The following is a 144,179-nucleotide window of genomic DNA, read 5'->3' as shown; positions in this document are numbered from 1 at the left end:
ATCGCATCTAGTCACGAAGCTGGTTATAGGTGGAGTAAGTGAATTAAGGCGAAGTACAGTGAATGAGTGCGAATTAAAGTGAATTAAGTTTTGTACAAGTTAGAACAACGTGGATTAAGGTAGAGTTGTGGACACGTGATAACGTATGACGTCACGCATCATGGACTTAACCAATTAATTAGAGGAGTCATCATGCTTTCGCATTCAGATCACGTAATGATACTTAAGTGATTGTCAATTTCGAAATTGAAATTATGGGGTTTTACGTGCCAAAACCACTTTCTGATTATGAGGCACGCCGTAGTGGAGGACTCCGGAAATTTCGACCACCTGGGGTTCTTTAACGTGCCCCTAAATCTAAGTACATGGTTGTTTTCGCATTTCGCCCCCATCGAAATGCGGCCGCCGTGGCCGGGATTCGATCCCACGACCTCGTGCTCAGCAGCCCAACACCATAGCCACTGAGCAACCACGGCGGGTAAGTCAATTTTCTTATTTTACGGATTAGCGGGTTACCGAAGCCGTGGAAGGCAGTATAAGCGCTGGATCATGTGACACGTTGTCCACCGTAGCACAGAGCGTAACAGGTGCAGCCGACGTCATACTTAGCCCGAACCATGTCTTAAGCACCGTGTTTATTTTACTGTGGGGAGTGGCAGTGACTTCTGGATAGGCTACCTTGAATATCCTAGCTCAATGCGTATTCTTTCCAAAACACTTAATATTTGCTTATTACGAACAGTGTTTGTCCAAATTATACCGCTATAGATGTGCCTTGTATGTTCCCGTTAGATCTGACGGCGGCTGTAAATTCTAGAGCCGCATCATACATCACAACGAATAGATCACAAGCATACGGTACGGGAATGTAAATGTAGCACAAGGATTCTGAAAAAAAAAAATTCTGCTCCACTAAAATAATTTATGAATCGAATCACTTACCGGAAAGAGTTGTTAGTGAACAAAATGACTGTCCTTTGTCGCGTCTCTTCAGCTGTGTGCTTGGCTGCTCTTCATTTTCGTATGTCTGTGTTTGATGTGTTATTCACCTCATGTAGACTGACGCCTTTTTTTTTTTGTCGTCCATTGTGATAGCTCAGTGCATCGATAATTCATATGTTCTCATTATGTATACTGTTCTTTCTCTTTGATGTGCACGGTAACCACTGTATCAGCTGTATTTCTGTGGTGATGGTTTTCTTTTCTTCTTTTTTTATGTAATGCCCACGAGGCGCTGCGGGTAAAAGTGTAAATAAAGCTACGATGTGTTGGAAACGTATTCGCGTTGCGTGAGTGTTCTAGTCGAAAAATAATCGCAAGACGACTGCACGCTGGCGATTATATTGCTACCCACGCGTTACACCAGCAATTAAGTAGAATATGGTTGTTCACTGCAGTATTAGCTTTGCGTGCTTTCTCATTAAAGTATGAGCCACACAATGCTGCTACCAGCTTCGTTGCTGCCATCCCCTTAACGGTGACGCGATATTACTCGATTAAACGCTTAACCTCTCTACTGGTTAGCGCTGCGAGAACCTGCTTTCTGACGTCTAATTTTTGTCGATTCCGTATACGTAGTCCTGCTTACGGCCTTCCTGAAGGCTGGCAGGACTTTTAAAAGCATGACGCATAAAAGAGGACATCACAGGTGCCAGATTCAACCCGATCAAGTTCGCGTTTACAATGCGGCTTCATGACCACTGACTCTAGTGCTACTCGCGTCTCCATGACTACAGGATACGTAGAGAGAGAGAGAGTTCGGTAACTATAAGACTCCTGTCTCACGCAGTGCCCAAGCCCTTCTGCGTAATTCAGGAAGCAGCAGTAGTTCTATATAGCAGAAAACGTTAATTAATCATGACTTGGTTCGCACCTGAGGGTAGACCCCCAAGCACTCCGGTTGACCTGGTCGATTTCTTTTCACTGGTCATCTAGTAGTGTGCTGGAAACAGCGGCTTCCCACAAAGAGGGGCAGGGGCTGGCTACGGCAGGTTTGGTGTAATGGTAGAGGTTGGGGTGCCTTTCGAAAAAGGAGCATCGCTGTGGTACCTGGTAGGATAGAAGGTCAACCGGAGCCCAAGGCTCATCTGGGCATTGGAGCTGGTGCTGGTTTCTGCAAGGGTTATCTTCGCGAATGAAATGCTCGAGCAGCACCTTTTTTTTCCTTTCTTTTGTGATGAGGCACTCTCGGCTTTTTTATATACCTCGGCTCGTAGGCTTGCCGGTGGCTGGATCTACCAGGAACGGTCCAGAGGACAGGAGAAGATAGTACTTTTCTTTGGCGATGTCGAAGGTCTTCCCTTGGGCGATGGTGAGGTTTTTGCGGTTCCATGCACATCGAAGTGCGCCGTTCACCACTCCGTGGGCGCCGAACGTTATGCCCGGTGACGTCTGCAGCCAGTAATTACGAAAGAAAGAAACTTTAAGGAGAGTGAAACTAATGAACGGGCAAACAAACAAACCGCGGTCTCCTTGCCCCCGCCTGGCATGGACAGCGCTTTCGAGAGAAAACAAATTTAAAGGCCAACTACAAGAAAATTTTGCAGCGCACAAAATACAGTGCAGCCTCAGCGTGAAATATTACGTTTCCAATACGGCTGCTTGCATCCCAGAAAGCTCGCAAAAATAGCGTTCTGCCACCGAAATTTATAAAAAAGAATAACAACACCGCCATTATCACTGGCCGGAAGTCACACATGATCCGGAACGTTGAGAACCAGCGCGGTTCCTCGGCATGACCTCCGAGATCTCGCCGTGGATGCCTGTGGCGCGTTCATAGATCTCAGACGCATCGCGCTAGGATGCCTCCGGAGGCATCGGAGGCATCGCTAGCATCTCGGAGGCATCGTGCACCAGTCGCTTAACGGCTGGTGCATGCCCTCCGCGTGGCGCAGAGGAGTTACTGAACTAATTAAATTTCTCACAGTAAAATGCGCCAGAAGATTCGCAAAGTACGACTTGCACACAACCGACAGACGTGATGGCGTCGAACTGTAACTTGAATATACGAGAAAACATAATTCTCTTACGCGGAAACTCAAACACAAACCCCTAACCCGCTGCCGTTTGAGGTCTCTCCTTGTAGGAGCGGCGCGGCCCGCTCGTTTCCTAGGAACATCATCAAAAAAGAACCAGAAGGCTCGCCTTCTTGCATGTGCTCGTCGCCAGCGTTTCCGGGAAAATATGTAAGCTGCAGTTGGGGCCGGGAAGCGTGAGAAGCAGTCAGGGATAGCTTAAGCGTCCTGCCAAACTTTTGCCAAGGTTGCTTCCTTATTATATACTAATAATCTATAACGAATATGCCCGAGTGAAACTTCGTTGTAGTTGGCATTTATACACGGCAGTTGTACCTTTGTTATTAGAAATCAGAAACTAAGCGAAGTATAGGTTTACTTACATTTTCACGTGCATGCATCTTCCTCATGTACAACGTCCACAAATCTAAAGAAAAAAGTAGGGGTGTGCGAATGCTAGCAGTTTAGAATAGGAATTGAATATTCTCTGCTACTTGATTCTTCTTCCATTCGAAAATTCGCCATTTGAAAGTATCGGATATTCGTTTCATTCGGACATTGGAGCCTCGATGGAGAGAGCACGATGGAAGTGAGGACCGTTCCAAATGATCCCGTTGTATACAAAACAAGGTGTCGCGTTTTACTAGATAGCGCTATACAAGCTGTTCCTTTTTTTAAGCTGTACAGATTTTTTTTATAAAAAGATAATGAGCGCACTTGTTGCAGACGAGCTCCTCTATTCGAGGTGGACATACTTTTCCTCTAATAACGTGAGCTTCACAAGACTTTCATTTTAAAATTTATTAACTTTTTCTTCGTGCCTCGGGGGCAGCGACTAAATGGCACAATTGGAGGCCGTGGCATTTTCATGCGCACCCTTCTCGACCAAGCAAACGCCCGCACATGCGCGCCTGGCAAAGTGTGCTGCATCGGTAGCTGCTGCTACTGGCTGGGACGTTAGGCATCAAACTTCCTCGCGCTTGTCGTCACGCGGGGCGTTTAGGTAAATGCCGCGAGGCCGCATTTTCGTCGCCCCCGCAGCGCTCGTGGTTTCGGTATTGCCTGGGGGACGCAGTATAACGTAAAACTATTCCAATCTGTTTTTATTCTAATCTCCTGACGTCAAATTTAAGCAACCATCGACGCAGGCATCAGGCGGTAACCCGCAGCGTTGTTTGAAAAGCCTAATCAAAGGCGTTCCTAGTTTGTAGGAGGCCACTGTTTTATGCGAAGCATATTACTAGAGCTCAACCCAGCTCCTCAGGCGCGGCGGTGTCGCCTTCAATACCACGTGACACCGTGACGTCGCGACAGAGGAGAAACGGGGCTCCAACTCGCGCCGTCGCTCGCGGCGTCGCGGCGGTATATAAGCAGCTGCGCTTGTTCTAGGTGGCTTTGGCTCAACTCTTGCAAGATGGGCTGGGTGGGAATCGAACCAGGGTCTCCGGAGTGTGAGACGGAGACGCTGCCACTGAGCCACGAGTACGATGCTTCAAAGCGGTACAAAAGCGCCTCTAGTGAATGCGGTGTTGCCTTAGAAACGAGCTGTTTCTAAGGCTCAGGCGTGCGTCGCTTGCTCAGGCGCACATTTCGTTGCCGCGCCGAACGCTGCGTGCTCGACGCTCACCGCGTCCAATGCGGGGCGCGTAGTCGCTGCGCCGTAGCCCATTGTCTTACACCCCTTGGCGGATCGACGGGAACGCTGTCGCGTTCCACTCTTGAAGGCGAAGCAGAGTAACGCATGAGTTGTTTCTTCTACTAGCCGAACCAAATATAGCCAAGCAACAGCAGTTCACCAGGCTAAACAGTGGTTCAACAACTAAAATAAAGGCTAGTATGCTTCGCATCCTGGGCTTAACCTTAGCTAAGCCACAACCATTTCTTTTCTTTTTGCTTTCAAACCGAATGGAGTTGCCTACATTGAGCAGATTTGCTTATCTAATTGGCTGCCAAGAGATCAGGAGCGCACTCAAGTGGAGAAGGTATCGATGGGGCAGAGCCGGCACAGTGAAAGTATAGATAACCGGCTGAAGAGGGTGGTGCCGACGTCTGCGATTGATCCGCTTCCCTTTACTTAGCTTGCGGTGGATGGTCGAAAATCGCGGCGGCATGCATGGGAACAATAAAGATGCCGCCAGAACTGATACTCGGCGGAGAATAGTTGGCAAAGTGATGTCGCATACGTGCCGAAAGGGCTCGATAGCGTTATACTGGCACGGAGAAATGTTTATTATACGCAAATAAATTGATGCTACGCGACCACTCCAAATAGCTAGTGCCAGAGCAATCGATGGGCAGTCATCATCTATTCCTTTCGGAACGGGGCAGCCTCCGGCTATTCAGAAAAGAAATCCAGTTTTGTCCGGCATATTAACGCATCTTTAACGGGCGCAAGTCACTTTCACGCTATGAGTTTTGGCGGTTTTGTGAGGTTGCGTGAAAGACTGGCGAAGTGGGCGCAGTCTGCAAACGTTTTATCGACGGCAGAGTATTACGGCGAAAGAGGCATCGAACGAAAAAATACATTTTTCTTTCGTTCAGTCTAATCATCAGTGTGGACGCGTCATATTAGATGGGGCGTTTTCTCCGTTTTCGTGACGTCGCGTGAGAGACAGGCGAAGTGGAGGGGGCCCGAAAATTTTTTGGCCAATCATGGAGGACTGACTGGAGAACTGGAATAGAAAAGTCTGGAATAACTTTATATCGCCCTATATTTACCGTCGAATATCGGCGATAAATATCTCGAATTAGGTGCAATTTTCAAGATTACAAAAAAAAAATGAGGGTGCATTAAAATTTGACTAATTTAAAACTCGCCATATAAACAACTGGGGCACCAATAAAAAAGTTAATCAATAATTTTTTGTTACTTAGTCATGAAATTCACGTTATTACCGGCACAGTATGTCTGCCTCGCCTAGGAACTCGTCTGCAAAAAACAGCACGTTCTCTACGTTTATAGCATTTTTATTTTAAAAATCTGTATAGTCTAAAGAAATACCCGCTTGTAACAATAATCCACTTCCATCTAGCATGCTCATGGTACCACGCCGCAGTAGGGGACAAACATCAGGCGGTAACTGCAATTTATTCACGTGTCGCAATGTATAGGGCGATAAGTCTTGTTCATTTTCATGGTGCAAATGTTTAAAATGCTTTGCGACTCAAACTAAAAACAGCCTGAAACTTCAAAATATAATCTAAATTTTTTGTCTAAATCATCAGAATATTCTAAAGTGACCTGCCCTAGGAGCTTACACATGTTTTTTTTTTCGTCACTTCAATGCTCATGATGAATTGCAATTGCTTAATGAATGATTCGTTCTCTACACCCCACGTTTCTCTTCTTTTTCGCCATTTTGTTACTTTAATCCTTGTTACCTACGTGCAGACACAGTATGCTTCTGACCGGTAACTGCTGCTGGACTTTGGCTATCAGTTCAATTATTATGCACACGCTTTTTATGTTAAACTAATAAAACCGATTGATTGATTGATTGATTGTATATCTGTGTTTGCTACGCTGAGATACGACCTTCCTGATCGAACACATGGCGCAGATAACTTCAGATGTATAATTCCCAATTATTCATTAATAATGCCTCGCTTTTAGGCATCCTATACAAAAAAATTGTTGCTTCAATGTATTATTTCCTCAGCTTCAGCATGTTTGTTACTTGTTCTAAATTAGCTACTGGGATCCACGGTACTCAAGTTTTCCCCTTTGGCGCGGTTGTTAGAGCTAAAATGTGCTGGAGCTGGGCTTTCCATATGACGTCGCATCTCTTTGAAGCAATGTACGGTGTTCTAGTGCTTCTCACTTTCAACGAACGCAACACTGTAACTGCATCTTCGATCACTTCACTACTGTCATTGTTGTGGTTCCCCAGGTAAATGAAACCCGTTATCACTTATTTACAAGCTTCTAAGTTGTGCAGCCGTCCACCTCAGAACAATATTACACAAGTACACCCGGCCACAAAAGTTTACGGACCACAAGATGTCCGAAAACGTTCCATTCCCGAGCAGCTGGTAGGAGTAGCCAGTAAAACGGTATGCGAAAGTGTTGTTAGCACATTCTAGTCGAGGCCCGAAATACCAATACCAGAATGCGTTGTGAGGTTGCGGAGGTGTCCTGCTTCCTCTCAGATTTCATGGTCCGTAATATTTTGTGGCCGGGTGTACATGCGTCATATAATGTACGTGCATAAACATTTCATAACGAAACGGGCTATGCACAAACTTCATATTTCGCTCTCTTTTAGAAAAGACAAAGCTATTCGATATTCTACTCGATATTTTTGGAGGTAGTATTTCTGGAATATTTGTACTTGATTTGATAGGATTTGAAGATTTCACTGTTCCAACACCCCTAGACAAAAAAAAAAAAAAGAAAGGTGTAGGTGTAACAACGTTACACCGAAGGAAACGAAGGACACCCGCATCAACGCGTGTGCTCCATCAGTAGAGTTCACCACGTGATACATATTAGCATCCACCAAAAATCTCAGCGTCAATATACCGCGGCCACGAACCGAACTGACGGCTTCATCCTCAACAGCACAACGTCATAGTCGGGTAATTGGTAGAACAATCAGATGCAAAAAAAGAAAAGAAAAAGCATTTGGATAGTTTATTGTTAACGCATTGACTGAAAGACTGATTGTGGAAAAGCATGGAGGAAAATTCCTCCCCCTCTTTTTTTGTTGTTGTTGCTATTCTTCTTGAAAGGCAGGAAGTACTCCAGTATCGTGATGCTTTATGCAGGGTGTCCTAGCTAACTTTAGCCTGAGTTAAAAAATATGCGCGTGCCACATAGGTGGACACAACCAAGGTAATGTTGTTTGCCGTCGCATGGAGATACTCAGATTACTTTTTTCATTCTACCTAGTGACATAATTAGTACCAATTAATTAATCAATCAACTTATCAAATACTATAATACGTTTAAAGGTATCAATGAGAAAATTGCAGGGAAACATGGGAAACTGTCTATACCTCTTTCAGTTGCTCAATACGTGCTACATAAAAGTGTTTTCCGAGCGTGAAACAAGCCCCCAAATGCACGCAACATTGCCGCCCGACTGGCCGCTCGAGGCAGTTTAGTCATGTCCCAAGTATCCTTTGCGTCTACGTCCGAGTTTCGCGCTTAAATTTCATCAAACAGGCTTTATCAAGTTGCTCAGTTTAGCCTTCCGAGCATGCGCGTAACTTTGTCGGTGACGCCGGTGCCTATCCCGCTGTGCACCAGCCTTGCCTCACGCGCGCACACACACGCAAAAAAAAAGTTCAGCCCTACGGAAAGGGACCACGTGTGGATGATGAAACGTTTCTATTTTTAGCCGGAATTAGTGCCTGCAGCATATAGAGCAGAATTCGTAGCGCTTGCAGGTGGCAACCACATCCTTTTTTAACCGAATGCTGGCGGGAAGAACAACCGCAATAGCGCTCAGCCTGTTCCTCTCGCGCGCTCGCCGCCACTACGTGTTCGTTCGCCAAAGCTGTTGCCGTCAGCTGCCCAGTCGTCGAAACCCGCAGCCCTGCAGCGCGGGCAGCACCGACACGTGGCGACGGGGGGCGGCGATTAAATGCACGCTTCGCCTAAAAGCGCGTGCGAGAGGAAAAAACAAAAAACAAATTGTCGACATGTGCTATACTCGCTGAATGAAACGGGTCAATTTAGGACAACTAATGCGCATACTTTTTGTTGCCGTTGTCGTCACTTCGTGTGATGTCGGCGTAGTTTTGGCTCGTGTACGCTTAGACCCGAGTCCGCATCGCATGGCAGGGCAATCTCGCATAAATGCCTTTGTAGTGTGCCCAGGCAAAACATCGGGAAGGGGGGAGATGGAAATTCAAGACGATGAGCAAAACGAGAACAAGGGGAAAGCGGGAGCCAATGTTTCGACAAGTGGCCTTGTCTTTTTCAAACCGCCCTGAAAAAAAAAAAAAAAAAACCGAACTCCACTTGTGGGAACGTTGGCTGCAGCTTTCACCTTGTTCTCGTTTTGCTCATCGTTTTGTAGTGTGCCGCGTTTCATTCCGTGAGCACATGCAGCATCCGCCAGATGCGTCCTTCGGATATTAGGGCACTCTTAACTAGGCGGCATCTTTGGGAATCACCGGTGTCTGGACGATGTTCTGCTTGGCGTCCGTGTTCCACGACTCCTGCATGCCCGGCTGGCCGTCGTAGAGGAAGCAGTCGACGACGCTCGCCATGCCCTGGACGACAAAGAGCGGCCATCGCGGTCATACGCACGCTGCCCGTTGTTTGTCGCCTCTAGTAACTTTAGAGGTGTCGGAACAAAACAGCAGTTTTGTTAGTCACGCAGAATTTCACGAGAAAAGAAAACTGAGAAACGTCATCCTGAAAGCCGAAGACAGGCCCGGCACATAATCGCTTTTCAAGTCCGTTCTTATTGCCGAGTGGTACGTTACGAACATTCCTTTAGAACGCGCTCAATAGCGTTATATGACCACGTTACGTTGTTTCCCAGTCTGTAGAGAGAATTCTACGTCACACCAAGCTTATGTATACCTTCTGGGAATGGTGGGAGCATCTTATATGTAATGTATTAATAAATGTATGATTACGTGTAATCCTACACATCTTGTGCGTAACGTCATAATAAATTGATTGACTGTTTCCTGGCTCAAACAGGACCGTCGCAAATAATTACTGAACATGCGTCTTTTTCCCATGTTCATGCGTTTTACGAAGTTCGTAGCATGTTTTCCCGTTGTCCTTAGTGAACTAAACGATGCGTCTTGTTTATATTTAGAGGAGTAAGTGGTACGTTGAGGGTGATATGTAAGCAAAGTTCTAATTTTCTTGCACTGATTCTGGCGTTTGCAATAAATTACATACGCGAGCAGTCCGGAGCGTTATAACTGTGTTTCACGAGCGGTGCAGAAGGCGCTCGGTCATCCTGGAATTCTCTAAGGACGCCCCTTTACCAAATCGAGTGTCGCTTGGATTCTGCAGTTATCCCGTGACGGAATACATGGGGTCTGATACTCAATGTTTCAGATGTCAAAGACATGGACATATAACGAAATATTGTAAAGGCCCCATCCACTGCAAGATATGCGCTGGTCCACATACGCATAAAGAGTGTACGTCACGTTCCCAGCCTCGGTGTGCAAACTGTGGAGCTGAGCATGCTTCGTCACACGGAGGGTGTGCTAAAAAGAAATCAGCCACTCTTGCACGGACGATGGAGCAAATCCAAAGAAAAGTGCGGAAACGACAAGAACCACCACCGAATCCGGATGTGATGTATACATCTACAAACCAAAAGCAACACGACACAGTGCTGCGCCGCGACAGTGCTTTGAAAAAGTCACCCGCCGTGGTTGCTCAGTGGCTATGGTGTTAGGCTGCTGAGCACGAGGTCGCGGGATCGAATCCCGGCCACGGCGGCCGCATTTCGATGGGGGCGAAATGCGAAAACACCCGTGTACTTAGATTTAGGTGCACGTTAAAGAACCCCAGGTGGTCAAAATTTCCGGAGTCCCCCACTACGGCGTGCCTCATAATCAGAAAGTGGTTTTGGCACGTAAAACCCCATATATTATTATTATTGAAAAAGTCCTACGCCTCAGTCGTGAAAGAAAACCAGCAAAGGCCTTCAACTGCAGAGAGTCCATCAAAGCCCTCAAGTGATGTAACCTCAAGCCCACGACAGCAACAAGTGTCCTCAAGGTCGCAGCAGAAGAACAGGAAGAACCAAGAAAAGTTGTCAGATGGTAGCACTGCAAATGAGTTATCAAGTATGCTGATTCCCACGATGTTCGCCGCAATCAAGGCTATTCTCCGTGCCAGCCCATCGTTTAAGAGCATCCCTGAAGTAGAGGCCGTCCTGGATTTGGAACCGCTGGTGTCGTCTTCTTTCACGGCGCAAAGCCGTGATTCTTCGCAGTAGCAACGATGGCTTCGCCAACAATCGTCTCACAAGCGGTGTCCACCAACAAACACTTCCGCACATGTACTATATTCCAGTGGAACGCTCGCGGCTTGCGCTCGAAGTTAGCAGACTTTAAGCATCTTGCGTGAGTGTACCGATTCCCTTTTATGGTCATTTCCGAGTCTCGCATCGACGAGCAGTTTAGGATAAAGGGTTATTATTTTCATCATTCAAGGCGACAAAATGGAAGTAGCCGACTGCTCGTTCGATTTCGCAACGACATACCTGCCTCTGCGATTGACGTAGCACCACATGACAAGAACGAATATATTTGCGCAACCACAGTGATTGCATCCAAAGTGTTTACCCAGATCGGCGTCTACTTGGAACCAGGATCACCTTTCGACGTGACAAGATTGGAAAACATGTTGACAAACACTCAGTCTCCACATATTATTTGTGGTGATTTCAACGCACATAACGAGATCTGGGGCAGTTCACATACATGTGCTCGGGGTGCCAAGCTGGCGAAGCTTCTTGCAAAATACAATATAGAGCCCTTGAACGATGGCAGCATAACATACCTGAAAAATCCGAAGACGGTTAGCTGGATTGACGGCACATTCGTATCAAGTCAAGTGGCCCCTATGTTCGGATGGTGTACAGATTTCGAGACTCGAGGTAGTGATCACTTTCCGATCCTAATCTCTGCCCTTCATTTTCGGCGTCGCCCAGAAAAGTGAAACTGTCGGTAGACTGGGAAGCTTACACAGCAGCCGTAGACAAAGGAATCACAGCCTCGACTACGAATGCAGAAATAATACCGACAATAGCTCATTGCCTCAAACAAAGTTCCCGCTCTGCCACTAAGCATTGTAATATACCAACTAACGACGAGGAAATTGAAAGGTTATGTGCCATTCGAAGGCGTGCCGAAAGGAAGGCTCTACGTACTAAGAATAACGAAGACCTCAGAACTTTTCGACGGGCACAAAGACATATACGACGTTACCTCACCAAACTGGACCGAAAAAGGTGGAGGGACTTTTGTGGGACAGTGGACATACGACAACCGCTGAGCAAAATCTGGCGAGTCGTCAGAGGCATTCGCAAAGAGCCGCAACAGCTTTATCCTTTTATCGCCCTCTCATTACATGAGCGCGCATCCCTGAAAGAGGTGGCAGATCAGTACTGTAGGCTCCTTTCCAGCGGGGCACAACCTTCTCGGCAAATTGCAAGTCATCAGCCTAGTCCACCTCGAGCTACCCTTCCTGACTTGGAATTACCATTCACCATCGAAGAATTCACGGCAGCAATCGGCGACGTAAACAAGCGATCATCACCTGGCCATGACGGCGTGAGTTATGAAGCGCTCGCAAATCTATGCCACACATCTCGCCTACGCCTTCTGGAGTACTACAACGCCTCATGGATAACTGGGGAGGTTCCTACAGAATGGAAGCTTGCGAAAGTCATTCCTATATTGAAGCCAGCGAAGCAGCCAACAAATTAGCCTCCTTCAGACCCATATCTCTGCTTAGCTGCTTAGGGCAGCTATTCGAAAGAATGATCTACAAACGACTAAATTGGTTCCTGGAAACTGCAAAAGTTTACCCGGAGGAAATGAATGGCTTCCGGCAAAATAGGTCCGCAATTGATAATGTCATTGCCTTGGTCTCGTCAATTGAAGAGGAATTGGTCTCTGGAAACATACCTACTGCATTATTTTTAGACATCAAGGCAGCATATGGTTCGGTCTATCGTAAAGCAATACTTGACGCTTTGGAAACCCTTGGTCTTGGAGGACGGCTTTACGCATGGATTGAAGACTATCTTCAAGGACTTTTCATGTGTACCCCGGATGGCCTTACGGCGCTTCATGCCGTCGAGAAGGGAGTACCACAAGGAGCTGTGCTAAGCCCGGTATTATTTAATTTAGTCCTGAGCCGATGGATGGATGGATGTTATGAGCGTCCCCTTTGGAACGGCGCGGTGGGTTGCGCCACCAAGCTCTTGCTACTATGCTGCCTAATATCCATCTGAGAAGAAACCTGCCCCCTGGCGTCAAAATCACACTGTATGCGGACGACATCTGTATTTGGAGTGTGGCGCGTTCCCGCAGTACCACCCAACAACGTCTCCAGAGAGCGCTAGCAAATATATCGGCCTACCTAAATCCAAGGGGTCTGAATTGTCCCCCGACAAAAGCGTTGCCATGGCTTTCACGCGGAGGTGTATGGAAAAATACCCACTAGTGTTGGGTGGTTGTGCCCTTGCATACGTCAAGAGGCAAAGGTTTCTTGGAGTGACGATCGATAGGAACCTCACATGGTCGCTCCAAGTGAAAAAACTGAGTGAGAAGATTTCCTCGGCGTCGCACGTATTCCGATTTTTAGCCGGATCACAGTGGGGCAGCAACTGTCAATCAATGGTGCTCCTCCATAAGGCCTACGTCGACGGAACACTACGATATTACCTCCCGATCCTGCAAAAGATGTCTCCCACAAGCAAGAGAAAACTCGAGGCAGCACGAAACAACTGCCTTCGCGTATGTCTTGGCCTTCCGAAGGGGTCGTCCCGCTCAGGAACTGTAACAGAAGCTGGATGCCTGCCTCTGGAAGTGCTATCTTCGCAGGAGACACTTCGGATACACCTCCGCCTCGTCATTCACACGAAGACTCACTTTTTAAAGGATATTTCCAGAACCCGTGCTACATCTAGCTTTGGGCAGGCCGTCGGAAGCATATCTATTTCGATTCCTGCTCAGGCGTCACACATTATGCCTCGAAAATTTTCACCATGGACACTGTCCCCACTGGAAATCGTGCCATATATACCTGGAATCAATGCGAAAAAGAAAATGCCTCCAGCAGCGACTTATCAGATAGCTTTGGAATATATGCACAAAGAATACGCAGCCGCAACGCACATTTTCACAGATGGCTCTACAACTCCACATCGTTCATCATGCGGACTTTTTGTTCCCTCTACAGGGCAACGATTCTTGTTTCGTCTTGAGCGAGCGACATCATCTACTTCAGCGGAGCTATATGGCATTAAGGAGGCCCTTGTGTATGTACTTCGAAAGCAGCCGCCAAAGACATGGGTGATTTTCACAGATTCAAAAGCAGCCCTACAAAGTATGTGGAACAGGCACAAGCGTTGCAATAATCAACGAGCAGCATTTGACATTCCTTATCTTCACCACAGGGCTAAGATTGCTGGGCATTGTATAAAGTTCCAGTGGATACCTGGCCATGCCGGCATTTCGGGAAATGAAAGAGCGGACGAAGCTGCCAGAAATGGACTCCAATACCGCAAATTCAAAAGAACATTTCTTACAAAAGCCGCCGCTTCAAACATGACAAAAAAATATGCCTATCAAGAAAAAGACCGCATCTTCAATCTGCCGCTTCACCAAGATCACTTCCTGCGTTACGTTGACCCAGAAATGAGACCGAAAATTTCATGACCCCTTCCTCAACACTTGGAGACATTGTACCATTGTCTTCGACTGAACGTGGCATACACGAACAATTATCTGTACCGCATAGGACTTCCCACTAACCCATACTGTGATAACTGTCGCAACTTAGAGACAGTGGAGCACATATTACTAGAATGCCCCGCGTACCGCGACGAGAGACAATTTTTTGAGCACCAAATGGACATGATTTGCCACGAACCGTTAACGTTACCGAGCATCTTAGGTCCAATGCCCGGCCCTTCAAAACAGCGACGGGTTCTGGATTTATTGTTCAAATACCTGACAGATATTGGACTAATAGGAAAGCTTTAAAAATTGCACACTTCCTATAAAAAAGCCTAAATTTACCCGCCATGTCACCTGTAAATATTAGTATCAGGTCCACTCGGACATTTCATATTTATTTTTATCCTCTTTTTCTCCCACTCTCTTCTGGAATCATTTAATCCCATTCCCCATCCCTATACAGCGTAGCATGCCAGCGGTTATATATGCGCCGGCAAAATTCTCTGTTTTTCTAATAAAGAGCCCTCTCTCTCTCTCTCTCTCTTCTCTGGTGTTCTTAGAGTCGATTGCGTAGTTGCCAATTGATTGCTGCCCAGCCTGCTTTCTCCCCCACTTTTGAATTGAAGTCGCCCATGACTACAATTCAACATCTTCATAAAACTGTTATATTTCTTCATAATCATGACTGGGGGTTGGAGCATAGGCTTTTACTATCTTTACTCTCGCCAACTACCTCTATCATCGCCAACCATATCACCAAAATTTTAGAAAGAAATTCTATATTAACAGATTACCAGCATGGGTTTAGAGAAGGCTATTCATCTACCACACAACTGGTAACTTATGATACGACTGTTAACTGTAATTCATACATTCGCAAAAACCTTAGATAGTAACGATCAAATGAACGCTCTTTTCTTAGATTTTATTAAGGCATTTGACAGAGTAGTTCATTATAAACTGATTCAAAAACTTAGAGATCACAATCTTCCTAATATTATAGTTTCTTGGATAGCAGTTTATATTTCGGATCGCGTGCGCGTGCAGTTTGTCTCAATAGAAGGTAGCAACTCCAGCTGTCTTGCCGTAACATCCGGTGTACCCCAGGGAAGCGTCCTGGGGCCGCTGCTGTTTCTACTCTACATAAATGGCATTGTCACCGTTGTTGCACCAGGTACATAAATTAGATCGTTTGCGGATGACCACGTCTTATTTCGGGAAATATCTTCAGTACATGACCAGACCAAACTTGATCTAAGCTTACACAAAATCAATATTATCTGATAGATCGAGCATGGTCTTGAACAAAGACAAAACTGTCTGCATTCGTTTTACTCGCAAGAAAGGCTCATTAAAATATGAATACACATTGGCCGCTTCATCGTTAAAAAAAAGTTGCAAATTATAAATAACTAGGCGTAGCATTTCCTAATAACCTTTCCTGGAACTTACATATTAGTAATATTTGTTGCTGTGCATTCCGTAAACTTTGCTTCTTAAAACACAAACTGAGAAATTCCCTTGCCAGCAATAAATTATTTGACTTTCGTCAGACCTAAACTAGGGTGCGCTTACATTACACGGGATAGATACACTACACATAACACTAACATCATGGAGAGAATTCAGAGAAAGGCTGTTCGTTTAATTTATTCCAAGCTTAAGCGTACCAATTCCTCCACACAGCTAATTGTGGCAAATGACATTCCCCTCTTCGAGACACGGAGGCAGGTGCTTCGCCTGAATTTCCTACGGCAACTAATTAATCGCGAATTATCCTTATAACTCTCGGTTTGCGTGACCCATTTGTCCACAAGGCGTGCACATCATCATCACACATATGCATTAACCCCTCATTTCGCCATGACAAATACACACAAATTTTCTTTCTTCCCCATAGCAGTGTCTGAGTGGAAATCCGGACCAGCGATGTATTGAAACCTTCCTAGTTAAGTGCGTTACCTATATGTTCTCTGTTATGCATATTTATTCGTATTTATTGTATAGTATTTATATTTCTATATTTGCGGTTTTTTCGCATGCTTTGTTTCTTATTTGCCTTGTATGCTTGAGCACCCTTCCTGCAAGGACCGACGTGTGGTCTGCAGTATGTTATAAATAAATAAAAAAATCTATATGTCCTATTTAGCTTTATTACAGTGACTTCTACCCTCTCATAAATGTTGTAGAAATAATGAATTGTTATCCACGGTGTATAACTCAGGCAATTGACAAATCTGCGGAGTACAGTCAACATATTTATATGACTTTCACAAATTAAGAAAATGCATTTGATTCAGTAGAGATACCAGCTGTTATAGAGGCATAATCAAGGAGTACATAAGGCTTACGTGAATGTCGTGGGAAACATCTACAAAGATTCGACAGCTACCTTGCTTCTCCACATAAAAGTTGAAAACTTACCTGTCAGGAGAGGGATCAGGCAAGGAGATAATCTCTAAACTGCTATTCACTGCGTGCTTAGATGAAGTATTCAAGCTACTAAACTGGGAAGACTTCGGAGTGAGGATCAACAGCGAATACCTCAACAACCTTCGGTTTGCAGATGACATTTTCCTATTCAGCAACATTGGTGATGAATTTGCAACAAATTATTGAGGTCTTTAATCGAGAAAATGTAAGGGTATGGTCGAAGATTAATATTCAGACGACAAAGGTAATGTTCAATAGCCTGGCAAGAGAACAAGAATTCATGATCACCAGTCAGCCTCCAGAGTCTGTACAGGAGTATGTTTACCTAGGTCGATTACTCACAGGGGACACTGATCATTAAAAAAAAAAAAAAGAAATTTACAGGAGAATAAAAATGGATGAGTGTGCATACGGCAGGCATTACTAAACACTGACTCGAAGCTTACCACTGTCACTGAGAAGAAATGGTTACAGTCATTGCATTCCACCGGTGCTAACACATGGGGGAAGAAACTAGGAGGTTAACAAGAAAGTTCGAGAACAAGTTAAAAACCGCGCAGAGAGCGATGGAACGAAAAATGTTAGGCCTGACGTTAAGAGACAGGAAGAGAGCGGTGTGGATCAGAGACCAAACGGGGATAGCCGATATTCTAGTTGACATTAAGAGAAAAAAATGAAGCTGGGCATGCCATGTAATGCGTAGTGCAGATAACCGGTGGATCATTAGTTACGGAATGAGTGCCCAAGGGAAGAGTAGCGCAGTCGAGGACGGCAGACAATTAGGTGAGTTTATGAAATCAGGAAAAAATTAATTTGCAGGCGCAAGTTGGAATTAGCAAGCGCAAAACAGGGGTAGTTGGAGATCGCTGGGAGAGTCTTTCGTCCTGTAGTGGACATAAAAATAGGCTGCTGCTGCCGCTGATGATGATTCGATCTAGGTTATACAGCAATACGTGACATTCCACTCTTATCTGGAGCACCGTAGGGTGGGTACTGTTGCCGGGGCCTCGCCGCCAAAGTTGATTCCCCTGGCTTCACCCTCTTCCTCGCCGTTGCTCAGGCTGCATGTCGGGTCGAAGTGCATACGGGTACGTGGGGCACGGTCGATGCTTATGTCTTCTTTCTTGCGCTGTTACATTTAGTAAACCACACTACCCGCGCGTTGCTAAGCGCCTAGCAGCGTATGTGCAAGATTGATTTATTAATCGTACGTTAGCGAAATTTCTTAATCGCGGACTTCCATAAGACGCTTTTAGAAATGGTTTTAGCCGCAAAAACTAGTCTTTGCAGATTTTTAGGTATGTAGATGACTTTTTGTTTGTTTTGACCAAACAACAGGACTGTACCTACACAGACTGTGTGAAGGACGTGTTAGACACCTTCAAAGTGCTTGGACAAGGGCTCACATTTACCCATGAGCTTCCTACTTTTGACAAGCTGCAATTTCTAGACCTTCATCTCACATTGCATGAAAACCATGTGTGTTGGATGTACCGCCCCCGTGCCCAGAAAAAATTCTTGCTGTTTCGTTCCGCCCATTCGAAAACAGTAAAACGAGCTATTGTCATTACTAGCTTACAGTGGGCTCTAACGTTAGGTCTTGCCCCCCCCCCGTCATTCAGCAAAGCGTTAATTTGTAGGCGTCAAGGCTTGGCTCGGCGGGCTTGCCGCCTCCTTTGTTAGTTTCGATGAGCGAAGCTTTGTTGAAGAAATTTCGGAGTGAGCGCAACAATGCTTCGGAAGAATGCGAAAAGAAACGGAAAACGTGTCCTGTTGTCATTCCGTACGCACAAAGAGTTGCTCATTCGTTAAAGAATGTTGCTTAGGTACGATGTACCGGTAGTGTTTTCGGCTCCTCGGAAACTTCATCGCATTTGAGCGCGCCTAGCTGTCTTCCGTAAATAGGGCCGAGTGTGTAAAGAACCACGTAAAGTGTTTTTTGAAAAAGTGTTCCGCTGGCGTCGTGTACAAGATTACTTTAGAGTGCGGTAAAGTATTCATTGGCTAAACTGGGCGTTGTATAAATGATCGCTTTCGAGAGCATGCTCCATCAATCAAGAATACGACAGGCTCGCATTTACCGTATCACTGCAAAGTGCACACGTGTGAACCTTCGCTGCAAACACGTGCATACTACGGAAAAGTAAGGATACGGTGGCACGGGAACTAGCAGAGGCGATGTATATCAGAAAGTTTGCTGACCAGTGTATCAGCATTCCGTAGTTGTCTATTCACGAGGATGAGCTTATTTTGCTGGCTGATAGGATATGATTAGGTGTGGTTTCTATATCATGTGAATGCGCCCGCGTATGTTCCTGTTGGCATGACTGAGGGTATATCAGCGAAGCATCGGGAAAAATAAGAATCAATTGCCAGTGTGCGCCTGTCCGTGTATTTTGTTCTGTCGTCCGTGTCTTAGTTTTTGCGCCGAGAACCATTTCTAAAAGCCTTGTGCCAACAAGTCCGACAGCAGACGTTACTGTTCTATAAGACGATCCCATCCCTTAATTAATGGATGGTTGGTCGGCCTCTAACCGGGAACGCTAGTGACGGTAGAATAGCAGCTTGGGCTTGTTGGTTTTCCATCCTGCTAGTAACAGCGCACAATGTAGACAAGAGACGAGACACGAAGACACCACAAGCGCTGACTTTCAACAACGTTGTTGAAAGTCAGCGCTTGTGGTGTCTTCGTGTCTCGTCTCTTGTCTACATTTTGCGCTGTTACTAGCAGGCTAGTGACGGGATGTGGCCCACATCTGACGAATCGACTTACACCACCTTCTGCACGACCTCTATTACTGTACCGGTGACGCGCTCTTCTGTCTGCGGAATTTCGCAGGAATTTCGCAGAGAAGTATAGTACCTAAATAACCGTACTACAACAAATATACACTTTCAAGCGCAAAACTGCTTTATTAAAACGAGGCGCTTTTGGCCTTCGACCCTGCCTGCAGGATTTGGCGCTTCGGTTTGCTTGGTTTCGCACAGAGCAAGGGGGGCCGATGCCGGAGGCAGTGTAATATCAAACTGGGCCGACACAAAGCTAGTGTAATACAACATGGGCCCCGATTACAGACCCAGTGTACGCCGCGGTTGCGTCGGCCACGTGGTGGAATCGCGTGGTGGCGTCGGTCGGCCCAATAAGTGGATACTCACTCATAACCATGTGTACTCACACACGTCGGCACTCGCTCACGCTCCTATTGTTAAGAAATTTCCAGAGCGTAGAAGAAAAAAAAGAGAAGGCGAAAAATGGCAAAGCATTTGGCATTAGGAAACGCAGCATTTCTTCTAACCTGCTGCTTTCTATAATTTTTGATTATTTTCTCTTGTCCGCTAAGCGGTAAAAATTTCTCAATACCGTAACGGTTCCAATTATATAGGCCAACACTTTTGCATGAATTAACGCTCCCACCTCGCGCCTACACACACTCGCCAGCGCTCACTCGCGTTCGTACTCAGTTCTTTTTCTCACTCACCGGCACCTACTAATGCTCACACTCGCGTCCGCTCACACTTATCGTAACTCACTCACGTAACTATACGTCCGCTCACACTCGCCGACAGTCACTCACGTTCACGCTCACGTACGTACACTCAAGCTCACCTGCACTCACTCCCGTTCGCACCCGAGTCCGCTCACACATCTTGTCACTCACTGACACTCTATTCAAAGTATGTGAAGTCAGTGTGTGTATGAGGCTTGTGAGTAAGTGGGCCGACCCGTCACGCCTCTATCTTTCCGCATGTGTCACCCGCTTGCTCTTGCTTCTTCTTTTAGGCGGTTCCAAGGAGGCTATAATGAGGTGGTTCACACAAAATGCCGTGTTCAACAAAATTCCAGAGGACTTAAAATGCTAATGCTGTCTGAAAATAATTACTACTTATTGCTGCCGTGCGTACATACATGTTTCTTTCTATACGTGGCGTGTCCTTAAAATGCATGACGCAAGTGGAGCTAAATTTAGCCTCTCACTCGCCGTTCAGCTTGGCTTTACATATGTCGATCCAAGCGGGAGTGGTCACGTTTGAGAGAGAGAGAGCTCATCCATAGCGGGCATGATTAATCAAACTGAAGCCTGTGCTCATCGGAGTTAATATCGTGCCTGTGCAAATTGTTGCCCAAAATGTGGCGACTTTCTTCCGCTATGGCGCCCCCCGCGTTCCACACGCTGGGCCCAGAAATGGCGTGAATAGGATCCGGCAGAAAAACGGGGGGGGAGGGGGGGACCGCCAATTGGCGCCCACCACCTTCGACTACGGCGTATCATCTATACGAATAGGGAGCGATCAATATTAAACCGTAGGACCCGCACTATATATCTGCATCGTATGTTAAGAATATAAGCTTTGCAATGCGTGAATCGTGTTTGGCGAAGCCATTTTTTTGCCCTAGTGCACATCCATCCTCTGCAGCACGCACAAGGCGTTTCAAGTATTCCGCTGCGGCTGCATCACTGGTAAAGCCTACGCAAATTTTCGACTGATCGAGAAACTACCGAGAGAGATAGTGCCGGCCTTTCATCTTGGACTCTGTGGCTCGAAGTTACGAATGAAAAACATAAAATAAAGACAGAAACAAAGTAAAGCGAGTGTCAACATCAGCGGTTTGTGCGCATACCATGTTGGGTGTATCCGTGAGTCCAGCGGCGATCCACATGTTGTTCGTGACAGCAACGCCCCCTGTCATCTCAAAGTCGAAGCCATCACCCTGCGCCGCCAGCGAGAAGGACAGTAGCACAGTACAGTCCCGGGTTTTGATGCACGGGTCCCTCCCGAGGCCGAAGCAGCCCTTGGTGACGCCGCAGTCCTCGTAGGGGTCGCTGCCCGAGCTCTTTCCCAGGAGAATAGCAAAAAAAAAAAAAAGGCCGGTGTCAGAATGCATGTATTTCTGGATAAGAGTCTCGTCTCCAGTTAGACAGTTCATAACTGGCCTGCAGTACGGAAATGCGGCAATCAGCTGTAGAAATATTCAGACATTTTTAAAGTTGTACAGATTCAGTTGCACTGGAAGAAAGAGGCAACCCAAATATAATGCGCAGCAGCGAAAAGGCACCATAGGTTACAAATGTAGAAAACTTGTTCGAGAGTGAGGTGCTTAGAGCCCTCATCGTACACCCTGGTCCCTCACAAACATACAGTTTCGGTAGACAGCTCTGGTTTTCTGTAGATTTACTCTCTTGTGAATACGGAATATAGACACTGTTCTAAATACGGAAGTCAGGGTGCCTATCCGCCGGTCAATATAAACAAAAGTCGTTAACGTGTCTTACCCAGTCTATTACGCGTCTGCACGCAGTTCATTAAAAACCACGGATGTATCATATCATATCATATAATAACTCTATAAATTAAGGTTATAAAGGCTATAAAGGGGATTAATAATGGGAATCAGGACCTTTAGAACATTGCCACCAACTGCTGCAGCGCTCACCTGTCTTTCAGGTGCATGTGCGAGGTAGTCGGCCACAAGGTTGACCACTGCGGCGTCCGCACGGCGAGGCTGTTCTGCTGGCACCGTAACGGGCGTCAGCGTAAGCGATCTGTTCGGTTGCCCGCTATGCGAGAGCTGCGACACCCTCGAAAACACGAAGGGAACGTCGTTACCTTGTGTTTTTGCCGAGGGTTAAATGTAATCCTGTCAAACGCGAAGACGCAAACGTGACCTATACGAGATCGCTATACGATAACTTCCAAGTGTCTGTCTACCACAATCACGAGAGCCATAGTCCACGTCTCGTGCCTTCAAGCGTAATGCGATCGACTCGAGCCTTTATTGCACCGGGACGGTGCTTTTGTCACCGTCGGTTGATGTCCCGGGCGGTTGTGATTCCCGGCACGCTGACCATGCAGCGGTCAGTGCATGGACGACGACGGTGAAAGTGTGGTTATCTCTGGGGAGCACGCGCTAGCCCTACCAATGCTGCAGCGTTGTGCAAGTTCCCTTGTACATGTATCCCCTGTATATAGGGTGTACGAAACGGGCGTTAGCCAAACTGGCGAACGAAAAAAAAAAAAATTCACGCAGAAACTACTCTGGGAGTTGTCTACATATGCGTAAGCATTGGGCCACATCTCCACGCAGCCCGCTGTCATTATCAATGTTATGAAACTTCATTCTACCAATACAAACGACAGCGCTGTGGTTATACGAACTGCTACGGACGGCCGCGCCAGGTGCGCTGATGACGTTCCGATCATTATAAGCCGTTATCGATCTTAAGCGCCTGCTCAATTGGCGTCGAACCATTATCAACAGTGATCACCCATATTGCGGCGGCGGCTGCGTATGGCGTCGCCGCGCAGACCATTATCTTGAAAGCTATCTGCAATGGGGGCAGTATGTGCCGAACGCTGATAGCTTCGTATGCGCTCTATTCTCGTCCCTTAGTTCGCGTTGAAACGAGATGCGGGGCCCCTATCTTGAAAGCGATTTGCGATGGGGACAGAGTGCGCCGAATACTGATAGCTTCGTGTGCGCTGTGTTCTCGCCTCTGAGTTCGCGTTGAAGCGAGGTGCAGCACGAAGGTGGATTCGGTCGCTGCTGCGGGCCCTGTCTTGAAAGCGATCGTCTTACGTGACGGACGGATGGGCTTCCTCGTTGAGTAGGCATAGACATGCTTGCACATTTAAAAGGATGAGAAAAACACGGTGCAAGATACGATTTTAAGACCTGCCGTGTCCGGTCGTCAGATCTCTGAAGAGGGATACATATTTTTACATATTACATTTTTTTTTTTCCTTCACCAGCTTGGCAAACGTTAGCTGGGACACACGGCATATGTACGTAGTTTCTCCCGGTAAGAATACGTGGCGCTCAAGTACGCTTCACAAATATGCAGGTATAATAGAAAAAATAATAAAAAAAACTAGCCTTGATGGTAAATGTAAGAACGTGAAACACACAGACGACCGAGCTGAGCACCACAGTTTTGTGCTTGCATTTCACGCTCCTACATTTATCCAGTGCAATACCAACACCGGAACAAACCACTACCCCAGCCTTTCTTTAATATGAAGAGGCAATATCCAAACAAATCGAGAGACACGACAGTACCCGAAGGAATCATGTCGTTCCGTTTTTCCCATTAACGAAGGTGAACACAAAACTGCACACAACATAAAATGCCTCGTTCAGAGCGCCACTTTTTATAACAGCGTGCATTTTACGAGGACCAGTTACAAGGAGTCAAGCGTTCTTAGGCACAATCAAACGCTCTCAAATAATTTTGTCAAAAGGTATACAAGAGTGTTGGAACGCATCGACCGACGGGGTGTACAGCCCGAAGGCAACGCAGAGGTTACGAAAGATGCCACAAGCTCAACGAGAGACCCCCGATGTGTCGAGATCGAACAGTGTTTCCGAAACACACGAAAGGAATCAAAGGTCACGCCCGATCGACGTTCTACCAGCGCCATCCGTTCAGTCCTGCTCATAACCTCGGTGCACAGTGTATAGCCGAAAGAGGCTTGTTTATATGAGCCTACTACTTCCACAGCTAATGTAACCCCCTCAAGGCGGAGGTTTCCTGCCAAACCTGCCCGGACCTTGCTGACCGTGGCGACCGGGTGCAGCTGTCTTGCCGATTAGCACTTACATATTACAGAAAATAGGAAAGAAAAAAAAAAGAGAATTGGGTGTCGGATAGTGATATCTAACCTACAGCGGTTTCCCTGCACAGCAGCTCGATGCTCTAACCATTAGGCTACGCATGCTTCTCTTGAGGCAACGGCAAGTAGCTCTTCGACGCGATTGGCCCGTGCGTCACGTCACGTGGTACTTGTGCGCGAAAGTACGTGCGCGCAAGGGAACCACTTCACAAAAGTTTCGCTTCACATAGAATCCAACATGTGCCGTTGGACTTGCATAATTTTTCTGGAACCAGGCTCAAATAAATCTCGACCAGGCGAGGAATGAAACCATGGTATACCGCGTGCTAGTGTAAAGATAGTCGCGCTGTCTGCAAGTCGTCGCGCAAATTGGTATAATTAGTTGCGGCATCACCGGAACAATCTCCAAAACGAAAGTGTTGGAGTCCTATGCTGATGTACCTGTATGCGCGAGGTGCACCGAACTTGTTGGATGTCAGAGCTATGACCATACGCGTCGGACGATCAGACTTGAAGATGGCTCTTAAAACTTGCGCCATCGACATTGAGCGAAAGCATAGCGAAAAAGATATACATGCGGGAATGCAAACTATTCCATTCTCTAATCGCCTGCGGAAAGAACGAGCATTTTAAATAGTAAGCCTTGAAACGTCATTGCTGTAGAGTATGAGCGTTTGTGTCGTGATTGCCTTGTGCGAGTTGACACAAACACGCACTCGCACGCACTCACGCACGGACGCGCATTAAGGCTAACAGAGAGAAGAGACGCTCGTTCAAACTTCTCTACTTTTGCGCCAAAAGCACACGTTTATTCACCGCGCTTCTCAATAACTTCTCGCGTGGACCACGGAATAAGTAGAGGTAGACATCTATTATAATTAGGCGAGCACAGTTAAAACAGGCTGAGTGCCAGAGCCGAAGACTGTGGAAGAAGTTAACGTCTTACCTTCGACAAAGGCGAAGTCGGTGCACGAGGTGTTTCGTCAAACTTCAACGCCCGAGAGATCACCGCCTTCTTATAGTCGCCGGTGTCTGCTGCGAGTGCTGCTGAAGTCGAGAAGGAGGAGGAGGAGGACGTAGGACGTAGCGCGTGCCGAACGACCGGAATTGTCTCGTCTGCGTTGCGTATTGCTACGTGGTCGGAAAGCAGGTACTCGGCGTACTCGTCGTACTTTTTTACCACGGTTGCTCTGAGAAAGGGAAACAGAAGGCGATGCAGCTACGTGAAGAATGGAGGTCTCGCTTTAGCAATCGGCAAGTTGAAGTTGAACGATTTCCTGCTGCCAGCTTTGTTGTGGGAGAAACCGAGCCCCTAACGGGTCCAAAAATTCTTATATAAGTGTACACCATTCTGCGGGCAACACAAAGGTGCTGTGTCATCGACTTCGGCGTCGTCCTGCTACCTGCGCCGTCTGCAGATACGTCGACATGAAACCGAGTAGCCCAATAACGTGCTGCGCTGGTGATGGAGGCCATTTTAGTATTGGTCCATATACGTGCTGCCAAATTCGCCTGTATCGGTGTACAAATGCTTCCACGGGATGGTGTGTACAGTTGACGTGCCCGTGAACCGCCCAGTGTACATGGATTGTCATGTCGTTGCGCAGAACTCACACGTAGTACCGTGATTACAGTTTGCGAACGTGTGTGTTAAGAGCACGCAATAGCCTACTAAAATCATATACGCTTCTTCGAAATCGTCCGCACAGAAAAAAAGACATCTTGAAGAGACGCAGACGCTTCAAGCGGAAGCTATTGGTTCGGCTCCCCCCCGGGCAACGTTGTCTTTCGTCGTTCAGCGTTGCATAAATACCTCTGTAGGAAACCGCGTCCCCTTTGACCGCAGTGCCCCTTCGGCGATTTAGAGAGAGCAAACATGATCCACTCGTCCGTGTGTACTGTGGGAACTAGACATATATATATATATATATATATATATATATATATATATATATATATATATATATATATATATATATATATATATATACAGAGTCGAAAATATCTTGTCAGTACTCCATTAAAGAAACAGTTAAGCACACTTTTGATGCGAAGAGGTCACGATAAAGTAGCGAAACCTGGCAATCCTGCGAAAGATGCCGTATAGCAATGATAATTGGGGAATAATTTTCACCGCGTGGGTGCTTAAAAAAAAATTCGACGTAGAGGCGCTTGGTTTATGCTTGCGGAAAGGGGAAAACGGCGTTGGAGAAAAACAGATGGCGTCGTTTATAAATTTCTTTTAAACTCCATTCGCGTTTTTATTTGTTGCGTTGTTCTTGTTCTCCTCCCATTTCTGCTGCTGGCGTTCTTTAGCGAGCACATAATCTGGGAGCTGAAGCGTATATTTTCATTTCATTTTCTTTTGCATTCTCCCGTCATCGCAACAGAAACCGCACCTGACTCGGATGTTTCGCAGAAAAGTGTCATATCCACTGCGCCACATCTATTGCTCCACCGCGACGGCACACACAATAGAAGCTCGCGAACAAGTGTTTCCCAAGCATTAATTGATTTATTTCATTACGCCCATCAAGAGCTTAAAGCTCTTCGTAGTGGTCCCCACCGTTAGGTTAGGAAGGAAAAATAGCTGAGCTTGCTCGTTCCGAGGCGTAAACACCGCCGCACGCCGGCGCGTTGTGAACATGCTGGTGCCATCAATCTCGGCTTACAAAAGCCTATGTGACATTCATTCTAGCGTGATTTTACTTTTATGAAAGCGGGCCGCCTAGCTATCGAGAAAGTCTGTTGCAGAAAATAAAAGAGAAACAGAGCCATTCGTCTGTTGCACGAATGCGAACGCGATTTATGCAGACTGCACGCGTAAAGCATCGCGATCGACAAAGCACCGGATATAGCGGAGACGGTGCAAACGCCTCATTCATCAATTCACTTTTCCGCAAGTTGCGAAAAAAAAAATGCGTGCACAGTGCGTTATTTCATTGCGCAGAGCTGCTTACTTGAAAACCACGCTGCCTTCCCAGCCGAGCGGCGCGGCCCACCTTGCTGTCACATTCGTCTTTTCCATGTTGTCAACGTGCGTGATGGCGGTCTGCGAGATGGCAGTGAAATGCTCTTAAATTATCGCGTCCCCGGCGGCGTGACGCTAGGGTCACAATTTTCGTACTATGCGCTTCGATTTATTGTGGTTCAGAAACGTGTGCTGTTCTCGCTGAATTAACGCGGTGTTCAAACGTGTGCGAGAGTCGTTATAGAACCTACATGTAATGACGCGTCTATATCTGGTAGTCATGTTGAAGCGCAGGAAAACATCAGAAGAAAAGAAAGCGACCTCTAATTATTAATGGTAAAGACATACGTTTTCGAGCCCGAACACGCAGAGGCGCCTGTTATCTTAGCCTTCGCGACCGAAATATGATAATAGTTCCGGTCACGTGCTTGCTGCAACTTCCGTTGTGGGCACGCCATCTGCCGAGGCGGCGTTGTTATCAGGCGTTGTTGTGTTACTATTAGGCTAGTTGGTATGGTAATATTCACACAGTAACACAGAAGCACATGGACGACGAAAGAAAAAGACGGGACACAACGCTATTATGTTTCCCATCCAATGTTATGTCCGCGAGCAGCGCTAGCTGACACACCCACGGCTATTCTACTACGCATGCACAGATACCTAAGAAAGTGAGCGCGAAGATGGCAGCACAGCGGCTTAAATGCTAAAGCGCCCAACGGGTAATGCGGATCCTGTGAGTTCGACTCCCGCCTCTGGCAAGTTATCTTCTCGGCCCCTCTCATTTTCCTTTACGCTATTATTTCTACATTTAGATGAAACGTAAGAAATTGTTTCTCCCGTGCTCATATTTTCGACTTCATTATCTGTTTTGTTCGTATGGCTGTAACTAACAAAAAACTCGCAGTTTCACCAGAAAGGCGAAGCATCGATTGCGATAACAAATTAGCAGACAGCCAAACGAAGTAAGGATATCATTTTTATCGGCCGCATCAACCTGTAAACATTTGCTTGCTCACTAAATTAACAAGCATGGTGCCAGCGCGCACAGAAATCGTGAGCACATCACACTGGATGACCGCCGACACTCACTGTCGAAACGCGGGCGTGAACAAGCGCGGCAGCGGCAGCGAGCGAAGTGACCTTCGTGCTGTCTATCGCTTTAATGCAAACTGAGCGCCGAGAATAATCAGAAGAATAAGAATGGGCTGGGGTGCGTTTGGCAGGCATTCTGAGATCATGAACAGCAGGTTGCCATTATCCCTCAAGAGAAAAGTTTATAACAGCTGTGTCTTACCAGTACTCACTTACGGGGCAGAAACCTGGAGGCTTACGAAAAGGGTTCTACTTAAATTGAGGACGACGCAACGAGCTATGGAAAGAAGAATGATAGGTGTAACATTAAGGGCTAAGAAAAGAGCAGATTGGCTGACGGAACAAACGCGCGTAAATGACATCTTAGTTGAAATCAAGAAAAAGAAATGGGCATGGGCAGGACATGTAATGAGGAGGGAAGATAACCGATGGTCATTAAGGGTTACGGACTGGATTTCGAGGGAAGGGAAGCGTAGCAGGGGGCGACAGAAAGTTAGGTGGGCAGATGAGATTAGGAAGTTTGAAGGGTCAACATGGCCACAATTAGTACATGACCGGGGCAGTTGGAGACGTATGGGAGAGGCCTTTGCCCTGCAGTGGGCGTAACCAGGCTGATGATGATGATGATGAGCGCCGAGAACACACAGCACGCACATATCCACGAGCCGCTGACGCACCTAGGCTCTATGCCCAACGCATATGGCTCTCAATATATGCCCGCGCGATATCGCGCAACCGCCACGTACGCCTTTGCAGCCGGAGTAAAACGCCACCCCCTTCCCTTCCCCACGTGTTTTGCAGCGTTGGGTGCCTCGCGCGCGACGGAAGACGGCGCGCCTCCTCCTACCCGCTCTCCCCTCTCTCACGCAGGCGAGACTGAGCCGCGAGGCCGCGATCATCGGCTCCCCTCGCACGCTTTCACTCGCACATACAGCGTAGGGCACGCGCGGCGACGGTGATATCGGCCTTGAACTTTATGCGGAACATCACGGCGACGCCGACGGCAAAAATGTGTCTGAAATGTCCACATAGCTGTGATCGCAACAAAAAAAATTGAGGTCCTCAGGTCCCTTTCATTGGCGAACATTGTTTAACTGCGCGAACAAACGAACCACAAAGACAGCGAGGGACAAGGACGGGCGCAGACTTGCAACTAAAGTTTATTCCACAACGTACACATATAAGTACACACCTGACATACACCACTGCGCGTGCGCGACAAAAGGCAAGGTAAAAGAAAAAGTAAAACCTTGTATTAGCGAAACGCGACCTACCTACGCTCGTCAATAAACTTAATAATAATATTTGGGGTTTTACGTGCCAAAACCACTTTCTGATTATGAGGCACGCCGTAGTGGAGGACTCCGGAAATTTTGACCACCTAGGGTTCTTTAACGTGCACCTAAATCTAAGCACACGGGTGTTTTCGCATTTCGCCCCCATCGAAATGCGGCCGCCGTGGCCGGGATTCGATCCCGCGACCTCGTGCTCGGCAGCCCAACACCATAGCCACTGAGCAACCACGGCGGGTATCAATAAACTTCATCTCACTGTTATGTAAATAAACTGAGGTGTCACTGACACATTCTAGTCCCTTCTTTTTAATATGGTACGCCTCGAGTAGCTCTCTGGCTCGGCTATCTCGGCAGCGGCACAAAATCTTTACTTGCTTCATGATCGGCTTGCACGTGCATGCCAGGCAGTGGACAGGCAGGTGCCCATTCGCTTTATTCCTAATAGACAACTCATGCTCACGCAAGCGCACATTCACACACCTTCCTGTTTGACCTATGTAAACTTTGCCGCATGATAGAGGTATCTGATATACTACTCCAACACTGCAACCCTCATTGGTCTCGCTCACTCACGTCATCTCGGTCGCCGCAGTCGAGCGTGCGTGCTCCGGCGGTTGGCGTGAACCGGCCCGGCACCAAGACGCTCGTGTCGTTCCTGCTTCGCGCTTGCACCAGGAAGCCCCGAAACGCCCCACTCAGGGTCACTGCAGTTTAGACATGTATGTATTTAGATATTAGTGCTGTTTGATTAATGGTTAAGCGTCCTAAAGCGAGACCTGCGGGGCAGATGACCAAGTGGAGGACTCCGGAATTTCACTACCTAGCCATAGGTCAGCAATATCTACCTCACTGACTTTAACGCACTCAAATTATACGTTTTGTTTAGTGCCCTGACTCGGACTCAGACTCACCGAAATTCTACTCAACCAGGCCCACTCGTACTCACTCGGTCTCACTTACCAGAATGTGGTTCAAGTCGGTCCACCTGGCGTTGCTCTCACTCGCTCGGGCTTTCTTGTGTATTGAACCCACCGAATAGCAATAATAATTAAAAAAAAAGAACATACGAGACTAACATATAGCACATGCAGGGGAATTAGATATGCGAAAACATTTATAAAAAGTACGCACAAGAGTCTTAAACGTACAAGATCCTTATTTCATGTGCAATACACAATGTCTTGTAGGAAACAAGTATGGCGCACTATATTAGTAGAGATGAAATTATTTCACTTAAGGATAAAATTTGCTGAAGGGATCTGAAGCGTACGTTTCTGGCAGCTCAGAATAGAACTCGGTCCTTCCATTCAGGCACAGTGCTGTAGGAAGACCTGTCTCGTGAATAAAAGCGCACGCTGCTAAAATTGCGCGCAAAGAACTCTTCAGTTTACACGATGCCGAATTTAACGGCGATTAAGGTTAACGGCGAATTAAGGTTAGGCTCGCATTTTTCGCGTTTTGAGTGGTCGGGGCATCATTCTATGCGCTGTGAATTTCATAAGTCCCGGCCAGTCCACACAATAAACCGTAGTTTTGCCTATGACACTAATTACCATAGGTGCAGATGCGCAGAACCAGCAGTGAGAGTGCTGACATCTGTATTTGCACTGAACGCAAGAAATAAACCCGGAGGAAGGGGAAAGACTGGGTTGAAGAGCCGTAAGGCCACCCCGAAGCCTACTGACTGACTGAATAAACTTTATTGAAACAAGCAAGAGATGGTGGCTGGGCCTAGGCCTCCCACGTGGGGACGTCGAGGTGTTGCCTCTTCGCCGCCTCGCAGGCCTGCTGGGTCGCCCAGAGTTGGTCGTCAAGGTTGGGGCTACGCAGGGCAGCGTGCCATCTCGACGAGAGGGTCGTGGGGTTAGTGTCGGGGTATTGGTGTGTACAGTCCCAAAGCATGTGTGGAGGTGTGGCTGGCTGTGTCTTGCAGATATGGCACGTGGGATTGGGGTAAATGTCTGGGTAGATCTTGTTGTAAAGTTGTAACGAGGGGTAAGTATTGGTTTGTAGCAGGCGGAAAGTTGTAGCCTGCGCTCGAGATAGTTTGTTGTGTGGGCCGGGGAAGGTTCTACGCTCTAAGTAGAAGGACTTCACAAGATCATTGTAGCGTGTCAGGCGATCCCTACCGGTGGGGGCAGCCTCCCCTTCTCCCGCGCGGTTAACTAGGCCTCGCGCTAGGGAGTGGGTAACCTCGTTGAGGTTGGGGAGGTGCGGGTGGACGGTGCCTACATGAGCCGGGAACCAGACGAGTGTAACCTGATGGTCGGTTGAGCGGGGCGCTTGTTGCAAGATGCGCCCGAAGCCTAGTCATGAAAATATAAACGAAGGACAAATGGGATATACGCTCTCACCACGTGATGCGCAAGCGGTAATTTCAAGCCGCCGAGAAGGTATAATGTGTCCGAGGTAGTTTGCTTGCAGAGACTAGCTGCCTGACGTCATGCCCCCTCATAGTTTTTTCCGTACTTCCTCCATGGCAACAAGATGTCCGCTCCAAAGGTACATCGCAGACTTTCAGCCGAAATACAATTACCGAAAGCACTTCTGACAGTCCGACTCACTTCGTCGTTCTCGAGCTGAACGCTGTGCACTTGGAAAGCCCGGTCGCTCCGCAGAACATCAGGAGTACCGCTCATGATAGAAATCGCCCCAAGCGTAGATGGGCAGCACGGCCAGCAAACGAGCAGTGCCGTGATGTCATCCGTCCGTCGCGCTGAATGCCAGCCATCAGCGCTTTTGCACAAAGGCGACAGCGCTCAGTGTAAGGAAAAATGGGAGAGGTCGAAACGAGCGCTAAGCCTGAAGGGTAACTGAACGGACCAAACCTTCCAGATTCGAGAACCTCGGCCGCTTCTCGTAGCGAGCGACGACCTCGCTCGCTTCTCGCAACGCCAAAGCCCACAGCGCTGTAGTGTCTAGCCTTGTCTGACCTCGGCCGCGAGGGATAAACGAAAGCTTACACAACATACACTAGACTCGCAGGCGCCCGGACGTTGCGCGCTTCGCGGCGAATCTTCCCCCACTTCCCTTCGAAATCTGACCCCAGTGTTCACTGGATGCACGAATAATAGGACAAGGAGGAGCAGATGAGTGGCTACAGAAGGGCTGGTCGAAGTGCGGCGCCGTCTTAGCATAGACTCAGGGTCGTCAACTTGCGCTACCGGTGCTGCGGAACGACGCGCGTGAAACTGATGCGCGCACGCTTTCAGCGGGGGGACGGGAGGGGCGGAGGTTGCTGGTGCGGCGTGGAGCCGGGTGACAATGCGAACGACGGTGGCGTATCCCCTGCTCGATCTTCTTTTTCTTTTTTTTTATGCGCTCGACCGATGTACGCCGTGGGCCACATCGCGTTGCCGCCGTCGCCGCGACATTAGCGAGGTTTGTATTTAAGTCTCCGATATAAACACAACTCACTCAGGCTCGCTCACACGGAATCGTTTTTGCTAAGGGCTCACTCAAACTCACGAAAATTCTGCTCGTCAGGCCCTCACTCGGACACAGGCTCAAAAATTTACACTCAGCCAGGCGCAATCAGACTCACATTCACGGGTCAGTCTGATTCTGAGTGAGTGTATACTGAAGAGTGAATTTGCCGACCTATGTACCAAGCAAGCTTCATCGCCGTGCATCCAAAACTCAGTTTAAACAAGTGTTCGTTGATTCCCTTTCCATCGGAATGCGGACGCCTTGAAGGGAACCGAACCCGAGACCGTGTCTTAGCACTTCCATAATGGCACTCCACACATTCATGGCACACACATGACAATAGATGTGGGGTGTGCCACACTCCACCCCACATCTAATGTCAATGTCGTTGACCACCCACCGGTCGATCCTTCATCGCTCCCAGGTGGCAGGCCGCCGTAGCTACCATTCATGACCAAAGGTTCTTTGCGGACTTCCTTGACCTAGCGGTGAAGCATGCTGCAAGCGACAATCTGGGGCGAGGGGTGCAGCGAGGGAGGGAGGGCGCTTTCCAGGGTATAAGGGAACCAAATTCTTTTTTTCTTTAAATATATTAATCGTTGTCTCTCGGGCACAGGCCTCGAGGTGCACTCAGCTTGACCACCGATGGTGCCGCTACACTGTTGTACTTCGCCGAGCTTTGAATGAACCGCACTGCGTGCCCACTTACCGATGGCACTCCGCGCGTCCGGGAGCAGCCGCACGTGAAGCGAGGCTCTGGGCCCGGACCAGCCCGACGGCGATCCGTGCAGGGGAGCCATGGTGTGGCACTGGGACAGCGGAGCGCCCCGTGGAAAGCCGCGCACAGCGGAGACCGCGACGAGCCACAGTAGGCAGCCGCGCAAGGACATCCAGAGCACGCTCGCTGCCGGGTGCGCGCGCAGAGCCGCTCTTCTGTGGGCAGCCAGCACAGGCCACGGGGCGCTTACGTTGTATCGGCACTTTTAGGTGCCCGTGACAAAGCATTTCGCACTTTTAACCCTTCCACTGCTACTTGCGAGTTAACCCGAGCACTCGCACAACCCTCAGTGCCGCCCCCGAGCATGGAGCAAGGAAGCCAACTAGGAGGGACGTCGCGCAGACAGCCTTGGCAAGCCGTGAAGCCACACCCTCCGCTTTTTCCCATGCAGTGTCGGCCCAACACCTGACCTCTGAGACTCGGTGCATTGACCGAGAACGTTTGGTTCCCGGTTGTTTTATAGCCGATGCGCGCTTGTTCGGCTGCCCTGCCGTACGTAGCTCTGCCTGCAGTGCGGGAGCACTTATTCATACCGCGCCCTCTGACGTGACGACCACGTGTTGGGCCGACTAGTTTGGCATCAATCGTGTTGCACAGTGCTCCCTCCTAGTTCTTTCCTTGTTTTGTGCCCCCGAGCTTAATCTTTGTGTGTTTTGTGCGCATTCCTTGCCTCTCCAGAAGTAACTCGTGGAAAAAAAATAACATTATGTATCTGCTTTGTCATCTATAAGCAGGTCAGATAAACAAAAATACTTGCGAAATTTCCGTCTGCAGGTGGAGCGAATGTCTGAGTGCTTTATCGCTCTGTCTCGCCACGGTCGTCATGGCAAAACGGCGTGACAGGTCCATCCGGACTACAGGAGGCGAATCAATATATGGATTGTTCACAAATACTCAAATGGGAGAAGGATATGACGAAAGACCAGTTTCTGTGCAACCATTGAATGTACACTAAGCCAACGCGCAAAAAAAAGAAGCCAAAGGTCTTTAAAGTTGAGGGTACTTTGTTTGCATCATGAGTGAGATAATCCCCAAGGTCGAATCTCTGATGAGGACAAATTAAGTTTTGCTTTCTGGCGACTTTTTGAAACAAGTAAACACGATACGTAAGCACTAGGACAGACGAAGAAGCAATTAAGCACTGCGACAGGCTACCCGTAAACTGCAAGAAATGAAGTTTAATAGTTATGGCTGTCAGACTCGCGTGTCGAGTATTTCAGGGCCAGCCAGGTGGTCGCAGTTATTAGCAAGTTTTCAACTGCGGTTTCTGTCATCACCAATGTAGTTTGAGCTCGCTGTCGAGTACAGTGAATATTGTATTACAGGATTAAGCGTATAACGGTACAAGCCACGAGATAAACCAGTATCCTTAACTGCGCAAAATTTATTTACGGTGTATTTCCACCGAACAACGTATGCAGAATACAGAAAGCTTGCCTGTTCTACCACATCGCTTCCAACGTACTGCTTCGATTGAGACAAGGCACCTATACGACGCAGAGAAAATGAGGCCCTAGCTACAGTGTACTAGAATAGGGGTAGTGGGCTGTACACTGTGCCCTAGCTGAAGGTCACCCGTTGTTCCATACTACACATAATCTGACGCTGGCATTTAATGATGGGAACTGTACCGCGTAGATTCAGACGTGTCTCGTTGCTCGTTCCTCTTCATGACGGTGAATTGTCGAAACATAGGCTGCGACGTTCAGGTCGCTCATTGAGTCTTCTTAACAGCTCAGTTCAGTTCAAGCTAATAATTTGAAAGGTAAATGAGAGCAACGCTACTTTCTAAAGAAACCAAATACTCAGCGAAGGAAGTTTTGAGAACTTTACCAGTGCAAAACCGCCCCAAGTACGATAAAATACGTTCATATTTGTGACGCCACCCTCAAGTGCCAACGTAAGTTGTGGCGCGGAGTAAAGAAAAAAGTTGGACCCTTCACCACCCACCATAATAGTCGACCTTTACCGGCCCAATATATATATATATATATATATATATATATATATATATATATATAGTTTTTGAAAAATATTTTATTAATACTGCCGCCACAAAGTGACTATTCCGTTAACGGCTCAACGGCCATTTCCCGCACGAATCACTGCGGCTGATGCCACTGCTGTTCTGAACCTCTTACATTTCGAAGTGTCTAGTTTACACCTATTACTTTAAGGGAACACGGCTTGTGTTTTCCATACGGAATTACAGTGCCGGCCCAGCTCAACTTCAGCAGCACCGTATCGAGCGGAGCACAGGGCATAATGCCGTCGAAGACGAACAGAGAAATTGATTGCCCATCTTACCAAGTTTGTGGGTGATCGAGCGACGTTCGATCGACGATACGCCCTAGGGCGGACAGACACCGTCACGTATAGAACTTCCTCTTCTTCGTAAAAAGAGGAACGTTCACGCGCCGTGGAGCACACATTAGCCACTTGCAATACGTATTAATGTACGAGTTTGAAAGAACGTCTTTAAGTATAATTATTCAGGAAAGAGCAACTGGGAAGAAAAAAAGAAAGCTATTGCAACGGCCGGCTCTGACGACGGCGGCATCACTATCCTCGAGCAGAGCCAGTTTGAGATTGGTTGTCATTGCAGTATCAGCAGTAGAAGTGGTTGTTATTAGGAGCAAGGTACGTATTTTGCCGCTTTAGCTTACTTTTTCCAAGCTCCTTCCCTCGAAATTAGTAGCGGTCACAAGCAGGCAAATCTTGAAGTATGCTGGTTATGACGACTATTATCCGCATTTATGGCACGTACCCACTGAATGAGCCTGGCGAAGCGTGGCCTGAGTAGGCTTTGGGCCGTTAAACCCAAACTACCCAACCAAGCAACCACTGAATCAGCGGCCTAGTGAAAATGGCTGCACCCTCGTTTTGTTGTTTTTCAGAGGAGTTACACTATATATGAAACGCTTACCAAATTTAACCGCTGCCTTCAGTGAGGCAAGGGTGGCAGACTATTTTACAGTTGAGCGAAGTACAGTTGATACAGTTGAGCGAAGTACTTACTTTGTTGTGTTGAAGAGAATATCAGTGCTGAAATTAAACCATAAGTACTACATTTGCAGTCGTCAGTGACGCGACGATAACACACAAGAACTTGTTGCGCTAGCCCGCGCGTGGTTTCCGATTTACAACGGAGCAATTTCCAGCGGTGCAGTGCAAGCACAAAAAATAACAATATGGACGAAATAAACATTAGGCTCTCCTCCTGTCTGTTTGATCTCTGTTATTATACTGCGCGTCTGTATCGCGGCGCCATTATTGTTCACGCAGACGAAACGCAGATACTTCCTCTTGGTCACAACCAGAGCATCAGCTACTGCCCGATTTCTCCTTAATCCGCGCTGCCTTCTTGCCTGGTAATGTCAAGCCCATTGCCTTCTATGGGTTACTACCTTTAGCGCACCGTTCATCGCAGTACAATTATAACGGTAAGCTATCGTTTGTGAGTTAAAGAAAAAAAAAAGACGCTAATAATTAAATAAATAAATAAATGAATGAATGAATGAATGAATGAATGAATGAATGAATGAATGAATGAATGAATGAACCATGAGGTGCCTCCGGAGAAGGTGCCTGGATGAGTTAGGAATGTCCAATATGTGTGCTCCAACCCCTTTTTGAAGCTTAAGTTTGCCTACCCTCCCGAGTTGGGCGTGGCTGTTGCTGCTGCGGGATTGGTCAGTATCTGGGCAGATGTACTTGTTGATAAGTATACGAAGGTTATATGTACACCGAGTGCGAATACCAACGCACGGACTTATATAAGCTCTTGCATGCCGAGTGCAAAGTAGTGCCAATAAGCGCACCTCCTGTTCTGCGTAATATAAGATAAACGCCTACATTAAACCTGAGCGTGCAATTCATCTTAAAATACGCCGAACTCTTATTACAACACTGCATTTTCTTGACTTTTATTTCTTTATTTCTTTTATTTAGTCATTCGGTATGTTCCACTGGCTGTTTGCCCATTCTGGGTGAATCGTCCAAGATCGGCACGTGCCACTGTGGCACAAGAGACATGGAATTCCTAGATGTAGCCACTCATGTGTAGTACTTCTGTATGCATATACTTGTAATCGCCATTCTCCCCTCGACAAGCATCGCACATCGTCTTCGTCCTCGTGATGACGACTGCTAACAGCTACAAGCAAAAAAAGGCTGTCTTTGCTCGTGCCGTTCGTCTGCTGCAGCCTGGCGAATTCAAACAACCTTCGCGTAATTTCGATTCTAGCATTGCGCTGAGTCCGCGTATTCTCTTTTTTTCTTCATCTTACGGCCTGTCCCTTCCTGGCCACCCAGTGCAGGTCAGCCAACCGGATTTTCCGCCCTAGCTAGCTCCAACCGTTACTCCATTCGTTCATCTGTCTGTCTCTCCCACTCTCGAGCCTTTCGTGAGAAAAGCATTGACGCCCCGAAAAGCGCAGCTGCTCGCTCCCTGCTCGTCTGCCTTTGATTATGCGCTCTTGGCCCACTTTACGACGTCACAGTTCGCAGTGCAGATACCTTGTACCATTTATTAGTCGTTTAGCGAAAGCGAGACATTCCTTAACAGCCCATGGCAAAAAGCATGGTTAAATTTTTTTGGTGCAATACGGAAACATCGCCGCTCTGTCTGATAAAGAAGGTGACGGGATATTCAGGACGAGGAGAAGCTGAAATACTCGGTGTGACGTGGCACCCCCGTGGAACGCCCATGGCATGAAGTCTCTCGAATGTAAACTGTTGGGCAAAGAAAGCTGCGTAACTTTTATCACTACTTCTTGCTGGTCCGGTTAGTTCATGCTGATTACAGAGTAATAGGACGCGAAACAATGCGAATATAGTGACAGGAAGGAGCGTCTGTGAAATAAAGCGAGGTAAAACCAGGACTGACGCTCTCTCCTGCCGTGGTCTCATGTTAATTTCTTTAGTGTCCTATTATAACTGCGTAAAAAGAAGGCTATCAACTTCTTTCCGTTGCTGCGCTTGTCCGTGTCAGTTTTCGCACTTGCTACCAGCACTGGATAGCCCCCCTCTGATCACGACACAGAACACTCCTTCCTCCGTGGTGCTATACACGTCTCTTACAAAAAGCAAGTCAACCAATCGTTGCCGACGCATGCTCATACAACACCGACTACCATCCCTGAAGGCCACTGCATGGTGTAGATGGATGCAGCTGTCATTTTACAAGGATGGATCCCCTTCGTAAGACCTACTTCTCCCGCGGTAAGTATCATCATCAGCTGCAGCCTATTTGATGTCTACTGCAGGACAAAAGCCTCTCTCTTTTGGGACAACTACCTTTGGCCGGGCCCGAAAGAGGTGTGTTAGATAGTATACGAGTACGTTATTGCGACTGGGAGACTCATGTTGGGCGCATTTTCCTCATTATTAACACGGAATGGCGTTATTTTCATAATATATCGTCTTCGTTGTAACTGGCATGACCACTATTCAAGAAACGGAAACACCATATAGTTTATATTTACTATTAATTAAATATAAATAGTACAGATCAATGAATTAAAAGGAAGCAAGAAGTTCCTATTATGTTTCTACTACCAACCATGGCCCCACTTCAGGTACGTGCCAGAATATGAAGGAAGATGGAGAAGTTCTGCAATTACCCTGTCGCCGTTCTTCTTCTTTAAGGGAAAAACATTTTAGAACCATCGTTAACCTAACTTGGTTTACATTTTTCCATTTTAAATATACTTTCTCTAGGAGCCTCCGCTCCTGGGAACTACCATAGGGATGTCTGCTCAGCCGTGTAGGAATTCATTGTTGTTTCAAGACGATTCTGTTGAGTTCTTAATTCATTATTTCAAACCATTTCCACCTAACGCTTTTGTCAGTTTTTTTAATACCAACATCTTCCTTATACCACCCAAATCCTGGCCAATTCCCTGCAGTGGGCACGCGCCATCGAAGAAGCACAGCCTATCCTAACCCCTGTCTTGCGCCAACCAATTCCAACTAACGCCCGCAAATTTCCTAATTTCGTTGGCCCATTTTTTTATAGTCTTCTGCCGCCCTCGACTGCGCTTCCTTTCTCTTGTCACCAATTCTGTAACCTTGATGGCCCACCGGTTATCTACGCATTACGTGACCTGCCCAGCTGTTCTTTTTTCTTAATGTCAATTAGAATATAGGCTACAGGCGTTTGCTCTCTGATCCACACTGCTCTCTTCCTGTATACTACCGTTACGCCTGACATTCTTCGTTTCATCGCACTTTGCAAGGTCCTTAACTTTTTTTAGAGCTTCTTTGTCAGTCTTCAACTTTCTTCCCCATATGTTAGCACCGGTAGAATGCACTGATTGCACACCTTTCTTTTCAATGATGATGGTAAGCTACAAGTCAGGATCTGACAATGTCTCCGGTCCATTTTTTTCTTCTGTAAATTTCCTTCTCATGATCACGGTCCCCTGTGGGTAATTGACCTAGGTAAATGTAGTCCTTCACAGACTCTAGAGGCTGACTGGCAATCCGGAACTCTTGTTCCCTTGTCAGGCTATAGATCATTGCCTTTGTCTTCTGCATATTGATCTTCAATCCCACTCTCACACTTTCTCTGTTAAGCTCCTCAGTCATTTGTTGTAACTCTTCCCCAGTGTTGCTGAACAGGACAATGTCACTGCAAATCGAAGGTTGCTGAGATATTCGCCGTTGATCCTCACTCTCCTCACTCCTAAGCCTTCTCAGTTTAATAGCTTGAATACTTCTTCCAAACACGCAGTGAATAGCATTGGAGAAATTGTCTCATTGTCTGACCGCTTTCTTTATAGGTAGCTTCCTACTTTTCTTGTGGAAGAATATGGTAGCTGTGGAATCTGTAGATATTTGCCAAGATATTTACATAAGCCTCCTGTGCTCCATGATTACGTAATTCCCCTATGACTACTGGTATCTCTACTGAATCAATGCCATTTCGAAATCTATGAAGGCCATATAGAGAGGCTGATTGTACTGTGCCGATTTCTCGATTACTTGATTGATGACATGGATGAGATCCATTGTAGAATATCCCTTCCTGAAGCCAGCTTGTTTCCTTGGTTGAGTGAAGTCCAGCGTTGCCCTCATTCTATTGGAAATTATGTTAGAGAATATTTTATATAATAATGGAAGTAAGCTAATGGACCTATAATTTTCAATTCTTTAACGTCTGCCTTTTTGTGGATTAGTATAATGTTCGCATTCTTCCAGTACTCTGGGACCCTTGAAGTCTAAAAACAGTCATATAAAGGGCCGCCAGTTTTTCAAGCATTATATCTCCTCTATCTTTGATTAAATCAACTCGTATAGTTAATCTTCTCCAGCCGCTTTTCCCCGTTTCATGTCTTTCAAGACCATGGAGACCATGGTAAGACCATGGAGCGTGCGGTGCTTAACAGCATGAAGCCTTACGTGGAAGAGAACGCGACATATCCTCACATCATTGGCTTTCTTCAGGGACTGGCGACACAACACGCTATGAAGCTGGTCAAAAGCCAGATACTAGACAACAAAACAAGAGGCGTCAAGGCCATCCTAGGCCTAGACCTAGAAAAGGCCTTTGATAACATACGGCACTCCTTCATTCTACAACAAATCTCAACACTTGGACTTGGTCAACGTCTCCATGACTACATCCGTGACTTCCTGAGGGGAAGGCAGGCCTCGCTACAAGTCGGGTACTTGCAGTCGGAGCCAGTAGTACTGGGCGATAGGGGTATCCCGCAGGGCTCGGTGATATCCCCTACCCTCTTCAACCTAGCCTTGATAGGACTGTCCAGGCAACTGACTCGAATCGAGATCCTCCAACATACCACCTATGCAGATGACGTGACCATGTGGGTGGCAAAGGGGAGCGAAGAACAAATCGAGCACACTTTACAGTGCCCACAAAAACAGGCTACACTTGTAGCACAACGATAGCGGCGAACACGGTCGGCGATCGTCGAAAATCTGATCAGCGGGTCAAGCGCGTCGGCTTTTATACAGCAGTCGTCGAATGTTCCAGACTAATCGTTCGGACCCGCGTGCTTTCCACAAAGTTCTACACCATTCGCGTCACGCGATGAAATCAGATAACACAAGGTTCGGCGACAACAGACAGCCGGGTAGAAGCATCGATAACTTTCCAGAAACTTGGGATACATGCAGGTGCGTCCCGCGCTGTGCGATTACATTTGTTAGGCGGCGAAACGTGGTCGCCCGATAAAGATAAGTACACGTGTCAATATGCAATCCAAACTACTGAGGAGTACCTCAAACCAACAGGCCTGCGGTGCTCGCCGAGCAAATCTGAACTGCTCCTACATAGACCCAAGAGACGAGGTCCCAAACCGAAGGGATGGGACACAGGCGCCGACCCATGCGTCCACCTTGTTTATGATTGGGGGTTCAATCCCATCGCTCTTGATCCGTTGTCAAGATTGGAGTCGGGCATGAATTAGAAGGTAGCTGGCCCATGCCGTCGTCCAACTTATCCACGCTGAGGACGTTGATGAAGGGAAGGACTGCTTCTCATCGAGAACGAGGAGTATGGGTTTATGTACAGTATTTATATCAGTCTAACACGACTGTTTGAGAATGTACATCAGTCTAACATGACTGCTTGAGAGAGAGTGTCCGATACCCAGTGACGGAAACGGCCGTCCAAGCACCGTAGGGGAGTTGACGAGGCACCGTAGGGGAGACGACCCGGCACCGTAGGGGCATTTATTCCCCAAACTGCAGCGCGCCTGCCGGCCGCCCATTGTCTCGCTTCTTGGTCGGCGCGTGGGAAGGGGTGTCAGTAGACGTTCCCGCGGCTCAGTAACAATAGTTGGCCAGCCGAGCCTGTTGAGTTGCAATGGCGACTTCGTCAAACTCGGCTCCAGCGACGGAGAGTCGAGGACGCACGTATTGTTGTTCACACACAGTCGACTTAGTCACACCGTGGCTAGAGGTGTGCGGCGACGCTCCCGGAATGTTGCCGCCACAGTCACAACTGGGCGGCAGAACTTGCACTGCAGCTGGCCGTTCTTAAAGTCTGTACACCGCTGAAGGCAACACGATTCCGGTGGTCGGTCACATCAAGATGTTGGGCATGACAATAGAGGCAAACGGCTCGAACACCATCGCAGTCGCTAAGCTCACCACGAAGGCGGAGAACGCCACACGCCTACTGAGACGAGTGGCCAACCGGCATCACGGGCACAAGGAGGACAACCTGCTTAGACTGGCACATGCCTTCGTAATCAGTCGCTTCGTGTACATCGCGGCCATGCACAATTGGTTCGAAGTGGAGAGAGAAGCTTGACACGCTCCTGCGTAAGGTCGCTAAGAGAGCCATGCGTCTATACCCATGCACACGAGCACGGAGGCACTGGACGCATTAGGCATGTACAACACGCTGAGCGAGATTGCGGAGGCACAATAACGGGCACAGATCACCAGGCTCAGATCACCACGCCCACCTGCGGGCACGTGGATCCTACGAGAAATCGGCATCGCGTCTCGGGAGATCGAGTGCAACAGCCCACGGGCTATAACACCCGACCAGAGGAAAAAGATCAGGGCAGCCCCTCTGCCCAGGAATATTAACCCAGAGCACAACATCGACAGAAGACTTGCTCGAGGCAAAGCACTCCTTCGACATGCAGCCGCCTACGGGAAAGCATGCTGCTTTACGGACGCAGCCAAATATCCTGGCAGACGAGCCTATGTAGCAGCGGTGGTCAACAAAGATGGCACGGGACGGCTTACTCACACACACACGCACACACACACACAGCTTCACGGTCCGAAACCGACATCACACGAATTTCGTAGAACTCGGAGCGGACCCTCGCAGCGCGCCCGGGTAGAGGCGGCGTGTTTGCAATGACTGGACGAACGTTTCCGTCCCCTTGGAATCAAGGGGAGGACCGAGTGTTTATAAACCGCTGTTGTGCGGCTGCTCAGCACACTTTCTTAAGCAGTCATGTTAGACTGAGATACTCTCTCAAGCATTCATGTTATACTGACGTACTTTCTCTCGCAGTCATGCTAGACTGATGAACTGCATGTAAATACTGTAAATAAACCCATATTCCTCGATCTCGATGAGAAGCAGTCCTTCCCTTCAGCAACGTCCTCAGCGTGGATAAGTTGGACGACGGCATGGGCCAGCTACCTTCTAATTCATGCCCGACTCCAATCTTGACAACGGGCTACGAGCGATGGGATTGAGCCCCCAATCCTGACAACTGGTGGCAGCGGTGGGATCGGTAACAATAGTTGGCCCGCCGAACGCATTCAGTTACAATGGCGATTTAGTGACGCCGTGGCTAGAGGTTTGCGGCGGGGCTCCAGGAAAAGATGACGCCCGCGGTCGCAACTGGTTGGCAAAACTTGCACTGCAGCTGGCCGTTCTTAACAAGAGAGAAAAATCTTCTATTGTCAAGGTTGATTGGAGTTTTCTTTCCCAGCGGTGTGGGTTAGCGTGGCGTCTGCTTCGGCGCGACGCTATCAGCCCGTTCCACCAACTGTATCTGGTCTTGCGGGTTGGAAGTTTTCGTCCTCATCCCCCACTCTTCGTGTGAGGAGGAGGAAAAACTTTATTTGCTCTAATTGGTTTGAAATTAGCGGTCGCAGATGTGGTCGGCCGTCTTCACTGTCTTCTTCCCCATCTGCACAGGGTCGACGCCCCTATTTCAGGGCACGACTGAGGGTGGCTACTCGGTGAGCGTGCCTTACTAGTCCATGCTGGACTTTCGGGTCGCTGCTGGAGAGCACCCTCTCCCACTGCTCCGCAATCGGGTGAAGGAGCTCGCCTGAAGAGTTCTCTCGGGGGAGGGTTCTTTTGGCATCCCCACAAGATGTGATCTTGGTCCACCAGGGGGCAGTTACAATCTTTGCAGTTTGGTGGATATGGTGGATAGCGTAGAATAAGCTGTGTTGTTTTTAAGTCGATGCATGATAGCTGGGATACCCTGTAGATTACAAGTTCGCTTCATCTGCATTTACAAAGTAAACTTGTAACTGGTGATTTGAGTCCCAGTGACACGGCCTAGATTAATGTACTCTGTAAATCGGACTGCTGGGCTAATTGCTACATGTTCATAACTAAAAGCCGAGTGCCAGCTTTCCCTCTTGTCCAATGCTTTGCTTTCTGTCTCTTGTGCATATGCAGTACAATCCTGCCAGATCACACGAAAACGTAGACGCAGGGCCTCGAAATTTAGTGGTACATACACACTCGGGATGGCTGGCCAAGAACAGAGAAGTTCAAAGCAAATTAAAGCAAATAACATAGGTAAAGTAAAACAACAGTTCAGAATACGTAGGTTAGAGGTTCTCCCACCGATAAATTCTGTCTGCTGACATTATGTCACGTGCGTTTTCAGACCACATCTCTCACTCGATAAATAAAATCCTGCCGACAGCAAAATCTGACACTTGAGATCAAAAACATCTTCTTACCTATTTTTCTGTTCAAAGGACAGGTTGCAATTGTGGACGAATGGAGACTTATTACCAGTTTCCACCCAATCCTGTAGTTGTCACGGTCCATTCGACAGCCGTTTTTAAGAGACTAAATAAATGAAATGTGTTGCTTTTTGTAAAGTTAACCAACAAAAAGATGATCTACGAGGGTCCTTCAAGTCAATCCGGGACTTTTTTGAAATACTAATAGAACAATTTTCAAAGTGTGGAAAATGGATTTATCTTTCCACATAACCTTCAGGTACAGTCATACACTTGTCCCAGCATTTAACAAACGCCTGAAATGCTTCGGAATAGACAGATTTATTATTACGATGGAACCATTGTAGGACGCCATTCTTCCCTTCATCATCAGTGTTCAAATGTTTTCCTCCAAGAAATTCCTTCAGGCGCCCAAACAGGTGGAAATCACTTGGCGCTAAGTCAGGACTATAGGGGGGTGTGCGGTAATATCTGCGAGCCAAGTTCCTGGATTGTTTGAAATAGACGTTGAGCGGTCTGCGGTCATGCATTGTCTTGCAAAAAGGACACACCCTTTGTGATCAAACCCGGACGTTTCTTCCGTAAACTCTTGTGTACATCAGGCATAACACGACAGTAATACTCACTGTTGATAGTGACACCATGTGGTGAAAAATCAACGTGAATGATTCCGTTTATCCCAGAATACGCTTCCCATCACTTTACCAGCAGATGCAGTTGTTCGAAATTTCATGGAAGGTGGTGATTCCGTATGCTTCCACTGCATCGATTCTCTTTTGGATTCTGGGGCGAAATGGTGAACCCATCTTTTTTCACATGTCACGATGCGATTCAGAAAATCCTGGCCTTCCCTTTCATAGCGTTCCTTCAGTTCTCTACAGACTTCAACTCTTCTCTGTCAAAAGCAGACCGCTGCTTTGGTACCCAGCGTGCACTCATTTTTCGGAACAACAAATGAGCATTAATTATTGTGTTCACTGTTCCTAACGACAGATTACACACCCTTGCAATTTTACGACAGGTTATGCGACGATTGTCAACGATCAGCTGCCCCACGCGCTGAATGTTCTCAGGAATGACTATTGCGGGCTGTGATCCACCACAATCGCGGTCGTCAGTAAAACAGATACAGCCATCTTTGAAACGCTTGCGCCATTCAAATGTCTTACTGCGACTGAGTCACATAACCGTACAGAGCCTGAAGTCTTCTGTAAATTTCAGCAGGTTTTACGCCCTCGTTCACTAAAAAATTCATCACAACACGCTGTTCCACGTAGACGTTCACACTGTTGTCCGCCATCTTGAATTACAGTCTATTCAGAAGCGCGGGAAATGAGCGCCGTCTACCAGTAACAGGACACAGGTGCCAGTTTCTATTGCATACAAAACCTCCAGCCTAGGCGTCCATTTAAACCGGGAAAGAAAAAAGTCCCGGATTGAGTTGAACAACCCTCGTATTTGAAAATTTTCAGCGTTTTGTCAGCATACGACTGTGCTTACGGTAGCGAATGGCACTGTTACTTGTGCGGACATTGTACACAAACCTCTGGCAGAAGGAAGCCGCATATGTGCACATGTCGTCATTATCACTGCAGGTTGGCGCGTAAAAATCAATAGGAAACGTCTACCTAACCTTCACCAAAGTCACCTGCAATTATGCAGTTATTCTGCAAAAGTTCGTTGAAGAAATGAAGTTTCAGGTAGCACTATTCTTGTTTTGTATCCGCTGCCAGCCTCCAGTTTTTCTTTTTTTGCAGCACTCTAAAAAGCAATTATACAAAAAGACTATTTGAGTGATTGTACCAGCTAATAAGCGATAACCATTGTTGTATCACAGAAAAAGAGCACGAAGCCCACAACTCAGGGATGCTTGAAAATCACTTTATTTTCCCACAAAATGGAAAAAAAAAGGTAAAGGCACACGGGCAAAGCATAATCCAAGCCACAAGACCAGATGCACACAAACAAAAGCCACAAAGCTCAACACAGCTCCACAGCACACAGTTCTGGTCAGGAGTGAATCGTTTTGCCCATGCAGCACACGCTAGCACACTTTTATGTACAGTAAAAAAAAAAAAAAAGAAGAAGAAAGCTTTAGGTCTCTGTTCCCTGTGTCATTACTTTTTGCATAAAGCCTCCATGTTACTTTCTGATATTCTGCCCATTCCTCCCCTCAAAAGAGGCCTCTTTCTACGTTTAAGTGCACATTATAAAAGTGGTCCCACAAGGCCCTTCTTCCTTCTTGACTGATGTGCTGCACAAATGTGTTTTTCATTCTTTTTTCTCGAGCCAACATTTACTGCTTGGTGAATGCTTCGGCACTTCTGTGTACAAAACGCTCTTGTGACATCCGTAGTGGCGCTGCTGTCTTTAGTGTACTGTAACAGTAGTTGCTTTAAGCAGCTCGTTTGTATACAAGGTGAAGAGATAGCTATGGCTAGAATCGTGCTGTGGGAACTGGATGGCGTCTTCTTGTTTGTGGGAGGGGAGAAAAGAAATCTGACCTGGAAATGACATGTGCAATGACAGACAGGCGGGAGCCCGCGAAACAACGGCTGGTCTTCATGCTTTCATGACGGTTGGGAGAAACAGTTCCAAACCTGAGAGGCACAGGCCGTTGAAAGCTTCCAGAGACGCACAAGGCATTGCAGTCGTTAGGCCTAACGACGCAGGTTTAAGGCCTCTAGATAGACGAGCAGTGCAACTTGCTTGCGACGCCCCCGTACGAGCGATGACAAAAGAAGAAACACGTAGCAGCCGCACATCGATCCGCCGCCACGAATGACGCCCGCCAACGCGAAGCTCGAGGCCTAAGGCTGCACGGGAACGAAATGACGATCAACGACGCCGCAGGCACGATGTCACCGACCGCACAGATAGTAATTGCTCGAACAAATGGCAAAAAAAAAAACACTACAGTCCTTTCTTGTTAAGCCTAACGGCACACACCGGTGCGACAAAGGCGCTGCGCGCACTCACTGCCGCGCGTTTCCGCACCAAGCGAAAGGCACTCGTCCACAGCTTCGCCAGTCACTGCCGCTAGGCCTAACAGTTCGTGCTCCTGCCAAATGAAAGCGCAGATGCGGACCTCCTCTAACCGGTGAGCGTGAGCGGGTCGGGCGTCATGAAGGGGTGGTGCAGCGCCGCCTCGCGCCGGCGCGGCAGGGGCGGCGAGTCGAAGAAGCACGGGAAGTGCCGCTTGCCCGAACTGTCCGCCTCCTTGTCCTCCTCGTTGTTGGCGTTGGAGTCGGTGCCGTCCCGGCGGGCCCAGCTCACCTTCGGCTCGGGATCCACGATGATGCGGCCAAACTTGCGCATGCGGTCCAGGGCGTCCTGCGGCTCGAACACCAAGTCCAGGCCGCTGCCGGCCATGCGCTCGGCGTACAGTTCGTTGAACGCTTGGGACTGCTCGGCGGTGAAGTAGTTCTTCCAGTCACCGATAATGCCTGCATTAGACGATATAATGGAAGTGTAATTCATCTGATGGATGGAGGAACGCGTCGTCAGCCTTTTCAGAATCGGATGTCCCTATGTTTATTTGCAACAAAGTTGTTGGGGGATCCAGGCTAAAAGCTGTGACAAACAGCGTGGGCGCACCTGAGCCCCGCAATGCGCGCTGACAGCTAAATTATTTGTTTTTTGAGTGATAAGCCACAGATTGTAAAAACCGCGATGCCAATGCACGGCAAGCATGGGAAATGCGCCAGTTGTTACTGACAAAACTGCGGTCTGCCGAAGCCAATGCTTAATTTTGTGCGGGATGCAGCCTCTTTAATGTTGTATAAGAACTGTAAACGTTTTAAGAGCACGGTCACACATGTTGACCCGGCCTTGAGACCTATACACTCGTCATCCCGACAGTAACGTGCTTCAGATGTGCCACTGACGAAGTCCCCGCCACCGGTGACAATGCTCGCTAAAGCGCTGCACACTCTGGTGCGCAGGTGGTGCAGCATGAAGGTTGCACGGTGCCTGCAGCATCTATCCACAAATGCTGATTGCTCAAGCGGAATGCTGCGTTTCGAAACAATACGCGTTACGTACGCAGCGAAGACAAAAGCTTCCGCGTTCAGCATTCACGTTTTAGATTTATTTTTGTCCAGTAAACTGGATGATAGGGAAATCCTGCACGAAAATAAATACCACGCACGAGCGTCAGAGTAGCGTCATTTGTATACGATAATGTTCGCACCGCTAAGCCTGATGTGTACAAAGTATGGACGCGCGAGAACGTCACCGCAGTCTCCGGTGCATTCTGTCAATGTCGGCCGCGGGCCTCAGGAGCCCAGAGTAGTTGTCATCTAATGGCGTTGAATGAGGACGACCGAATGCACACCAAAAGAGAAACCACGAGGTGTGGTTCACCGCCCATTAAAGAAAACTTGTCGGGATAAACATATTAACATAAGAGTCGCGGTAGTTTTCGTCGGCACTTATTTCTTGTCACCGATGTACAGAAACGAATGGTAGAGAAATATTCACTTTGGCGAGAGCTCACTAACACTAAAATTCCCGTAAAGAAAAAAAGCAAGAACGTGGTTGCTACTGCTAACAGGCGCGAACGACAGATGCTTGACCGGGATGTTATCTGTGCCCGTATTGAAGAAACTTCTCTCCCGTAAGCGCATGCCCTGCACTCGAACCAACGCCACCTATATATCGAAAGGCCTGTGCACTCCGCTTTACGGCGTGACGCCTTTACAGGGCCGAAATTCCTATCGCCAAGCCCGGCGTGACGAAAGCGGTGACGTCAAAATCACCGCGGCTGACTCGGCAGCGTTCACATTCACAGTCTATAGCAGTCAGTCCTATTAGTATGACATCACAAAGAAGCGCGTATAGGATTTGTGCTATCCAGGTGACTTTGCTCGAACGCGCGCAACTCGTGATAGCGATACTTGAGCGATCGCTTTCGGCGATACGGTCACCTTTCAAGATTTTGCACGGCGTCCGGTGCCAACAGCGTTCCGCTGTGCCAAGATATTCGCACAGCGCTTATGCTTCGACACGTTGCGCTCATGCAAAATCTCGCGAGAGTGATCACATCCTTGAAAAATATTTTTCCAGAATACCAGCCCCTGAGCGACAACGGGACGATGGCGCCGCGGTGACGGCCGAACGAGGATGGCACTCACGCAAAAGTGGCTTTGTGAAGAACACTGAAAGTCGGCTCGTTTCTCGTGACCGTACCTTTCCGCATGAACTTGGACTGCGTCATGTCGAAGAGGTCGGAGATGGGCAGCACCTCGCGGTTGACCATGTTGTTGTTCTTCATCTGGTCGAAGGTGCAGTGGTTGGCCACGGCGGCCAACGCGTCGGGCCCCAGGGGTCGGCCGAGGAACTGGCTGATGCGCTGCACCATGGAGCCCAGCTCGATCTTGAGCTCCTCGAACGAGACGAACATGACGCGGTCGGGATGCTCCAGGTGGAACTTCCAGTAGGGTAGCACGTGGTCGAACCACGAGCCGTACACCACTGCCGCGGGGGACGAAGCGAGGGAAAAAATGAGAAAGTGGTCAGATCCCTTACTTTTGAGAGAGACTAAAGAGAAACACCTCAGTTTAAACTGATAAGGTTGACTTTCAAAACTATAGTCTGGTTTATTTCGCGGAGAGAGGTTGACTATTACAAAAGAAAACGAGTGTCAAAAGTATCATTTTTTTTTTCGAATTTCGCTCCGAAACCCTCGCGCCAGTAAATCAGTCTGACGTCACCGAGTTGATAATATGGTTTCGTATTTGGGCCGTTCTGGCTTTCTGGTTCAGTAAAGCTTCTTGAAGTTTGCTGAAAGCTGCCTTTTTTAGAATACATTGTAGTACAACAATGTCGATAAAACATATCTGTGCTCAATTTCGCAAGTCCTACGCAGCACTACCGAAGGTACGAGAGGCGTGCACAGGTGATATCCTAGCGCAGCGGAATATAGTTCCGGGCCTAACTGTCCCATTATTGCCGGGATTAGGCTGCTTTATTTCGCCTTGAAGAAGACAAGTCCACTTGTCGAAACGTTGGCTCCTGCATTCACCTTGTTCACGTTTTGCTCATCGCCTTTATTTCTGCTTGGCACATGATACGTTACAGCGATACGTCACGTGATAGGAACTTTGCGCATGCACTTCGTACACCGGGAATTGTCTTCGCGGCTTTGTCTTCGTCCTTTCAACTGTTCGCTGCCGAGTGCTCAACTTGAGCTCCTCATTTGCACGCTACGCGTCGTCTGCAGAGTGGGGTATACCAGAAGTGCAGAGTGGGGTATACGTGGGGTATACGAGAATAGGCGCGCTTACGTTCGACAGGCACTTGGAGGTGCGGAAGAGGGCACGCTTTCGTTACGAATGAAACTCTAGGATGTCGGCGTTAGAGAGGAAGGAATGAAGAAAATAAAAAAGAGCGATGAAGACAACCAAGACAAAAGTGAAGGGGTGCATGATGCACGAAAAGCCAGGGCTCTTTCACCAGTCTCGAGACGAGTTCGTTCATTCAGAATATGGCGGATGAGACTACAGGAAAGAAGCACCGCTGAATACAAATATCGCTTGACATGATATCAGCCAGGAAGATTTCTGGTGGTCAGATACATGTAACCGACATGAATTACTTTATTTCCCATAAAAAGAATTCTATAGTGAGGTTTCGGGTAAAAAGTGGCGCAAAGGCAACTTAAGCAGCCGAAGAACCCATGGAGGAATGATTTGCCGAACTCACTAAAAAAACACTGAAAAGCAGTTTCGGTTTCCTGAGACGCAAGGTAGCATTACTAATTTCACCACGTCCATGATGGCTCCCGATGACTATTTTTTTTATATGTCCGGCGTCTTTTATGTCACCGTGGCTTAATCGTGCTCGAGAGACGCAGTCGCTCTTGTCGGGCTAAATAAATTTTTTTCCTTATCACGGGCATCAATGCAGAGCTACACAGTTTCTGACGTCTGCTATTGGCGGAAACACCGATGAAAGATATAGTTCAGGTCGATGTGTACCGCAGAAGGAAAAACGTGACGCAAAGCGAAAAGAAGTTTATTGGTGGTGGTCATCTGTGGTAACAATCTCGCTTTGGAGGGGCAATTAAGTGCTTAAGACACCTCAACCGAAAGGACATGAGGTAGCGCGTTCTCTGCACCGTATGACGTTGTGCCAAGGGTCGCTCTTCATTTTTGACCGACCGGACACACTCGCTCCTGCCCCGGCGGCGCTGGTTTTTCGCCAAGACGCACGCAGTTTCCAAGAAGAAGCGAGCAAATGATAATGCTGGTCTAGTTGGTCGGAAGTACTGCAACCAAACGAGCGCAGTTGAAATACGCCCGCGTTTCTTCTGCAGCATATTGGGTAAAAAAAGTTTATCCTATTCCCTTTTAACGCGACACCCTTACATCCAATTTCAAGCGGAATGTCTCCAACTAGACCTAAAAGCCGAACGAATGTGATAAGGGACGTGGTTGAAAAGCACACAACAGAAATCATCCGCCACGAGTGTCAACGTAAACGAGCAGCCGAACACTTGGAGAAAGCTGTGCTTCCTGAGCGCTCCACCACAGTAAATTTAAACAACTGGCGCTGAGCCGTGTTCCCTAAGGGGTTGCAGATACTATAGCACCCCTTTCGCTTCACACTCACTCCCTCTCTCTCTTTCATCGAAACCTCCAGGCGGCCCCAAGTTGTGGCGCGACAACACGTGCGTTTAAAAGAACTGCAACAGTCGGCGTTCGGCGGCGAAACTCCAAGCGCCACGAGAAACGGGCCAAAATAGCCACAGTAAGGTGTAATTAGCCCTCGGATCAATCCCGCGCACCGGGGGGAATCGACATTATGCGAATCATTTTGCTGGCAGCTGGACACCCTAAGCTCGTTTTGGCTCGCGCAGTACGTGCCTGGCGTGTCGGCACGACGTGTCCGTGTAAGGCGAGCGCAATGGCGTTCGGCACGTAAGCGCGTGCGTGCGCGTGACAACTGCGACAAGACGGCGGCACGACGACGGCACAACGGCGTGCCCTCCAAACGCGGAGCGCCGCACGCGCTTCCGTTGCGGCACACGAGGCGACTCCTGCTCGGCACAAGGAGCAGCGCCGTGGAGGTCTCACATCGCTGCCGTAACGATGAGCGCCGCCGGTGGTGTTGCAGCTACGGGCGTCGCACCTCGAACGATGCGCGAGATCAGAGCGCGTTTAATTGCCGGCGCCTGCAGTGAGCTATCCGACAGCTTGGCGCGTTAACTGCGCGCCCCGTTCCGCAGCAGTGCACACACAGCAGGTGTCCAGCAGCAACGTTAGCGTGCTTATTGAAGCGAAAAGCTTTACTACGCTAGTCAACACCGCGCTTCGCGCGAGCCAGCGTATGTCGGAATTGGCTTCGTAAGCGTGTTCCGACTTGGCGCAGGTGGCCACTGCCGCGCGCTATGCGTCATCGTTTGACGTTAGCCGCAAGCGCGTGTTTATCGCGGAGGCCGACTATATAACCGCTTGCGAGAGAATAGGCGTGCGCATTCAACATGGAAGGAGAAGAGAGTGATACTGCCGATACAGAGAGCTGTGTTTATTGGCTGTACAGAAATCGCAAGACAATGTGCCCAACAATGTTGAATAAAGAAGTTTAATAATCCTGCATAACCTATGATATATATCATTGATAAGCAATTTGCATAACTACACAAGGCACACGTATAGCATAACCATAAGCTAACCAAAAGATATCCATAAGTGAAACCGTAAGTATAACCATAGGCTAAATCATAAAGCATAACTATGAGCTAAACCATAAGCATATCTATAACTTAAACCACTATAAGCATACCCATAAGTTAAATCGTAAGCATATCCATAGTCTAAATCACAAAGCATAACCATAAGCTAAACCATAAGCATCACCGAACCTTCTCGCTTCGAGATATGCAGGCTTAACCATAGCTAAGCCCCAGCCAATTTTTTTTTTTTTTTTTTTGCTGGCCGGAACTTTGACGCCGCGTCCACGTCGCTTCGTCCTTTCTGCATCCAAACGCACTCCACGGCTCCGGAGACCCTCCAGTGCCTACGCGGGCGCGGAGCGCATGCGCCGTCTACTGATAGTTTTCACGTCCCGTCACGGACCCAGCTTCTCACTCTGCCGGTGCGCCAGCATGGCAGCTACGATGACGTCATTGCGAGCCATCTATAGGGAACACGCGACAACGCCGACGGCGCGCACGCGCCTCCAGTGTCTCAATAACTGCTATGGCAACAAAAGACGCAATCTGCACGAGACTAGACGAAAACAAACGCGTCGCTGCTGTTATTAACGTGGCTGTAGCCAGCGCTTGTGTCGCGTAATGTATCGCTTTTCTTGCTTTTGTTTTTTCAGATACGTCTCTCTCATTGCGTGTACGCTTGCCGTACCCAGAGTGCTGTACCGCAATATATGAAGGAAGCTATGACGCACAACTGCCATAAATGTTTACATCTAAGCGCCAACGCTCGTGCAGAAGCCTCTCGGCGCGGACGACAACCAAGCAAGCAGCGTCAAGGCGAAAGTTCGTCGAAACGAACTGCACCGAATTCGAAATCTCTAGACACAGAAATCGAATCCAGTGGGAACGAAGAACGAGCCGCGTGTTGCTGTATTCGCTTGCAGAGCAAACATTCGAAGCAGTTGGAGCAGGTGTATTACGGCACTATATATGCATACGTGATACGTCGCCATTAGCCCTGACATCCAACCATCATTACAATTTATTTCCATCATGGTAGCACAGCGTTTAAATATTTGCAGTCGGCAGTGCTGCTTTGTGATGCTCCAAGTCGCAAATGCTATAGTGGAAAAGACGCGCGCAGCGACAGGGGAAAAATAATAGTGCCGCCTCGGGCAGAGAGAGACAGAGAAAAAGAAAAATGAGCCGGGCCATACACACATACTTTATTCAGCTTGCTCGTTGGAACAAAGCGTCGAAGCAGTCCATCACGCGCCTACAAATGGGAGCACGTGCATCGACCTCACCCAGCTGCCACTGCGGCAAAACGCAACTCGCCGCTCGCGATGCAAAATCGCGCGCGCGCACAACCGCCGTCATTCCAATGAGAGCGGCGCGTCTGAATAACTCACGACACTGCGCGTCCGTAAACATAACCGGTAAAACAAAACAAGGCCAAGTACGGCCGCTTGCCCGATCGACTCGGGCCCGAAGAGGGCTGGCCGACGAGAAATCGGCCGGCCCAACGTCGATACCGCAGCGGACAAAAAGAGCATAATGGAAAGGCGCCGTCCGAAACAAACGTCACCGTCGTCTGTCGAGACGTGCAGGCGTTCGCCGTGGAAACGCAACCGGAAAGGCCCCTCGAGCTCACTCTGCGTGAGCGAATGCGAAAACGGACATTGGCATCGATATGCTAGCGTGCAAAATTTTCGAAAGCTGCCCCGGAACATTACGCACCCGACAAATGGAAGCGCCCACGACCGCGCGCTCGACGAAGCGAAGCAAGCATCCACGTTCGATAATCGCTTTGCGTACAGCGCGTTAGCCGTGTTCGTCTATATAGCGTGTGTCCCAGCCGACGGCAGCAAAGCTATTCAACGAAAAAAGAAAGATTAAAAGAACACGGCGTGAGATAAGCCATACGTCTTGAAATATTATCTTGCATGCTGTCCTTTGTTTATTAATTGTTTTCGCTGAACAGTTTCGCTAACGTTAAGAGGTACGCCCTATATATAGCCGTCCATACGGCCCCTACCACGGGGTACAATTGCAATGGTTCCAAGGTCGCACTGATCCAGTAGAAACAAATCTCGAGTACTTTTGATGAACGGACGTTGCAAGTGATTAAAATTGAACGGAGAAGACATTTTCAAGCCACGCTCCAATAACATGATTACCCGAATACTGAAGTCGATCCGTTTAGGCTGGTAAAATATGCTTCGTAAAATTTGTTTCAGGTTCATTCGGCGGAACCAAAAGTAAAGTTTATTTCTGGAGGAGCAAATTCAACGGCGAACTTCACTCTATAACCAAAATTTCGCCATTGAAGCTCTCAGCGCTGGCACACGGGCGTGATGTGAGCTCTTCTATTTTGGCAGTCTTGGCGCCCAAAGTGTTCTCAACCTTTCTTGCTAAGCCGAGTCTCTGGTTCTCTCACAATGCGATGTAGCCCTTCTTCGCCGATAAACAATCAATTGACCCCGCGCATGATGCGGTCGAAACGCATGACGTCACGGCAAACTGCTGCGGGAAGATGAGAGAGGCGTCGCCACCCGTCTTTACATCTTGCATCATCCGTGCTGTCTCACCCAACCTCCACCCAGAGCTTCCCTCCAGAGGCCTCATATCTACGGCCTGCATGCTCTCTTGCCGTCTGTCACGACTCGAAGCGTGCCGCGTTGACTGCAATGAGCAGCGGATTGCCCGTAAGTACAAAGTTGAGAGGCATACAACGCTTAACACTTTCTGTAAGGCGTACGGCGACACCTGCCGAGCTGCTTTTAAGACAGCGCACGAAGGCACTTTCGCTCGCTCGCTAACTAACTAACTAACTAACTAACTAACTAACTAACTAACTAACTAACTAACTAACTAACTAACTAACTAACTAACTAACTAACTAACTAACTAGCCAACCAACTAACTCACGAAAGGAGAAAGTGAGAAATGATGAGTATACGTGTGGTTAAATTGACAGGCTGCAGTGCGGCCCTCAATTTTTACACAATTCACCACACGGGGTCGCACGCGAAGTTATCACCGCGACTGCGCGCTGTACGCGAGAAGCTTCTTTCTCACCGTGTCCGGACATGTAGTGGTTGAGGAACTCATCCCAGGAACCCTTGAAGTTGCCGAGGAACGTGCTCATCTTGTGATGGTGGTAGTAGGACACCGCGTTGTCCTTTGGATTCCGGACCACGTAGATTATCTGCGCAGGGAAGGACCGGCAAAACGCAGCGTCATTCTCACGGAACGAGACGCCTCCTCGTTCAAAACGGCAAGGAAAAACGAAAATGCACGCGTCAGTGTTCGCGCTCCAACTGAAGCGTATGAATCCCGCACCAGTGGCTCCGTCGCTATATGGAGTCGCTGTGCTGAGGACGAGGTAGACGGTTCGATTCCCGGCCGGGTCGTCGCCATTTTGGTGGGGGCAAAATACAAACTACGCACGCGTACTTAGACTTAGGTGCACGTTCAGGAAACCAAGGCGGTCGAAATTAATCCGGGGTACGTCGCTACGGCATGCCTCGTAGACCTCCTTGTTGCTTTGGCCTCTCCTCGTTTCGCAATGTATGTCAGTGCCTTAAAGGAAAGCGACCAGTGCCAAGCCTGCATAGTGCGACTTAAACTACACGATTCGAATTTAAATGTAGCTGCCCCTACGGCATCGCTTCATACCTTGCCTTTATCAACGGCGGTCACTTTATCATTACACGCGAAGATACAATAACTGCAACAGGTGGCGGCTAGCACCTCCAGAGAGGCAATGAATATTTACGTTATACGTGGCAGGCGACGAGGTAGCGCTGAGAAAGATGCAGCCAGATCCCCACAAGGAAAAATATTCAGGCCATCAGAAGCAAAGCGGCGCAAAGTACGGAAGCAAAGGGAAGCAACCGACACCCCTCAGATAACGCGGGAAGACCTGCGTACTTTCTGAAGGCACGCAGGGTCACGTGCTGCGACGTAAAGCAAACGTCACCAAGAACTAGGATGTCGCACCGAAACTTTTTTCTGGTTCCGTTCGGGTTCGCACACTTCGGTTCGGTTAAGGTACAGCTATAATGGTTGAAACCGGCCCGAAGCTTTGTGAAACGATTTGTTGGGGTTCGAATAAAAAGAAGTACATTCAGGTGCCGCTGGTTTCTCGCAAGGACCGGCGGTACACTTTGAGAGACAATGGATTTCGCTTGGAATAGAACTATACTGCGAACAGTTTCCGTTTTCGTGGGCATTAGCTCAAAAAATATACCAAAAAATGATATGTCAAGCACAACTGTATATAGGCATGTCAGATTTGCAGATTCAAAGGGCTTCCTGGCGCCCTGTGAGGCTATAAGTTTTTTTCCAATGCAATTTTCATGACGTGTAAAGGAGCCCTTGCAAACAAACCTTACGCAAAGTTGCCACGCTTAATTTATTGCGAGTTTTTAACAGGTCGTATTAATAGAAGGTGTAATTAGTGATTTCTTAAGCGTTCGAGGAATTCTGGCACCCTAGTGCCGCTGCGGAGGCCGCAGCTATCCGATACAGAAAAATACGCAACACACAAAAACTTTTTAACAGTGCTTCGCTAAAGCTGCTCACGCTCGTTGTCCACATTGCATTGTAAAAAAAAAAAAAAAATAATATACCTTATCTAAAATTTAGGTGAACAATCAATGCGTGGAAATTTTGTAAAAGTAAATGAAAGCACCCAGTTATAAGAGAACGCGTAATATAATTTCCCTGAAGTGAGCAGTCATAACTAAAACAACCTTACTAATACTTTCTGAATCCATAAATTTGCAGTTAATAAACGTAGTGAAAGCGCTCGAGACACGTATAGTATTTTAAGTAAGGTGCGTAGCTACCGCGATAATGCAAGGAATATTTTGCACAAAAATAATTTAAAATTCAGGATGCCAAAAAAAAAAAAGGAAAGGAAAAAGCAAAGTTTGTCCGATTTTGCAGAACCACAGTTCAATATTCAGAGAAGCGAAAGTCTTATGCTTCGCCTACGCACATTTAACACATCAGCCATAACCGCCGTCCATTATCACCAAATATGACTTAGCTGGCTCTTGGTCTTCCAGTACCGCTGGCTAAATTCTACGGCGATTCTTAAAACGCACTTATGTCGTTCTGGAGCGCTTCCATAAGCAATTTAACACAAAGGCAGCAATGCATCCACACACTTCGAACTGTGCCTACACGTCCCCCCCCCCCCCCCCCCCCATCCATAACCTGACGGCTATTTCTACGAAATGTAAACGAAGTAACTCGTTTATTTCACCGAGAAATCTGCGGGTGCCCTATGTAACGCACCAGAATGGGAGGAGAGCGAGGGCTCAATGATTATTTGCAGTGCTCACAACTAGGCCAGAAACGTTAACCTTCCGTCCACGATAAGAATTAACATGCCCCCCCCCCCCTCTTTTTTTTTTAAACGAATGTGAGCTCAGCGTGACGAACCGTGCTCTAGGAACACTGGTAAACGTATGTACAGATGTGCAAAGTTTTGCATTACTTGCTCAATCATGTTTTTTTTTAAAGGCTGAAAATTATCCACACCTGTTTAATTACAGTTTACAAAATTACAATTACAAAATTACAAATGATTCATCTGGATCATTTACGGAAAATTCCGTAATCTATACGAAACAAGGTGGCTTGTTTGGTACACGTAGGTGGAAACCTGCTCTGAATCTTGCATCAAATTATGAAGAAAACAGCGTTCATTATTTATTGACAAAACTCATAAGCCCCGAAAGATTGAACTTTGCCCACAAGTTCCCGTTAACACGGTCTCTATGTCCACTGACTGTGAAGTCGGTGTCACGTAGAGTTCTTTCGGTCGGCTGGGAAATATAGCGATTAACATTGCCCAAGGAAGTTTGCGAAAACCGGTAGTCAACTGGCGCTCTTGAAACTTTGCCCACATATCACCCATTGGACCCTTGAAATTGTAATTTTGTGCCACGTCACTTTGTTCAGGACACTGGGCAAATTTCCTACGTGGTTCACAAAACACGCTTGTCTAAGTAATAAACTGCAAAGGCTGCAGATAACCTGCACAGTTCAAACTTCATGTCATGCATAACATGACTCCTATGCGCTCTCAATATAGAATTGCTGCAGATTTTGGTTCTCCGAAGGCAGAGGGGAATCTGTGCGAGGGTCTTGTATAATTAATACGTCTAAACAGGTAGAAAACGAGGACTTATGGATTTTCATTTAACCCCTAACGTTTCCTCTTCCCATTCCCTCTAAATTTAGGCTTGGTGAGTGATGTACTTATTGCAGGGCACCGTTAAAACATACATATAACGTTCCCAGGCGCTTGTAAAATCGCACTAACAGTATCGCTGTAAAAGTACGTAGTGCGGACAGTGAGCAGAACTTGGTAAACATTGCATGACATCTTTAGTAAAACGCACTGCTAGGCTAGTTGTGTATGCACGTTCATAGCTAAAAAACTGAGCAGGGTAACAAGATGGAATAAGAGAGACCACATCTTCTCGAGAGCTCATTTTCTACCAATCACGTTCTTTAGCGGCGCGAGTCGAGATTTCGGACATTTTTCTCGCATTCGATTACGACACGTGCGTTCCATCCGGGCTTTCTTTCGAAGTGCGCGCACGAAGTGCTTCGCAAGCTAAACTCAACGACATTTCAACGCCGTAGAGAGAGCCTGCGATGACAAAAAATTCGCGAATAATAACACGAGCGCCACGAAACGAAGTCCGCTCTCCCTCTCCATCCATTAGGTTGTCGCCGCCTGCGCTTTGCCGTGGAATAAAATTTCCGCCAAGCCACAATCGTGCTGCAGAAGTAACAGCAGTCAACGAAATTACAGTACAAAGTGCAACACGCATGTCGGACAGCCCATTCAGTTCGCCAGTGCTGCCGAACACGGTAGCTGTGCCCAGGGCACAGGCAGCATCCTCCACCACGACGCAGTGCAGCGACGGTCTCTCTAGACAGTGAGCGCAGACCCTGCGCACAGTGCACAGTTGAGCCGAACACGCGTGCAGTTCAGCGAGCCAGTGCGATCACCGTGGCGAGTCACATGACTGTTAACGCGCCGCGCATTGAGTCGAACTGACGCAAGAGTTACAGGCGTCGTCTGCAGTAGAATTTCGACGACAGCGACCCCTGGCTGGGCTTGTGGTCAAACCGGTTCGTAACGGTCACTGCGAAAAAAGCTCCGTTTCGTGTTTGGTTCCAAGATGGCAGAAAAAAAGATCGGTTCGGTACCGGTTCAGCTGAAAATAAAGGTTCTGCGCCGGTATTTTGTTGAGTTTCGGTGCTGTTCCGACACCCTGCCAACATCCATATCGATATTTAAACTAACATCCCGTTAGCTTCTGAGATCCGGGCCACACTTAGCACGATCGTCTTTTTATTACAAAGCTTGATCTGCAGTCGGCCGCCCCCGCGCACTCCCATGTGGCGTCATGCGCGTGAGAGAGCGCAGACCTCTCTCTTATATTTAGGAGCTGTTCGAAACATCAGGTCCTCGATTAACTGCGCGTTATTGTAAAGCAAACAGAAGGAGAATCACGCTTACTACATCGACAACTTGTCGCGCCTGTGTTAAGCGTTAACAGAGCCTTGTTAAAAATAAATTATGGGCTTTTACGTGCCAAAGCCACGATCAGAATATGAGACACGCCGTAGTGGGCGATTAATTTTGACCACCAGGGCTTCCTTATAGAGTGCAATTGTATCCAAATACACGAATGTCCTTGTTCTTGGGCAAGTAGACGCTTAGGTTTACTATACATGTTTTTCTAGTGACAAAGTAGAAGAGCGGGAAGCAGCGGAACAGGGAAAAGGAAAGACACAGATAATTTCCACAGATGACGCTTCTCTGCGTCCAATAGTCGCAGTGGCTTAAAGTGTTGTGGTTATAGTAGCTATAGTTAGCGTTCGGCAACGAAGGTGCCCCACAACTGGGTTGCGCTAGAGGACGCGTCCTTAGCATCGACTGCGTTTGCATCGGGGGCACGAGCACAACCACCTCCGACGACCACGAAAACGGGCGAGGCAGCCAAGGAAACCTGTTTGTCTTAAAAATAAACAGCGAACTCGTTCAAGAACTGCCCAACAGCTGACGAAAAAGTGTGAAGTGAATCATTTGCTTCCAACAGCCGAGTTCAGTAACAGCAGCCGCGGATATCACCTCAGAGAAACACTGTTGGTGCAGTGACCCTGGCTCCCTAAGGCGCCCGCCATTTTAAGAGCGCGCGGGCGCCCGATGTCGCACGCGCATTTTCACCAACCCGGTCACGTAAGGGCTGCATGCTATACGGCAAACACAATCGCGCTCGCGAAGAGGGCCCAATGAAGCTCATGCCTCGCGCGTGTGTTGTTTGCGGCGTGCATACCAAAACGCGCGCACACGCGCTGTCACGGCGGGCAAGCACTCTCATCGAATCGCCGGGGCGCCGTTTCGAAAGCCCGCAACGCGATACGCAGAAAGGCCGCAGCTGTGCGCGCTGCGCGATCAGATATGCAGCGCGGGGGCAGAGCACGCGCGCGCTTTCCTCGAAGCGCTTGGCGCTGCATGCCGCGCCTTATAAACCAACCTCCGCTGCTTCCTCATTGGTCGAAGTGGAGGGACCACGTGAGCGTGACCAGAGCTGGCCGCGGGCTTGAGACCCGGCCGACCAGCAGTGCGCGGCGAGTGAATAGAATTGCGCCCCTGGGTATAGCGTCACATCGTCTGCGTGCATTCGAGCTGGCGCCCGACCAGCGTACACGCGCGAAATACGCGGCTCCACGGTCACGCGAGACGAACGCGCTCGAGGAGGCGCCGAGTCGAGGGCTCTCTTTATTTCGAAATGCTGAGAAACACAAACGGAGAGAATCGCAGCGGCCTTAACCGACGTCAGGTCGAGTGTACACTCGCGAAGCGACAGCGTTGCTGCGCCACGGTGTACACCCTGGAGATCATCATCACGAGAGATCATCATTCCATCAACCATTGAGAGAGAGAGAGAGAGAGAGAAAGGAACACCGAGGGAGATTCAACGCCACTAACACGGCCTCAAAGGAAAACTTTAGAAGAAGGGAGGGCCCAATTCTTGAATGCAATACACACGACAGCAAATATCGGCATTTTACGCGAAGGCCGCATCACAAATCACGGATACCTCGAGACAGGGTCTCGAGGAAGACCCGCACAGACGGGCGGAAAATTTTTCCGGATACGATAATGAAGATCCGGACACTCGCGGTCGAAGATAGCGGATTAAGCCTGCAACGTTTTGTGAGTCTAGCAACAAGCGCTGTTCTTTAGCCAACAAGACAATTTGTTTTCGAGGAAACAAGATACTTCTCGTCGTTCAATTGGGACAACAGATGCAGCCATCGCGGCCAACCGTTGTTTCTTCGCAAACTTCGCAACCTGTCGGCGTACACTGTCGCAAGGAACTGGTAAAGGCTGTGCGTGTTTTGTGGTGCTCTTTGTCCATCACTACAAAACACCATATATCACCATCAAACGCTGTGGTGTCGAAGCGAAGCGGGATGGATGGGCCAACAGAAAGCTCACCTCGATCTAATGGGTTACTGGGGAAGCAATTTTATAGCGATACCTTCCGGTCGATTCTACGTGCCACTCTTATACATCACCGACCGTTCGTGGCCGGCTGATAGCTTTGATAGCGCGGGCTCCGCCCGCGTTATCAAGCGCGATAAATGTGAAAAGGGACAGCTTAAGGAAAGGCATCGCTACAACATCGCCGCTATGGTCTCAAGCACACACCCACCATTTCTATCGAGCCAGTTCCATCAGCAATACGTTTTCTTTAACACCCAGAACTGACTCAAAGTGGCGCTACCGACTATCCGGTGCACTCGGTCTCGAACAAACTTTTTTGACAGCCGTGATCAGGTCGCCGTGCTAACAAAAGCCCGGAACAAAAGCTCGGAACAATGAAAATTCCGGCTGCAGTCCCCGCCCTTACCAAGCACGATGAGCCCATTAGCGATCACCAGTGAAAGCGTAATGGACGGGAACCGACCACACTGAAACGAAGGGGGACGGCAGAGGATGACAACTAAAAGGGGGGAAAGGAGGCGTATCGAGGGAAGGAGACGACCCCACCTAGCAACGCCTACAGCTCTCTCGATCACCGGGTTACGCGGCAAAAGCAAGATCAAACATCCGCGCTGCTCTTCCGCCAATGAGGCTCGCGAAAAAGACCGCGCACCGGTTTATGGCGCTTCCAAATTTAGAGCGGCAGAGGCGCAATGCTATACCGTGTCACGGGCAGCCTTCCCGATATAGAAGGCGTGCAGTGCCGAGAATGAATTATGTATTTTTCTTTTCTTTTTATTGCGATCGCGTTCCCAGCCCTGCCTCTGTTATCGCCGCAGACACAACTGCGACGGTCTTTTGTTCGCGGTCCAGAATGCCCGCATAGCTGCTACAACCAGGGCCATTCGTTGTCGAGGCGCACTAACGGGACGACCGTGAACAGTAGAAAACAAGTGTTCTCTTCGAGCTGTACTTTTTTCTCCCTTACAGAAGCGTGCAATGGATAGGCCCGAATCGATCCTACCAAAGTGACCTATACGTAGCACTCCATTACGAATCCAAAGGCGTCTCGAGCGCGGCACTGGAATAGGGTAAAGAGCAGTCTTTGTTCAGCGAACAGCAAACAGTTGAAGGGAGCCACAGCGAAGAACAAGGGCACAAGGGCAACATAACTAAGACCGAAGAACGTGACGACGAAGATGTTAAAGATGAAAAAAAAAAAAGGAACGTTGGGCAAAGAGATTGCTAGGTGAACTGACAAAGCTATAGGGAGTATATTCATAGTTAAGCTAGGATAACGTGAAATTCTGCAATAGACAGTTTGCATAATGTCGACAACTCTCTCTGCACATTCGGTTCCCGCCCCGACCGTGAAAAATCGATGTGCGTGCGGACGCGTGGAAAGTTTGTGGGACGCGCACCTTCCGCTGTAAGTTCTAATAGATGACATGATATACGGTATTCTCGCATACACACAGGTGGCGTGTTCGCCGAATAACATGGCCTTACTACGAACGCTGCTTGGCTCCCCCGCCACGGGATCGAAGGAATGTCTTCGCGCTCCCACGGGTTCACGGCGAAGGTGCCGTTGACTGCAAAGTGATATAGGCGGCGGAAAGAAGCCTCGATTGCACGAGATACCACTTGTTTGTCGAGCCTTACCAGGTCAAAATCTACCTAAGCAATTAAACCACACGAAAAAGAGCGAAGCAAATTAGGCAGCGCGGCATACTGCGTAAGCATGACCTTGCAAACACTACAGAGTATCCACACGGTCGGGACAGCTTGTCGCTGCCACCGTTGTGCGACATCTCACATTTGGCTAAAGAAATGTGACTACTATCGCTATACGCGGCTACACAGTGTTTCCCAGCTAACGTCCCCCAGCTGTTCGAAGAAAACAAAATTGAAAGAACACCGGTGCAAGATTCAATTATAAAATCTACGGCAATCGGTCGCCGGACGTGAGACAACCGAACATTGTACGTTTGAAATCGTGTCTCACACCGTGTTCTTTTTTTTTTCTTTGAAGAGCTTGGCTAACGTTAGCTGAGACACAGTACCTGTATAGAGGGCGAGTGACGCGGCTCACAGCACTGTGCTCATGCTCGCGAAAAATGGGCAACTATCCATTGGCGCACTGTAAGCGTTCTTTCAAGTACAATGAGTGGTGAATCGAAGCAGCGCTGCACTTGATCCGAACAGTCGGAGCTACAACGAAGCAACCGAGCTCACGGGCGAAGTCGGCTTGTTAAACAGGGACTGTCCGCGTAGAAGTACTGCTCGAACGGCGGCTCGCAGCAGTAGGTTGGCACGTTCAATAGCAGAGAAAGGAACGCTGCAGAAACTGCGCGAAACACGGAGACGCGCGATAGGGCACCTGACCGGCGGCTAGAGCCGGCCGGTGTCCATCTTCCGCAATAAGCCGCCTCTGGCCACTACAGCGGCGCTGGGTTGCCGGCATTACGCGAGTCCCGTATCGCGAATATAGAACAGCTTTGACGGCGAGCGGAAGCTTGCTACGGCTGCAAGGGCGGAAAGATGAGACGTGTGGCGACGTTGCAGTGACACTACCGCACCAACTTCTAGTGACGTCAGTGATGTCGTGGAACAATATGGTAGGGTGTAGTCGACTGCAAGTAAAAAAAAAAAAAGCTGATTTCCATTTAAACATAGGTGAGCACTTAAGGTGACAATTTATGCCAACTTTGTGTGCACCGAAAACGACGCAAATGTGTTCCAACATAGTGTATTTGGTGACGTCAAGGTAATGTCATCGGCATGGCGTCTTTTTATTTATTGTTTTTTTATTTTATTTAGCGCACACTCGGAGCCTTTGTGAAGAACTTAAGCTTCAGGCACGAGATAAAAGGGTTCGGGTTTCATTTTCTCCGTAAACGAGTCGTCTTTCTTTTTCTCTCTTTCGAAGAAACGCACTCTCTGAACGTATGCGAAGAATGCAATCTCTGAACGTATAACCACCAGTCGAGACTGATTTCGTAATCCTCCATGCTTTCCGCATACCGCGTGCGGCTCGCCAACGTGAAGTGACGTAGCACGTTCTGCAGGTGTGAACCAGGTGTTTGAGCTGCAAAAGCTGCGCATATATCAACCGGAAGGTGGACTGTGACTCATCATCGCACACAGGGTGTGTGTTCCGATTCCGGCCAGCTTCGGAGACAGTCTACGTGACATAGTTGAGAAGAGAGCTTCCAGCCCAATTCATGGAACGCATCTAGAACGCGTCCCTGCAACCTGACGCAACCACGTGTCGACGAGAAATAAACTACGAAAAGCACATCGCCATTTCAGAGCACAGCTCTTAGACGCCCGTTCCTGTGGGCGTCACTTGCAGCCGGGCGAACGAGCGCAGCCAGTGATGAGAGCGAACGCGGCGCGCAGCGGGGGATGAAAAAAAAAAAATTGGCTGGGGCTTAGCTAAGGTTAAGCCTGGATATCTCGAAGCGAAAAGGTTCGGTGCTGTTTATGGTTTAGCTTATGGTTATGCTTACGGTTTAGCTTATGGTTATGCTTTATGATTTAGCCTATGGTTATGCTTACGGCTTAGCTTATGGATATACTTTGTCATTTAGCCTATGGATATGCTTACGGTTTAGCTTATAGTTATGATCTAGCCTATGGTTATGCTTACGGTTTAGCTTATGGATATGCTTTGTGATTTAGCCTATGGATATGCTTACGGTTTAGCTTATGGTTATGATTTAGCCTATGGTTATGCTTACGGTTTAGCTTATGGATATGCTTTGTGATTTAGCCTATGGATATGCTTACGGTTTAGCTTATGGTTATTGTTTATGATTTAGCCCATGGTTATGCTTACGGTTAGCTTAAGGATATGCTTTGTGATTTAGCCTATGGATATGCTAACGGTTTAGCTTATGGTTATGATTTAGCCTATGGTTATGCTTACGGTTTAGCTTATGGATATGCTTTGTGATTTAGCCTATGGATATGCTTACGGTTTAGCTTATGGTTATGCTTTATGATTTAGCCTGTGGTTATGCTTACGGTTTCACTTGTGGATATGCTTTGGTTAGCTTATGGTTATGCTATACGTGTGCCTTGTGTAGTTATGCAAATTGCTTATCAATGATATATACCATAAGTTATGCTGGGTTATTAAACTTCTTTATTCATCACTGTTCGGCACATTGTCTTGCGACTTCTGTACAGCCATCAACACAGCTCCCTGTATCGGTAGTATCACTCTCTTCTCCTTCCATGTTATTTCGCCAAATTATTTTGGCTTCAGAGTAGGATCCTCGACTGATTGTGCTATACTTTCTTTCACGGATAAAATAGAAGGCGCTATAGATGCCGGTTTCTACGCAGAATCAGTTTTTATCGACTTATCCAAAGCATTTGAATCCATAAACCACGTCATCTTACTTGCTACACTACGAGCAGTAGGCGTCAATGGCCCAGCATTAGGACTTACAAAAATTTACCTAACAGATAGACAATAAGCTGTGTATTTTAGTTCCTCACTTTCTAATTTCAGAATAGCCAATAAAGGGATCCCGCAGGGGTCTGTACTTGGCCCACTACTATTCCTGCTTTATATAAATGATTTAGCCGGTTGTTTAACAGAAACTGAGGCCTTTCTTTACGCTGACGACACTACATTACTTGCAACCGATCGTTCACTGACTTCTCTGACTACTAAGCTAAACACTGATCTGAAAAATATTTTAACGTGGTGCCAGCTTAACTCGCTAAGCATAAGTCCTACCAAAACGTCTTTTATGCTTTTTCATTCGAATCAAAGCATACCAGAATTCATTCCCACTGTCAACCTAAACTCTCCTAACATCAGTGCAGTTAATGAATGCTCATTTCCTGGAATAATTCTTGACTCAACCTTAAAATTTACCAAGCATATCGCCTATTTGAAGCGCAATATTTCTCCCGGTATTAGAATTTCACTTAAATCTAGATATTACTTTAGCGAACCAACATTGCTGACCTTGTATTATTCTTTTATTCACAGCCACCTCAATTATTGCATTACAGCATGGGGTAACACATATCCAACTCATATAGTACCACTACAGCATTTGCAGAATCAAGCCATCCGGATATTGTCAATCAGCCCATTCTACTGCAGTGCTTCTGATATGCTTCTCAGCCACAGAATACTTTCAGTAAAACATCTTGTTAAATATAAATTAGCCGTAATGTTATTTAAAGTAATACGTAATCCTCCCCCAGTAAATATATTTTTTGCGGCTACTTCGGTTAACATGAACCGCACAAGGTTTGCAGCTAACAATTTCTTATTGCCACTAATACATACTAATTATGGAAAACAATCTGGATATTTCGCAGCATTATCCACTTGGAACAGCCTCCCACTAGATGTCAAGCGCTCTTCGTCTTTAGGTTTCTTCAAGAAAACATTATTCACTTTTCTACTAGATAGCCAAAATAATCCACATATCTAAGCTATTCACTTCACTCCTGCTCATTTCCTTTCCGTTTCTACTTTTTCTTTAGTTCTGTTTCTCATTTATGGCCGTTATAAGTATTTTGGTTTGTTCTGTAGCAAATGCCTTAAACTACTGTTTTAATTCTACGACTAGCTATTGACTTTATATTACTTTACAGTTTGTACTACATTTACTTTGTATAATCTTCCTCATAGTGACTACTGTATTGCTGTTTTATGCTTTGTATTTCCTCTAATGTATATATTTTCTGACAGCAGGTCCCCGTTCAGACACATGCTCTGGGACCTCCTTCTGTATACTTGTGTAAACATGTATGTCTCCTTATTAAAGAAATAAACTAAACCGAAACCGAATGCGCACGCCTATTCTCTGGCAAGCGGTTGTGCAGTCGGCCTCCGCGACAAACACGCGCTAGCGGCGACCGTCAAACGATGACGCAATGCGCGCGACAGTGGCGACCTGCGCCGACTCCGAACACGCTTACGGAGCCAATTCCGACATACGCCGGCTCGGGCGAAGCGCGGTGTTGACTAGCGTAGTGACGCTTCAAAAGCGGCGGGAGCTATGAGGCACGAAGTGTCGCTTTTGCCCTGTCCCGATTGCAGATCTCTCCCATATCATGTGACAATGCCCCATCAAAACTCCCCCCCGCACGCTCAAATCATTAATTAGTAGCGAGGAGCTGTGGGAGACTGCCCTGCGCAGCTCCGATCCCACCCGACAGGACCGAGTCCTGAGGTGGGCTGAGGAGGTAGCGGAGGCCTACCACGACTGGTAGACGTACTTCTAGCCACATAATGTGGTGACGGACGCCTGCTGGGACTGGAGTACTTGGACCTCCCTTCTCTCCCCCCCGGCCCCTCCCCTCTCTTAAAAGGGGGAATAAAGTTCATTCATTCATTCATGAGGCACGAGCAGGAAAGCAGAGGGGAGGGTGCAGCGGAACCATGAGGCGCAAAGCGGAGGTGGGTATGGCGAAAGCGTGAGAAGAAAAAGCACAGTGCTGCGACGATGGCTACGAGATGGCGCGGGAATAGCGCGCATCGTCTGGGAGCTTCGTCGGCCCCTGCGAATCGCGCCCAAGCGTCACCCACGCGCTGGCTCTCGCGATCTCCAGTATTAGCGAGGCAGTCGCGCCACACTTGGCTCCGTTTGCAACGTGCCGCCCGAGACATATTGTCCGTGCCAGCCAATAAATCGCGAAATCAAAACGCGTATAGAGCTGCGCTCAAATTTCGGATTAGGGAGTATTGTAATCGTCGGTAAACAAAAAAAAAAAACTTTTTCTTTCATGCGTGAGCCTCCTGAGAACAAAGCGCGGCTTACGTTAAACAATCACGAAACCATGACTACGTTTTCGTGTGCGCAGACGACCTTCCCGCAAAGTTTTCCAAGCCTTCTGCTCAGCCGAACCGTTGCTCGAACCGCAAAGTAGCCTGCATTCATTTTTACTTCGATGCTGCCTTCACGAAGCTGTCTCTTTTGCCGGCTTCGTCAGAAAGGTAACGAGACTTAGGTGGCCGCTGTCCGCTTACTTCTCTATTTAGGCCACTACGGAGAGTACGGAAACACAGCCATGGCCATGTTTGGTTAGCAGTATAATTAAGTTCCGCGTTCACACGTGCTAGGCCCGGCGAAATGCGAGTTGTTGAGATGTAAAGGATAACAATATAGAACAGAGCCCGGCTAAACACATTACGGATAATAATACAATAGGTGCAACTCTTTGGAATCCATGTACGGGATATTTTACGTAACTTATAAAAAAAAAAAGTGGTCAACCGCAGCTGCGTGAAACCAACGACATTTGGAGTGTCGTCATGTCACTTCGCCAGGGTCCGCGCGCACGGTTCTTTCGCACTAAGCGCGGTTGAGAGCGCTGCAACACGATAGCGCAAGAGCGCAGTCACGTGGTTTTATTTCACATTTCGCCGGCCTTCTTTAAACGCCGAAAAAGAATCCCCATACAGCATGTATGCTGCTACAAAAAACTTGTATCGGTCGTTTCTGAACCGCCCTCTACAACGCAACGAAACGCAATCGGCACTAAGGAAAATATTAAACAATTTCCGTAATTGATCTTAGTTAAAAAAGTAATTAAGCGGAATATGAGAAAATACTCTAACTAGCGCCACATAACGGCAAATCATACGTCGTTGGTTTCATTCAGCTGCGGTTAACAATTTCTTACATGCTTGGTTCAAGTTACGTGACTCCTGTATACATTTATATCCTTGGGTTTTACGTGCCCAAATGCACACCGCTGTGGGGTTCTCCGGATTATTTTTTTGACCACCAGGGGTTCTTAAACGTGCACATAAATCTAAGTAAAAGGAGCGGTTTTGCATTTGCCGTTTCATCTTGAATTCATTCTTTTCTTGCCACTCGTCTCACCGGATAGTGGCCGAATGCCAGCTATTATGGCGCTGTCCGAGGCACTGAGATAGGGCGACAGGAGTGGGGGAATTAAATCACTCGTCACAAAGGTACACGGGCCGATGATTCTGATTTGGTCGTTCAGGTTCGCTTAGCGCAACGACAGTAGGGCCGACTACAAACAACGGCGGCGGCCGATACCTTGCACTTGGCCTGCTGCAGCTGCTTGGGAATGAGCTTGAGGGGCAGGTGGGTGGCGAGCAGGCGCGGCGAGCGGGTCTTGCGCAGGTGCCACAGGTGTCCCACGGGGGGTCCCACCTCCAGGTGCTGCACCCGGTACACGAGCAGCTTGTTCTTCACCCGGTCCGGGTCACCGCCGTTCATGATGAGGGACACGATCTCCTCCATCCACGTCGTGCCTGCAGGGAAGGAAAGCGTAGCAGAGGGCGGCAGAAAGTTAGGTGGGCGGATGAGATTAAGAAGTTTGCAGGGACAACATGGCCACAATTAGCACATGACCGGGGTAGTTGGAGAAGTATGGGAGAGGCCTTTGTCCTGCAGTGGGCATAACCAGGCTGATGATGATGATGCATTTGCGCTGACGGCGTGGCGCGCGAGCTGTTGATCGTCTGGTTTCGCGCAGCGCACATTTTTTCGCGCTGTGCACAAGGACACAGGACTTGCGGCATAGTTTCGGTACCTGCGCACGTGACCGCACGACAGTGGAACCATGGCAACAAGCAGACGAAGCGGAAGTACATCTCTCCTGCTTCGGTGCGAAGTAAAGCAAAAAACACGCAGACATTCCGTTTTTGTGTTTGATTATTTCTATAAACTGCAATTCGCCAATTTAAGCAACAGATCACAAAAATAACAGATGGTGCCTTGAATAATTCTCGAAGTCACGTGTCACCACGAGCGACGTTACACTGCGGACCCGACTATGTAGCTGCAGGGACGCGAGTACGTCACCGTCCGGTTTGGAGCGCGGTCGCCGGGAGGGAAAGGGAAAACGGCGTTCGGATTGAAATTTTAGACCTTTCCGCGGCACGTAGCGATGTAATTCTGTGCAAACACGATCGTTAGCGCGCACTGTATGATCTGCGCTTGTCAGCTCGAAATGGCCAGACCTGGTGAGGGGCCCCCACTGCGTGGTCGGGCCGGTCAAAAGTATCAGACGATGTCGTGTTCGCGCCTCAGTACGCGCGTCCTTCACATTAGTCTACGTGATAAGGGTCCGGCCTCCGTCTGCAGTCTCGCCCCCTCGCTCCACCGCAAGCCCTTCATTTCGTTGCAACGGTTTTATTTCTTTCCTTTTTGGACACCCGGTGTTATAGGGAAGAAGTAGACAAGATGAGGTCACGACAAGGCAGGCGAGAAAAGCTTGCGGAAACTTTTAAAGATCCGTGTCGCCGAAGCGAGCCGTAGGAGATAAAACGAGCACCTTCGATGCGGGCACGCCGGTTCCCCGGGGAAATATTTAGCAGTGCGCGTTTTGAAAGAAAGAGAGAGAGAGAGAGAAACCGTGTTAGAGGTGCGAGATGGACAAGAGGGTGCGGCGGCCCGAAATTGACGTGGCCTGGTGCACGGCGATAAGGGACAGCCGACAAAACACACATCTGCGCGCGAGCCTTAAACGTCGCGACGTTGGACATCACTCGCATGTAGGCGAGAGCGATGAAAAGAAAAAAAAAATTGTGCCTCCCTGCTTTCTCAAAACGATCGACGACGCTAAGTTGAAAACTGACGCTTGACTAGAGAATATAAAAAAGAAAAAGAAAAGCCAAACAAAATGACTGACTCCAAGTCAGCTGGTAGGGAAAGTTGGATGAAGCCAGGGGCCACACCCAAAAGTAGGACATTTGCCGTTTCTTGAGGAGGTTGTTCTTTTTTGTGTTCTTTACCCTTAGACGGGACCGCCTTCAATACCGCCGGAGCCTTGATTTTTTTTTTTTTTTTGCTTCAGCAGCCGGACCTGGTCCAAAATGTTCGTCTCGTGCGCACTCCGAGGCGAGCCGTTTTGCGGGTGTGTCGTTCTCGTTCTCCTCTCTTGTCTATCTCGCCCTCTCAGCTCCGTTTTCTTTACCCACAGGTCTATCAGCGTCGGTGCGACAGCGAAGTTTCTCTTCGCTGTGTAGTCTGTAGGGAGGAGTAGGAAAGTAAGCACAGATGTAACGAGAAAAGAAAAAAAAAAGTTGTAGTTTCAGTGCGAGCTTTACCTCGATGAAGCGTTTCGGTCTGAATGCGATAGTTAAAGGAAGGTAAAAAAAAACACGAAAGGGTCTTCAATCAAAACTGATTCTCTCGCTCTCATAGCCGCGTATTCTTGTTTCGAAAGTGCTCCGGTGATTTTCTTTAAGCCGGGTCGATTCCAATCTGGAAACTTCTCGTCGCCTCGAAAGCTGGACGGCAGGCAACTTGAGAAGCAGCTGAAAAGTTACGTAAGAACAAGAGAAAGCGCGAGAAGGAAAGAATGAAAGCGAGATGGAGAAGTCGGGCACCGAAAGCGAATGTTTCTTCGCGAGAGAATGTTATTGCCGCGTGAAGCGGGCTTCCAGTTCGAAGGATGCGGCAATTAGCGTCGAGTTTTCTGCAATAATTACTACAGGGAAGATTGGTGCTTGTTTTTATGCGATCTGCAAGTACACGTCGATACAGCTAGCGTGGGAATAAAGGACAGCGTACATTGATCTGCCTAAACATCGTCCGTCTGCTGTCAAACGGCGTTGCGGCTTTGCAAATTTATCTTTTCGAGCCACATATCTAGGTAGCATCCAAGCCATGACGGTCATGACGTGCTTCCAACTGTTGTAATAACGTTCTGCGCTTCCAGTACAGGAAAGCATGGCCTCCGAGACTGTTCTTTGTTACTCCAAGAGAGCCCGCGCCGTAAGCATGAATTTGGACACAACACATTGCGTTGTAAATGCAACAATTCGCAATGATTACGCATGTGTGCAGAGAATAATTGCTCTGTTGTACCGAAAGAAAAAGGAAAGCTACGATTGCAGTTCCAAATTTAGAAAGATAAAGCGTTATACGCAACGTCACAAGAACGTCAAAAGTCACCAGCTCGATTACTAGCCGGATATCCATGCAGGAACCTGTAAATCTGCACATGATTGTCCGAAAATAAACAAACTTTAAACTTCGAACCGTCATTGCCACGGTGGATTCGGGCCAACAAGGGAGAACTCCAAACGAGCATCATCGCTTGTGAAAAAATAAAAAATAAAAATAAATGTACTCAACAGGCGACAAGTCTAGGTTAGGTTAGGTCCGGTTGCTGCGAATCATACATACTTTTATGTCACGCGAAAATTTAAACCCGGAGGCCCTCTACAGCGACGCTTCTCACGGTCGATCTACGCTCGCTACTTGTGGAGACGTACATTAAACGCAGTCAATCGGGACCTCTCAGAGATATTTTATAGCGCTGCAGCGCAGTCGCCAAAGTGAAGACGGGCTATAGTTGTTCCAGTGACCGACTAGACCGTTCAACAGCGCGCGCTACTTAGATAAATGAAATGAAGAAAAAGAAAGGAAGCAGCCATTCTCCAGTCGCTACACTGCGCCGTTAAACGTTCACCACGCGCACAAGCAACGCCTAGACGTGTAAGGGACGCGAGCAACACGAAAAAAAGAAAGGAGGGGTGGGTGGGGAGATAAGACATAACGGCGCGAAATGGGTGCCGGTCGCGTTGCCCGTCATTGCGGCGGTCGCTGCGCGAGACTAGTCGCACGCAGCAATAACGGCCGCCCGTTCGCCGATGCCGCAAAAGCACGCGCAAACGAGGACGCGCGAGAACAAGCTTTGGCGATGTGGTGGGACAAGCGTTTTATTGGCTCGTACACGGACGCGTCCGTCAACGCGCGGTAATGGACGTAAACAATGCTCCGGACAGTGCAAATCACGGCGAAGTTTCCAGGCCGACCTCTCACCTCTACAACCCCCTCACCCAACCCCACTCCTTCCCTCACAAACATACACACACTCCGCGGCCGATCAATGTGAGAACGCGCACCTGGGCAGTACGACAGATCGAGGGAAAAGGGGGCGGGGGAGAGAGAGAGAGAGAACTAGAGGCTCGTTGTGAGGCTAACGATTTTCAGACGTTGACGACGAGTTGGGCCGAAACACCTGTCCCGTTCCACGGACTAGCAGGTTCGTGATGTGACACCAGACAAGGTGAATGGGGGGAGGGGGGAGAGAGAGAGAGAGAGAGAGAGAGAGAGAGAGAGAGAGAGAGAGAGAGAGAGAGAGAGAGAGAGAGAGAGAGAGAGAGAGAGAGATGAACTAGGTTGATTTGGCTACGACTTTGTGGTGCTATAGTAAAAAAAGAAAAGGAAGAAGAAACAGAGCGCGAGAAAATACCGGAGAAAACGAAGGCAACAAAAAGAATCTCCAATAAGAAGCAGTGCTCCTGCGGTTACGACATACGGTGGAGCAGTCTGCATTCGAAATCACGTTCGTGAAAGCTGATATACGGCCGAGTTCGCCCAGTATGCGTGATTCACGCTGGGACGAGAACACTCATTTTACTAGTCCGCCTTCATGGATTACGGCATGCGATGTGATACGAAGGCCCTGTTTGCCACTTTTATACATGCCCGAATGTCCGCCAATTGCGCCTCAGCTGCATATATTGCCGCTGATAAAGTTGGAAGCGTTTCATGTATCTACTGCCATTGCTTGACGCAGAAATTAATCCCCGAAGACCGTGCTACGCTCGCGGCACTAACGATTGGCCGTCAATTGCTCTTAACTGTTCTAGAGTAGAGTTAAAGTTTTTTCTTGAACAGGAGTCGGGTTGTTTTCTAGTCAACTAGTGGCAGCTAGCGATGATAATGCAGGCGTGCCGTCTTGCGAGGCGATGTCGAAGGATAAAAACAATGAAAAGTGAAAGAAAAGAAATATGTTGCATAATACGACTACCGGGTTTGGGGGGGGTGGGGGGTGGAAGGGGGTTGTATTCTGTAAGGGTCCACCTAGTGGACAACATGTCCATCTCGTGCGCTGCTGAAGTGCTGATTGGCTGGAGGCGCGTGCCTCCTGCTAACGCGTGTCCAAGCCCAGCGTGCGGCTTCAGCGTAAATTAGAACCACACAGAAAGATGGAGGCCACCGTGGCCTATAAGCGTTGACCATAACTGCCGGGCAGACGGCACGTCTGGGGAATGGACGACGTGAGGGATGTGGAGACTCAGACAAAGAAAAGCCCCTTTTACCTCCCGCGGAGAAAACAAAAGCATACAATCATCGGCGGGGAGGCGTGAGGGAGCTCCGAGACTTTTCGAATAGCTTCGTGCTGGATCTGCTGTCGGAGCTCTCTCGAGGGCAATTCGTGTTTCTCTTCATTTTTTTTTCTGTTACTGCCAAAACGTCTGTATGTCTGTAGAATGAAGCAGTTAATTTTCCGTGCTCGAGCGTCAGCCTCCCTTCAGCACGCTTCAACATGAGAGGCGGGAGGTTTCCAGACACCGACCTGGCAGAGAGAAGAGAGAGAGAGAGAGAGAGAGAGAGAGAGAGAGAGAGAGCGGGCGTCCAGGAGGAAACCTCTTCGGAGGAAATCCGATACCAGTCAGGTGAGGATCCGGGCATGCGTGCCTTGACGCGAAATCGCAACGTGTACTAATGCAAACCGCTCCCCCCCCCCCCCCCCCCCCCTTCCTCGCCAGGCTGCGTGTTACGGCGCTGCTGTTGGTACGCAAAGTGTCAGCGCTGGTTGCCCACAGAGACCTTATTAATGCGATCAGCATCCTTTACAAAATTCACGCACTTGTACGTATGCGAGTACCTAACCTCTCTCACGCCAACTTGGGCTAATAGACAGGTGCAAATGGGCATGCAATCGTACTTGGCCAGTCCTACAGAGGAAGCTTGTGCCACTCGTTGGGTTCACGGAAACGCAAGCAGAACAAGAGGGAAGAAGCGAAGAACTCGATCGGCAACGGGAAATTGAATAAGTCAGCTACAGGGAAGTGAATAAGTCGGCATAAACAACAGCTGCGCGCGAAGAAAGTGAACAGAATGGGACGCGGACGTGAATTGAGCGAGGGGCGTTGAGCGGCAGAGAAGCGAAGACGTCGGTAACAGAAAATCGAAGTCGGGGGCGGCACAGAAGCAGAGGATTCGACCAGCACGGCGTGTCGCTACATTCATTCAACGTTAACTGCTATAACGTCAACGTTCATCGCGAGATGAGTTGCGAGGTAACTTTTTGCGTACTGGGTATTTTCCAACGATTCCAGTCGCTTCGTCCGATTGTGGATAGATAACGAAGGAGGGGGACGCGTAGTGCTAGGTGCTGACGAAGGGCAAAATGAAAGTGGAAAAGAGTCGTTTACACACGCACGGTTGTTGGTTTTCTGATCCGGCACGTAAGGTCGACAGCTGATCACCGGCTGAGAACAAGCGATCTTGCGCAAGGCAGACCTGACGAGCCCGCGACTGACATGCCGAAAGACCACCACGCGTCAATTCAACGTGCCTGCCTGCGGCGTACGCGTGCGCTTCCGAGCACTTCCGGTATCGACACGCGAACTGCCCCAACTCGCACAAAGCAGCTAACCAGTGGGCTTGCGCCACTGTTACGTGGCGCCCTCTAACCACTAACTTCAGTTTGTTTTTTTATTTTTACTTTCTCTTTCGCGTCGAACTATAACGATGATCTTCAACAGAGCTTGTGCGGAAATGCTGAAACTTTTTTTTGTATGCCCGTATATATAGTAATAAATGTATACAGCACGTCAAGTGAGAAAGCCTGAGAACCGATTCTAGCGTGTAGCCATAGTGAAGCCGCCCGTTATGACTAGGCGTAGGCACTCCTTTTCTTTCGCAGCCAGATATCGCTGCACAACTGCAGATTATTTCGCTCACGTGAAGCGTTTAACGCATAACTAGATGTTTTGCACGCTGAGTAATTTCTACGTGCATAGTTTCTTTTACAGAGGTAGCTGTTATGGGCTTAGTTCCCTATAGTGGTTTTGATGTCCGCCGGTGTCTGTCGATGGAATGCCAGAATGCATTGCGAGAATCTATCAAAATTAAAATTAAATTATGGGGTTTTACGCGCCAAACCACGATATGATTACGAGACACGCCGTAGTCGGGGACTCCGGAAATTTGGACCAGCTGGGGTTCCTTAAAGTGCGCCTAAATCCAAGTACACGGGTGTCTTCCCATTTCGCCCCCATTGAAATGCGGCCGCCGTGGCCGGGATTCGATCCGGCGACGTCGTGCTTAGTAGCTCAGCACCATAGCCATTAGGCAGCCGCGGCGAGTGAGAATTTATCAAGAAGAAATTCACAGTGCTACGCGTAAATTTCTATTCCGGACCTGAAGATCGCCAGTCAGAAATTCGACTGCGCCAGCATTACATTCATCCTTCACTTTCTACATCAGCGTATAATCATCATCATTGACTGTTTATAGTCATGTACTCATTTTTAGTGTGCCATGCAACCTAATCGTGTGGCATGGTGATAATTGCATGCGCCAGATGCGCTTCTCAAGCCTGTATGTGTGCATATACGTACATGTATTATAAATGCTTATAACGTGTGCATCAGTGTATGTATATACATATATCGCTTCCATGTATTTCTCTTTTTTTTCCTTGATATTGTAAGTTTTTATGCTGCCTGTCACGCTCTGCCAGTCAAGCCCAATGTGGCTTTGGCAGGCCTGATGAATGTATTAGCTTTTATAGAAATAATAAAAGATTTTATTATTATTATTATTATTATTATTATTATTATTATTATTATTATTATTATTATTGCCTGCGGCCTCTTCCTCGCCGCGCTGCCCTAGCGAATAAAGCGTCGAGGTAACGGCCATCTAAGAGTTGGTGGAGGTGCGATCTTCTCTACGACAGCCGTTATACCTGGACGCATTATTCGTCAGGACCGTGCGCCGAAAGTGAAGACGTCGGCGATGATGACGATTATACGCTGACGAAGAACACGAAGAGTGAATATAATGCTGGCACTTAAGCCTAAGCAACCCCGGCGATGCTGCATCGAAGAGCACCACACGCACGTATACAACACTGCGCGGCCGACCTCTTGAGCGCTCGTTTCAGCGACTGGTCGACACCACGCTCTGCTGCTTATAAAAAAAAAAAGAAAAAAAAAGAGAGAAAGAAAAAGCGACGCCGAGTCGCACGAAAATAAACAGCGCCAGAGGCAAGGAGGTGAAGGCAGCATTATGGAAAAGAGGAATATCGTGTCTCTTCGCTTCTTCGCGAGCGCGGGCTGTGCCCCGTACACAAACGAACACGACGCAAACTATGAAAGCACCATCGACTCCCGCTTCACTCTACTTCTCAGAAGCAGACTGCTCACGCGCGTCTGGCGATGTTCACTGCTGCCGATACCAGACGAAACGGTGCAAGACTCACGCTGTTGCGTCACTGCCGCGCGTTTTGACGTCACTTTTTCTTATTTTAAAATTCGCCACGACATCCACCACGAAGTGGAACCAGCGACTGTTATTTAGTGTGGATGCGCGGCCGGCTGTTGGAATAGCAATGCCTTTACCTACTTACGTAGGCCGCGGCGCGCTTCGCAATTATTGCTGGATAAGAGGCGAAACAGCGCGAAGACGCGACTGGACAGGAGAGGGCGCCACCAGAAAGCACGCTTATTCAGTGAAGACAGGTCCACGGTTTAGGTCAACAAAACACAAAGACCCTTCCGCAAGAGAGAAATTAGAACTCGTTCACCTCCGTGGCCATCTTTATATCTGGAACTGGTACCAAAACAATTAAGTAATTTAGGTACAATGACTTGTACAAATAACTATTTGTTTTATTAGGAATTGTTTTTCTTAATTATTCACAACTGAAACTTCAATTTTTCATACATCGCTTTTGGTTAATTACTGAGGCTAGTAAAGACTATATAAAGATGACAGAGGCCAAAACACTGCAATAAGCAATTCGGGGTATACAACAGTGAGCGTTATTATGGGCTGAACTAAAACCACTAGCTCGATCAGTTTGCCTCGTTCCGCGGCGGCGATGAAAAAAAAGAAGAAAAAAGAAAGGTAAACTAGAAAGGCTGCAGAAATCCGAAGAATTCTCAAACTCAAAAACTGGTGAAGGCCACTTCTGTCGGTTTTCTCTTGAAGGCGTACTAATTACTGGCCGTTAATTAGGTTTGTTAATAAAGGCAGCTGTAGGTAAGCAGCTGCACAGGCTGTTCTTCCCAAATCGACCTCGACGCAGTCGTCAACGATGAAGTATATGGCCCAGATATACGCATTAACAATAGTAAAAACGAGACACAAAAGCAAAAAAAAAAAAAAAGAATACACCTCGCCACGGTGGGATCTAAACGACGCGAAGCTTGTTCGAAGTTGCCAGATAGCAACAGTCGCGGATGACACGAGCACAGCTTCGTCGCACGCAGCTGTTAGCTTTCCTGCGTCACGAGGAGGAAGGTCACGTGCTACGGCGCTTGCCGAGGGAACAACGTTCGTGAGAGGCGCATTGAAAGAGAAGCGCGAGAGAGAAGTGAACACATTTCGACCTCCACACAGCCCCTGTGTCGCGGCGGCATTCATTCATTCTGGGGGACTGGCCAGGAATACGGACAAACGCACAGCCAGTGGCGCCCCATGTGACGACACTCGTCGGGACGGCAGTCAGCGCACCCCCGATTTGTCGATCTACTATACATCCGAATATATATCCGGCGAGCAAACGACGAGGAACGCCAGATGCGCGTTCCTTCTTTCTTGCTAACACATCTTCTCGCGTGCACTTCAATGGCGACAGACCGCTGCCCCGTCGGTCAAAGGGGTCAAGGAGCCCACACGCTGGTCATTCATGAGGGGAAGTACCTTCGAGCGCCTGTAGGTGCCGCTGGTGTCTAATTAGACCAGCGCGTTTGCTCATTAGCGCCCCAAGAGTGAGGCCTCTCCTACGTAGCGTGATCACGAAAGAGCGGCACGGGATGGTCAAGTAGAGCGGCCACGTCTCGATCAATCCGTCCACGTGGCGGCCCTATATATATGGCTTTCTCCGCCCACTGAGAAGGCAATCATTGAGGTGGGCGCGCTCGTGTCGTGACCCGGGTCCCTAACCGCGGTTGCCGACTGTCCGGGCCAAGGCTGCGCAATAATACTAGCGCTGCTGTTTAAAATTTACATAAGGGTGAGGAAGTAATGCCAAATGTCCCGGATCTGTCACTCGACTATCTCGAGTGTTCTAGAAAAAAAAAAAAAAAAACGGCTATATAGACTACCTCGCTTAGAGCCATTGCACAGTATATTTCTTGCCTTAAAAATTTGTTGTGATGGGACCTGGTTTCAAAGTTTGCTCTGGAACGTGAAACATGGTTCTGCGAAGCAATTGTATGGAAGGTATTTTTGTGCATAAAACTGCACAACTCTGCCGGCTAAAGCTACGAAGACATGTCTTCAATATGTAGTGGCGTTCATTGACGATTTCGCCTACATGATGTTCTTTCACAGCCCAAATTATGGACGAAGATTTGCCAAATTGACCATTACATACTCTATAAAATTACTGACCATTTGTCAATTGCAATCAGTTGACTTGAATGTTACAGAACTAGTAACAATTCTCTTTCACCAACACACTGAACGTATTTCCTGACATACACACAAAATTCAGTGGCCTTCCACTCTCGGAAGAAGGATGACCAGCGACGCTGCGAATAAATTGAACAAGACCCACCCACCCACCCACAAACCCGCGCGCGCACGCACGCACGCACGCACACACACACACACACACACACACACACACACACACACACACACACACACACACACACACACACACACACACACACACACACACACACGCACACACGCACGCACGCACGCACGCACGCACGCACGCACGCACGCACACACACACACACACACACACACACACACACACACACACACACACACACACACACACACACACACAGCATGGCAATAACATACCAAATGTCGGCTTTGGTCCATTTTGAGCCGAGAATTTCGCACCGAGGTGGTAAAACAAGGACACGCAGTGATTAGATCTGCCTCAGTTGGCCTTCCATTTCCGTCCTTATATGTCACCTTCACTTCCGTCTTAAGCGAGACACGATTTTTCTTTTTTCAAATTAGCACATAAGCCACGCCAGACAATTCCGTACCGCCACTTCACCGCACAGCGAAACGACCGTCGCGCTTCAGGCAGTCGGCGCGCGCAGCGCGTGACCGTTAACGCTCAGGACTCGAGCGCGCTTGTCCAGTCGAGCCCCTGCTGGACTGTGATGTGGGGCCGCCCTCTGACGCGTCCTGGGCGCGTCCTCTCACGCAGCCCAGTTGTGAGACGCGTTCGGCGTACGAGCAACGCCAGCTATTCTTCGAGATGTGCCTCCTGCCGCGAGACAGATTCGCCCGGCGTCTCATGTTGAATTCCAATGGCAGATCCAGATCAAGTTTTTCTGCTCTGTATCGAGCAATCCTATTCCAATGGCAGAGTGGGAGCGTGAGCTGTGTGTTCCAATGGCAGATTGGGACCAGCCGCTGATCCCGGATTGCTCCGTGGAGCAAAAATATTTGCTCCGCCGAAATCGGCAGATTTGACCGGAAGTCCTCGTGACGTATTTCCTTCACCCGCCTCTGCTTCCTGTCACGGTCACCTGTTTCCGGTCGCGGGCAGCTATGGACGACATGGGAAACGTGGACGCCGCTTCGCACCGTGCGATTTTGTTCGCGCTCCTAGACAGCTCCGCTCAGACAGTACAATTTCCAAGTCGAGTGATGATTCTCCTGACACGGACAGTGAAATGGGGTGGTGGGCTGCGCTTCCAAGCGCTTGTTCCTCTCTCTATCCTAGCGCCCTCTCACTTGATTTTCGTGTACTAAGTGCCCCCGCGGGAGCGCACGCATTCCCTTCGCAGATATGGTGTGCGCACATGAGTGCGATCTCAGTCGGAGCGACGCGCTCCGTTCGTGATCCGGCCGAGCGCTCGCGATCTACCATTGGAATTCAACATCAGTGTTTAGATCGCTGTGGTGGAGCGCTCGCGATGGATAGCCCTCCCACCTCTCTGGAGGAAGGGCTGGCGGTTCATGGGCCAGTATCACTAGGTGGGCGCCGTAGTGGAGGACTTTGGAACGATCTCGACCACCTGGGGTCCTTCAGCGTGCACGCGATTGATGCACGGTACACGCACGTTCCCTTGCGTTTAGCCCCCGTCAAAATGCGGCCGGATCCCGCGAGCTCTTGCTTGGCAGCGCAAAGCCACCAAGCAACCACGCGGGCTGCTCTTTTAAAGTACAACTGCTAGGTATATATCGTGTGCCGAGGAAAAGATGTCACCTTGAAAAAAAAAAAAAAAGAAGACAAGTCCATTTGTCTAAACGTCTCCCACTTATCTCCACTTCTACTGCAAGGTGAAGCCATTCGCAATAGCACGTCAGAACGCTGGCGCCAAGTAAATATAGACGGCGCCATTATTCTGCGCCCGACACTTCGGCGCACTTCCCCGGGCCTCGTTCGCGATCTCGAGCCGTCACCTTCTGCTCGCGAAATTCTCGCATGCGTCAAATGGCTTCCACGAAGCTGGCCGTTATCGCGTCAGCTACGACTGTGATTGTGAAAGCGTGATCCAATGCACTGCCGTGTCTGCCCGGGTATTTCGTGAGTGCGCTATCGCTCGTGAGGAATGCTAGCGCCGTCTTATCCAGGCGCGTCCTTATACGAAGGCACTGCACACGTGACCCCCAAGTTGCTCGGGAGTAGAAACGAAATAGAAAGTAGAGATAGAAATGCTTCGGGAGAAAATAGCGCAAGACACAAACGTATCAATGTTAGCCAAGAGCGGAAATGCACTATTGGTGATGATGTGGTACGCTTTGTGGCGCGATGACCAGATATGTAAGTGGCCGAAGAGCGTCGTGCAAATGGTGATGAGTTATCAATGTACAATAATTTACGTTGAGTGGATGTAACATGGAAGTAAAGAGACCTCACACCAGTTGCTGTATAAACGCGCAAAATATACAGGGTGATCATTTTTAAATTTTATGTAATTTTTAAAAATTGCCTGGCGCAGATAACAGAATTCTGGTTCTTCAGCTAGATTATTCAGAGAGTTGCCCATTATTTGCAATTCGAATTCACACACATTGTCATCCAATTAACAAAAACATCTAATTAGCTTCTCAATTACGTTATGGCACATATTGCAATTCGCGAATTGTAGCCGATAAGGGGTATTGACTTGGAACGAATTTCCAGAACTGCACCACTTTGGAGACATTCGCCATTAAACTCGCCGCAAAAATTCACTGTTGTTGCACTCCTTTAACAATATGTTCCTTTATGGGCTGAAGCACAAAAGTAACTGGAACGCGCATCACATGTGCGTTCCAGCGCGTATTGATACATGGCATTATACTTATCAACGGCGACATACATTCAATATATGGCATTATTTCGTCCCGTACTTTGGGAAGATATATCTTGAAACTGGTTTCCCGGAAGTTCCTTTCGAGTGGATACGTCTTCCAAACTCGCGGCCTACAATTGGTAAATTGCAATATGTGCCCCAAAGTAATGATCTAAGTTATTTAGTGAATTTTCGTTAATTAGCTCGATATATGTTTTAATTCCTCGTGGAGTAATGTACACCTCTTCGCATAGTATAGCTTAAGGGCAAGAATTATGCCATCTGCCATCGGCGATATCTAAAAAAAAAAATCGCTAAACTTCAATACTCTCACACCAAAGATCTACTAAAAATATGACAATGACTGTAGTGAGGTGTGATATGAGCACAAAAGGTATATTAAGGAAGTTATTGGCTGCTTACAATGTAGCAGCGGTACTAGTTAAGTTACGTGTAGCACTACTGCCTCATCAAGGCACCTGAACGCAAGTGCCTCCAGACACGTACAATACCAAGTGAAACTGTCACGGCTGCAGCCTCTCATGAGAGGTTGGGCTACGAATCTGTTGGACTGATAGCTTGCGGTGTGCGAATGTCATTAAAAAAAGGAAATAAAAAGTCAAAGCTGCTTTGGTGTCGAATAACGGTTCTGTGCCAAGAAGCAATGCCGGGTTTACTGGAAGACGTTGTACTTAAAGAAAATAAAGAATTATGGGGTTTTACGCGCCAAAACCACGATCTGATTAGGAGGCACGCCGTAGTGGAGGACTCCGGGAAATCGGACCGCCTGGGCTTCCTTAACATGCACCTGAATATAAGCACACAGGCGTTTTCGCATATCGCCCTCATAGAAATGCGGCCGCCGTGGCCCTGGAAGACGTATGTTAAAGGGAAAGGAATATCTTTAATTGGGAGCCTCTACTTCAAGGCATTCCAGCAAGACACGGAGAACGGTCAGCGACTCGCCATATTCGCTACATTTATCACGCAACGTCTGACAACTGATCATCCCGTCACGGCAAGGCTAGAAACGTTGCTTTCGGGATCCATCCGCATCAATGGTCACATACAAGCCGCTAGCGGGTTTCCCGAAATTCTTTTTTTCCCAGACCCCCCCCCCCCCCCCTTCCTTCATTCCCGCTGCAGAATTTCGCCGCTATGTCACGTCTTTTTCAAACAGGAACGGATTACAAAAATAGGAACGGATAGAGTTTAGCAGATCTCGTTGCTGGGCGACTCGGTACATCTTAATGCGAGCCCCGAAGGGCGCACGCACACGAAATATATTTTCTTCCCTATACTTTGCAGGCGCAGGCGTTTGTGCTTTTCAGGCTGGCATTGCATTTGTCCTTGAGCTGATTAAGGCTCGCGCGGCGTTGTATTTGCACGTAGTTGCGGAAAAGTTAATCAGTTCCGAGAACACACGGCGACCGCGCTTCGATCGCGGCAAGTGCGCTCGATTCCATCGCTTGCCGACGCTGTTTTTTTTTTTTTAGAAAGTTTCGTGAGCTTTTAAACCAGTTAGGTGGCCACGCACTCCCATTGGCTGTCGTCAGCGGATACATTACACACGCTTCGTGATTATCGGGTCGCGCAATGGGTACGAGCATAGCAGACCACCTAGAGGGTCGGAGCGAATGCTCAACACGCCGTGGCAAGGTCCCGTGGTCGCGATGCCTTGCTCCACGTGCCCGCCTTGTGCGTCACGACACATACACCTCCCGAGAAACGAAAGAAGACCAATAATACTGTTACAGTACATTATTTAGGGCGTCGCGCAGTACAATCTTTTTTCATCCATAAATTTGGAACCTACGCTAAACGAATTAATGAGAGTCCGGGCGGCTGACGTGCCTCCGGGACATGCAGTGAGAGTGGGGAGCGCGAATACATGCTCTCTACTCGAAAACTGAGACGCTGGTCCCTGCTTGCCGTTTCCTCCGCATGCGCTTCAAGTGGGCGAGCGGAAAACTAATGAATCCAGTTTCCTCCGCCCTGCAAATCAAGTACATATATAGTCAATCTGAGTGGCTCATTGCCCCTTCTGGGAATCCGCACGAGCTGAGGTGGTGTCAGCTGTCCGCTAAACGTTCGAAAACTGCACCACGCGGAGGCTCTAACTCGGCTCCGAAAAACTGAGTCCAAGGACGTACTCGCTTTGCGAACCCCGCGTATATGTTCTTTTCGGAATTTTCTCCCGCATTGCTGGGCCACAAGGTTGCCGGAACGAGCCATGCTTTGTATATGTGTACTGTGACACTGTGTTACTTCCCCCAAGTTGCCGCTCTTCCGTCTCCCTTCCGGGCCTCTTCTCTATTCTGCCCCCTCGCCGGCCGATTCAACTTGCCCTCTCTCCCGCTACAACGGCGGTACGCGCACTGGTGCTGCGCAGCGACCGTTTTCTCCCTCCTTCCCTCGTGTCAACGGGAACCTAGCTGCCGCTATTCTCAGGCCCCCTTCCGTTCTCCGACTTACGTCTCCCTCCTCCCTTTCTCTTTCTTTTTTTCACTGGCCTCCTTGCCCTACATACATGGGACTCGGCCTTCCTTTTGCCCTGCATCGTGGCCAATAAGGCAGCTGTAAATCTGCCAAAGCGCGGAGAAGTCAATCACTGTCACAGCTGACCTTTTCGGTCTGATGCACCTGAGAACGACCGGGCACCCCGGTCTGCTGTCTTCACTATCAGTGCATAACTGTCATGTTCTTGTAATCCCCGATGAAGATTGCTCCACCGGTCGAAATCGTTGAAATTAAATACGAGTTCTGTTTACCTTGCAGCATCTATCAAGTTCTTTACGTTTGAAAGGTAGCCTGAAGAATATATAAGGCAATGGCCACAATAAATGCCACAAAGAATTCAATCTATTTGACTAATATTCGCGGTTGTGCCGACTACATAACACTGCGGTGACCTATTTGTGAGATCCAAAACCCAGCGGCAAGAATAGGGAACATCGGGAAGTAGAAAAAGAAAAAAAGAAAATATGTAAAGGAGAATTGAAGAAAAGAAAAGCTTAGTATAAAAGAAGACATGGCAAAAAAAAAAAAAAAGAGAGAAAAACTGGAACGCTAGTTTGCGTGATTGCGCATAGGGAAAGTGCGTTGTACGACGAACCGGTAGCGCCAACCCGCATTGCACGACAAGGATTGATTGTCTGGGTCTGACCTAAAACAGAGAGTGGTTGTTCGCGTGTCCAGCTCGACCTGCGCCATTCCAGCGTTCTTTTCTTTTTTTCTCTTATTTATATAAAGCGCGAGTTTTGACTGACGTCATGGCATCTTGTGTGTATGCGCCCATGTTTAAGGCTTCGTTGTGACGTCGCAAAATGAGCTAATGCAAGCACAACTGCTGTTCCAACAAGCTCGATAATTGAAATTCGCCAGCTTGGTCACTGTGGCAACGAGGACACGCATCGTTGTCGCTGGCACAGAGAGTACGCAGCAGGTGGCTGATTTTACGACCGCGATAAGAGGAGAAAGCGTAGCACGGTTACAAGACCGCGAACGGCGACATAATTCGCGATCATGCAACAACACCGTGACCCTTACGTGTACGTTGCATCACAGCTGCGACGCACGTTGTTCTGGCAAGTGATCTCAATATTGACGCATTCGCGCGCTCGTCTGTTCTAGCATTTGTCGCTAGCGAGATTTCGCGAAAATGCAGACCCGTTCTCGAAGCCTACCTAATGCAGGCTCGGGCCTATATAAAGCGAACGTTTGAACAAAAGAAAGAAAGGAAAAAAAAAGAATACGCAGGAATTATCTAAGACAATCCTCAAAGAAGGCGACTAGGTTTCTGAATCTGGTAATTACCGGTGAAAGTCGTTGGCGCAGAATTTCTTTCGGTTCCTCTGCGGTCATGGCGGCCTACCACCAATGCCAAATTTCGTGTCGCTTTACCAACTTCTTTTTTTTTTTTTTGCACTTCAGCCGCAGTCATCGCAGCAGCGCGCTGGATAACTGCTCCGCCGACTCGCAGAGTTTACCGACCTCTGGTGTGACGTCAGTGCCTTTCCGACCTACCAGCTAGGTTTGGACACACCGGAGGCATTCCCTCTCCCTCGATGACATATTTTTTGTCCACTGGCTCCGCCTCATGGCAGCCCTCTCCTGCCTTGTATACGGCGCTGCCCTCTTCTTATTATTGGGGTCAAGCTCCACCCCTGCAAAAGCTGGCGCCACCGTCGGCGTGACGTGGCATGAGGGATAACGTGGACACGACGGCCGCGTCGGCTGCTTCGGAAGCACCGAAGCGAGCTCAAAACAAAGTTCAAAGTCCCACCTGCGCTGCGGTTCTGATTAAGTGGCAAGGCTTTCCCGCCTTGAGTGTCTGCTTGACAACATTTGAAATCACTATAATAAGTAGTGGCTGCCTTTGGAGGCGTGCAGCATGGTAGGCTGCTGCTCTGTGCCGCAGTGCCGGACGTTCGCAATGGAGCCCGTTGTCAGCCTTATTCACACGTAGCCGCGGTACAAGAAGCTGCGTGAAGCTTGGCCCGCGACACTTAGAACTAGCCGACAGCCATCGGCTACAAATCGGGTACGCAGCAAGCAGAGACGCGAGGAAGATTTCTGCTGCGGTGCCGGATCTGCGATGTTCGGTGAATAGAAGAAAACGCGCACAGGCGCTCGCCCGTGCTCGCTGCCCGGCTAATGCCGCGACTGTTTCGTCTATGAACTTGTTGATCCTATATATATATATATACTTGCAAGTTCACTGGAATGGAAATGGAGCGGTAAGAAGCATATTAAAGAAAGGCATGGCATATGGTCATATTTGTGTTATGAATTAACGCACTGGATTACGAAAGAGAAGCAGCGGGAAATCGCCCGCTGAGAATACCAATAAACAGACAGTGCGACGCAACTTGAGAAATAATATTGAAACGTCCAAGAATTTAGAAGAAAACAAAAAGATTGAATCGTCGCGACTGCACATCACAGTCGCCGTAGGCGTCGAAGTCTCTGTAACGAAATTTAACAGCTCTGATAGTGTCCACGCAACAATGGCTGCTTGTGTACTGTCAAATGCTCATATTCTGCGACCTAAAGCTCACGGCACGGTGCGACAACGCGCTCGCAGCGACAGCGAAACATTGCGCGGACATGCATGCAGACGCGCAGTCGGTCGCCGCGAACCCGTGCGATCGCTGCATTGAGGTTTCATTCTGTTATGCGCCACTTGGTTATACAGACAGCCCACTATAAGAACATATTTCACATAGCTTGCGCTCAGCGATTGCCTACCTTTCGCGCAAGAAGCCGGTTCGGGAGACTCCATCGCGGCGACCGCGCGCAGTAGCTTTCACTGCTCGTATTCGGTAAGGAGATAGTGTCTGTAAACGATTCCGTGCTTTCAGGTTTCCCAAGATTATTATTTCGACAGTAAGAAAGTTCGCTCGTTTTGAGAGTACTTATAGAAAGATCGAGGAGGGCTGCCGCGTGGCGTTTTTATTGAGCGCCGTAAGCCAAACCTACCAGGCCCGCGGCGCGCGCGTGATCCCTCACACTACGCAAGGGAGCCGCTTCCGACAGATGGCGACTCCGTAAGTCCTCGCCCCGAATACAGCTGGAGGAAGTTTGAGCGCCTGCTATGAAACCGGTGGAACGAGAGAGAAATAAAGCAAACAGCTATAATCCTTTCCGTACGGAAGATAAGCCGAGCGCGTAAAACACGTACTTGCAGAGAATACGAGCGACGATACCAACTCGCCCAGCGCGGTTTGATTTTAAGCACGAAATGCTCTTAGCTCCCATTGTTGGCGACATTCAAGTGACCTTGAGCCAAAAGCCAGAGCCGCTAGCCGGGCACCCAAACGAGAACATCCAGGGAAGTTGCGAGAACAAAACGAGATTATCGGGGCAGCCAGTCAAAACTTAAGAAAAGTGCGGTCTCCGGCCCCCAATCCTTCGTACACGACAGGATCACAGACGCTAGTTACTGCCCAAACAAGTTACGAAAAAATATTGCTTTCGAGTTCTTCCTAACATTTGTTCACAATATCACTCAAGCTGCAACTTGTAGTACGATGAAGTCTTCTTTGTCATTTCCAGTAGCGACGTTCAAAAGGCCGATAAGGACACCATGCACTTGATTGTCATCTTTTGGCGCTGAGACAGGGTTGCCTGTTCAACGCCAGCGGTCCGCGAGTTTCCCGGCTCGGGTTCTGCGCCAGCCCCAGAGATGGCGCCACGATGCGTGTCCAAGCCGGCAGCGTCCGGCGCATCGCGGATGGCTGTTTGGCCGAGACGACACTAGCAATGAGGTTCAGTTCAAAACAGGTTCGTGTGCTGTCGCGTGGTGTGGTGGGGTGGGGTGTGCCGCTGCGAACATGCACTACACCCGTTTTAAGATTGTGGCTAGTATAATCTCCAACCAATCTGCTTCGCCGGTAGGCACTTCATGCGTACATCTACTCTCGATTACGGAAGGGCCATCATTTTTCCATGCATCTCTCAACATGATTTCCAGCTTGCCCGTTCCTCTGTACTTGCTCAAAACAACACAAGATGGCACAAGGAGCCAAAACGTGCACTGAAAGCCACCTTCGTCACAAAGGAAACTTTTGTTTTCTGCTAAACTTCACTTTAATGACACGAATTCTTGCTCTTGCTTTATATCATCAAATTATCACGCAGCAGAAAATTCTGTCTTTTTTGTAAGTTTTGTTTATTTGTACTTTCAATTCTATCGTCGTTAAAGCGCTTAAAGAAAAGCTACATACAAGCGGTACTTTCACGGTGTCTTTCTTGCACACGCTGGGTCCAAGGATAAAATGGCATGCGCGGTGGTTAAGTGAATCACCAACGAAAAGAATGGAAGGGTTCGGCTTGCGCAGGTAAAAATAAACTGCGGTGCATTTGTTTTTACCCCGCCTGTGCGGAACGGCGTGCGGGAAGACGAAGCTCTAATTCAGGGCACGAATGTTGCGTCCATCTGAAGCGCTATTTGAGGCCATGATCCAGTTTTTCACATCCGCAGGCCCCGCTTGCTAGTGGCTGAGCTTCGCTGCAGAGCACGAGGTCGCGCGTTGGGTACCCCCCGCGCAGTGGCCACCCACAGACACACAGATATGGGTGACAAGGGTGCAAATACGCTCGTGCACTGGAAAAAGAATGGATGCGCCTTAAAGAAACCTCAGGTGGTTAAACAAAAATGAACCCGCAGTGCTCCACTGTGTACGGCGTTTGTAAGAGCCCCGGTGTTGTTATTAGTTTTTTTTTTTTACGTTTAAAACTCGCCACACATCGTCGACGCTGTTAAGACAATTCCGCCCCGCCGTTTTGAGTGCGGGAAGCGTTTGTTTTGGTCGCGAATCTAAGCTCAAGAGCGGCAAGGGATATTTGTCAGCCATCGTCGTCTTCCTCGATTCATAGCGCCGACAGTCGTTGCATTTTTTATGCATACATGCAGCATTATCAAAATCTGGCATGAATGATTCTAGTGGCAGTGGTGGTGATCCCAGGCAGTGTCACATAATAACAATGGCGGACTGGCCAAACAAAAATGTAAATGCAAATCAGTTCGCGCAGGACATAGAGCCCAACCGGGCTTCCGGAACAAGCTTATCCTGCGGCAAACTCAATTTCAAGAAAAGGGAAGGTACCGTCGTGAACAACGGTGTTCCACGAGTGGCCGAGCGTTCCTAGGTCATCTCAAGGGAACATCACGTGGTGCCTAGCGACGGCACGGCGTTCATGTCGACCACGTGCTGGCTGCATTCTTAACCGATTGAAAGTTACATCGGGACAAAACTGCATGGCGTTCCAGCAAATGGATCAATTTCTGCCTCCTGAAAAACACCAGCGCACACCAAACACACACCTCAATGCCGCGTGGTCACTCCGAGACACTGAAAATGCGTAGGTATAATGTTCGTCATTTCGCTTCCCGCTGCGACACAGCCGGCTAAAGTCATCATCATCATGATATCTGATGTCCACTGCAGGACGAAGGCATCTGCCTGCCATCTCCAATTACCCCTGTCCTGCGCCAACAGATTCCAACTTACGCCTGCTAATTTCCTAATTTCATCACCCCACTTAGTTTTCTGCCGTCCTCGGCTGCGCTTCCCTACTCTTGGCACGCATTCTGTAACTCTAATGGTGCACCGGTTATTCATCCTACGCATTACATGGCATGCCCAGCTCCATTTTTTTTCTATTAATGTCAATTAGAATATCAGCTACCCCTCTTTGCTTTCTGATCCACACCGCTCTCTTCCTGTCTCAACGTAACGCCTAACATTCTTTGTTCCGTTGCTCTTTGCGCGGTCCTTAACTTGTTCTCGAGCTTCTTTGTCAATCCCCAAGTTTCTGCGTCATATGTTAGCACCGGTAGAACACAGTGATTGTACACCTTTCTTTTCAATGATTGTGGTAAATTCCCAGTCAGGATCTGGCAATGCCTGCCGTATGTACTCCAACCTATCTTTATTCTGTAAATTTCCTTCTCATGATTAGGGTCCACTGTGACTAATTAATCTAGACAAACGTACACCTGTACATACTCTAGGGGCTGAGTGGCGATTCCGAATTCTTGTTCGCTTGCTAGGCTACGGAACATTATTGGTGACTTCTGCATATTATTAAACCCCACTACTACACTTTCTCCGTTGTGGTCCTAGGTCCTATATCATTTGTAGTAATTCATCCCCAGTGTTGCTGAACAGGATAATGAGATCTGCAAACTAAATTTGCAGGGATTTTCGCTGTTGGTCCGCACACCTAAGCCTTCCCAGTTTAATAGCTTGGATACTTCTTCCAAGCATGTGGTGAACAGCATTGGAGAGGTGGTGTCTCCTTACCTTTATATCTTTCTTGATAGGCAACTTTCTACTTCTCTTTTGGAAAACTAAGGTAGCCGTGGAAGCTTTGTATATATTTTCCAAGATAGCCACGTATGCCTCCTGCACTTCTTGATTACGTAATTCCTCTGACTGTTGGTATCTACTGAATCAAATGCCTTTTCATAATCTATGAAAGCCGTATTGAGGGGTTGATTGTACTCTGAAGATTTTTCGATTACCTGATTGGTGATATGGATGTGATCCATTGTATAATATCCATTCCTGAAGTAAGCCTCTTCCCTTGGTTGATCGAAGTGTTGTCCTTATTCTATTAGAAATTACCTTGGTGAATATATTATACAAGACTCCAAAGCAAGCTAATGGGGCAAAATTTTTTTTTTCAATTCTTTAACGTCTCCCGTCTTGTGTATTAGTATAATGTTGGCATTCCTACAGTTCTCTGGCACACTTGAAGTCGTGCATGTCGCGCCTCCGCTGCAGCGTGTGCCGACATGCAGTGTCACACGGAAGCCGCTAAACAAAAAGCCCGTCGGGCGGCCTTCCTTTGTACAGTTCCTTTTTGCCCTGATTTCTTTTACGCGTGTTACTACCTCGCCACTAAGATGTAGAGTGGTGGAATAAGGGATATCTCCTGAGCCAAGGTTTCGACAAGGGGCACTTGATCATAGCTATAAGTGTTGTCGTCCATCCGCCTGTTCGTCCATCTATCTGTTCATTCATCAGACAAGTGCATTTGTGGATACCCGTCTACTGTTCCAGGTGCCGCTCCTTTTATGTCTCCAAATTTTTGTGAGCCTCCGTCTTGTTTAGCTGTCTTTTCACAACTGCTAATAGCATACTCAAGCTTACATTTCGATGCCACCCAACAATAGATCAGGCGCACGTGCGCGACAAAAACAAACTGCATTAACTATTCTTATAGCCCTGCGCAACAAAAAACAACGGGAAAGACGCCATTTAGTTAGCCTTCTTCATGGCCGCGAAGCGACGACGATGCTCGATGCGATGTTGCCACACGACTGCGGTGACACAGGCACGGACGCTGAAGCTCTCGCTGAACGGGCTGAAGAAGCGAGACAACACGCCCGCGTCAGAATCACCCGACAACAGGTGTACGATGCTCGACGTTACAGTCTACGGCAGCGATACGTCACATATCAGCCAGGCGAGAAAGTGTGGGTTTGCACTCCCATCCGTCGGCGAGGTGGTTTCGGAAAAGCTACTCGGGAGGTACTTTGGTCGGTACAAGTATTGTACGACACCTCAGCGACCTGAACTATGAGATTATCCCTGACAGTCCAGCTACCTCCAGGCCGAGGCAGCGTCCGACAGAAGTCGTGCACATTGTGCGCGTGAACCCCTATTGTTCGGAATGAAGTGCCCACACCTCGTCAGACACACGTTCCTGCCGCTAGGTGAGCATTGGGACGATGCTCTCTATGGAGGGAGGCAAATGATCCGTCCAATACGCGACACGTAGAGAAAACCGAAGATCTCGCGCATTGCAGAATGGAAGACGTAGGTCCCTGCCTAATCGTTTTTCAGTTTGCCTATAATTAGAGTGTCCTGCCCTGTTTTGCCAGTTCCTGCTGCTTGTGAATCGTGACAACATTTCCTTCCCAATTGCAATAACACCAGCACGTGAGCGCCGGCAGGCTGTCCGTGCCGACCTTCCGGAACGGTCGTGCGTGAAGGGCTGGCGTGAGCGGCCAATGCTGTCCGATGCAATACAGAGTGCAATACTGAAACATCACACGACGACGCATGACAGCGCAGCCGCGGATGGAACTCCTAGCCGAGCGCCACCTATACTGGGACACAGCGAATAAGGGGCGTGGACGGGAAAGAAATACGAGGCCGGTGGGCGAATGGAGAAGGACGTAGCGCACCATCCTTGTACGCGCCTGTCTGTTCGCGTCGCTTAACCCGAATAATGCCAAGCGTGTCACTCGCACCCCGCCGAGTTGACGCCTCAACATCCCGATTTATGGACGGGAAACTTGACGCATAGCCTATATAGCAGCGTTTTTCATACGCTGGAGCGAAGTTTCAGTTCTGCATAGCTAGCGAAAAACTAATTACTAATCAACTGACAGACTGGTTAGGTTTGTAGAGAAATAACATTTCACCGTTTTCGGTTGTGCTCGCCGGGACCAGAAATAAAGGTGAGCGATTCGTTTTAATTTTCGTTGATTTCGAACTGTGTTAGGCATTGGGGTTAAGCGCTACGGCCCCCAACGTCCGTACTCCCGAACGCAGGCGCCCGTAATGACTTTGGTGGGGCCTGTGCAGCTGTCCGCACCGGCACAGTCTTTCCACTGCGCAGCCGACGATCCCGTTCTGGAAAGAAGCCAGTGGGGGAGGCTTCCGTTCGCGTGCACTTACTGATGTCCCCCCGCCCTCTTTCTATTTCATTAATTCATGGATAGCACACACCAACGTCGACGAGTCAATAAAGACGGCACGGAGATGGTGGTTATTAGCATACGCGCGCAGAGGTTCCGTCAGAGTTAAAGTACACGATAAAGGTTTCATCAACGCTTGACGGTTCATTTAGGCCGCTTCTAGCTAGTTAATACAGACGGTACGATAGTTCTTCCGACAGCCGCGTAGAGAGCGGCGAGCAAAGAGCGCGGTACTTCCTTCTCCTTGATTTGGGCGTGTCTCCGCCGTCAGACGTTGATTTGCGACTCTCGTCTTTCGCGCCTGTGTGCGTCTGTAGAGCCACATTCACAAAAGGCCTTTTATTTCTTGTTTTTTTTTTTTGCACGGAACTGTTCGCGAGTAGATGAAAGCCAGTCATGATTACGAATATCTAGTATATGGTGCACTTTCTTAATTTATACAGGATTGTTAAAGACCACCTGCAGCAGACAGCACAATTGTACTCCTTAAAGTGAATTACTCTCGGGCCTTTACTTACAGGAGAAATCAAAATGTATAACGAATCATTACCAAAATCAATTAATTAAGGTGTTCGTTGTCTTAAGCAATATATTGAAATTTAGAAATCCTAGTCATGAGTTCGCAAGGCGCATTCACTCCGAAGGAATTCCCAGGATGACACCAGTCTCGAGGTATTAAATTCCAAAGCATGCCACCAAATACATTGGCGTCCAACTGATTTTTGTGCTTCGAACAAAAAAAAAATGGCACTTTGTTTAAAAAGAACTGATGCATTTCTATAGCAACTCTGAGAGCGCTATCTCGAATGCAGTGCCATTCTCAGAATTCATTACAAGTGCATTTGCATTTGCCTTGTAAACTCAGCGGCAACAATTTGTAAATTGCATTAAGTGCCATAAAGCATTCAGTTGAAATCTCAATTAGGAGAATTCATATAATTAGTGGATTATGCGTTTCGATAATGCCACCTATTCGGGCAATCCATTCAAGGTTCAGAACTGCATGAATTCTGGGCCACTGGCAATTTCAAAGAATTCTGTGCAGTCTAAAAAAAACGAAAAAAAAAAAACAAAAAAAAACACCCGGTATAATTAGCAGAGGCAACCTGCCATAGAAAACGGCACTTACAAACTAACAGCTTGGTGAAGTAGGCAATTGATGTTTTCCTGCTCACTCTCGTTCGCAAATGCATTCAAATTTCTCGCACTACTCCAAAGCTCACCTTGTCAGGTAAGCGTGCGTGTAATTTCATTCTGTGTATGTATCTGATAACGCTGCAGAAGGCAACACTCCGTAGCAGTCCCTATTGACCTTCTTGCTGGCCTCGGCTAGATATATAAACGTTCTGCAAGCCCGTTGTCTTTGCATCCAACTCGCGTTCTAAACATGCAAGGCTATAGTATACGTCTACATCACAAACATTAACTTTGTTTTTGCTCATTTCCCTCGGAGAAATCGTGCATCACGTGACATCCTCACGTCCTTGCACAATGCAGAAGTTCAGTGGGACGCTGTGATGCTCATCGAAGCAAATTGTTGCTGCCGTAGGATAAGGTCATCTGCCCCGTAATCTTCCACTCCCGAACCGACAAGTCAATCCTGTACGTGCGAACATTTTCCCTCATCGATAAATATAATTCACTGCCCTGCTGCGACTACGCCTCCCTTCCCTGCGTACCAAGCGCCCCTTCATTTTGCGCTAATAGAGAACGTGAGACACGTCCAGACAAGACTCCAGTTTTTCAAGCCGCCCTCCAGACAGAATATGCCGAAGTCGTGGTCGTTCGATAGTTCATGCTGCTTTCATTCCAACGGCTCACACTAGACTTACCCTTTTCCTATCCATCACTCTATCCTTTTGTCTCCTTGTAAAGGCACAGAGCCCAGCGATTCAAACTCGACAATGGGCCCGCATGGCGGCTGGCGCTTTTTGCACCACCGGCGGACGCTGGGGTCACCGAGCATTGTAGTATACGAGGAAAACGATGGCCCTTGCGAAGCACTGTGACAGCCCGTCCCCTGCCTCAGAAATCACCTAGCGGTCACCGCAGGCCTGTCCAAAAGCATACTCACAATCGGGGCACCCGCTGAAAGGGTCTTTTACTCGTTTGCAAAGATGGCAAACCACTGCGCTGGTGGCATCGCCGACTGAACTGAGTTAGCTTTGGACTAAACACTCCGCCGTCTAAACACGAAAATACAGAGGATCCAGTCGTTTCAGTGCGTAAATTGATTATGAGTAGGTGTGCGTATTACCGACGAGCTGTTATTCTGATTAGACGAAGTTGCCTGGAACAGAAACCGAGCTCGCGACATTTTACGTGGAAGTGTGCAACGTAACCCCGCAGAACATTTGAAGCTAGATGTCAGTGTGTTTCACTTTTCTTGCATGGACGTTTACTATAACGAAAAGTGCATTGAAAGCTCCACTTTACTCTGCTACTAAAATTAGGACAATGCAGGAATATATATATATATATATATATATATATATATATATATATATATATATATATATATTGTCAGCATTATATTACCCCTTCATCTACTACATCTGTATATATTCATCATCATGGCAGGCGCCATCGTCTTCAGCGCGCGACCTGCAAAATAAACCGTTGAGGCTTAACAGCTGTATATATATGAAGGTGTAGTTGGGCACTGTTTCAGTTGAGAGATTCCGTTTGCCTATTTATGCGTTCGTACACACGTCTGGAATTACACGCTGCCTCTGCGAAAACTACAACCCTCGTCTTCACGGCTACCACCCGTTACTTCTCGCCTCACGTTCAGAAAACATGGCTGAAATGGTTCATTCCGGATGCCAGTTTATTTCTGTTGTTACTCTGATCATCGCGCCCACCGGCAGGATTCATAATCCGAGCGGAGCCTCGTGCGGGGCCACTGCCCGTTCTCCGGCGCTGTGCGCGACGAGAGAATCGTCAACTAGGCGCGTCAACGTCGCTGCCGAGGTCTTTCGCTGAACGAACTGTTGTCGCTCAGAGGCACGTGTTGCGGGTGTCGCCGTAGCGATGTGTTCCGAGAGAGAGATGGAGAGAGAGAGAGAAAACAAGACGGAAAGAAGGGCGAGTGCCACAGCAACTCCCCTTTCCGCTGATGGGACCGAAAGAATAGGGCGTTGCGAGAGAAGGGAGTGAAAGAAAGCAGGAAAGAGAAACTAAAAACGACAGTACGGGAATGCAGCCGTCGTTTCCAGGAAATCTGCGAAGAGCAGAGTGTACGGGCCCACCCTGCGCACTTTGCTGCGGAAAATTCTGTGCAGTGACCCGACACTGGGTTACTGCGATACGCGAATCGCTGGACGCGCTTTTTGTACGCGCTACGCTGTCTGCGGTGGCGGCGAGATTTCTTTACGTGTCAGGCATAAAAAAGGAACGCGTGCGCACAGCAGCACACGAAGGAACTGTAAGCGCTCCGGCGACAAACGTTCAATGTATTAACAGAGCAGTGTAAGAGCGACTAGAACTAGTTTGCCTAAAGTACCACAGGAATAACAGCGGTGGGGGTCATACCGAACACTGCGCGGAAATCACCAGTCTATCACCATGCACCTCATCGCTGACTTATGCCCCCCCCCCCCCCCTCCACCCTCCAGGCGGCGAATCCCAGCTTATCCTGTAGGCGCCTATTGGTTTCGTAAAAGAAATATGAGGAATTACCTAGGCTTGGGCGAATCTTGTCTTAGATGAGCGCGGGAGCACGCCGAGAAAACAGCACCAGGCAAACTGCTAAATGATTTGAGACAGCTCCGGTAGAACTAGAACAGTCAATTCCATTCCATTCCATTGATTAAAGTTTTGAGTCGCATTTGGAATCGACAAAAGTGAAGCCGGACGGTCAGTTCACTCTACTTTTAAAGAAAACAGGCGAGTCTAAAGGACATGAGAATTTTCTCCTCTGGAAAGTGTACAATCACTCGACGTTGCAGCACATGGCTTATGGTTGGTAGCCCAGGCAGTTTTCTTAGTACTCGCGCAGTGAATTGAAAATAGCTTCAGCCTGCAGTAGCAGCTCGAATTCCACCAAACAGCTATACATTAGGGCGTTCCTTTTAGCAGCGAACGGCACGGTACGTTGCCACCCGTACGTTCCACGATATCGCACTACGCATTCGCATTTATGCAGCAGCCGACACTAATGTACAGACACATATGCCGAAGTATATGCGCCTGATCCTCATGAACAAATAAAGGAATCTCAATAAGGTGGCGAAGAGAACAGATGTTAGCCCCACAGGTTTTTGTAACTTATGTACGCCCTTCTTATTTTAACGCTAATCAGGCTCACCCTCACATTATATGCGAAAATAGCAACATAAGACATCGATGTCGCGGTGACGAAGCTGCTACGCTCAAACTACACGCGTCATCTTCGTTAAGAACGACAAAACAAAACCTACTCGGCTCTGCACGCTTTTAAGCCGACGGAAAGTGCAGACGGACAGGAAAGGGGTAACACAACGAAAGAATGGGAACGGGCGCGCCGACACAACAGGCAAAGCGGGGTGGATCGAAACACCGGGTTTCGACAGCCCAGAACACCCGCGATACCGCTCACGAAAAAAAAAGAGAACCATACAAATAAAAAAATACACATATAAACGCTACGTGATTGGCGTACTCGATCTCGTTGTCCCAGCACTGGCTGGGGGCTTCCGCACGCTTCACCTGTCTAGGCTCCGCTGCTGACCCGACGGCCTCAGTTTCACTTTTACGCACGCCCTGCCGTACACGTTTCATCGATAGAAGCACCGCGGACTGATGCCGGGGAATTTCTATTACGCTAAATCGTGGCCTCTTCCTCTAACCGACCTGGGAGTACTGACGCCTCAGAGGAAGCGACCGGGGCTGTCGTTATATTATTACATGCACGTCGCGCGAGACAACCATCAGCGCTAAAATAGAAGGAAAAATCGTTCTACCGTTCAGCGGATTACACGACATACTCGATCTGCTATCAGAGCATGTTCACGTGGAAGTAGAATCGTAAAACAAGACAGCATGTAAGCTAATGCGATTGCTCGGGAGGGCCTACGTGTTTGAAGATGACAAACAGACCCAATAAACAAAGTGAAGCTTGTATAAGGACAGTGATTCCACGTCAGTGCCCTCTTATAGAGCGGCACTCGTTTAGCTCGGTGCTCACGACTGAGGAGTCGCCTCCTTTACGTAAGAAAAGGAAAACATTACACTTGACGCAAAGCCGGCAGTCCTGCCGTTTCTATGGATTGCAGACGCTCCCTGCAATTGTACGTCGGACACCATGCAAGTAAAGAGATTCTCTCCGTACAACGAAACATGTTCTAGCAATCGCTTGCTCCCGAAGGAATGGCTAAAACCTACTCGAAAAGCAATCATGTTGCCAAATGCTGCTGAATAAACGCCACGGTAAGCGTGCTTCTCTGTGAAGCAGGCGTGCAACAGGAGAAGCCGCATGCCACCTTGTAGCGTATGCTGTCGTGGGTGTGTTTTTACTGCGATAACAATTATAAGGTACAGCTTCACTCCACCGCCGCCCAGTTGTGGGTGCGACAACGCATGCGCAGACCGCGCGCCGCGTGTTTCAAGCCACGTGATCTGTTGTAGGTGCGAGGGCGAGCCGAGAATGCTGGTGCCTTGGTGCACGCTATTTTCCCGCACGCCCAGCGTTGAAGGTCACGTGATCTACTAAGTTTTGGAGGAGCGCCACAGGAAAAAATTGCAGCTTTACCGTGTGCGGATTTCCGCTAAATGCAGGCGGACTGGTACCTTGCCGGATGGCCGGAGGCGCAAACCGTATTCCACTCGATCTGCCTGCGTTTAGCGGAACGCTAAAACTCTCTATTAAAATGAGCGGCAACATGGAACGTTCGCTTTGAGACAATCACGCGCGCTCTCCACTGCTGTCTCTGCTTATCGCGACAGCATTGCGACCACACGTGCTCGCGTTCATCGACAGAACTCCGTTAATGTGTATGTTTGGCAGCGCAACACCAGGCATACCTAATTATTAAGCGAATGTTACTGCAATTTACACTGGCAAAACGAAAAAAACTACGAGCCGTACCTCGTGCAATATTCAAATACGTTGCTATTATCGCTGACTATGCTTCGCCATTCGGTCTAAACTGCGACCTTTTCCTTGAACAACTTCTGGCGAAAGGAATTCTGATGACTACGCTTTCGATTAGAAGCGGAGCGTCCGTCCTCTCGGAAGAGTTTTGCGGCGCTTTTTCCCAGTCAGTTTTAAAGAAGATGCCTCTATTGTCTGTCCGTCCAATGCAGTCGAGGAAGGCGACGAGTACAGGCGTGACTGTGAATACGGCTTGAAATGTATCGTCAAGAAGATTCTTTAAGCTGGATTTCCTTATGAAAATTCATGTGAAATCCCTAAATGCTCAAATTGGACAACCACTGAACCGACTTGATTAAGTTTGTGAGATTTGCGAGAGAAAAAGTAAAATTCCACTTAATATAAGATGCAGTAGTTTCACATAAAGCTACAGATCTTACAAAAAAAAAATAAAACAAATGAAGCGCGAAGTTTACTAATCCAAAACTATGCTTTCTCAAGTTAGTACATAAAAAATTAAGAAACTCTACAATAACATAGATATCCAAATTAGGTAACGCATAAGCGAGCAAAAGGCGCGTGAAAGCTGAAGTGAAGTACGTTTTGCTATGGTCGTTCGGAAAAACTCCTGCTTACGAATTAATAACATACTTCGGAGCGAAATATAATAAATTAGTACGAATAGATAGATGCATGTAATGTATTGTATCTGTAACAGTGCAACGTCATAACGTCTAAGCTCCAGGGAGGTTCAGAAATAGCGGTTAGTAGCTGACTTTCCTGGTGATCTGCATGTCAACCAGGATACCGGTGCAGTGGAACCTTACTAATGGTGATATCCCATTATTATTATTATTATTATTATTATTATTATTATTATTATTATTTCGTTTGCTAGCCGAGTAGCAGATGACAAGTCCTGCGAGAGAGAATTCGACAGGTCGAATTTCCTTTTTTCTTAGTCACAGTCATACATACGAAGGAACAGCCAACACATCCACAGAAAGCACAGGCGGAGTTAACTGTTACGTTCGTTAGAAATATAGAAATAATAACGCAAAGGCAAACGAAAGCGGACGCAGAATTCGCTTGCCGCCGGTGGGACCCGAATTTACATCTACCGCATTACGTAAGCGTTGCTCTAGCAATTAACCTAAACATGGCAGTCATCGCCCGATTCCCTTTTCTGGGTATATGTGTGTGTGTACCAGATTAGTCCTGGGAGTCGGATGATCCCTTTAACCGCAGGCGTCACGTAGTACGCTAGCTTAGGAGCGGCTAACATTGTATCAGACACAACCGTAATATTAAAGTCTAGCATTACTAAACCGTGTTATTTGCTAGCTCTGTAGATTTTACCCGAGAGACGCGACCACACATTGAAAATGAGGGGAATTCGACGCCGCACATGCGTCCTTCAAGAGTCCTTCCCGCACACAATTGCGAAGTGGAACCAGCTGCCCAAGGCTGCTGGAGAGTGCGTGTCAGTGGAATCGTTCCGCTATTTTCTGCTGAACCGCTCGCAAATGTTGCTTCTTTTCAACTTTAATAGCTTCGTTTAGGAGATTAGGTCCATCTTACCCATTATTATTATTGTTGTTAGTAGTAGTCTAGCAACCATCGTCATCTTCCTCTGCCGCCTTTGATACATGGCGCGCTCCGGCACGTGTGTCTGGTGCCTCGTGCAGCGAGCGGCGAGATTAGAATAAAAAGGGAAGGAGAATAAAAACAAAAGCTCATTAGGCTCGCACCATCGGTCCGAACGGTTCCTAGGCCTTTCGCTAGCTGACTGGCACATTGTTGTAGTGGACCTAACCTCGGTTCCCATAACGTGGTAACCTGGACGTGATTGTACAGCGAGCGCGACGCCGTGGACGAGGCCACGGACGAGATACCAACGTCCAGCGCAGAGGGCCTCGCCACAGTGCAGAACTACCTGCCGTCCTTTTGGACGCAAAATCCTGCAACGTGGCCACAATATCCTGGCGTAGGCCATCTTCGACCTTCGGCGCATTAATTTGCAGCTGTCTCCTCCTCGTTTTCTCGGCACTCGCAACAGAGGCGGTCGAGGAATTCCAAGACGTTGTCGACGCACCCCACGACCCCCCCCCCCCCCCCCCCCCCACCCCCTTCATGACCGCTTCAAAACGACGCTGCTGCAATACATGTCCACGTCTGTGTGCAGGCGCCTCCAGCAGCTTCTCAACGAAGAAGAGCTCGGCGGCCGCCGAAACTTCTACGTCGTATGCGCGGCTTCTCAGTGACTGTAGGCTGGACACAAACAGTCCGCTGCTGCATGAACTGTTCCTTCAGCGCCTGCCTCAGAATCTCGTGGTCGCCTTGACTACCACACCAGAAGACATGTCCTTTGACAATCTTGCAGGGCTGGCCGACCGCTTCACTGATTATTCAGCAAGAGGTACTGTGGCAACAGCGACTGCTCCCCTATCGCACCTCGAAGATCGGCTTTCAGCAGATGATTGCCAAACTTGCTGAGATCATTAGTGCACTACGGCCATCGCCCAACCATTGTCATCGCGACTGCGATTGCCGTTCGAGATTCCCTTCTCGGTCCAGCTCCCGTTCTGGCCCTCGTCGCGTCGCATACTGCTGGTATCGCAACAAATTCGGTCCCAGCGCACGTCAGTGTCGTTCCCCTTGCAGCTGGCAGGGATACATGCCGCGGCCGGTGACTCTTGCTTACGACAAGCCGTTTGTTCTACGTCACTGACAGGATTGCCGGACAACAATTTCTCGTGGACACAGGTGTGGGTGTGAGCGTCATTCCAGCCGCGCGGCTAAACTGGCAGCACGTGAAAAAATCCGCGCCCTTTCAAGCATCTAACAGCTCTTCTATCCGCACATATGGCTAGCCCTCTCTCACCACCGACTTGGGTCTCCGACGCACCTTCCCATGGGTGTTCATTGTGACAGACGTACGCATGACAATATTGGGCGCAGATTTTCTGACCTACTTCGCCCTTGGTGTTGACCTCACCGCTCGTCGCCTCGTGGACACGACGACTAGAAACGTCTATACAAGGAATCATCGCGCCTGCAACGTCAAACACTGGAACGGTACCAAAGATACCATTATTTTTGTTCGCCTCAATTCTGTTAACTTCCCAGCCATCACAAGACCTTCCAATGCTGAGCTGCCAGTACGTCTGAACGTCACACATCATGTTGTCAGCACAGCCCCCCCCCCCCCCCCCCCCAGTGTTCTGGCGGCTCAGACTGGTGACCACGTTGCCATCGCAAGGAGAGAGTTTGACCACATGCTGCAACTGGGCACCATCCGTCCTTCGTCGAGCAGTTGGTCTTCAGCTCTCCGCGTGGTACCAAAGCGTGACCCAGGTGTTTGGCGGCCGTGCGGGGATTAGCCCGCGCTCAACGCGCGCATCGCCCCTGGTTACTGTCCACTCCCTCACATTCATGCCTTCGCAGCTTAACCTAGCTGGAACGGTTATATTCAGCAAGATACATTTAGTGAAGGCCTACCATCAAATCCCTGTCGAGCCAGAGGACATACCTTAAGATTGCAATTGTGACACCATTCGAGCTTTCTGAGTACGTCCGCACGCCCTTCGAGCTTAGAAACGCAGCGCAGACGTTCCATAATTTCATTAACGAAGACACCCGGGGACTCCCTTTCGTCTTTGCATACCTCCATGACGTCCTGGTGGCTAGTATTTCCCCTGAGCAGTATAGCAGTTATTTGCGCCTGCTATTTTCCCGGCTCCAGGAACAAAGCTTTTCATCAACTCCAAAAAGTGCGTCATTGGTGCCCACGACTCGTGTGTTCCTCGGACAACGCGTGAGTTCCGAAGGAATCAGACCGTTGGAAAAGAAAGTTCAAGCCTTGTGCGGGTTCCCTAGCCCAACGTCACTACGAAAGCTCCGTGAATTTCTTGCGTTGTTTAGAACGACAGAAAGCTGAGCTAGTTGGTAAAGATTCATTATGCAAAAAAGGTGAGGTGTGCAGACAGGACACAGCAGAAGAGAAGTGGCGTTCGTGTTGTCCACTTCTCTTGTGTCCTGTCTGCGCGCCTCGACCTTTTTTGCATAATGAATTCTTGAGTTGGTCAACTTCCACCAACGTTTTCTTCCCAACATCGAAGTGCTTTGAACGGGCTCTAAGCAGTACACGAAACGCACAAATCTCAGCCGTACCAAAAACCAACTATTCCCCTGACCCACAACTATATGTACTATACTGCTGCTTGCCCTTCTCTTCCTCTTTGACTTGCGGCGTTATTTGTTATACAGTTACATTACAAGGAAATACATGGTTTCTTGTGTTTCTGTTATCTGCGCAGCCCCCTGAAATAACGCATTCCATTAGGCACTGGAGGTAGTTTGGATAAATAAATACATTACATACTAAAAATTAAAAAAACAAAACAATCCAACGCCGCTGGGGCGCACGTCGCGGGCTCACCGGACTTCGGGTAGGTGACGATGAAGACGTCGTCGTTGCGTATCTTGAAGTCGGCCAGTCCGCGGATGACCTGCGGGTGCAGGAGGTAGCCCTGCAGGAGGACGCCCTTGTAGCTCTGCGCGCGCGGAACGGAGGCGGCGTACGACGCCCACGCCTGGTCTCCCGCCACCGCGGGGTCCCTCTCGGCCGGCAGCACCTGGTCGTCGCTCTCGGGGCACTTGCCGCTGCGTCCGGCGCCCGTCAGCAGGGCGCCCAGCGGGCTGCTGTACAGGAACTTGAGCGATATCATCGTCAGCAGCCTGCGCGAGCGAGGCAGAGAAAGAAAAGGCGGTCGGGAGGAGGGTTTTTCGAAGGAACCGAGACCCGTTCGCGTTACACACAGTTTGTAATACACTGTTCAAAGCAAATTGCTTCTTTTGCGAAGCATCCCGGACCTTCCCGGGCATGGCTGCAGGGTGCTGCTGCTGTCTCGCCCAACAGCGCGCAGTTTAAGAAGAGAACGGTCACGTGTACCGCCCAGCAGATGCATGTCCCATTCGTCCAATCATGAGGCCACCAGTGCACGAATGCTTCCGTCGCGCCAGCGCCAACCAGCTCTTTCGACACGATCGCCGCGTGGGTCACAATGCGTAAAGCAGTGGGTGCGCGTGAGCAGACGTGCGCGCGCGCCAGCTTCCTTTACGCCAGGGACGCAAGAATGAAAATGGGTAAATCTATAGCATCTTCATTATCCGCTTCACGAAAGCTTCTATTCGCACGGGCTTCAGAATGTGCGTTAGATGTGCATAATTTTTTACGCCCACTGCGGGACGAAGACCCCTCCCAAGATTTTTCATTTTTTCTTTTTACCACCTCGACTGCGCTTCCCTCCTTTTGGCACCCATTTTGTAAATATAAGAGACCACCGGTTGTCCACCCGTCTCATTACGTGGCCTTCCCAACTCTCTTTCTTCGTCTCAATGCCAACTAGAATATCACGTACACCCGTTTCATCTCTAAACCCCGGCGCTATCTTCTCGCGTCTTAGCTCGAAGTTTTTCGTTCTGTCGTTCCCTTTGCGCGATGCTTACGTTTCTCAAGTTACTTTAACTTTGAGAAGAAACTCAAATTACATGACTCGTCAATCTGGTGCCGCGGACAGACGCGGTTCTGCCCGATCTTCCGCAAATGTACGTGGACCGCATGAAGCTGCAGTAAGGCATCCATGCGTTAACTTTACAGCATGCTGCCTATAAACCACATGCTTTGCCTCACGTGAAACAAAAATTATCCTCAAATATTTCGTGGCACGCCTTTATGACAATGAAATAACAAGTTCCAAAAGCCGCACTCTGCGTCCAATGTATGGATTTTTTTTCCGCAAGTAAGGAGAAAGGCGTTTGGTATGCCGCAATATAAAGTGCACTGAAGATGTTTTCTTTATTTTCGGGCGTATTTCGGAATTCAGATGAACGAAACATGCGGAAATGCATAAGTTCAGTAGTTTGACTTCGTTTTGGATGCCACGTCGCTAGTATAGTGCTCGCAAGAACCTCGCAGTTTAGTGTGCAAGATAAGGTATAGAAAGGCCGAACTACTGCGAAAATATAAACAACTGGTGACTCACCAATACTTCCGCTATGCAGACGGACATATCGATAATATTTGCCCCAATACCAACAGGACTTTGACAAGCACCAGTTCTTGACATGAGGCGTGCTTTCTGCGCTTGATGAAGACAATTGTCTCATGATCGACTCATGATAACGCACCTGATTTACAATGCCACAACAAGGTGGTAGAGACATGCAACCGAAAGTTTCGTGCAGACGCAGACGTAGGTAACGAAAATAAGCCGGCATTAACTAGATACGAAATGAGGCAAGCATATCCATAGGCTTTATATTGATTTGAATAGAAAATAATTCCACAACGGCCAAGTATTTTCTATTCAAATCAATATAATACCTCGAAATGAACAAAAAGAAAGATTTGACAGAATACTTTATTAGTGTCTAAACTTATTCAGCGTTTATCTCTGAGGCCCCTTTCAACTTTCGCCAAAACCTCGTTACGTGAGCGGTTTTGCATTCTACCTACATCGCGATTCGGCCCCCGAGGCTGCGAATGGAACCCACGACCTTGCAAACATCAAGAGAACGCACCACACAGTTACTGGAGCGAACAGCATATATGTGGGCATGCAAGGTGCAAACGACCCAGACCCGCCATCACAAGAAGCTCTTAACGCTATAGAACTGTTCGTAACACCAAATCTCAGGCAATGCTGAAGCTAGACATGTAAGCGAGGGCGGCAAGGCAATGAGGAGGAGGACTTACGAGAAGCTTTGTGAAGCTTATTATGCGCGACGTAATAATGATGAAACGTTTTATTGAAGGATCGCTCGAATGCCTACTAAGACGTGCAAGTACACCGACACAGCCACGCTCATGGCACCGGTGTGTGCGCTTAAGCCTTGCGCGCTTTCCGACTACGCATGATTACGAAGCAAACTGGAGTGAAGTGGTCAAGGGAAGCCGCACTGGCGGTTTTGACAAAGAATAATTTCCACGTGCATCGGTACTCCGGTAGACACGCTGCCGACCGCTGGGAACGGTTGCGTCCTTTTGAATGCGACAGCAATTACACGGATGCTCGAGGCGCCTTCGCGTCACCGTTGGCATTGTCGTGCTGTCAAGAGCATCGACGCGCATGCACGGCCGGCGCGCGCAGCGTTACGTCTCCAGAGAAGTGCAGTGCATTGGGCTGCATATAAACGACGCAGTGCTCAATCGGCTTTGTCGGAGCAAGGCCAGGCTTCCTTCCGTTGCTGGCATACCAGTTGTCCATTACCGTTTCTGCTGAGCAGGTGCGTGCAAACAATGTGCACCGTGGTGCATACTGAACGTACATTAAAGTTCAAGGTGAATATATCGAACGCTCCCTATGGGCGCTGTCGAACGCCGATGGTTTTATTTCGTCAATCTCACCTCGCGCACCATCGAGAGATGCGACGCCTGCAGCACCGTTAGCGGTGCTCTTCGACGCGCGAGCGTTCAGAGGCGCTCCTCAGCGAAACGCTGAGCGTCGCTCCCGCTTTTAGTCCATCGCCTTCGCGCGAAACTACAAGTTTTAGCGCGAAAGCTTTACTAACCGCGTCGAGGCGAGTTTCGCCGTCGCCAGCAATTTGACTTTCATTTGACCGCATCTGCGCCGTAGCCTTGGCAACGCATCACGTGACTCGCCGCGCCGAGCTCTGCCGCCGCCGCCGGCTTGGTGCATGCGCTCACCACCGCTGGGTTGCCGCCTGACCACGTGACTCGCCGCGCGCCTGGCTAAGAGGAACGCCGCGCTCGCCTATAGTCGGATACAACTTTAGAAAAAAGGGGAGGCCCCGCCCAGATCACCCAAGCGCGAAGCCGATTGCCTCCGCGACTAAAATAGTCCCGCTCGAAAAATCGTGCTCCTGAAACGCGTAATTCTCGTTATAAATAAAGACTTTTGTATTTTGATGACTGGTTTAGTAGAGCTCTCATGTGCTACAGCACATGCCGGATCGCGAGATAAGAATAACCCCGTGCCTTCTACAACGCTGCCCGTCGTCTGCTCTTTAGCTTCATTGCAAGTGACAAAAGTAGAAAGAGCAGCTCTGCAAGGCTTTTGCGCTTGTTCACGTGTACACGGCGTATCTACTACTCGTTTTCCAAGCTTAAAATGAATCAGTTGCTATTGAAGAAGTACTTATATAAAACAATTTATGCATTTATCGCAACCATTACAAACCTGGGGCGAGAATACAGTCGAGGCAGGAAGGTACAAGAATGTCTCATTCATTATTTTACGTAAATACTCTTGGTTTTAAATCGCATAAAATTTTTATATTTTGGTTTCGTGTTTTCACAATTTCACAGCACGCATTCAACAGCTTGCGCGTGCAGTGAGAACTGGTGGACAGCAATCAATCGGCGGTGCTACACAACGCTCCAACACCGTCGCTAGACACTCGGCAATCTCACTGCTGGCAATGATCGTTCACGCTAGGTTGACGGTGACAAATCTTTGCGTTGAAGGCTTCTTCTGCAAATATTTTCTGTTGAGACACTCGTAGGTTTGTTTCATGCGGGCACACTTTTCTGATTTCTCCTGAGAATGGTTTTGCTCCATCGCTTCACCCCGTCCGACGAAAAACGCAGCGACACAGTGCACGAACCCACCCGCCGCTAACAGTAGGCGCCAATCCTTGGAAAACTTTTCTCGTCGTAACTTCACTCGGGAGCGAAATAAAACAACATGGAACAAACACGCAGGATGTGTCTTCGTAGTGGTCGCCGCGGGATACTGTTTTTTCAAGCAAAGCGTAGCGCAGCGCCAGCGATGCTCGCTGCAATGTTCCTTCGCCAGATCACGGCTCACAATAAACGCACGCGGCACAAATGCCGCATCGTAGGCCCGCAGTAATACTTCCGGCATGATAGACCATCGCAAACAGTTCTGGAATTCACTCTGACGAGCACACAGCTGACGCGGCCTCGCCCAGTTCGAAGCGCGGGCGGCCATCTTCTCCGTCGGCGGAGTCACCGGCAGTCCGGCTGATGACGTTAGTCCAGAGTGCGCGCCCATTGGTGGATGCTGATGTGCCTCCGCCTTGGAGGAGTAAACGCCCCCTTTTTTTTCTAAAGTGGTATCCGACAGTGCGAGCTTTGTCATGGATGAGAGCGAGGCCGGGCCGTCTTCTCTGAGCGTTGCGCGGGAGCGGGTGGCTTTGAGCCGTAGTCGCCAAGCGGCGTCTGGCCACTCCGCGGATATCGCCCGGCGAGCAGCTTCATTGGGGAGGGTTCAGAATGCAACAGGCGTCGCAAAGTCGAGATCAGTGTAGCAACCGTGTTCGCGCCCTGTCCGTTTGTTCTTCGACGCTACGCCTGTTCGCGGTGTCTCTTTCCACGTCTAGTACTCGCGCTTTCCGTGAGGCACAACAGGCGTCACACCGTCGAATTATGCGTGTCTACCCAAGCTTAATCACAGTCATGTCTAGCCACCGACCTAGGCACAACCGTCCTACCTGGCGCAACGATGATTGTATACCTAAGTATAGTAATTACAGCGAAATCAAAGGTTAGCCAAATGGCGAAGTTAACCAAAGATTTAACCAAGCTATACCAAGCTTTCACTTTGCATATCCAGTGTTAGCTCAGCTAAGCCGCAGCCAATTTTTCGTGTTTGGTGACAGCCGTGTGGGAAAACGAGACAAATGCACTGAACTGTGGACGTTATCCGGTTGGCTAAAAACTGGACCCCTTTGCGACAGTGGTGACGCGGTTAAACTTGTGACACAAGTCTAAAAGCTAGAGATAAAAGGCGAACAAACAAACAAACAACTTGTATGCGCTCGTAAGGCCTTGTCCCGTGCGTTTGAGATTCAGTTTCAGGGGTCGAATCAGCTTTATATGCGTAAGTATTTCTATGCCTACCCAACGAGAATCTTGTCCGTCCGCCACGTAAGGCAAATGCAATGGTTCGTACCGGCCTAAACTATCTCATACCCCTCCCCCTCGTAAGAAATGAATCCTACTCCCGTCAGCAAGCAAAAAATGCAATGACTCATACCCAGGTAAGAATTAGGCTACAAGCGCTGAGCAAAGTGAGGCAAACAGTGCATACATTCATTGAAATCACCCACACAACACACAGGACAGCATACGTTTAAATAAAGAACAACCTGAAACCAAGCATCCGAACCATCCATAGAGCACTGCATAACCCCCCCCCCCCCCCCCCCTCTTAGCAAATATAGTGTAGTTTTGCAACAACTTCGCTGGACATACAGGTTGATAGGACCTATAAGAGTTGATAAAGGTCGGATCATGTTCGATAAGCTCGAGAACGACCGATGAGGGTTGATAGGGGTTTATACTGGTCGGATCAAGTTTCCTAACATTAATAATGACACCGGGCTCCTTGGAGAGGAAGTGGCTCAATGCTTACGCATACGTGGACAGAGGAGTTTCTGCGTGATTCTTTTTCCTTCTCAAGCGAGGTCTACCAATGGCCGGCTGCCATCGCTATTTAGTATGCCCACTATACCGATTTGTTGGCATCTGCTGGTATACAAACAACTCTAGTGAAAGAGCTTCCTCTAAAGGCAAACCCAGGTCACTAGCAGGTTGGAAAGACTTTAAGAGGAAGCTTTAGCTAGGGCCAAACTCCAGCGCGGCCTATTCAAATACATGTAAAATGCAGAAGCGCTTTTCTCAGATAACCCCTGGATCGATTTTAACGAAATTTGTTGCACTTTAGACAGAGAGTTAAATTATTGTGACTGTTGGAAGCGAAATTTCGATTTAGAGCCTGAATTTTGTTAAAAGAAATTTCAAGAATTCGAAAGTTAGAAAAAGAAACAGAAGCATGAAGTTTACAAATTGATATCTCTGCATCAAGAACAAGTATCGCGGTTCTGTAAGCGGGATCTGTCAAATCATTCAAAGCGCAAAATTCTTTCTCAATTTATATTTTACATGAATTTGTCACGTTGTGTACAAGGGTTCTGCAAAAGTTGTATTTCCGTATTACTAAACTTTTTCACATTCATGTGCAACACATCAATTTTGTCAGCTTTAGATGTACCATCAGATGCAATTCACAGAATTGTGATATGATTTTTCATTGCGGAGTTAGAGATTGGACTTGATAGTAACTTGATAGTGACTTGATTTTTAACAAAAAATTGAGGACATAAAAAATTCGAAACAAACCGTCGCTAGATTTGAAGTTTTTCTTTTAAATTCCACAAACCTTGTCAAATTTGGTGCCGTCGTTGCCGAGAAAAACGAATTCTCCTTTTACATGTATTTAGATAGGAGCGCCCGAGCTAAGGCTTCCTCTTAAGTACGAGGCTACGCTCATGACTGACACTACGGTATGACCAGAGTTGATATGGGCTAAACCATAGCTCAGGATGGTGTCAAAGGTTTGGTGGCTAGCGGGGTGCCGACTCGACAGACTGCGTGCCGCAGCATTAATCACGTAGAAGGAATTCGAAAACACCCGCAGGTATATCGTTAACAACGCATTATTCGTAAATTAAGCAACCAACAACTCCACAGTTAGTTCCTTTTTTTACAGACACTCGTGTTACTCACGCGCTGGACACACTGCGGTAGAGATGCGAGAACAGCTCGACAGCGGAGAAGAGCCAGGAGACACTCGCCTTCCAAGTCTTTCCAAGTAAGAAGCCCACGCGCACGCACGGTACAGACGTGCAGCGCGCGCTGGCCGCACGCACGCACGCACGCACTAGGGACGACTCGGGACACGGCCGCAGACCAACATCGGGCGCACGGCGAAACGCACGTGCGAAAGGCAGCGCCGGTCAGACACGGACTGACGAACGACGGGACAGCCGGCCCGATTCGGGACTGGGGCGAGAAAGCCGGCCGTAAAGGGAGGGAGAAGGCGCACGGAAAGAAGGCGAAGACACCGGAGCCGCTAGGGAGAGAGAGAGAGAGAGAGAGAGACGGCAATGGGGAGAAGGGGAAAAACTGGGTTTCGAGCCGGCTCGTTCCTTCCGGCCGCAGCCCGGCCCCATCGTGGGCGGACGCCCCCGTTCTCTTTCCCCATTCCCTACACACCCGCGAGCAGGTATGGAAGCGGGCTTGAAGGCGGAGTGGAAGAGACAGTGCACACTACGATATCGGGCTCCGAGAGAGAGAGAGCGCTCGGCGAGGACGCGGAGGAAAGGTACGCTGCTCCGCCGCTCGCCGGGTCACCATTGATTGGCCAGGTGCAGGGAACAGAACGCGCGCCGGCCTGCTACCGATGCCCAGACGTTTTGCCAGGAAGGGAAAGTGCTGCGCGCAAAAGCGTGCGGGCCCGCGAGTAGGGCCGCGTTTCATTGTTTTATGACGCATTATTAAAATACATATATTATAGTGGTAGTTAAGCTTCGACATTCATCCACTGCGGACACCGCAACTGTGGCACAAGGCGGTAACGTAGCCTATTCCTCGGCGGCATTGAAGCCACCAGCACTCGGCAATCCCACGTGACCCCTCTGTTAAAGGGATACTAAACACCAGTTCGATTCAAACTGGAAAAGCATTGACAAGTGCGGCAAGTTGGGTGGATTGGGAAAGTTGAAAGTTGCTTAAAACCAAAGTTCACGCGCATAAATGTGTGCTCGTTTTATCCAAGCGACCTCACCAGAGGGAACAAAAAAAACGAAATACGAAATTTACAAACGATATTCTCAGCAGTGAAAATAGCTGTCGCAGCGTGTCCAGAAAGAAACGCGACAGAGGAGCCCGGTCGCCGCATGACGGCGGTGTTTGTGAGCGTTCGCCACGCATTTCGGAGGCCACACGCAAGCGTTCCCGGCGGCGGCGCTGGATGTCGCCGAGGGTCCTTAGCGAAGTGCGAAAGAGAAGTCCCGCCACAGCACACGCCTCATACAGAACTCGTTTCGACGGTGACAATACGTTGTGTCGCTATATTAGAGATTAAGCTTGTCCGGTATTCGGGTAAACGCAGGTGGACGGGGGCGGAGGTGTAAAAGGGGGCGGCCTGCATGGTGCAGCCACCTGGTGGCGCAGAGCTCAGATAAAAACAGCTAATGTTGCAGTAACTAAGTGTATTTTACTTTGCTGCTGGTTTAAATTTTTGGCAGCAACACAATTACGACAGTGCCGAAAATTTACACCAGCAGCGAAATAGAATACATTTGGTTAATGCAATATTAGCTGTTTTTGTCTGAGCTATCAGGCGGCTGCACCATGCAGGACGCTCACGTTTGCTACTCCACTCATATGTCCCAAAGACCCCCCCCCCCCCCGCTTCATGTCTGCCTGCGCTTACCCGAATACCGGACAAGTTAAACCTCTCTATTGATTCATTACCGTCGACAGTCATCGTGAGATGGGTTCTGCCGCATTCTTTGTTCTTTAATTTTCATAGTTCTTAGCTTCTTTTTTTTTCGTTTGCTGGGATAAGACGAGTATATAGTATACGTGAGCTTCTCAATTAACTTTGGTTTGAAGCCAGCGCCTGTCGTGTCTATTTTTGTTAGTCCCAGTTTTTGCACTGTTCATTATGGAAAAGTATTCCGAAACCCGATTTTAATGCACCTAATTGGAGGAGCAAGTTATTGGAGACCCCAATGAAGGCCAAACCAATGTTATATTTTTTTCGCATTTTGCGCAGGAACTTGAGCGCCGGGAAGTTATCGTGATGTCACAGAATTGCATGTATTTTGTCATATTTAGGCCGTTACAACGCTGAAAAAGCTTTCAAATAATCGCTACTTTGAGTCTCTGCTTCTAGTGAAATGCGATTTCTTCGATGTTTACCCACAAGCTGTTAACTAGACAAAGAGCAGACGCTGTTATAATCTATAACGTCACGGCCAGTCGGTATCGGAAATCAGGGGCGCCGTCAATACCTGTCTTCTCGATATTTTTTTGCATATTTTCCAGTTCGCCAAGGCTCCTCTTGCGGTAAGAACGACTGCGTTGCTATTGCTTAAGCGTAATGACTAATACAACATTACTGAATATTCAATTTTAGTATACCTCTTCAGAAATGCCTAATACAATGCTACTTCAGCACTCGTTCGAGAAAATAAGCATGCAGCATGGCTTAACAAACAGCCAACAGCTGTACACCGACATTAGTTAAATCAATTCCTTTTTGGCCAAGAACACGGAATAGATACCGCTTCACATACGTAAAAAAAAAAAAAAGCGCGTTCTGATTTTACTCAGTAGACCAGGTTACGCTGTGACCCCACTGGAGCAAGCGTCACACAGATTCAACTGCTTGCCTATCACTGAGATATATATCAAAACGTTTATTTTAAAAAAATGTGCAGAAAGCGAGTGGGTGGAGCCCCTAGTCCAGGGCCCCACTTGTTTGAGCGGTCCGCCGTGCCTGCTCGAGGAGCGCTAGTTGCATCTCCCAATCCTCGCTGGCGAGCCAAGTCTCCCACTGCTCCCATCCGGAAAGTTTGCCGGTTATTTTTGGTGTATTAATTTTGGGTGGCCTGTTCTGGCAATCCCACGTATTGTGGGCGAGAGTTGGCCGGCCTCCGCACCAAGGACAGCGAACGCTGTACAGCGTCGGGTGAATGGCATGTTTCAAAAAGCACCGTAGTTTCAACATTTGGGACGCGCAAACCTGCAAACCGCTTAGTTGCTCACGTGAAGCGAAACGTAGATGCATACCGACCGCAGCACACCACAAGCCTATTATCCACAACCAATTGTAAACCTATTATCCGCTCTTTACGTGCTGAGGAAAAGGTATGGGCAACTGACATAGTAAGAAAGCCCGTTTGACACACCATTTTTCGTTGTCCTTTTTTTTAGTTTTTGCAATACAAGGACGTTTCTAGTGTATTCTGGTTACGCGTTCTGGATCGCGTTCTTACGTGTACCAGTACTGAGAACCTCCAATTTCTCGGGGTCAAGTTAAATAAAAACAACAACACCAACTGATTTATTTTTGATGTTAGGTCCACGCCCTACGTGCGTTATTAAGTGTCCCCTGACGTTTTTCAGCACTATCCTGAGTGCAGGTGCCGCATGCGTTGCTAGAGAAAGAGTTACCATACCCACCATACAGTTACCCCAGGAACGATGTGTAGTACACGGAATTCCCTAATCTTGAAGCTCGTGGCTTCGAACGCTCTTGTAGCGTTAGTTCGTGGGCCGTATCTTTCTACATCTCGACGGAACTGCAGCTCACAGCTAGACAACGCGGCTGCACGCCCGAAATAATCATTGCACAAGTGACGATTGCACAAACACACGCAAATGAGTACACTTGAGTCCACGTGTCAACAACACCTTCTTTCTAGGTATCAAAATTACTTTTTTTCATGCATGCTGAATGGGGTCCTACCCCACTCGCGCGTTTACCTGGCGTAGTTGGGTTGTTGTAACTGTACGGCTACTGCGATCGTTTGGTTTTGCTGCCCGAAGACATTCTGGAGTTGCGATTCGTGAACGCCTCAATATGTGTCACGTGATATCAAATGCGCGTATTTAATCTCCGCCTTTCCTAATAAGCCGTTAGTTGCGATTGCAGCGAAGTTTCGAGCGCTCTTCTCTCGGTCGGAGTTGTTTTATTCGTGAGCTGGTTTTCTATGATCTATGGCCGATCAATCTTGAAAAAAAAATTGAGAGAACGGGCACACGCGCATAGTTCAGCCCGCGTCCGCCAGGGGGAAGGGGGAGAAAGGGTTTCGCGAGGAGCCAGGTCGTCCCGCTCGCCCAGAACCGGGTCTCTCGGTCACCCGCGTCCGTCCGGCAATCGATCTTCGCGCAGGCGGACCGGGCACGCTGTGCGCCAGCTGGATGCGTGGTGGCCCCGTGAGGACAATGAAGGAAGAAAGAACACACACACGCAGAGAAATTTTAAAGAAAGAAAAAAAAGGAGGAGGAGTACGCGCAGTTGATCGAAAAACCTGGCAGAAGTGGTACGCTCGTCAGCGATTACCGTGGCTGCTCTAGAATGCCCCGGGAAATCTCGTGGGGGCGAAAAATTCCGCGAGCATGACGGCAAGGGGGTCTTGTGCAGGAGAACAGCTTGAATTTTTTTTTTTTAAAGAAAGCTCGTTCTGAGCGCACACGCTTTGTTGAGCGCACAAGCAGCGGCAAAGCTTGGAAGAGTAAAAGAACGTCAAGCAACGCGCTATTGATAGATATTGGTTACCCTTGGCGACATTTCTATTGCCGATGTCTCCTTGTTTCATGGTCGTCCGTATGAATGTGTTTAAAGCAAGTTACCTTCTTGCGTCCTTTCACCACAAGGAGACCTCTAACGGGAGGTCCGAAGACTAACCCGCGAACTATTGATTGTTGGTAAATACTGAAGCACTCGCGTTCGTAAAATCGTAAAACGATACCGTATTCCAAAATTTAATTAAAAAAAAAGGTCTTTAGGGCGAGTTCGCAGGTATGCAATTGTGAGTGTCGAGCCGAGGCCTGTGCTATAGGCTTCTTGGAACGTATTTTGTCCGAAACAGGGCTAACGTTATGGCAAGCAAGCCGGGTGATAGGGATCAGGTGCTCGAGAATTTGCTTTATTCTGTAGTTTCACAGTATACACGAACTCATCCCTTCCGCCAGCTGGAAATTCTCGACTAATTGTAAGCGCGCGGCGGAAATGAAGGTATACGCTCATACTGCGGTCAGCGACCTGCTGCTGACGAGACACGGAAAGGCCCGCAACGTTTACGATCACCACCAAGTTCCCAGTAAAACAAAGCGCCGGTTCACGTGTCTAACGACAGTAATTGCCAGTCTTAAATCTAACAACAGTCCACTTATTGGCTGCGTCGTTTTCGTTCATACACAGTGAGCATCCGCAGGAAACATGGCACAAGCACACAAAGTTGCGATCTCCGTGCGGTCGTTATCGCGCACGCGCTGGAAACGTTGTAGCTGCACAAAAAAGTACAGGCCAGCGCCTCTAACTCATATGAAGAGCCGAACAGTGGCGGATACGCCATACACGGTCGTCGTGTTCGCGCGTGCTATCACTGTGGCTTTACATCTCTATACGCTTACCGTCACGCTTATTATGTAGGGCGGCTATCAAAGGAGAAGCGGGATCATGAACGGAACACTAGTTATATACTTAAGAAGAAAAAGTTGACGATCATCACACTATGCTAGTATACTGACACACGGCGCAAGAACTTGATGTTTAGGAAGGAAATCTCATTAAAAAAAAAATGCGGATCCCACGCACTGTGAGCATCGATGCAAGCGAAGCTTTGCATGCTGTTTGCTTTGGTTGACGATAATTAGCGGTGATGCTGGCGGCGAAAATGCAATTTCTTCAGCGTTTATTCCAATACGAGAGCGGCGAGTTGATGTCCCAGACACTGTCTTGCGAGAACGCTTACTGGCTGAAAGCAGAGTCTCTTAGGGTCAGTATAAGTAACTCTATGTGAAACGCCTCCGATTGTCTCCGGGACGACAAATCGAGGACGTAGGGTTGCGTGATCGAGCGTTAGCACAAGGCTCGCCGTTGCCCTATTAAAAATACCACGACTCTTACCCCACACGTAATCGGCGTCTCCTTAAACGACCGCAATACTTCGGTGATCCGGCGGGCACGGAAGCGCGTATGGGAGGCTAGGCCTTAGTGAATCGGAGTTGCATGTCAGCACAACGAGTGGGGCTTATACGTCGGCGATGGATTCAACAGGAAGTTTTGCATGGCACTGCTTCCATCTTGCGCCATTTAACAGCTGTAAAATGCGACAGTGAGTCCAAAAGACGCACGGCGTTACGTCACTTTGTTGCCGTATAACTGCCTCTTCCTTGCAGTTCATTCACATGACGGAGAACTACTGATGGCAATGACAGAGAGGAAACCTATACATTTCCCCTGACGTTGTAGCAGATATCGCTTACGAACGCAAGCAGGGATCGTCAAATTTTCAATCGCACGTACGCCATCTGACCAATATTCATGTTCGTATCCTCTTTATTTCATTTTATTTGATCATACAAAGAACGAAAATGGAAACGAAACTGAAAAGCAGTATACCAGAAAACCGTTCGGCTAATAGCCGAAGCCAGCTGTTTCAGTGAACACTTTAGATTAAAAAAAGAAATGCTCTCGTAATTGAGCTCTTGTGCCATAACTGGCCCTTGCGCCACTAAACAACATTCATTCATTCATTCATTCATTCATTCATTCATTCATTCATTCATTCATTCATTCATTCATTCATTCATTCATTCATCGCTGTGGCAGATAGCACAGGCGCAATACATGCCATAACGTAATTAGTTAAAAACTTAAACAGTGAATTTTGGCGCATTATTGAATTGAGCATTAGTGAATTGCGCATTTCAATGCTTTGTGCAAGTTATGTCCGCCTCTTCCAGCAGACCAGCACATGGACTAGAATTGTGCTTTCTGCCACAGGCAATTAAAAACATTTTTGAGCGTGTTCGCTTAAACACCCTGTATTCTCACAATCACAGCGAATATGTAACACGTTCAAGTAATGATTAAGTTGACCAAAACATAATTATGCAACCTATCAACATGGGCACAGAAGTAAAGCAAATCTAAATATGCTAAATATACACAGATAATTATAAACACAAAATATACATATTATTTAGATCACATATTAAGATAATAGAAATATTATTATAATTACATTATATAAGGATATATAGTGAATTACAGTCTGCCACCGGCCTGTTTGCTGCAAGGAAGGCTCATAATGACTCGCTTTAAATTGTGGCAGATCTGGTTCCCTCTCACTGGCTCGAACACGTGACAAAGTTTTCTTTAGTTGTATTTGTATTCTTTTGTATATCAAACGATCACTTTAATTATACTCAGCGTATTACGTGCCAAATCCGCTGTATGGGTTATGGGGCGCGCCATATCGGAGGCGAATTCAGAATAATTTCGACCCACCGGGGTTGGTCGAAATTATTCTGAATTCTGAACCAACCAGGGTTGGCGCACCCTATGCGCGATACACAGCTGTTCTCGCAGTTCGTCGCCATCGAAATGCGGCCGCTGGGGCCAAGGATCAAAAAATACCCGCGACCTCAACAGCGCAGGCGACTGCTTTCCACGTTGGGTGAGCACACGAGGCCGACCGGTCACGCGACACTGGGACAAAAGACGCCCGAAGGAATAAATAAAACAGCTATCGAAACTAGGCGACGGCAAAACAACCCCGCTGCGGAGAACGCGAGCACGAACCTTCGTTAGGAACACACAGCGTAATAACAGAAAGTGACCGACGACACGCACACCCGTTTTGTTAACGCCGGTGGAACCGATCTGCGAGCGACCGAGAAAAACTAGTCACGCGAACGGTTGCACGCGTTCCCGTGAAACCAGGTGCATCGCGCGGACAGCTCGCAATATTCAAAAAATGGTTAAGAAGTTGCGCACGTAATTATGTACCAAGCAATTTTCGAGCAACAAAAAAACGCTCGTCCTCGCTGTCCGTCGCATACGGACAATGTCGAGGTTAACGCTCATCGTCGACGCCAATGTCCTTTCGTCTGTTTACGAATAATTGTAATGCTTGTCCCCCACGAAACTGTACAGACACAGTGAGAGAAGCACTTTCCGCTGGTGCTGAGCCAGTCATCGACACCGGCCGCCTTTCAGCCACTTGCGTTCAACCACGGTTGCTACGGCCATCTGCATTCCATGTATTCAATATATGCGGCCCGGGCTCTACTACGGTCGCTACTGCTCCCACAGAAACGTCTGTGATGTCATTTACAAGGTACATCGCCGTAACGCGCGAGAAAGCTACGATCCGCCACGACTGACTTAGAACGAGCGCCGCAGGAGCGAGACAGTCCGTCCGGACACAGCGGTCGCCAAATCGCGCGTCACTGCCCGCTGCTTCAGCTATTTTACCGCGCCGGCAGCCAGCGTCCGAGCGTAAACAAACTCGACCCCACGCCGCAATGCCGGCAAGCTTAGGGGACAAATGCACACAAAACGAGCACAAAAACTTCTATGTAGTGCCTCGGCCGAGTCAAATATTCAAGGAGCCAGGATTCAAGGAGCCCCCAGATTTTCTCTCCTCGCGCCCGCTTTTACTCGCGCCTGCGCACAAACGGCTGGCGATCCCTCAAACGAACGTCTCGTGTACAACCGCACCGCCGGAGCGGAAGAAGATGGCGGCCGACGCGAGCCGCAAGGGAAAGCGTGGTAGGAGAGGAGGAACTTGTCGCTACGTGGCAGAAGCCGATCTAGGGACTTTAGGGAGGTGCCTTGTCGATGACGATACGATAACGACAGTGTAATAAAGCGTCCGTTTATAATTTGGATGGACTGCATCCCGAACGGGTTGAACATTCTAAATATCTTGGGGCCTATACGAAGAAAATTTGACCTGGAACAGGCATATGGAAAATCTCGCCTTAAAGTCATCAAGAATGCTCAATGTCACTGGGCGCAATTTTCATGAAGGCCCCAAAAGTGTAAAAAAGCAGCTTTACAACACAAATGTCCGCACGATACCTGAGTACGCTTGAGCGGCTTGGGACTCTCAAACTTCTTGCCTTACAGACGAACGCATTCAAAACCGAGCTGCCAGGTTTGTTTCTGGAAATTACAACTTCCACAGCAGTATTACATCAATTAAAGAAAACGCTGGCCGGCAAACACTAGCACGACGCCGCTTAGCAACGAAATCAGAACCTTTTTTGCCCAATCTACTCATTTTTCCGCCCCATTTCATTTCTTTGCGATATGATGCTTGGAACACGCCATCGCACTGATACGCAAATCATTATTCCCGCTTATTTCAACACACTGAAATAAACTTCCGAAGAATATTGTTCAATGAAAAACATTATCTGACTTTCAGTCGTTTTTATCCTCTAAACTGTCGTAAGCGCATATCATTGTGCTTCGTGCGATAAACAATACTTTCTTTTTCTATAATGTGAATGCGCGTGTGACCTTGTTGTTTGCTTTTTCGAATCAGCGCAACATTTGCTAATGTTTTTCTTTTAGCTACAAATGCCTGCTTACCGCCCTGCAATAATGCCCTTGTGGCACTGCAGGTGCTCGTATAAAAACAATGCAGAAGACAAAAAAAAAAGGGGGGGGGGGGGGAGCGACTTAGCAAAACTCAGTTTTGCGCTTAAATTGGCTGTCGCAATGAACGGGTTGAAAAGACAACACACAAAAGCCCTAGTCGGCCTTGCATAGTGCAGGATGTAGTTTGACGTTCCCGAACACCTGCACCATTGTAGCCTCACTCTCCTCCTTTCATCCCTCTCTCTCTCCTCTCTCCGCGCAGGAAATAGCATGCGACCGCATTACAGCGCACGCGCGCAGAGTGGTTGTCAGGCAAAGCTTTTCCGGAGACCACGGCGAGCGAAGAAACTGAAGGAGAAAGAACATACCAATGCGGGCATCGTTTGGCACGCGCCCAATTGTTTTGACAACGAATAAAGTTCGTACGGCACACAAGAAGGAACGATCCCCTTTGTCGACGACGATTCCCTCGACGTGGATTACGACGCCCCCTGCGTAGCATGGCAGGAACAACGGCGCCGAGCACCGAAGAACGCATAATTATTTATTCCTGCAAACACAGCGTTACCTTCCTCTGCCTCTTCAGCTGTTTTCCTTTCCAGCGAGCAGGGCCCGTATTAAATAATAATAATAAAAAAAAAGTTCTCACACGGTAAGTTTGTTCGTAAGAGCAGGCGTCCTCGAACGGTGGTAATGAACTTCTCGAAAGAGAAAGCGGACGGCCAATGACAGGCAGAACTTACGAAGGAAAACTTTGCGAATTCCGACCCACGCCCACCCGCGCAAGGCTGACCCCATGGCGGTCAGCGGCGACGTTATCCGCGTCCAAAATATGCAGGGCCTAAAAGGCATCGCCTTAAGTCCGCGGACTTCGGGCAGCTGACAGTCGTAGGCGCTGCGCCCAGTGGGTGCAAGACACCGGAGGCCAAATTCCCGAAGCTTCTTGGCCCGTAGTCACCGAAGCCACGCGCGCTAAAATTGTTCGCGAGAACAATTCTTAGCCCCGGCCGCGGATCACCTCGAAGATGCGGCGCGCGGGCTGCGCGCACAGCAGTGCGAAGCCACGGCCGGTCTAGAGCAGGAGCCGCTCACTAAGTACCAGGTCGAGGGTTCGTCTCCCTGCCGCATCTCGATGAGGGCACAATAGAAAAACAGAAAACGCTCGTGTACTTAGATTTAGGTGCACATTAAAAGCACCCCAGGTGGTAAAAATCCATCCGGAATTCCTCACCATACGGCGAGCCTCGTAATCGAATCGTGGTGTGATGGGGGAAAAAGAAAAAGAATTCTGCGGTAAAACCGCAGAATCTCCAAACGCATGGGGCGATACTACGTGTCTGTTCGCGTTTCGACTTACGAATGTTTAAGCGCAGTTCCCGACGGGTACAAATAAGTGTGCATTTGGGGGTTTGTGCGTGTCCACCTGCTTGTCCCCGTCTTGTCACTGCGCGTAAATATGGCTAAGAGGAAACCCGACATCCCACACACAAACACACCGCACCGTCCTGCGTGTGCGATGGCGGCTTTTAGTTTGTGCTCGTTGTAAGTGTGCAGCGCAGCTTCGCATGCAGGATTGCAGATGGAGCCAGTGGTGAGGCATTCTCGGGTCGTGAATAGGTCGCGGTTCTGGTTGACGTAACCGCAACGCCCGCGCTTTCCCCCCACAACAGCTCGCAAATCGATTCCTTTAGATGCCTGCTTTAAGTGCCTTTTGAAAACTTGCCCGAAAAATAAGCTCGTGCGGCAGAGAAGACCCATTAAAAAAGAAACTTTTTTTTGTTTTTAATTTCGTAGAAACGTACGCTTCCTCAAAGCTTCTTCCTGTCCTCGCCTCGTTTTGTTGTCCCTCGCCTCCCCGCTCCCTTTCACACGGAGCGTGGCGCGAACGATCGGAGTTCATCGTTTCACGGCGAATCGCTCGCATCCCTGGAAAATGTCGCGTCCTCTAATTCGGTACAAAGTCTCGATCCCGGAAATAAAACTAGATACATATTATTTAGAGCGGGAAAAAAAAAAAAAAAAACGTTTTGGGCTGTTTCGCCGTCATTCACTCGTTAATAAGGTTAATGCGGGCAGATTTTCGCACACGTGCGGTCAGTGATTCCACGTGCTGTCTGCACAACGGAAGCAAGAGGCAGCACGGGGCGCAAAACGTCAATGTAGGTCAGCACGTGCCTTCGGAGACTACACGCGTTTCGAGAACATTTTGGTGAGACATGCACCGGACGGGTGCGACCTTCGCTAACGCTTATAATAACGTTTAAAGCGTGTCGCGTACGTCTTGAAATACTTCTGACGAGACCTGCGCCACAAGTTTGAAGCATATAAGCGAAGACGTTTTAGTAAAAGGAGTTAGAAAACGGACGGTTGTGTGCTTTTTGCTCTCGGCATCACTATGTCGTCATGTAGCCGGTTCATTTCTTGCAGTTTTTCAAGATATTTTCGAAGTGACTAGATGGGCGCTCTCTGAGTGGGCCGGACATAAGAAAGGTGATGATCTCATGTCTAGACGCGTTCCCGTAGAGAGCTATCGCATGGAGTTCACATTCTGCAAATGTGACAGAACTTGCGAAAGAATTCAAAAATATTCCGTCCTGCAGTGTAAACGCCCAAATTTCATAAGTCTAAAATGAAAGAAAATGTGGCTAAATTAAATTTTGAACCGTATGACTTAACCGACGCCTGAAGGGGCTAACAATTTTTATATAGTTGCGGAACGCACGAGGAAAGGATTGGCGAATATTCCACATAAAACATACATCCACATAAAACGTCCACATAAAACGGCAAAATACGCGGGACGGTTTTCCGCCTATCCAATCGGTGACATTTAAAGTGTGCGACTGTATGCCCGACATCTTCCCATCTTCCCTACATGGATGCTTCCTGGTAGACACACGTTCCGGCATAAAACTCGCATGCATGTGTAACACTGTTCCAGATAAGAGTGACCACTTCATGGGAACACCATGCCACATATTTATTGTTAAATGTACATAAAAATTAAAGAAAGAAGAAAAAAAATATAATATGCAGAGCGCCGTACCACGTAATTTGCATGTTTCCCTGGAACGTCGTTCCATTTTGATAAGTGAAAATTATGTGCAAAAGAACAACTTGTTCAAAGCCAGAACAAAAGTGAAACCCACGAGGAAACCAAAGTGGAAACAGAGTCCTTCCACGGCGGAACCTAAGCAACGTCTCAACGGCACGACTACGTCAAACGCGTTTGCCCACTCGCTAATCCGTTCAACACACACCCCGTGCATCCTGTCTCACTCGTACGCGAAAAGCAATTACGATGCAATTAAATTTGGCGCGTGCCGCGAACGAGCCGACAAGAGCGGCCAACGTCCAACGCGTGGGGAGGCCTTCGCCGCAAACGCCAAAAGCCGATTCGAGGAAACTCGGAAGAGCGTCACACTAAATTTAACGTTCAGATTTCCGACAGCGAAATTACGCTGTTGTCGCTGCAACGCTTACAATGCCGCGCCGATTCCGATCCAAGTAATGACGAGAACCGCAACGGTCGAGATGTCTTTCTCACCTTCCGCCCGATTAAAGAAAGTAATAACACTCGGAGTAAGGTATACACGAAACAATTCCTCTCTACCTGCGCCACCAGGGATCGCACTACGGCGTTGGCAACGCTGCATCTGGCTTCGCAGTCAGCCAAAAAATTTGCCTCCCCGACGCGATTCTTGCAGCTTCCCGATCTAACGGAGCTAACGAAAACGTCGAGACCAGTGTGTGGCCGCTGCAGTATTGCTAAGGTAACGGAAAGGTTCTCAAGTTTAGAGCCGCAAATGTGCGCCTTTACTAGTATTACTACGAGAAGTGCGCAGTCATATTCCGAAGTACCTCCTCGCCACGGCACCGCGTAGCACGTGTACTTTCCCCTCAACAACGCTACGAGTGTGCCTGTACATTTACAGGCACACAAGTATATAGGACGCGCAAGCCACAGACAGGAAGCACCGAAGCAAAGTACACCCTTCGCTTTCGCATTTACAACCTCAAGGATGTACAAACACTCCAAAGCGTGCTAAAACACCCAGAGCACACACACACACACACACACACACACACACACACACACATATATATATATATATATATATATATATATATATATATATATATATATATATATATATATATATACATATATATATATGGGGGGGGGGAGGGGAGAAGGCAACTGGCAACTAGCGCAGTTGCCTTCAGCCGACAAAATTCCCGTACACGTGACGCTTGCGGCAGAAAGTATGTTCCACATCCGCCACCAAGAAGCTCGTGAGTGGTGGCGTTGGTTAACACTCCCAGGGTTAGTTCTGGCAGAGAAACGTAAATACCCCAGAAAGTGGATGGGAAAACGGCGACGCGCTAGCACAAGTGGTAAGGGCATAGCACGTGTAATGCGAGGACGTGGGTTCGTATCCCACCTGCGGCCAATTCTTTATTTCATCCGCTTTCAATGCCATTAATTTATCATGTATTTAATTCCTGTAATAAGTGTACAAGGAATTTTCCCTATGCTGTCCTTGGTTGCTTGTCTGTTGGCTTCATGCGATATTACTAATAAAAATCGGCCCCTCGGTTACCTTTCTTCTTGGTTATATATATATATATATACACACTACGTCCCACTGCTCCGTAACAGTATGTCATCCTACAGTTGGCAAATAAGTTGTGCGGAAGCCTTCAAGGTGTTATGCATTACGCCTTACGTCTCTCAACTTCTGAGTAATCGCAGTTTTCTATACCCACACTGAGGCAGCAGGTCTCCGCGAACGGGCAATAATACTGGGAGTTGTTAGCATTGATAGAGTAATAACATGTTGTAGGAATGATCGATTTCAGAAGCCACGAATACGCTTATGCAAATAATGGTAATGCGCCTCGTTGCACACGGTGGCCTGAAACTAGACAGCCGCAGCTTACGCCTACACTAGCGCCGGAGTTCCCCCTGCAGTAAGCGTTATAGGGGCGACTTCGCGGCAAGGACTCACGCACGCTCTAAGGGACCTCGTCGCTCGCGCCGACTCAACCCCTCTTGTCCACAGACGGCGCTGCGGTCTCACTCGCACCGAACCGAGTGAAAAGCGCAAGTCGGTTGCACTCGGGGAAGCGCGTACTCGAAACAAACAGCGCGTACTTCAGAAGGGGTTGCTTATCGCGCTGGAGTGGACATGATTATGCAGCCTTGTCCGTCTCTTCAAGGAAAAAAAAAAAAGAGAGACCTTTTTTTTTTTTTTACGCTGTCCTCTCAGGAGTGGGGGGGTGTGGCACCGCTCTCCCCCTTTCCCGACCTCCGTCTATAATCGAACACGCGCTGGATAACAAACGCGTAGGACTCGCAATTCGCCCTAAGAGCGTTGTCGCAAAAAAAAAATAAAAAAAAAAATGGCCTTTATCAGTCTTCTAATTCGCAGGCGAACAAGCAACGGTATCGAAGGGAGCAGCCATGAAATGTGAATACTTCGTGTTAGAATACACATTCCCTCTGGAGAGATAACAACGGCCAAGCGTAGCGCTTACAAAACGACCGTCCCCGAGTCTAGCAGACGACGTCTACTGCAGAAATGCTGTCGAGGCGGAGGCGGCAGACAATCGTGCATTTTGCGGTCAAGAAGCCAAAGGTTCGATGAACTCCCTTCCTTCGTCAAGAACCAAGACGAGAATCGGCGTCCTCTTTTTTTTTTTTTTTTTTCACCCTTTCCGTCTGTTTTGGCTGATTCGGCTTCGTTCAAGACAGCCACGGGTCAAGCGCACTTGCTGAAGCAGGAGGGTTCCGTACAGCAGCACTCTCACCAAAGAACGAGTGCATTCAGGTGCATCGTTTCGATCCTTTCAGAGCAGAGGGCGGAAGGTTAAGTTAAGGATTCTTTTTTTGAAGAGAGTAAGAATAAAGATAATTAGATTATCTTATCTTATACCGCTCCTTTTTCAATTCAAAACCAATGTCTTGAACGTTTAAAGCTTTACATTTTTATTTCAAAACGTTGTTAACCAGTGGCTGTGACGCCAGCACCTAAATTACCGAATTTAGGTTTAGCTGACCTTACCGAAAAAAAAATTTGAGTGAAATAGGAAAGGCTGTGTTATCTGTGCAATGAACCAAAACTAACGAGATCTAAGGAGTCTTGGGAGCGTAAAAATGAAAGAAGGAAAGAAAAGAAATACCAGCTTCTGATACGCATGCCTTTCAAATAAATAGAGTGATATCAAAAGTAGGCGTACGACTTAAATTTTACAATTCGTTGCGCGAATAATTGTGTAAGGAATAGGTGCACAAGTTTAATTTCAATATCCTCATTAGAAAAAGAGTTATGCTTCGTTTGGCACATGAAATACCCGCGAATGAATGTTCAGAACATTCTGGAGAGCTAAAAACCCCCCGATTCCTAGCTCACTTTTGATTTCTTGCTTTTGCCTATAGGGCACATTGTCTTTCTTTTTCCAACTTGCTTTGAAGCGCTGGTACTGCAACGGGAGGTCTCTGCGTTGAGTGGCCAGTAATTAGCGAGATAGTTTTGAATGTGTAAAGGCGAGGCCCTATCGCAACTTGCTGCAGCATATCAAGTGTGCCTCTCTTGACATGGCTGAAATGACACAAAGCGCCACAGAGAGCTAACTTCAGAGTCCGAAAGCTCGCGTATATGCCCTTTGTTGCCCTTTGCCAGTTAATTTTTTTATTTATCAATACTGCAGGTCTTCTGCAGACCCATACAGGGAGCGGGCTTACATCGTCATAGGCATGTAATAAGATACAACAAGTTCCCAAAGAGACAACAGGAAAACATGAGGTAGATCAGAACACTTTTGAACAAGTGCATCAATATTATATTATCTACACGGTTAAGCTTCGCGTACACGAGAAGAGAAAATCTAGCATTATAGATCGTACGCTACACATGAGAGAAATGTACAGACGAAAACAATACAATACTACATGATAATTTCTGCCGTTTTACAACAGGAAAAGTAGTTATACAGGGGCCAGTTCGTACCAATGAAGCACGACTGTTTCCTTTAAGCGTGCAGCTTGACTTCAGAGTGCTGCGGCTACACACCACAATGACTACCCTGTTTCAAAGCACTTCCCGAAGCACTCCCGTCATCCGGTCATGCGCGCACAGTGGTTATTGTGTGTCGATTTCCGGAAACCTTTCGGGCCTTTGCACTCCGAACTTCGCCACACACTAGCCACTGTTATAAATGATAAAACTACAGCGTCTAAACACAGCAATGAATATCGTTCCGCTGCTCATTCAGTGCGAAAGAAACTCGCAGAATGTAAACATGTTTCAAGCGCAGTGCTTTATCTTTAACGTGCCCCCAATGCACGGGCAGCGTCCTGGCAGCTCACCGCTACGCACCCATTAAGAAGGGGGGGGAGGGGAGGGGGGCATCCGAACACCTCCAACATCATATAGACGTGCCCACTTGAACACCCACCCCGACTTCCTCCATTACGCCAATATCCTGAATAGGCACATACACGTTACTGGCTTACACTTAAAATCGCAACTGCTCGCTCTATGCAATACGAAGAACATTTGTTTACAATTCAATGCCGATTGAGTCAGCGAGATGCGGAAAGCCACCGAAAAAACAAATACGATTTCAGCGTTCTCGGAAAAGTGCAACGGCTATGCCGATATGGGAATATCCCTTTTCTGTCAAGCAATCAACAGCGCTCGAGGGTAAAAAATACTGAACGAACAAACGACAGCCGGAAAGGAAAATGCAACCTCATAAATGACACGGCGAGCGGAAAAGGAAATGGCATGCATTGGACCTGCCAGGAACTTAGGTTTTATGAAGGAGTAGCACACGCGGGACTGCCGCTGTGATCGGCTCGCTTGCACGGCCAACGACTGCACATAACTTGTAATGCACTACTACCGTTATTGAAATTCCGCATATGACGAATAAGTGTTTTAAAAGAAAGAGCACAACGGTGCTTTTGTGTCTCCGTCGCCCCCACGTCCGCTTCTCACGTCAGTGAAGTAGACTTCGAAAAAAAAAAGAAAAGAAAAAAGGGATAGACATCGTTTCTGAGTCCATACATCAGTGACGAAATTGATCAAAGCACTACCGTACCTCAAAGTCACGCACGTTCTTTAATCGTAAATCATACTCCAATGGAGCCAATTCCTATAGTAGCGTCATATGGGATAAGAAAAGCGCGTACGAATGCACTTCGTTCGGGTATTGACGTGCAACGATTGTGCGAGAAAAATGAAACGTCCTCCAGTTACAATCCAAGGAAACGAAAAGTTCAACGTTTAGGTCCTCGCAACCGGGCACCGAACGACAGACCGGGAAGAACCATTATGCCCCCTTTTTTGCGCTTTCGTTGTTGTTTTGTTGAATAGTGCCGACGGAACGCGCTGCCCTGTCTTTGTCCTCAATTTTATTATGCACAACAAAAAGGGGGGGGGGGGGGGGTCTAAATTCGACCAAATTTGATTCGAGCTGCGCACACGCGCATGCGTGCCAGACGCCGTGACGACATCTCCTGGAAAATAAAAGAGCCGGTGCGGCGTCCCGGTCATCAAAATCACTGCGGAGTAATAAACGAAACCAATACGGTTTCGTCGCAAAAAAGGCGTCGAAGCGGGAGGAACTCCCTATAATCCCTAGAACCGAAGCCGGTGCTGACGAATAACTATACTACAAGGCGGCGCTAAGTGTGCTGCAACTCGTACGTGTGCTCCTACTCATGCTCGATAGTACTAGAACTTGTGCTGCTACACGTAAGCTCTGATCATGTAAATTTGTAAACAATCTCTCTCTCTCTCTCATCCCTTCGATGTCGCCCCGGAACTCTCGATCGCCCGGCTCCTGGCACATCAGCAGCCACGGAAACTCAATGACCACTCGGACACCCGAATCGCAACAGTGTCTACTACTCGACAACAAGGCCGCATCTGCTGCACAAAAAGGGAGGGCAAGAGAAAGAAACGTGACGACCGAATCCGGGACACGACGAGGAACTGAAGTGCTTCGATTCGAATTAGAACCAAGTCTGAAACAGCGATGCCAGTACGTGCTATATCACTCAACGTATTCTTCGTTACAGTCCTTTCACCGGAACGCGGTGAGTGACCTATAGCCAAAGGAACGTTTAAGGGCTAAAACAACAAGCCAACGTGCCAGCAAGCCCGGCTATCCACTACACTGAAGCTAAAACAAAGTTTCACGTTCGCGGCGGCAGAAGCGAAATTACAGAGGAAAAAAAGACACAAAAAAAGCAAAATAAAACGAGGGCGTTTACGACGGCTTCTCGAAGAAGACATCCGAGTTAACCATGTGGTGTCCATACAAAAACTTCGACATCAATGAAAAGTGCTTATTTCTGGCATGGAGACTTCATTCATACAAAAAATATTTGTGTAAGAAATACACTAAAACTAGTTAATTATTAATTAGCTTGCTTAACTATCCGCGACTCAGGACTCGCTCAAGCGTATCTCTAAACCGCAACTATAGGTTATGCGTTAAGTTTCCTGCACGTAAGTACGAATTTCGAGATATCAAATGCGGCGTAACAAAGAACTGTGCGTCCGCGGAATCACAGCGCTAAAGAGAAGGAGGCAACGAGCACAACGATCACGAAACACACTGAGATAACGCGCAAGTGGCGCTTCGCGTACGCACCTCGCCAGGCAGTGCAGCAGCCACAGCTGGAAGGTGACCACAGTCCGCTCGCACACGGCCACAATGCCCATAGCTGGTTTCGGGCCCGACGACTCAAGAAGGTCCCGAGATGTCGTCGTCGTTCGAGGGGCCACAGTCCTCAGCGCGGCCGGCGCACTATATCGCGGCGGCGGTGACGTAGACGCTGACGAGCAGACTCCGGGGCGGTAACGCGCTGCTAGCGTGAGCACCGACGCCCGAGAGGCACCGACACCTCGCTCGACACACCGATACTTGCGCTGAACTCGACGACCGCACGAACCCCCGCCAGCAGCTGCGCCACCGCCTTCGACGATCGCGCCTGCCCCGGTTACGAGCAGAGGTGACTGCGCATACAGCGTCGGGCTCCCTCGCTTATATGCGCGCCGACGGAAGCTGCAGGTGCGTATCATCGCCGAGTAGGAGGATGGAGCCGATAATGAAGTGCCCTCTGCCGTTGGGATTGTAGAGCGTTGGGAACGAGAGGAGGCAAGGATGCGGCGATGACGGCGGCGCTAAGGACGCGAAGCGAGAGCGACGAAAGAGAGCGGGAGAGAGGTGAAGGTTGGTTAAGTGTTCCGAGCACCTGGATGCGGCGCCGACGCGGTCCCGCCGAAGCCTGGCAGCCGACGAGGGACACGGCTGTCCCGTACTATCCGACGAGAGGTGAGCGCGCCTGGGATCAAACCAACGAATCAATCTATCGATTTTATTGCGTCAAACGGAGCACAAACAGGCATAAAACGGTAGGATACCGAAATCGCAGGGTTGTAAAAGTCTCCGATCTTTCAAGAGCGCAAATTTAAAGAGATGCGTCTTTCACCCCCCAAAAGAAAGAAAAAGCAATTGCAATATAGTACATAGAACGTCATCAGGACCATAACGCATACAATAATGAAAATAAAGAACGCAAACATGAAGCGTGCCGATTTATTCGTCTGTGCCGGACATGCAGCTCCGCAGGATACCTTCGAGGGAGTGGTGTTACATTGAAGCCCTAATTCCTACGGGTAGACTCTTCCACAGTCCCGTGGCAACGTACACAAGCGTATGAATACACACCGCAATTGATCCCCATCTTTGCGACTGATAATGACCATGTAGGGTATAATGAAGCTGCCCTTTGCTGCGATATTTGTATTGGTGGGCATTCGGTGACATGCTGAATAAGTTTGAAGAGTACTAAGATGACGTGACAATTGAGACGAAGGGGTAGGGGGAAGTATATGAAACATATTTGACACATTTTCAGTTTACATTGAAAAGAAATAAAGTAAGCACGCGAAAAGGCTGGAATTGCACTTTTTCCCACCATTGTTCCTGACAAAATTTAAGAAAACAAAAGCCCGGCATTGAGATCGTTCCACCGATGGCTAATACACGGATATGTTTTGTTTTCGTGCTTCTGGCTTCAAACGTTCTTGTGGCGCCGTTTATTGCGCTCTACCTTTCTCAATTCCGAAGCATATTTTCTAAACACAGCAGAGCAGTAAGTCTCTGCACGCACGCATAATCATTGTGAAATGTAGAATGTAAGCCATTACTTTGTTGCATGCGATAAATTTGTTAGACACAAAGCCGCATCAAGGCATAAGAAACTTCAGGCAAACTAATGTACCAGCTATCATTACCACGCTGGCTAAACGATCATATTGCTCGCAGGTCCCATAAATACTAGCAACATAGTTCGCTCTAGTAAATTTTTTTTACAGAAATCTCTGCATGAGTATTTCTATGCGTTCTTTTTTTCTTTCGCTATGAATTTCACTGAAAGAGAACATTGAACCACTGAAACTAACAAGAACAAGAAGTAAAGGTAACGGTATTGCTTAAGGCAACAGGTATGCCCTGCTGGTACATGTTACCGTGCCGGCTGCTGTTACGGGTCAATGCTATGACACGCTCGCTCGACGTATTGCTTGGACTGCAACGGTAGACGGGGGGTTATTAACGCTGCGCTCAATACATTGCAAGCCCACGCGAAGGCGACGCCAGAGAAGACTGTGCGCTTTGTGACGCCTCACCTACACACGTACACTCCTCGAGTGTGTCGTCTTTCAGCATTTGACACAAGGCGCGTCTCCGGCCAGATCTCCGAACTGACTTTCAAAGGAACGTCTAGACGACACGAATATAAACAGCGCCAGGGACACAGACAGTCGGAAGAAGCAGCAGGACGCTGCGCTGACTCTCAACTGGTTTATTCAAGAAAAGCCAAACATGAAACTAAATCCCCTTAAACTTCGTAAAGTAGTACCATGCTTTGAAGAATGCCGCCTCCTCCTCGCGCGCTCTTGCCGAGGCCGACGCCGCGTCGCTATTGGCCTAGTAGCATCACGTGGGCCCTCGCGCCGTCTATTAGCGCCATTTTTGCTCGAGAAGCGTCTGCGGAGTGGCGAGGAGCGCATGTTGGCGCCGTTGCTACGCTCGAGCAGTGTATATAGGCGGCGCCACGGTTGAGGAGGGAGCGTGAAAGAGAGGAGAAACGAGGAGGAGTGAAGGCGGAGGAGGAGAGTGTCGCTACTTTACGAAGTTTAAGGGCTTTACATGGTTGGATGCATGGATGTTATGAGCGTCCCCTTTTGAACGGGGCGGTGGGTTGCTCCACCAAGCTCTTGCTATTATACTGCCTAATGTCCTACCTAGGTTAGACAATAACAAAGAGAAAAAGGAAACCACCACGAACTACCCCACCCAAATTTTCTGATCCCCTATTTCGAACTGTGCTTTTGTACGTCTCCGTTTTTTGTCGTTTCCCTACTTTTCATCCAGCAATTCTTTAATCGATTTTTACTAATGCTTATTGCGGACCTGTTTACTTTTCCACTGCTCTCGCTGAACCCAAGAGCTTCAAGGAGGCCAATGGCGCCTAAATCGACAGCTGGGTAGACGTCTTCACATTCTAATAAAACATGCTCCATAGTCTCCCTAGCTTTACCGCAGGAAGCACATGCTTCTTCTTCCGTCTTATATCTCGCTTTATAGGTGGGTGTTCTAAGGCATCCCGATCTCGCTTCCAAAAGTAATGAGCTTCCCTTTGAGTTATCATAAATGGTTTCTTTCCTCTTAAGTAGTTACTCATGGCAGGTTTCTTTTCCATTGCCGCCACCCATGAGATTATTTCAGCCTATCTGACTTTCCGCTTGACCTTCTTTGTTGCTGTGTTGCCCACCCTACAGGCCGTATACTTGCTGGTAAACTTCCTAGTTCTTTTCCTCCACGGTGAATCAATGTTGTTCCTTTACAGATACCTGAACACTCTCCCAGCCCATTCACTTTCTTCCATATTCCTCAGCCGTTCTTCATACTCAATTTTACTGCGAGCTTCCCTCACTTCAAAACTAGTCCAGCCCATATCACCCTGCACAGCTTCATTTGTAGTCTTCCCGTGAGCGCCCAATGCGAGGCGACCCACGGACCTTTGGTTCCCGTCGAGTCCTGATTGTACCCCTGATTTTAAGCAAGAACCGTATTTCCAAAAGTAAGTCCTGGAACTATTACACCTTTCCACATACATCGGAGGACCTCATACCTATTGTATCCCCATAGGTATCTGTGCTTCATTATGGCTGCATTTATTTTCCCCTTCACTATTATTGTTTTTTCCTGTGTTTCTATATATCTATTGCCTTCGTTTATCCATATACCAAGATATTTATATTCTGTTACCCGAGGTATTTCCTGGTCCTGCATCTCCACTGTCTGTTCATTGTTTTCATTGAATACCATAACACCTGATTTTCTAACACTAAATTTCATACCTAGATTGTTGCCTTCCTGCCCACAGATATTAGCCAGACGTTGCAAATCACTTTGCTTGTTAGCTAGCAACCCAATGTCGTCCACATGAAATAAACCTGGGAGCTGCTGCTCTATTACTGCACCTGCCTGTTTGAAAGATTAAACGAGATATTACTTCCTTCTAGCGCCCTCTCTATCATCACCATGTACATCATAAACAGCAGCGGGGATAAAGGGCCCCTCTGCCTCAGTACCTTGTTGATATGAACTTTCTCCTCGCTCCTCACCCCTTCCCATTCAACGCAAACGGTATTTTCTAGGTAAATCTCTCTCAAAAGTTGTAGACAATCGTCACGTAAGTCTTCCCCTTCCAGAATATCCCACAAAATGTTGCGGTCTACGTTGTCATAGGCTCCTGTAATGTCTAAAAAGGCCACATATAACGGTCTGCATTCTACTTTTGACATTTCAATACACTGAGTAAGAACAAATAAGTTATAATCTAAACGCCTACCTATTCTGAAGCCATTCTGTCATTATTCTCTGCCCATGCTTGAAGCTTTAATGTGATTACCTGCACTGCTACCCCGTATATTACCATCCTACTACGTATATTACTGTTCAACGGTCTATACGAGTGAATTCTATCTTTCTCTCCCTTACCTTTATAAATTAAATTCATTCTACTTTGTCGCCAACTGTCTTGTATTCGTCTATCTTTTAAAGTTTTTTCGACTGCTTTCACCAGAGCTTCCTTACTTTTTGGTCCTAGTTCATTAATCAGCCTAACGGGAACCTCGTCAAGCCCCGTGGCAGTGCGCTTACGAATTTTCTCTTCCGCTTTGTTCCAGTTGAAATTTGTCAGCACCAGCTCCTTTTCCACTTGGATCTCTTTCATGCTCTTTTTTTTCTTCAAATACAGTCTCGTCATTGGCTTAGAAAGATTCGGCTGTTATTTTTCGGATGTAATTTATTGCCGCTTCTTCTTCTAGTCTGTTTTCATCTTCGTCTAGGATATGTTGTTGTATTGTTGTTGACTTCCTGCCTAATACGTGTATGTGGTTTCAAAATATTCTAGGTGCGGCCTTCTTTTTCTCACGTATTTCTGGCAAGCAACGTAAACTTTCACCTTTTATCTTTGCTTGCACCAGTCTTTGAACCATAGACTTTTTCTCCGGTATATTTTCCCATTTACTGGTTACTTGATCCTGCGGCAACTGCGCCTTCTTTGCCTGCCTGTGCTCTAGAGATGTTTTCTGTCGTTCGGCGATCGCTTCTCGTATCTCCCTGTTCCACTAACTTTTCGGTTTCTTTCTTCCTTTCCAACGAACATGTTTCTCTTTCCGTATTTCTGTCGTTATTACACTTAGAAGCTCACCATATTCCCACTCTTGGCCATTTGCCAAGTTCTTCCTCGACTCTAGTGACTATATTTGCTATTTGTTCAGCGTTCAAATTCGGACTGGCCATTTTGCGCCCCTTGCTCTCTTTCCCAACTACATATCCCCTTTTCAATATGATGCGTGTATGGTCAACTCCCTATGCTGCTATACCCTTCCTCATCAATGACCATTTCTCTCAAGTTATCATGAATTTATTCTGTCATCAGACGGTAATCAATGGTCGATTGCCGGTTTCCCACGTCCCACGTGATCTGCCCTTCACACTTAGGCCCTGTGTTCAGGATAACGAGGTTATGTTGCTCACAAAGGTCTAGCATTGACTTCCTATTGTTGTCGGTATAGCCATCTAAATCCTGTATATGGGCATTTATGTCGCCTGATAGGACAATTTCAGCACCATTCCTGAAACCCTTAATATCAGCGTTTATGCATTCCACTAACTCTTTATTCTTCTCTGTGCAATTATTTCCGGTCCACAAATACGCAACGCCCAGCCAAGTTTTTTTCCACACTCATTGTACCTGACAACCAAAGATGCCCTTGACACGTTGCATTTACTCTTTTCCATTTGGCTCCCTGATGGATGAGCATTCCGACTCCCCCTCCTTTTCTTTCCGACTTAGTCATGTTGCACCCTTCCCAAACATAATTCTCAATAACTGGCGGCTCTTCTGAGTGTCTAAGGTGCGTTTCTGTAACCGCATACACCCCTATTTTTTCTTTATGTAACTTCTCCTCAATCTTTGCCCACTTTTCCTTCTGCCGCTCTGCATGTTTATGTAGCCTATAGCTTTTTTTCTTGTTTTCCTCCTTTTTCTGTTATCGACGGCGATGCTCTTCTGAGGTTCCCCTAGGTTCCCCTAGCGCCCGCGGGCACCCTAAAAAAGCAACAGCGCGACCACCAAGTCGCCAGCCCACTCCTCGTGCCAGCCTGTAATTGAAGTGGATGCCGTCTCGTTTAAAACCACCACAACTTCTCATTTCCCTGTTTACTTCGACAACCTAAAAGCCTTTCTCTCGGCTCGTTTTCCATATTGCCTCATTAGCCGCCAATGCGGCTCTTTGTACGTGACTGTCACGTACAGGCACCTCCGGCACCGTGCACACCACGATCTGCACCTGAGAGGATAGCTCGCGCAAGTCGTCCACCCCCTTCGCTAAGCGCTGGGCTAATCCAGTCCCTCCTCTGTTTAGGACGTCATTTAGCCCACCTGCTACTATGACAAGGTTACGCACGTTGGCATTTTCCGCGAGCTTCGCTTTTGCTCGCTCCATGACAGAACTCAGTGTCCAACTGGAAATGTCCCTACTGCCACTCTTTTGTCGCCTTTCACCCTCTCCACAATTGCTTTTGAGCATCCAGCCAGCTTTGAGTCGCCGGCGATAATCACCCTTTCACTCTCTCCTACCTCGCCCTGCTTCTCTTTGTCCTTTTCCGCGTGATTCGGACTCGACAAGGGGCATTGTCCCCAGCGCTCCTGCTTTTTCCGCGTGGCGGCCTCAAGGTAGGTGCCGCTCTATCCAGCTAATCCTTCTTCACGCTGCATGCATTCCACGTACTTCACTGACGCTCCCTCGCCTGTCGCGTCGGGGGTCTGCGTTCCATCGTCACGCACATTCTCGTTCAAATTGGCGGCCCTGTTTAGTTTTTCGTCGGCTGCTTTAAGTCTCTTGTGTGAGCGCACAGAACCATAACAAAGCCTCCAAAGCCTCCACATGAAACCTTTCAGGTACGCCACCTGGCGGACACATGACCAACTGACTGCGGCCACGACCCACTATATAAGCTTCCGAGCTGCTCACTCACACCACCAATACGGGGGCACGCGGGCCTAAAACTTGTGTAGAGACTGAAAGTACCGCCTGAACTAACCAAAGTGCCTTAAATTCGTAAAGTAGCACCACGCTTTGAATGCCGCCTCCTCCTCGCGCGCGCTGGCCGAGGCCGACGCCGTATCGCTATTGGTCTAATGGCATCACGTGGGCCCTCCCGCCGGCTTCGTTTGTTTCATGGAGGAAGGAAACTGAGGAGAGGCCTTACCCCCTCCGCGCGCTAGGAGAAAAGTGTGGAGGAAATAACCTAGTTAGTTGCCCTTTGTCTTGCTGTCTTTTATTTCTTTTGCTGTAGCGGCCACGCCTTTCGGGCCACAATAGAGGCTTTGTTATGGTTCTGTGCGCTCACACGTGTTGCCCCGTAGGTTTCGTACCGTAGTACAGGCGCCCTGCGGGCAGGTTTGCGTTGCTCTCCGTGTTTTGTTACGCTGCATTATCTGGACCGCACTCTCTGGGATGTTGCTGTGGCCAGGTGGAACGAAAGTTCATGAAATGAACGCGCATGCAACGCTGTACGCAACGTACCGCGCCAAGGCAATGGCAACGAACGAAGGAATATAGGCGGGAAATGTTGCCCTCTTTGGTGGAATGATGCTAACGTGCCATCGCAGGCCGAAACCGATGCGCTTCAGAATCTGTACAATGAACGCCTTGGAGGTCAGTGATTTCTGCATTTGAGAGCGCATATGGCGCATTTGCGGCACGTAGAAAGTACGTTATGAATGCATAGTTCGTGTTCAGTAACAACTTTCTTTTGTGCATATTAAAACACAAGTTGCTTAACTGTTGCTTGTTCCTCGCAGTACTCGCCACAGCACGAAGTCCTCTAAACAGAGCGCGTTCGAGGTCTCATGCACACCTGCACAGGCGTACCTGAATACACGTTGTTGCGCGTGTACCTGAATACAGTTGGCGTTGCTCGCGGCGTTGCTCCGCCTATCGGGCCAGCTCTCCTCTCTTGTTTACATTTCTCGCGAAACCACGCCGCGCTGCGCGCAACCGTGCTGCTCGGACCCGCGCGCTCCGCAGCAGTAGTAAACAATCGTTAGCACGTTAGCATGATTCCGCCAAAGAGGGCAAAACATCCCGCGGGTATTCCTTCGTCTGTTGCCATTGCCATAGCGCGGTACGTTGCGTGCATCGTTGCATGCGCGTTCATTTCACAAACTTTAGTTCCTCCTGTCCCACCTGGCCACATCAACATTCGGTAGAGCACGGTCCAGATAAAGCAACGCAACAAAACACGGAGACCAACGCGAACCTGCCCGCACAGCGCCTCTGCCACGCTACGAAACCTACGGAGCAACACGTGTGAGCGCACAGAACAATAACAAAGCCGCCATTGTGGCCCGAAACGCGTGGCCGCTACGGCAAAGAAATAAAAAATGAGCAAAAAAGAGGAGAACCTACTACGTCACTTCCTCCACACTTTTCTCCTAGCGCGCGATGGGGGTAGGGCCTCTCCTCAGTTTCCTTCCTCCATGGCGAACGCCTCGGATGTTTTGTGGCAAGTGCGACGTCGCTTCAAGTAAGTTTGTATGGGAATGACTGGCTGCGCTTTCGGATGCCTAAATGGTTTTAGAAGAGGCAAAAAGCTCTTCTCGATACCGTCCGGTAAGCGCGACGGGCTAAGAAGAAAGACATAGCTTTACTGGATCGGGAGGGAGAACTTCAGACCAACACCCTTCACACGACTATGCGATATAAGTTGTCTCTCATAGTATAGTTTGTGTAAGGCTTGCGTAATTTGTTGCGGGCCATAACGCAGCAGATACTGCTCAGCTGAGTGAACATCTTGTCATTTGTCTGCATGCTTTAACACGATTCCTATGCGACGTGTACTTTGTTTATATAAGCACTACGTGGCCGTATTAGTCGTATTTGGTGCGCTTAATCGTTTTGTACGCCAACCGGCTTAAATTCGCGGGCACGCGAGGCCGCGTGCGATAACGTGATTACGAAACTCATAAGATTCCGCACAGTCCTTTTGACAAAATGTGAGGCTCGATCATGAAATCTCCCTCCTAGGAAAGCAGCTCTCTGGCTTTTGTGGTTACTTACTATCCTTCTTTGGATAGATTAGCCTTGTTTGCCTCATTTGTTCGTGTTCGTCGTTGGCGGTCGCCCGGTGGATTTGTGATGCAGATGCACCAATGAAAAACGTGCCTGTTCCCCCGAAACCGAGTTACGGGGTGCGTTCGTCGTCGAGCGACAGCATCATAGGTCATTGAGACGTACGTGTTGATTCGCGTGAGCTTTCACGTGTGCTAAGGTTAAGATGCGGCGGTGAAGCACTCGCAAAGAAAACGTGCATCCGCCCGCTTGTTCCCCGGCTGGTTTAGTCGTCGTTCACGCTCCTTCGCTTAAGTCGTTCGCTTGCTCGTTCGTTCCACTATTAGTTCCTGCGGCCGCTACGTCTCCGAGACGCACTTGCTGTAGGGCACTTATGGCGCGTTCACACTGAGGCATTCGGCGTCTGGAGCGGCGCCCAATTCGGCGGAACCCAGTTCGGCGGCGGCGAGATCCGCCCAAAGGGCTCTGGTGAAACGGGCGAGAGACGGGGCATTGTCATGCGATGTCCCGGACTAGGGACGCCGACCATGTAGCGGGGCCACTCTGTGGCTCCCAAACTCTCTTGCAGCAATTAAAGGTTTTCACCACCACCACCACCGCCGGAACAGCCCCTTCCGCGCCGATCGCTCCCGGACCGATTTTTGCGGCAGCTGCCGCCCGATTGCCTCGCCGCGAACCAATCGGAGCGCGTCTCAGCAATTCGAAAGATGGCGGCCAAGCCCAACGCTCTCGTCATATCGCAGTCTTCGAACGCGTCGCGACATCGGAAATGCTCATCGAATTGGTGCGTAACCGCCCCGTCCTTTTCGACAAGTACCACGCGAAGCACAAGGTATAAGCGACCTGACAAGGTGGCGTGACCAAGCTACGCGCGCCCTAGTAAAGCAGGACGAACCCACAAACGCCGGTGGCGTCGTCTCTTCGGCGAATGCCTCTGCGCGTCACGCATCGCCAGAAAGGTGCCTGCCAACAGGCCTAGCAGTACTGCCTCTACTTGCTCAGGGTTCATCATTGCCTTTTCAAGCAATGGTGGAGACGCGCAAAATTAACACACGAACTCGACGCGAACGGAGACAACTGCGCAATTTCGAGCTGCGCGAACATCCGGGATATCCCGCGCTTGGTTGGAGGTTAGCACTTTATGGGGCAGATGGCGCTGTATCTCGTTCCGGCGGCGCGGTGCGCAAGCAATGTGAACGACGCGATTTTCGGCGGCCGGAGAATTCCATTCTCTGTAGACGCCGGATTCCTCAGTGTGAACGGGCCATTAGGCTGGCGCGTTTAATTACATAACAAGACAACAAATGGCGCCTAAATATCAACGACTGTCACAAATATACGCCCTTCAAGCGCGTCAGTCCTTTAATAAAACAGGCAACTTTCCCGAAGGTTTCGGCTACTGCTCACATTGGCAATCATTGTCAATGTTTTCTGCATATCTTTTTATCTGTCGCATGTAGTGGCCGAGGCACTGTCTTGCACTCGCAGTTTCGTTTGCTCCGAAGTGCTGTGCAAATAACCAGTATCAGCCGAATTCTTTTCGAAGCAGCCTAACTGAAATTGACTGTTGTAGGACCATTTCATCGACCACCGATTCGAGCCTGTATTTTTGGGCAAGCTCGGAATTAAGAAGTTTCAACCTAATGCTGCACCAAGTATACACACACACCGGAAGTAACCAAAGCCCAGGGAGCCCCCTTTGCAATACTGTATTGCGTCGATGCTGAAAATAAACTATGAACTTGCAACTCGAATGATGTTTCATATCATTTTGACCTCTATAAAACATTTCATTTGCCGCAATTTCGGTCACGTATTTGTCAACGTTGAGCCAAGACAAACATAATAGCACCAGCGCCCACCTCTGAGCCTTTGCGCTCGCTCAGAAGATTAGCAAACGCGCACGTTGAAGGCACTGTAGCTTGTAACACTCTTTCGAACCTTCAGAGCAGGGACCGTTTGTGCCCTCTGTCAGCCTTTGTAAGTCATAGCTGATACGCACCGCGAATTCACATGGTAAGGACAGCGCAGATTATTTAGGCTAGTGAGGGCTTGCTGGAGGTCAGGATGTCGGCATTCGATCGTAAACGTGTTATTTACAACCATTCGCAACAAGGTCTTGCGACACGCACTTGACAAATGTTGCGTACCGAATTGTAGCACACGCGACACATTCGGAGTGCTCATGCCACAGCGTTAGCGCTCGTTCAAATACTTGTTCAAAAGATAGTTATCAAAACAGGGGAAAAGAAGCTGCCATCACGGAATTTGTATAACCGTCC

The 144,179-nt window shown here is 48.4% G+C and overlaps 1 protein-coding gene across 1 annotated transcript; it reads right to left on the bottom strand.

The window, feature by feature from the left end:
- Positions 1–47,319: 47,319 nt before the first annotated feature.
- On the bottom strand, positions 47,320–133,275 carry LOC126534010 (uncharacterized). The gene is made up of 6 exons (XM_050181222.2): positions 132,830–133,275; positions 106,636–106,934; positions 71,696–71,913; positions 57,197–57,326; positions 50,650–50,934; positions 47,320–48,905 (listed from the first exon to the last, which is right to left on the bottom strand). Exons 1-6 carry the CDS (start codon positions 133,258–133,260, stop codon positions 48,553–48,555), a joined length of 1,716 nt encoding a protein of 571 aa, XP_050037179.2. The 5' UTR covers positions 133,261–133,275; the 3' UTR covers positions 47,320–48,552.
- Between the last annotated feature and the right edge of the window lie 10,904 nt (positions 133,276–144,179).

This window comes from Dermacentor andersoni, chromosome 7 (assembly GCF_023375885.2).
Source record: "Dermacentor andersoni chromosome 7, qqDerAnde1_hic_scaffold, whole genome shotgun sequence".
Taxonomy (NCBI): Eukaryota; Metazoa; Arthropoda; class Arachnida; order Ixodida; family Ixodidae; genus Dermacentor; species Dermacentor andersoni.
The sequence above is the reverse complement of the archived record's forward strand: the minus strand, read 5'-3'. Positions and strand labels throughout refer to the sequence as shown.

Bases quoted from the DNA above. Each gene is read 5' to 3' on its own strand.
- LOC126534010 (XM_050181222.2), bottom strand. From the start codon at position 133,260: ATGATACGCACCTGCAGCTTCCGTCGGCGCGCATATAAGCGAGGGAGC. The intron at 50,935-57,196 runs GTGAGAAAGAAG...CCCCCGCGGCAG, and splicing joins CCACTACATGTCCGGACACG to TGGTGTACGGCTCGTGGTTC. The intron at 48,906-50,649 runs GTACGGTCACGA...CGTCTAATGCAG, and splicing joins GTCCAAGTTCATGCGGAAAG to GCATTATCGGTGACTGGAAG.